Consider the following 139,341-nt stretch of genomic DNA (forward strand, 5'->3'; position numbering starts at 1 on the left):
CAGATGACTGGAAAAAGGCAAGCGTGGTTCCCATCTTTAAAAAAGGAAAGAAGGACAATCCAGGGAACTGTAGACTGGTCAGCTTTACCTCAATCCCTGGGAAAATAAGGAGGGAATCCTCAAGGAATCCATTTTGGAGCACTTGGAAGAGGGGAAAGTGATCAAAAGTAGCCAACATGGATTCACCAGGGGCAAGTCCTGCCTGATCAATCTGATTAGCTTCTATGACGAGGTAACAGACTCTGTGGACATGGGGAAGTCAGTGGATGTGATATACCTTGACTTCAGCAAGGCTCTTGATACGGTCTCCCACAACATTCTTGCCTGTAAATTCAGGAAGTGTGGATTGGATCCATGGACTATAAGATGGATAGCAAGCTGGCCTGAGGGTCAAGCCCAATGGGTAGTGGTCAATGGCTCTATATCTCAATGGCAGTTGGTTTCAAGCAGAGTGCTGCAGGGCTTGGTTTTGGGGCTGGTGTTGTTCAACATATTTACTAATGACCCGGACGAGGTACTGGATTGCACCCTCAGCAAGTTTGCGGATGACACAAAACTAGGGGGAGAGGTAGATACGTTGGAGGGTAGAGAGAGAATCCAGAGTGACCTGAATAAATTGTAGGACTGGGCCAAAAGAAGTCTGATGTGGTTCAACAAGAAGTGTAGAGTCCTGCACCTGGGGTGGAAGAATCCCAAGCATTGTTATAGGCTGGGGACGAACTGTCTCGGCAGCTGTACGACAGCAAGGGACCTAGGGGTTATGGTGGATGAAAGGCTGGATATGAGTAAACAATGTGCCCTTGCAGCCAAGAAAGCTAATGGCATACTGGGATGCATTAGGAGGAGCATTTCGAGCAGGTCTAGAGAAGTAGTTATTCCTCTTTATTCGGCACTGGTGAGGCTACATCTGGAATATTGTGTCCGGTTTTAGGCCCCCCAGTATAAAAAGGATGTGGATGTGCTGGAGCAGGTTCAGTGGAGGGCAACCAAAATAATCAAGGGGATGGAACACATGACCTACCAGGATAGGCTGAGGGATTTGGGCTTGTTTAGTTTACGGAAGAGAAGACTGAGGGGTGATTTAATACCAGTCTTCAACTTCCTGAAGGGGAGCTCTAAAGAGGAGGGTGAGAAACCGTTCTCAGTGGTGTCAGATGGCAGAACAAGGAGCAATGGTCTGAAGTTACAGAGGGGGAGGTGTAAGTCAGATATCAGGAAAAACTACTTCACCAGGAGGGTGGTGAAGCATTGGACTGCATTGCCTAGAGAGGTGGTGGATTCTCCATCCCTAGAGGTTTTTAAGTTCCAGCTGGACAAGGTCCTGGCTGGGATGAGTTAGTGGGGGTTGATCCTGCTTGAAGCAGGGGGCTGGACTAGACGACCTTCTGAGGTCCTTTCCAGCCCTATGATTCTATATGCCCACTCACGACAATGCGTGTGCAATATTGGTCCAACTCTACTTTCAGCTTGGGCAGCATGGACCTAAGGAGGGCACTGGGTCACTCACTGGTGTGTGTGAAGTTTTAGGAGCTGAGATAAAGTATGGACCAACTTACTTGTTTCTTAGTGTCATCATGAGTTTCAGTTATTGCCGGAAGTGCAGTTCTTCCACAAAGGATGTTGCAGAGAGTTGGAAATGCAGAATAATCACAGAATCAGATTCATAGGGCTGGAAGGGACCTCAGGAGGTCATCTAGTCCAGCCCCCTGCTTCAAGCAGGATCAACCCCCACTAAGTCATCTCAGCCAGGACCTTGTCAAGCTGGCACTTAAAAACCTCAAGGGATGGAGAATCCCCCACCTCTCTAGGCAACGCATTCCAGTGCTTCACCACCCTCCTGGGGAAGTAGCTTTTCCTAATATCTGACCTACACCTCCCCCTCTGTAACTTCAGACCATTGCTCCTTGTTCTGCTATCTGACACCATCGAGAACAGTTTCTCACCCTCCTCTTTAGAGCTCCCTTTCAGGAAGCTGAAGGCTGCTTTGAAATCACCCCTAAGTCTTCTCTTCTGTAAACTAAACAAGCCCAAATCTCCCAGCCTCTCCTCATAGGTCTTGTGCTCCAGACCCTTCATCATTTTTGTTGCTCTCCGCTGAACCTGCTCCAGGAAATCCACATCCTTTTTATACTGGGGGGTGGGCGTGGCAAAACTGGACACAATATTCCACATGTGGCCTCACCAGTGCCGAATAAAGAGGAATAACTACTTCTCTAGATCTGCTCGAAATGCTCCTCCTAATGCACCCCAGTATGCCGTAAGCCTTCTTGGCTGCAAGGGCACACTGTGTACTCATATCCAGCCTTTCATCCACCATAACCCCTAGGTCCCTTTCCATCGTACTGCTGCTGAGCCAGTCGGTCCCCAGCCTATAACAATGCTTGGGATTCTTCCATCCCAAGTGCAGGACTCTACACTTCTCCTTGTTCAACCGCATCAGATTTCTTTTATCCTAGTCCTCCAGTTTATCCAGGTCCCTCTGGATTCTCTCTCTATCCTCCAATGTATCTACCTCTCCCCCTAGTTTTGTGTCATCCGCAAACTTGCTGAGGGTTCAATCCAGTCCCTCATCCAGGTCATTAATAAAGATGTTGAACAACACTGGCCCCAGAACCGAGCCTTGCGGCACTCCGCTTGAAACCGACCGCCATCCAGATATTGAGCCATTGACCACTACCCATTGGGCCCAACCATCAAGCCAGCTTTCTATCCATCTTATAGTCCAAGGATCCAATCCATATTTCCTTAACTTATGGACAAGAACGTTGTGGGAGACCCTATCAAAAGCTTTGCTGAAGTCAAGGTATATCACACCCACTGCTGCTTTTTTTGGGAGTGTCTCTCTTCAGGAGTTATAATCATAGAAGAAAAAGTTTGGATTAGTACTCAGAGGTCACCTAGTCCAACTTGCTGCTTCTTGAAGCACAACCATCTCCAGCTAAATCATCGTCATCAGGGCTTTGTCAAGCTGGTCTTTAAAACCTCTGAAGATGCAGATTCCACCATCTCCCTTGGCAACACATTCCGGACCTTCACCACCCTCCTCAGGAAGTATTGTTTTGCAGTATCAAACCTAGACCTCCCTCACTGCCACTTGAGACCGCTGCTCCATGTTCTGCCATTCATCACCACTGAGCACAGCCTCTCTCCATCCTCCTGGGAACCCTCGCTCCAGGGAGCTGAAGGCTGCTGTCAAATCCCCCTCACTCTCCTCTTCTGCAGACTAAATAACCCCAAATCCCTCAGCCTCTCCTCATAAGTCATAGGCTCCAGGCCCCAAGTCATAGGCTCCGGACCCTCGGGGTGAGCAGCTCTCACGCTGGCGTTCCCTGCATTCAGCCTGTGGTGAGGATTTGATAAACCCAGGGACGGTGTTGTGATGGGGTTCTGGGGTCCCCCAGGCTCTGCACCCTGTCCGCAAGCAGGAGAGTCTTTCACTTAGCAGGAGAACAGCGGGTTTATTAGCCGACAGGACACAGCATCGTACAGAGGAGTCAGTGCAGCAGGCAGAGATAGCCAGTCCAATTCATGTTGGGGAGAGGAGGCCCCGAGGGGCCCCCAGAGCCGGGGCCTGGCCCCCTCCTTTGTGTCTCTCTCCCTCAGCCCAGACTAACTGCTTCCTAACTCCCAGTTCCAATTCAAACCCCTCAGGCTCCACCGCCTCCTCTGTCTCCAGTACAAAGGTGTTACCTGGTCATCAAGGTTACCCTCAGCAGGAGCCCCACACCCTCTGTGAGTCACTCACACACACACACAGGTATCCCCCACTCCATCACAGGTGTGCTTTGGCAGAGCATCATGGCAGAGTCAATTTTCATATCTATTATCCTACCTTGTTTCTAACTCATATTTAATGAGTTCCCCTGAAAATAAGAAAATCAGTGGAACAGTTTTCTTATGTGTGAGAGATGAGGCTGAAATTGGCTTTGAAAGGACTAATTATCTTCGTTCTTCCACCTTTCTGAGGGCTGTTTGCTAGTGCAGGCTGCTAATTCAGCTGTGTGGGAGCAGTCACTTACTTCTGCCCAGCTCTGCAGTCCCAGCGCATAAGAAAATCAGGGCCTGCTCCTGGCTCAGGAGCTCACTGGGCTTGCGTCCTGTGTAAAACCAGAAAGGGATGTCCTCGGCGCTGCAAAGGGAACCCCTTGTGGCTTTGTTTGTGGGTCCTGGTGCCGTGCTGGGCCAGGAGCATTGCCCAGGGCCCTTGCCCAGGCTTTGCCCTGCCGCTGTTTAGATGTGTCCTATGGTTCGTGTCCCTTGACTTCCCTTAGCAGATGGACTTTGAATGAGATTTCCGTGGTGTGCATTGTGCTTTAGCCTGAGTAACCCTATGCCCACAGTGAATCTCAGCCTCTCCCTGTGACCGTGCATCCTCGTAGCGGGCTTCCTGCTATCGTGAGCAGCAGAGAGAGAGGTCGCCTACCTTCTGTCACAGAGATTGAGAGAGATTTCCAGGAGCTACATTTCCCAGAGCACTGAAATATAGGGGAAGAAGGGTCAGCAGCAGCCGCAAGATGCTTCAGGAGCACTCTGTGCCTGCTGTCGCAGAGGATTGAGTGAGTCCGACCTTGGAACCTGAGCAGTGGATTGATAGAACTTGCTTTGAACCCCACCAGCTTTGTAATACCACTTGTTATTCGCCATTGGAATTCGGGGGGATTTTTGTGGAGGGAGTTGCAGGCAAGAAAGCTGTGAACATCTTCAATTTTCCATTTAATCACACAATATTGAATGATAAATAATTCATACATCTGCCAAACATTTGATTAAAAGAACTCAATTCCCTCTGCATTTGTCAGGGCCTAGAAATTCCATCTGGGGTTTTTATTTTAATCTGTCCTTTAGCTCCGGTGCGGATATTTATTTATCTGTCCGCCGGCCGTTATACTCCTTGCCCTGATCCCAGTCAGCCCAGGGCTGGCGCATTTCAGCCATTGCGCTCTGACCGGTGGGAAACGGCGTCAGGTGTCAGGGGATGCTGAGAAGGAACATGCCCCCAGACAGCAGAGGACTGTGGGTTGCAGGAGGTGGGGCAGGCCCAGCACTGCCCCTGCTGTGCTGTCAGCTCAGGGTGCAGGCTGTTTCTTGCTCTGTGGTGGGGTCCCGTGGCCATCCCTTAGTGAGGGGTGGCCTGTGGGCTGCGTGGAGCATCCTGAGCTCTGCATGCCTTGGGTTGCTGGAATCACTCGGCTCTCTGTCCTTCAGCCCTGGATAAAGCTTGAGTGAGCCAGAGGTCTCCCTCCTGATGGCAGCGGAGCCTTCTGTGTGTCCAGAGCAGTTTGTATCTGTTTCAGTGTCTCCAGCAGTGTCAGCCCCTCCCCATCTCTAGTCTCTGGGTGTCTCATCCCTCCAGCCTAGAGGGCAATCTGACGCCACTGCTCTCCTTGCTCACAGAATCACACGGCTCGAAGGGACCTCAGGAGGTCATCTAGTCCAGCCCCCTGCTTCAAGCAGGATCAACCCCCACTAAGTCATCCCAGCCAGGACCTTGTCCAGCCGGGACTTAAAAACCTCAAGGGATAGAGATTCCACCACCTCTCTAGGCAACGTATTCCAATGCTTCACCACCTGCCTGGTGAAGTAGTTTTTCCTAATATCTAACCTACACCTCTCCCTCTTCGACTTTAGACCCATTACTCCTTGTTCTGCCATCTGACACCACTGAGAACAGTTTCTCACCCTCCTTTTTAGAGCTCCCCTTCAGGAAGTTGAAGGCTGCTATTAAATCACCTCTAAGTCTTCTCTTCTGTAAACTAAGCAAGCCCAAATCCCTCAGCCTCTCCTCATAGGTCTTGTGCTCCAGACCCTTCATCATTTTTGTTGTCCTTCACTGAACCTGCTCCAGCAAATCCACATCCATTTTATACTGGGTGGCCCAAAACTGGACACAATATTCCAAATGTGGCCTCAGCAGTGCCGAATAAAGAAGAATAACTACTTCTCTAGATCTGCTCAAAATGGTCGTCCTAATGCACCCTCGTATGCCGTTAGCCTTCTTGGCTACAAAGGCACACTGTTTACTCATATCCAGCCTTTCATCCACCATAACCCCTAGGTCCCTTTCCATTGTACTGCTGCTGAGCCAGTTGGTCCCCAGCCTGTAACAATGCTTGGGATTCTTCCACCCCAGGTGCAGGACTCTACACTTCTCCTTATTGAACCTCATCAGATTTCTTTTGGCCCGGTCCTCCAATTTATCCAGGTCCCTCTGGATTCTCTCTCTGCCCTTCAACAAATCTACCTCTCCCACTAGTTTTGTGTCATCTGCAAGCTTGCTGAGGGTGCAATCCAGTCCCTCATCCAGGTCATTAATAAAGATGTTAAATAACACAGGCCCCAGAACCGAGCCTTGCGGCACTCCGCTTGAAACAGACCGCCATCCAGATATTGAGCCATTGACCACTACCCCTTGGGCCCGACCATCAAGCCACCTTTCTATCCATTTTATAGTCCAAGGAACCAATCCATACTTCTTTAACTTATGGACAAGAATGTTGTGGGATACCATATCAAAAGCCTTGCTGAAGTCAAGGTATATCACATCCACTGACTTCCCCATGTCCACAGAGCTTGTTACCTCGTCATAGAAGCTAATCAGATTAGTCAGGCAGGACTTGCCCCTGGTGAATCCATGTTGACTACTTTTGATCACTTTCCCCTCTTCCAAGTGCTCCAAAATGGATGCCTTGAGGATTCCCTCCATTATTTTCCCAGGGATTGAGGTAAGGCTGACGGGTCTATAGTTCCCTGGATTGTCCTCCTTTCCTTTTTTAGAGTTGGGCACTACGTTTGCCTTCTTCCAGTCATCCAGTATCTCCCCTGATCTCCAAGGGTGTTCAAGGATAGTGGCCAGAGGTTCAGCAATGACCTCTGCCAATTCCCTCAGTACCCTGGTGTGCATTAAATCCAGACCCATGGACTTGTGCACATCTAGTTTTTCTAGGTAGCTCAGAACTTGTTCCTTCTCCACAGATGGCTGCCCTCCACCTTCCCATACTGCATTGTCTAGGACCATCATGGGGAAGTTGACTTTGTCCATGAAGAGTGAGGCAAAAAAAGCATTGAGCACTTCAGCTTTTCCTGCATCATCTGTCACTAGGTTACCTCCCTCATCCAGTAACAGCCCCACACCTTCTCTGATAACCTGTTTCTTGTTCACATGCCCTGTAGAAACCCTCCTTGTTGCTCTTCACATCCCTTGCCAGCTGCAGTTCCAATTGTGCTTTCGCTTTCCTGATTACTGCCCGGCATTCTCCAGCCGTATGTTTATGCTCCACGCCGGGCTGAGTCACCGGGGCTCTGCGGTGCCAGGACTTGGTGAGGAGACTGTCACCAGCCTAGTGAGAGCCAGGCCATAGCACAGCCAGAGCCGGGGCACTGATGCAGGGCTGCCCACCTTAGACTACAGACAGTCTGAAGTGCCCACTTCCCCACCCCTGCCCCAGTTAGCCTCTGTGGGCTGTTAAGGGCAGGGGCTATAAAGTAGGCTCCACAGGGTGTGGCCCAGTGACCAACGGGCAGGAACCGCGGTAGCCCAGTGGGAGCCTGGTGCATCAGTGATGGTGACAGCTGGGGGAGCGGCCGTGGAAAGGCCACATTCCTGCCTCCGGGAGGGAGCGCTGGGCAACGAGCGATGGATAGGAACATAACGTACAAAGGTAAGAACAGCCATGCTGAGTCAGGCCAAAGGCCTCTCTAGCCCAGGTGTTCCCAAACTGGGGGGCGTGAAGAAATTCTAGGGGGGCTTGGGGCAACTCGGCCTCCCCGCTTCATTCCCCCACCCCAGGAAAGAGCCCGCCCTCAACCACGGACTCAATCGGTTACCTGCCAACTGAGCCCCCCTTCCTTCAGCACGCAGGGCGCTGTGAGCAGCCCTGGCCGTTGTACGTGGGTGACCCTGCAGCCACTATGAGAAGGAGGTGGCTGCGAAGAGCCACGGGGAGTGCCTGGTGGCTGGGTTGGGGAAGGGGAAGGGACGGGGGAGAGGTGGGGGGAGGCCTGGGGGTGGGGGCTGGTGGTGCCTGTCTTGGGGTGAGGCGGGGGGAGGGGCTCTGGCAGTCAGGCCGTGGCTCCAGCTGGCGGGTGGCTCGCGTGGCCAGGGGTGGGGGCTGGGATCTTGCAGCTTGCATGCAGCAGGGAGGCTCTGGCTGAGCTGGCTCTTGTGCATGCGCGTGACTGGGGGCTCGGGCCGGTGGGCCTGTGGCTTGGGCGGGCGGCTGGCAGGGCTCGGGCTGGTGGTCCTGTGGCTTGGGTGGGCGGCTGGCCCGCGGCTGGCAGAGCTCGGGCTGGTGGGCCTGTGGCTTGGGCGGGCGGCTGGCCCGTGGCTGGCAGGGCTCGGGCTGGTGGTCCTGTGGCTTGGGTGGGCGGCTGGCCCGCGGCTGGCAGAGCTCGGGCTGGTGGTCCTGTGGCTTGGGCGGGCGGCTGGCCCGTGGCTGTCAGGGCTCGGGCTGGTGGTCCTGTGGCTTGGGCGGGCGGCTGGCCCGTGGCTGGCAGGGCTCGGGCTGGTGGTCCTGTGGCTTGGGCGGGCAGCTGGCCCGTGGCTGGCAGGGCTCGGGCCGGTGGTCCTGTGGCTTGGGCAGGCGGCTGGCCCAAGGCTGGCAGGGCTCGGGCCGGTGGTCCTGTGGCTTGGGTGGGTGGCTGGCCTACAGCTTGTGGGGCTCCAGAGGCTCAGGACAGAGGCTCGTAGGGCGTGGGCGGCAGGTCTGTGGTTCGGATGGGGGCCACGCGGCTGGCAGGGCTTGGGCATCAGGCCTGCGGCTTGTGGGGCTCAGGCTGGAGGCTCATGGGGCTTGGGCAGTGGGCTGACAGGGCTCTGGTGGCTGGACCGCGGCTAGGGTGGCTGGCCAGGGCTCTGGCAGCTCAGGCACCTGTCCGGGGCTCATAATCCTTCACATCCAATTCATTTTGTTTCTGATAGTAAATTGCATTTTTATTAAATTGTTGGGCCAGGAAAAACTATTTGTGCTTATTTTTATTTTTAAATAACATTTGTAATCAATTTTTTTTGTTTATTTTAAACTATGAATTGAATTTTTTGTTAAAAGGAGGATGGGTGATGCTAAAGAAGAGGTGGGAGGGCGTGAGGGTTTCTCAAGCATCAAAAGCAAGGCGTGATGCTGAAAAGTTTGGGAGCCTCTAATCTAGCCCAGTGTCCTGTCTGCGGACCGTGGCCAGTGCCAGGTGCCCCAGAAGGAGTGAACCAAACAGGTAACGGTTTCTCTCTTGCCATCCATCTCCAGCTTCTGAGAAACAGAGGCCGAGGCACCACTCCTTACCCAGCCTGGCTAATAGCCATTAATGGACCTAACCTCCATAAATTTATCTAGCTCTTTTTTAAACCGTTTTCTAGTCCTGGTTTTCCCAGTCTCCTCTGGCAAGAAGTTCCACAGGTTAACTGTGTGCTGTGAGAAGAATAATTTCCTTTTATTTGTTTTAAACCTGCTGCCCATTAATTTCATTTGGCGTCCTATAGTTCTGATATTGTGGAAGAAGGAAGCAGTTTTTCCTTATTCACTTTCTGTACACCACTCATAATTTTACCTCTGTCACATCCCCACTTAAGATGGAAAGTCCTAGTCTCAGTCTCTCTTCACAAGGGACCTGTTCCAACCCCCTGTTGTTTTGCTTGCCCTTTTCGGAGCCTTTTCTAAAGCCAGTATAACTTTTGTGAGATGAGGAGGCCACATGAAATTTAATGTGGGTAAGTGTAAGGTAATGCACATTGGGAAAAATAACCCTAATTATACATACAATATGATGGGGGCAAATTTAGCTACAACAGATCAGGAAAGGGATCTTGGAATTATAGTGGATAATTCTCTGAAGACATCCACGCAGTGTGCAGCAGCAGTCAGTAAAGCAAATAGGATGTTAGGAATAATTAAAAAAGGGATAGAAAATAAGACAAAGAATATCTTACTTCCCCTGTATAAAACTATGGTACGCCCACATCTTGAGTACTGCGTGCAGATGTGGTCTCCTCACCTCAAAAAAGATATATTGGCATTAGAAAAGGTTCAGAAAAGGGCAACTAAAATGATTAGGGGTTTGGAACGGGTCCCATATGAGGAGAGGCCAGAGAGACTGGGACTTTTCAGTCTAGAAAAGCGGAGACTGAGGGGCGAGATGATAGAGGTATATAAAATCATGAATGGTGTGGAGAACGTGAATACAGAAAAGTTATTTACTTGTTCCCATAATATAAAAACTAGAAGACACCAAATGAAATTAATGGGTAGCAGGTTCAAAACTAATAAAAGAAAGTTTTTCTTCACACAGCGCACAGTCAACCTGTGGAACTCCTTGCCAGAGGAGGCTGTGAAGGCCAGGACTCCAAAAGAGTTTAAAAAAGAGCTCGATAAATGTTTGGAGGTTAGGTCCATAGATGGCTATTAGCAAGGGGTAAGGTATGGTGCCTTTTGTCGAACGTGGGAGATGGATGGCGCGAGACAAATCGCTTGATCATTGTCTTCGGTTCACCTCCTCTGGGGCACCTGGCACTGGCTGCTGTTGGCAGACAGGATACTGGGCTAGATGGACCTTTGGTCTGACCCAGTGTGGCCGTTCTTATGTTATGTTCATCTCAACACAGTATTCAAGATGTGAGCGTGGCGTGGTTTTATATGAGGGAACTAAGGGACACCCAACCTCTGTCCCAGCATGTAGGTGCCTTTTGCTCCAGTCCTCCCTGCAGGTCCAGGGCTGTAGCAGAGGCAGATGTTCTGGGAAGGCCCCCAGAAGGCAGCACCTCTCCTCAGGTGCCCATTGCAGGCCTGGCCCTCTAGCTTCTCTGCCCTCCTCCAACCTGCACTTGTGCCAAGACGCCATTCACAGAGACGCTGCTAGCCAGGGCGTTCTCCAGACGCGCTGCAAGGCCTCTGCATCGTGCGTGGGCTCTGAGGGATTAGAAAGAAGTTTCTCCAAGTTCTGGATGAGGTGACACTATGAGATATCCAGATCAGCAGGAAGTCATGTTCTTCACCTCCTGTCAGGGCTTACATTTTGAAAGGCCAATGGAAGCATTGTATCCGCGTAGCCCGAGCATGAAAATTCCATATTTGGAAAAGAATTACTGCAAAGCGAGACCGTTACGGCTGTAAAACCCTCTCCCCTAAGGGAGACTTTAAGATTTTCTTTGCAATTAAAATTTCTTTGAAACTTGGACTAGAGAAGATTTGGAGGAGACTATCTCTAAACTTTGAAAATACTTCTCTGGCCCATTGCTTGTGTGAGGGTTTTACCAAATAGCTCGTCCTCCTTATGTGGCTGGGGAGCAGAAGGGGACCCTGAGAAGGTGGAAGAGCTCCCATCTCGTCAATTGTGGAATCTTTTCTGCTGGAGTTGCTCCAGAAAACATCCAAGATAACAATCATTAAAACTTCAGATTAAAGCAACATGAAACAAAGGGTGAAAAGTAGATGCCTGGCCACGCTGGCCGAAGTGTGACTTGTTGGAAGGTTCTTTTGGAAAAGGAGCTGTACCTGACCCCGGCTTTCCAGCCCAGCGGAGAAGCCAGCAGAGGTGAACATCCCCTGTTGGGAGGGTAAGTCTAAGAAACCAGAAGGAAGAAACTCTCAGATTTACTTCAAGGATGAGAGAGAGTAAACTTTTAAGGGGGGTGGGCTTTCTGTCCCTAGGTTGTTCAGGCTGGGGAGGGTAGTGAGGGAACATCCTTTCATTATCGCTGCCTACCTGTGTCGTGCGCGGTGGGGCCAGGCCAGGCCAGACGAGGCACATGCAAGACCACGAGGAACTCCTGCCTTTACCTTGTTCTGTCTCAGCCTGACCCTGCGAGATGCTGCTCTTGTTGGAAGCTGGGGGCACCTGGTGCTCTGCTGTGCTCTATTCCTGAGATCACAGGTGAGAGAACTGTTAGCGTGCGCTCTGTGTGGACATAACAGGGCTTTCACTGGGTGAGTAGAATTAAAGTCAGTTAAACGAGCCTTTAAAAAAGGCGTCCGCTTCACATCTCTTGGCCATTTGTTTCCAGCATTTGTATACGCAGCTGCCTCTCTCTTGTCCAGATCAGTAGCTTCACTGGTTCTTAGTGCTAGATTGCTAGACGACGTTTGGGTTCTACAAAGGGTGCTGTGAGTCAGAGGGTGGCTGCTGAACAAATACATCCGCACAGACAGGGCCCTACCTTGACTGTGGGCACTGGCCTGGATGGCCAGAACTCACCTGACACAGCGAGGGGGTGTGTGTGTGTGTGTGTGTGCGTGCGCACACCCCCACCCACCCCCAAGCATCTGTTGTCATCCGTAACAGCTAGGCCACAGTTGCTCTGTACAGTACCACATACTTTCTAGCACTTTGTCCAGTCTCAGTTCCCCAGAGAGGTCTGTGACGTGGGAGTTGGAGCTGACCTCTGACTAACAGAGGTCCTTCCTGGGGAGATTTGCCGTGGGGGTGAGGCCAGGCAATGCTAGAGTCTTTGGGTTGAATGCAGCCCTCAGGGTGCACTCTGCCGATTTCAGAGGTGAGCCTGGCTCATGCAGGGTGGGCTGGGGCCTGGTGTTCTCACTTCCCTCTGAGAAATACCGAGATGCAGCCTGTGTGCATGCTCTGTGCTGGGGACCCCCATGCCTTGTGTGAACGGGCTGTCAGGTGCTGATGCGGCAGCTGAGCACAGGCAGCCGGGAGGCTGTTGTGTTCAGCCCAGGCAGCCTGGAGCAGCAGCTCCTCGGTGGGACTTGAGTGTGGTTAGACAAGGCGCTCGCTCTTCAGACTGTGCTCCCAGGAGACTGAATCCCTCATCCCAGCCCCTCGCAGACATTTCTCCTCAGCACACATGCACCCCCGCAGCTGGTGCTCAGAAGCTGCCTCGCAGGGATGCAGCAGGTCATAGCTGAGGTGCCTTCTCAGAGCTGTGCGTAGGAAGCTTGCACACAATTTTCTCTCGCTCTGTGGGGTGACAGCCCAACTGGATAGTATCTTATATTCAGCACACCCCCCTCCCCCCAAATCAGAGGCAGTAGTGCATGAGGGGAATAGCGTGTTAGCCACTCCTGCTTGTCTCGCTGTGGGCAGGAGAGAGATTGAATTCTGCAGCAGTGAAGGCTCTGGGTTCCCAGCCAATGGAGGTGCTTGGTGGTGATGGCCATAATAAAGTTCCCTCAGAATCATGCCCACTTACACACTGTCAGCTCACAGCAGAGACCAGAGAACAAACTAGCTGCTGTGCGCCTTTCCCCAGGAAGGGGAGAGTTAAATGGAAATGAATCTTGTTGAAGACGACGAGACAACTACGTTGCACTGCAATTTACTGCGCTGTTGGCAAAATGAAAGAGGGAATAATTGGTGGTGTTTTGGCCCATCTCCATGAGCTCTGTCTGAGACCAGGCACGGCCCTGACTCGCTGAGCTGAGGTGCGAGGCAGCTGGTCGCCGGGGTATTCAGTGGGATGTAGAGCTGTGATCCTGCACTAATGCCCTCATCAGGAGCACAGGCCAGGAGAAGCAGGGTTTCCTCTGGGTTTGTCAGCTGCTTCAGAAGTCTGTGCTGCTGCGGCCAGCAAGGCTGGGCAGGCCTTGGCTCCGTGCTGAGCGTTATGGTTATGTGTGGGCTGTGTCCAGAGTCCCCAAGCGGGGCTGGGTGCTGCACAGCCCCTGCCTCAGAGAGTGCTCAGGGCAGGCTCGGGTGAGACTGGGGGCTGGAGACCATCGTGACTTTCTAGTGTGACCTGTGGCTCAGGCCAGAAATGCCCCCCTGGGTTTCCAGGTGAGGGCCTGGTCAGGGCCATGCAGCACGGCCCTGGGCTCTCCCTTGTCCTGATGTGCCTTCCGCTGGGCCTTTCCCAGATTACCCGTGTGCCCCCACGGTCCAGCCTGCAGCACGTCTCCTTTTCCCCGTGTTTAAAGCTGGGCACTGCATTTGCCTTTTCTAATCATCCAAAACCTCCTCCAGTCGCCAGGAGTTTTCAAAGATAATGGCCAATGGCCCTGCAGTCACTTCAGCCAACTTCCTCCGCACCTTCGGCTGCATTAGGTCCAGACCCATGGATTTGTGCATGTCCAACTTCTCGAACTAGTTCTCAGCCTGTTCTTTCCCCACTGAGAGCTTCCCATCTCTTCCCTGCACTATGCTGACTGATGCAGCAGTCTGGGAGCTGCTGACCTCCTCTGTGAAGACCAAGGCAAATAAAAAGCATTGAGTACTTCAGCAGCTTTTTCCACACCATCTGTCACCAGGTTCCCTTAACCCTTCCAGTAATGGCCCCACGCCTTCCCTGACCACCACCTTATTGCTAAGAAGCCTGTAGGAACCTTTCTTGTTGCCCTTCGCGTTCCTTGCTAGCTGCAAATCCAGATGCTCTTTGGCCTTTCTGATTGCGCCCCTGCCCATTTGAGCAATATGGTTGTACTCTGCCCTCGTCATTGGTCCAAGTTTCCACTTTTTGTAAACTTCCTTTTTGTGTGTCAGCTGACCAGAGTTTTCGCTATTAAGCCAAGCTGGTCACTTACCTACTGCACACTGGGATGGTGTGTTCCTGCACCTTCTGTAGGGCTTCTTTGCCATACAGCCAGCTCTCCTGGAGTCCGTTCCCCTCACGCTAGCGTCCTGGGGATCCTGCCAGGCAGCTCCCTGAGGGAGTCAGTCTGCTCTTCCGAAGTCCAGCATCTATCTGCTCCTCTCCTTCCTTCCTTTGTCAGGGTCCTGCACTGGACCATCTCATGATCCTGCCTTTGCCACTCAGGCTGGCACATTCATGGAAGGCTCCATCTGGGCCTGAACACTGCAGGCGGCACAAACTGCCTATCGCTCACCAGTGGGAAGTGCAGCTTCCGGCTGGGTGGTTTTCTGGTCCCTGCCTCCTGTCTTGCATGGTGGCCCTGCTCCCTCGCCCCCCTCCGGAACTTGTTGTGCTCTAAGGCTGCTGTCTCTGCTTGTTCCCCAGGTGTGTGCCCTTCGGCCTTAGTTCTGGGGCTGTCTGCTGCATGGTGTGGGTGATTCTGCACAGGCCAGACCGAGTGCTCCTCCTGGGTCTGCAGTGACCGATTTCCAGGTTGTGCATGAAGGAGCACAGAGCTTTCTCAGGGCTGCTGGCTCTCTTCAGGCTCTTCTCTGCTCAGCAGATGCCCAGTCCACCCTGCCCAATCCAATTGTTGGCCCGGCCAGACGAGACCCGGCCTGTGAGATGAACCTTTGTCTCTGTGTTACCTCAGTCGTGTTGGCGTCAGGGCTGATGGGAGAGCAGGGGACCAAGCCCACAGCTGCCTCCATCCCAGGGAATCTGGATCTGAGCTACCCCCGCCTGCCAACGGGGCAGTGCCCCAGGCAGTTACTGGCCCTGTTGCTTGCACCTGCTGATACCTGCTGGCCCAAGGAGCAATGTGCTCCTGTGTCAGCTCTGCTGCTGATGCAGAGCCTTGTTGGTGTCCTCCCAACAGGCTTTGGATGGCAATCGTGTGTATGGGCAACAGCGCAGCCCCAGCTGGGGAGCCGTCCCTGCTGTGGGCCGGGCGATCGGTCATGGGCATGTACGCTTGCTGGCCTGGGAAGGGGTCTGGGCCTTGAAGGCTCCTGGTTTGGCTGGAGTTTTCAGGAGGGAAGGTTTGCTACCCCATTCCATGCTGTGCTCCCCGATGCTGGCCAATGCACCCTGCCCCACACTGGTGCCTTGGGCCTGCTCTAAGGGTTTTTCCATGCAGGGTATGTGCTGGCACAGCCGTGCAATTACACAAGTCTAGCTGTACAAGCACATTCTGCAGCCCCCTGGGCAGGGCTGCTGCTCTGGGGACCATCCACAGCCTGCTTATCAGGGAAGATGGAGCTAGTGAGGCCGGGTGATGCGTTTGAGAGCCAGAAGTGCGGTATGGAAAGACCCCAGCTGCAGACTTGCCCCCAGGTGTCGGCTGCAGGGTTGTGTTGTGCTAGGTACAGCTGCTGGGGTTTGGGAGTCTGGGTGAGCAGTCGGTTGTGTGCACGTATCAGCGGTGGGGGCGTGCACGTGTGTGTCGTGAGAGAGCTCAGACTCTGCCTGTGTCCCCATGCAGGGCGGTAGTTCTAGGTTCCTTGGGGCTGGGGGCAGCCTTCCCTTCTGCACTCTCAGGGAGGGCCCCTACAGAGGGGAGGTCTCTGGAGGGCTGTGGGCACAGCTGGCCATGCTGCAGCACCTGAGTGTATCTCTGCTGGGCTGCGTGCTGTGTCAGCGGTTCGGCTGGTTCTCCATGTGCAGGGCTTTGTCACCCCCCCCCCCCCCCGCTTCCCTGTATCAGCCGCATTTGTGAAATGAAATAAATATTGACACGGGCGGGATGCTGTTCAATTTGTCCTGGTCACTGGGCTGCGGTGAGTTCTGACAGGGCAGAGTGTGAAACATTAGCTCGGGATGTAATTTCTACTGTCAACATGATGTACAGTACGGCTTTGCCAATGCACACTGCCAGGGCGGGCGAGCGCGCGCGCGGGGGGCGTCACGCTGAGCACTGGGAAGCTGGGACTGAGGATCACCAGCAAAGGTGGCGTTTCACTCGGCTGCTGATCGGGGGCCAGAGTCAGCCAGAGCGGGTGTCTGCCATGAGCCCTGTGCACCGGCATGTCGGCGGGTGCGGGCGGCAGCAGCTCCCGTCGGTAATTTATGGCCCATAGCTCAAGCGTGGCAGAGAGAAGTGATGCCCCGAGTCAGTTGTGAGAGGTCGTCAATATCCCTGGGGGAAGAAGCTGTCGCCAGCCGCAGCCCCTTGTGCGCTGGGGCTCCCAGGCCCTGCCTGCAGCAGAGCCTTCACGTGCAGGCGTGGCAGCTTCAGATGCAGCACCAGCCGGCGGGAGCTGGAGAGGTGGGTGTGGCTATGGGTGGGTGAGTGACCTACCATCGGCCACAGCCCAGCCCTCATGTAGCACCGGAGGCCCCAGGGCCCTAAGAGGAATATCCCCCACCCCTCACTCAATGAAAAGCCGCTGGGTCCCTGAGCTGGTCGGGGCCTAGTGCTGGCTCTGTGCAGCGCAAGCCCCCCCGAGTGTGCCTGGGAGAGGGGCAGAGGGCGGGGGTCGGAGCTCTGGGCAGGAGCACATTCATCTTAGCTCCCCAGACCTGTCCCTGCAGCTCTCTGGGTTTCTGTGGCCACAGGGCCAAGGGCTGCAGGTGGAGCAGCCTGGTGGTGTCCCAAGCGAAGGGCTGAGCACACGGCAGGTGGAGTCAAGCTCTGGTGCCTTGGGCTCCTGCTGCCAGGCGTGCAGGGCGAGCCAGCAAGGCTGTGGGAGCCCCCGTCCCCCTGGCTCTAGCAGCAACCGGCCAAATGCAGCTGAGCTCTGACCTCATGTGAGCGCCCGGCGAAGTCACGAGTTCAGCAACAGTGGGAAGTCGAGGAGCTGCTGTGCGGTCCCAGAGTGTGAACAGAGCTGCGGTAGCCAGCCCGGGACTCTGACTGTGTACCAGGGCGGGCTGGCGACGTGTAGGGTAGGGAGGGACAATGGGCAGGCCCACTTCAGTATGGTGGGGCTGAGCCTTTTCTGTGGGGCTGAGGAAGGAATAGGGCAGGAGGTGTCGAGAGTCCAGGCCTGAGGCGTGACTGTATGACAGGGCCGTTGTCCTGTGCCTGGCATGCTGTGTGCAGGCGCATGCGTGTGCGTTCCGTGTGCCAGTGGCGGTGGGCACAGGGGCTCTGGCTGGCTGGAGGGAGGACTGTCTGTCCATCCCATGTGGCTGCAGCACCAGGCTCTCTCGTGCTTTCCTTCCAGCATGGACGGGGAAACAAGTGCTCAGAGCTGCTCCCGCCAAGACTGGCTGCACCCACTGGCCAAGCCCAGAAGTGCGTCGGTTGGCGGCCGAGGGACGGGAGGGCGGGGGCAGTCAGACTGGCTGGCAGAGAGCTCAGCCCAGGAGATTGTGGGCTGGTGGCCGATACAGCCCTGTGCCCTCCAGCAGTTCTGCCCGCCCAGCCTCCCCAAAGCAATTTCCAGCTCCAAACTCTCTTTAAAACCTGCCCAGTGGCTCTGCCTGGCAGCTCCGGGGAGCTTCTGCACATGGCTGCAGGCAGGACAGAACCTGCGGCAATGTCCCTGCTGCTGACAGAGCACGTTTCCATCCCGGTGGCGGGTCACAGACCTCCAGCCTGTCTGTCTGTCTGAGCAGCTAGAGCTGGCTGGGAAGGACTCTGCTCAACCACCATTGTCCTGGAGGTCAGCAAAGGTCGCTCTGGCTCCCACAGACCTGACAATGACCCGAGTTCTGGGCTGGCAAGTGTCAGAGGGTGAGGCTGATCAGAGGGGCTGGGCAGAGCCCAGAACTGGGCTTCCCTGAGCTCCCTCCTGGCTCAGGCCAGTGCTGTCCGAAGCCGCACTCATTTGGATGCTGAGCTGCGCGCTGGGGTCGCAGGGTGTCATGTGAAATCATTGCCCTGCGGCCTCAGCCCGCGGCTGCTGCTGGGAGCAGGAGCCTCCTGATGTCCCTGAGTGAGGGGCTGGTGTCGTGAGGGCAGGCATGCTGTGCCGCTGCCTCCTCGCGACTTGGAGCCCAGATCCTTGCTAAAGACAGAAATCTCCATAGCAATGAAAGCTCCACCGCTCTGCTCGCTGCCTTCTCGTCCCCCTCCTCCCACTTGTCCCTGGTTCTCGCAGCTCCTGCAGCTCCAGGCAGGGGAGGCAAAGAGCCAGAGAACAAGCACAGGTGCTGAAGGGGCGTGAGGGGCTGCCAGGTGAGGGGAAGGGCATGGGGTGGTGAGGGGCGGGGGCAGTGCTCCACCCAGGCCTCGTCACTAACCTCTCGGCCTCTTTCATGTTCCTCAGGAGGCTGCCAGCTGCCCTGCGCTCGCCTGAGTGATGCTGGGGAGGATGGAGGGGCCAGGCAGCAGCTCAGCGAAGGGCTCGGCCCTGGAAACCAGAGGGCAAGCGCCATGAAGACAGGGAACACGCCTGCCCTCAGCCCAGCAGCACCTGTCACCGCTGGGTCTGTAGCCTGGGAACAGGGCCCGTTTCAGGAGTCGATGGGCACCTGGCTCAGCCACAGCTACAGCAGCCCACTCCTGTTAACCAATGCAAAGCTGCTCACTGTGCTATCCCGCAAGCCACGCGTGCTGCCGTTGCTGCCCCCAAGGAGAGCAACGCCTCCTGCCCTGCTTGTGGAAGGGCCTGCAGGGAGAGACATGGGCTACATGTGTTCCTGACCGTGGCTCCCAAGGAATTGCAGCCAGAAGCCTTTGGACATTGGCATTGCTGTAGCCACCAGCCCACCAGGGAGCAACCCAGCTCTGGGTCACTGGCAATCGGGTGTGCGAGTCCCAGTGAAAAAGCACTAGTCTGCTGGCCACGTGGTGTCTCCAAGGGCTCATAGGCTCCAGCCTCCTTTGCCCAGGAAGCCTGACTGCTCCTGCCTTGCTCAGCCCCATGCCAGGAGCCCAGGGCTGCGGTCATTTGTGGCTCTTGGCAGAATGGCTGGGGCCTGGGAAGACATAATTGTGAGCCCACAGGCACCCTGAGGTACTTGGCGGCCTGGAACAAGCTCTCGGCAGAGATGGGGAAGCTGCTACATCCGGACTGGTGAGCCCCACAGCTGTGGGGTGACGCCTGGTTCCTTTCTGCTCCCCAAAGGATGTCAGCCTCCTGTCTGCAAGCCACTGTCCATGCAGCCTCCCAGGGTATGGCAACAATGGCGTTTCCAGGGTTCTTGTGGACCACGCTTCTACTTCTCTGCACCCTGAAGCAGCCGGGGGCCTTGGCCCTGCACATGGAGGCTGGGCAGCAGGGCCTGGAGCACCCGGGGGCCCTGGCCATATACACGGAAGCTGGGAGGCCAGGCCTGGAGCAGCCGGGGGCCCTGGCCGTATACACGGAAGCTGGGAGGCCGGGTCTGGAGCAGCCGGGGGCCCTGGCCGTGCACACGGAAGCTGGGAGGCCGGGTCTGGAGCAGCTGGGGACCCTGGCCGTGCACACGGAAGCTGGGAGGCCGAGCCTGGAGCAACCGGGAGCCCTGGCTGTGCACACAGAAGCTGGGAGGCCGGGTCTGGAGCAGCTGGGGACCCTGGCCGTGCACACGGAAGCTGGGAGGCCGAGCCTGGAGCAACCGGGAGCCCTGGCCGTGCACACGGAAGCTGGGAGGCCGAGCCTGGAGCAGCCAGGGGCCCTCGCCATATACACGGAAGCTGAGAGGCTGGGTCTGGAGCAGCCGGGGGCCCTGGCCGTGCACACGGAAGCTGGGAGGCCGAGCCTGGAGCAACCGGGAGCCCTGGCTGTGCACACGGAAGCTGGGAGGCTGGGCCTGGAGCAGCCGGGAGCCCTGGCCGTGCACACGGAAGCTGGGAGGCCGGGTCTGGAGCAGCTGGGCACCCTGGCCATGCACACGGAAGCTGGGAGGCCGGGTCTGGAGCAGCTGGGGACCCTGGCCATGCACACGGAAGCTGGGAGGCTGGGCCTGGAGCGGCCGGGAGCCCTGGCCGTGCACACGGAAGCTGGGAGGCCGAGCCTGGAGCAGCCAGGGGACAACCCGCGGCTGGCAGGTGGGCGTGTGAAGCGTGGCTGGGTGTGGAACCAGTTCTTCGTGGTTGAGGAGTACACAGGCACAGAGCCGCTGTACGTGGGGAAGGTAACGTGACCTTGGTATGTCTCTGCAGGGCCCAGCCTGTTGCCCGACGGGGGGAGGAGTTGGCAGTGTCCTGGCAGTGGTGGGCAGTGCCTGGGTGCCCATGGAGAAGCGAGTCTCAGGGCTGCATGCTGTGTGGGGTGGGTGCTGGGCTGTCCCAAATACCCTCCCCCAGCTGGGCTCCTAGATGTGCTGGGGGAACAGGGATGCACAGCTTGGCCCTGGGACTCGGCCCAGGTGGAGAAGCTCCACTGGGTGTGTGCCTGGGGCAGGGGCTGCCAGAGAGCCAGTGGCCGTTCTGTCCAGGGCCTCCTTGCTGGGAGTGCAAGGGGGAGAGCTGGTAGCTGGGACTGAAGGGGCTGCAGCATCCCTCCAGCCTGGATGTCCCAGTTCCTGTCTCAGCCACAGGCCTTGCACCCCTCCCCACAGAGTAGCGGCCACGTAAAATGTTGGCGTGTGCATAGGGGCAGTGCCCCTCCCAAGCGCTTCCCCGATTCCTCTGTGCCTGCAGCGGATCTCCTGCCCGGAGAACTCTGCTCGCTGTTCTCTGGTTCTTGGTTCCTGCAGACTGAGGCTGGCTCAGCAAACAGCCCTGTCAGGCCTCCACAGCCCCTCTGCCCAGTTCGTTACCCGCTTACTCCAGAATAAATGTGTCCCTGCGTGACTCCAGTTGGCATAAAAGATTTGCCTGGAAAGCACTTAATGTGCCTCTGCTTGCAATGACTCTACCGGGGGGCTGGGGATTTCTTAGGGCAAGGCTGGGGTCTGGCTCCTGCCTAGGCCCTGGCTAGCACATGGGGGGTGGGCCAGTGCCTGGGCAGGGGTCCAAGTCTCAGACGCTCCTGGGACACGGAGGGGGTTGCAGCATGCCTTCCTGTGGGAGTGTTATCCCCTGGGGTTGGGGTGGGGAGTCCGGGCACCAGGCAATAGCTGGGCTGAGAGCGTAGGCTCCCCAGAGCCAGGCCCTGTCCCTGCAAGTGGCTGTTGTCTAGGGGTGATGGTCTGGTAACCTCCAGTGGCCCAGGGGATGACAGACCACTAATGTGTGAGGGCCTGGGGGGAAGGGGACAGTCCGGTAACGTCCGAGAGCCTGGGGGAGGCGACAGTCTGGTGAGATCCGAGGGCCCAGAGGGGGGTGACAGTCCGGTAACATCCAAGGACCCAAGGATGGAGGGTGGGGGATGACAGACCGCTAATGTCCGAGGGCCTGGGGGAAGGGGGCAGTCTGGTAAGATCCGAGGGCCTGGGAGAGGCGACAGTCTGGTAAGATCCGAGGGCCTGGGAGAGGCGACAGTCTGGTAAGATCCGAGGGCCTGGATGCGGGTGACAGTCCAGTAATGTCCAAGGGCCCAGGGATGGAGGGTGACAGTCTGGTAACATCTGAGGTAACTCAGTTCATGCCATTGGTAGCTCCTCCCTCCCTTTGCATTTCCCTCTCTGCTAGCTGGTGAAGCTGGTACCACCGAGACACTCCAGCCCTCTGTGAGGAGTGTGGTGTGAAAGCTCATGGAGAGGTAACTCTAGCTGCTGCCTGCAGGTCCTCCCCGCAGGCTGGCACTCTGTGATTGAGAGTGTGCTGGCCCCGGGCCTGCCCCGTGACTTGTTTGGTGGGTTGGGGGCAGGGTACCCTGTGTGGGCTGGGGCTGAGGCTGGGGCTGGGGCAGGCGCAGGCCAGTGTGCTGGAAGCTGGTTCTAATGTCTCGGCTGGGCTTGGGGCATGTGTGCTTCAAGGCTGTGAGTCCGGCGGTGCCACCTCTGTGCCCCTTTTGCAGATGCTCAGGAAGCTCAGCGCCTCCAGGAAGAGACTGGATGCATTTTCGGGTCACTGGCAGCTCCCCTGGGGAGCAGCTTGAAGTATCAGGTCTTGTCAATTCCAGGCGTGGCCTAGCACCAGCCCATTTCCCAAAGGAACCCAGGAACCTAACCTGGCCAATGTTACAGTCCCTTTGCATGTCTCCTGGCAGCCAGGCCACCAAGACCAAACCCCTGGATATATCACGTGCCTCGACAGCTGCTGTCCTGGCTGGACTGGAGTGGCCAGGACCTGCTCCTGCAGCCCACATCCCTGCCACGGGAGAAGGAAGCCAGTTAGGATCGCTTCCTGCACCTGGTGTTTTAACTGCCCCATAGTCCGGCCTCCCATCTGCAGAGATCCTGCCCCTCTCCCTGCAGACCCTGTCTCTGGGCCAGGCAGGTTGGGAGCTTCCCAGCATGCTGCTTGCTGGAAAGGGCTTGGCATGAGGTCTTCCGAGGGCCAGAGCAGTTCTGTGCAATCTGGAGTCTCCTGCTAATCCTTTTTCTGAACTGTAATTTCCCCTGAGGCTGCTGTCAGTTGGATGAGGATTTCTTTGGGTTTTGACATAGAATTATGGGGTCAGCACTAGTTACAAACTTCTGCCTGTGGACAGATCTGTTTTAGATAGAAGAAGGGATTAAAAGGGAAAAGCAGATTTAATTAAGTTGGTAATATTCGAAGCAAATTGATGAACTCGTTTTATGAGCTGGAGCAAACTCAGAGCAGGCCTCACTGTGGCCAGTTTCTGTTTGATTTTCTTTAGGATTTAATCCCAAAGTAGTTTTGGTTTGTGTGTCTGCTTTTGTTTTAATTGCATTAATAAGGAAAATGCACCTCCATTGAACTTTGCTGTAATTAGTAAGTAGTAATCAGCGGCCTTGTAAAATCCCTGGTTTAGTCTTTTAGAGCAGGGAAATAATTCCCCTTGTGAACAAACAGAGCAGATGACTGTTTCCCCCAAGAGGCCCTTGTCCTGGCATCGCCCATGTGAGCTCACAGCCAAGCAGCCCTGGGGTGGGGCCTGGGGGAAGAGCATGCCCCAGAGGAAAGGGGTGAGTGCAATCTGGGGCAGAGGTGGAGTATGGGCTGCTAGGTTCAGGGGATGCCTGGATTCCATTTGCTTGGCATCGGCATCTCCCTGGTGTTCCTAGAAGATGCCGACCGCTGCGGGGACTGGGAAGGGGCAGGTTTCAGGGGCACAGCTGAGGTGGGAGCCAGGCTGGTGGGCTCTCTGGAGAAGTGGCCACAGGAGGGAAACAATGGTTGCCCCCATGGCTGTGCTTGCTGTAGGAGAGCTGCTGTCTCTGACAGACGCAGCACCTGTGATGTAGTGGGGGGATATGTGTGCGCGTGCGCGTGCGTGTGGGTGGGTGGCTCGCAGAGGGGGTGGGGCTCCTGCTGAGGGTAACCTGGCGACCAGGTGACATATCTGTACTGCAGACAAAGGGGGAGGTGGAGCCTGAGGGGTCTGAATTGGAACTGGAGTGTGGGAGAGAGAGAGAGAGACAAAGGAGGGGGCAAGGCCCCGGCTCCGGGGACCCCTCGGGGCCTCCTCTCCCCAGCATGGATGGGACTGGCTGTCTCTGCTGGCTGCATTGACCCCTCTGTGCGACGCTGTGTCCTGTCGGCTAATAAACCTGCTGTTCTCCTGCCAAGTGAGAGTCACTCCTGCCTGCGGATGGGGTGCAGAGTTTGGGGACCCCTGAACCCCATCACACTGGTGTGAGCAGTGGGATCTGCTGCACCCCGAGGATGGAGCATCCAGCAGTAAGTGGCTGGGGTGCAGAGGAAGAAGTGGGGCCAGCAAGACCCAGGTGTGCTGACAGGCAGGGAGGTGCAGTTCCCTGAGGCAGAGGGGCCTGTGGCTGAACCCGAGAGAGAGCGGTCATGGTCCTTGAGAGGGCGTCACAGCCGAGGAGGGGTTACTCCTGGAAGTCCATTGGAATTGGTCCCAGAAGGCGGAGAGGGCTCGGACCTAACCCCCGGGAATGAGTGACCCCCGAGGAGGCTGATGTGGAAGGAGTTCATCCCCAGACAGTGTGGTCATGGTCGTTGAGAGCGGGTGTCACACCCAAGAAGGGGTTTCTCTGGGAGTCTGTTGGAGTTGGTCCCAGAAGGCGGAGGGACCTACGGCCTAACCCCGGGGAGTGAGTGAGCTGCAAGGAGCCTGGCACACTGAAGGGATTCTTCCAGGAGTCGTGGGGTGCAGAGGGCATTGGCCTGTGAGTCTGCAACCACACTCAGCAACTCTGCTGTGAAGTGGCAGCGGCTGGAAACCAAATCAAGATTAAAGGAGCTGGACAAGGCAGCATGGATGTGCAGTGGCAGAGCTGATGGTTAAGGAAACTCCTGCAGAGGTGAGCCCAGATCGGGGAAGGGAACCCTAGACCGCATGGAGCTATGAACCGAGTGGCCTGCCACAGCTCAAGGAGGGAAGGAGCGATTCCAACCCAGCATCTACTAGTGGCCAGGACAGGGCTGTGAAGAGTTTTCCAGGCCTGGGCCGAGGAAGGTGCCTGTGTGTCTGGGCAGGAAAGCAGCTTGTCCGCTGGGAATGTCAAGTTGTCTGTGAGAGAAGCTGCCTCACCTTCGGGGCGTGTGTCTGAGACCCGCTGGGGGTCTGGGACAGAGGAGAGAGTGTCTCCAATTGTCTGTCTGTGTTGAACAGCAGCAGCGGCAGCAGCCGGGGGAGAGAGCAGAGCCTGCATTTGAAAAAGGTGCCAACGAGGAAACTAGTCCATTGCCTGAGGAAGACTCCCCCATCCTGGGGTGGCTGGAGGAGGAATCACCAGGAAAGAGCATTTCAAATGCGACTCTGAATCCAGCCATGGGGGCTGGAACAGAGGGAATGGCTCTGGGATGGGCAGTGGTGTCCCGGATAAGGACGCTGGTCCTTGGTGCAAGAAAGGTGCTTCTGCTTCTGGGGAAGTGACTCCTTTGTCTGAGCCTGTGGGGGCTCGAGATGGGGCCAAGATCCCAGAGCTGGATCTGAGTGCAGCTGAAGCCCAGCCGGGAAGTGGGCCTGCCTCTGTGTCTCTCAGGGAGGATGATGCTATAACTTGGTCTCATCCAGTTAGTATCATCAGGGAATCCCAGATGATTCTGGTGCTTGTTCTTTGCCTGATGCTGAGGTGTTACTGGGAGGGGTGAGAGGTCTCTGTCTGACCAGAGTCATCCTCCAGCCAGGACACAGGAAGAGCAGACTGGCAATGGAGTTACGCTGCCTGATGAAGATAAAGGAGCTGCTAGCGGAAGGGAGGAAAGGGATCCTAACCTTCTTTCCGGTGGTACTAACTGTCTGCCTGCAGGGGGATTATGTGGGAATCCGCCTGATGGGCCAGAAATGATTCTGGGTGTAGGTGAAACCCAGGAGTTGGTTGTGGCTCCAGGGAGCAGTGCCCCTGTGGAGCCAGACAAGGGTGAGTTGTTGTTTGGGGGAGCTCTTGAGGAAGAGAATTTCCCTGAAACTTTTCCTGAGCAATCTGTGGGGACTGCAGAAAATGGGAGGAGGGGAGGAGAGTGAACAGGAAAGGTGCTTGTCTGGAAGAGCCAGAGCAGCCCTTTGCTGGTGGAGAAGTTTGTTTCAGCTCCTGATGGCCAGGACCTGCCTGAGTGTGAAACCACTGGCTGTGCTCTGCAAGGGTCCAAAGCAGGCAGGGCAAAGGTTTCTCAGGAACTGGAAGTTGGTCCAAGTAAAGTGAAAGCTGTAAGGGAGTGTGAGCAGCCCTGTGATAACCGAGTGACTGGGTGTGACCAGCATACTGGGAGTGTGGTCCTGAGCCTGGTCACTTGCATGAGAGTGCCAGCAATTCTCCATCCCCAGGTGCTGGGAACGCTTGTATTCTTGTGATGGACTCCACTTCTGATTCCATGGGGAGGCGGAAGTTGGAGGTGGAAGGACAAAGGAGCTGTGGGCCTGGTGGGCCAGTAAGGGGTAACCAGGGATTGCTTCATGTGGATTCTGTGCCTGGGACAGAAAGCAAGTATCAGAGAGGCAGCCGTGTTAATCTGTGTCTTCGAGAACAAGAAGTCCTGTGGCACCTTGTAGACTAACAGAAAGTAGTTTGATATGCAAATTTATTTCAGAAAGCAGTTTGGTATGCAAATTTCCAGGCTGGCTTGGAGGAGGAGGTCCTCCTGAGGGTCAGCAATAGCCCAGCTCTTGCTCAAAGACAGGGCACACCCAGAGAGGTCAGATTTCCACCTCATGGGGCAAGGGAGAAGATTAGAACTTGATGGTACAAAGAAAGGCCTCAGCCATTTAGCTCCAGAAGGCCAGATTACCAAGGAGGTTACACAAAGGTTGTGGTCTACCAAAGAGCAATGTGAATGTACAGTTGCAATGGGTTTGTTCTGGTACTTACGCTGACTGCTGTAACCAAGGGGTGCTGCTGCCAGGAGCTGTAGAATTGCACCATGTGCAGCCTTCCCCCGCCTGACGAGGGTCCTTCGTTCCTGAAAAACTCCTCTTAGGGTGAATTCTTGTAAGTCGAAAATGTAATTACATTAATTTCAATGGGAAAAAATTTTATGCGTTCCTGTGTCCCAAGATTTACAGCCACTTACGCTCGCCTGGCAGTGGGCACACTGCGCAGAGCAGGTGGCGGCAGCCCCCTAGCCGCCCGGGGAGCGAGCAGCAGGGGCGGAGCCAGGATGGACTGTGCGCCCAGCAGTCACATCTCCCAAGAGCGCCTGGGAGCAGCCGCTGGCTGCTGCAGCACCGAGGCGGACACCAGACCAGCCCCAGGTAAAGGCTGGGCTGGGGGTGCTGGGAAACCTCCGCCAGGCGGCGAGCGGTGCCCAAGGCACAGCTGTGCAGGGCGGGTGGAGGCAGCCCCCTAGCAGCCCAGGGAGCGAGTGGCAGGGGTGGGGCCAGGATGGGCTGACTTTCTCCAGCTGCAGGGTGTCCGCGTCCCGCTGAGGCGCTCGCAGACTTGAGTAGATGCAAAGGGGTGGTCGTAAGGCGAAGTAGTGGCCCTCGATCAAGCTGCTCGTAAACTTGAATTCTCGTAGCCCGAATGGGCGTATCTCGCGGTGTGACTGTGCTGAAAGTTTGGAAAGTGCCATGTGACGTGTTGACATTGATGTAGAAGCATGAATTGTGTGTTGAAGGAGCTTGTGATTCTGACATGTCACTGCTGTTCCCTGTAACTAGTCTTGCAACTTCTCACATGAGGAGGAACAGGCCAAACCTACTGTGTGGTATGGAAGGGGAAACTGAGGCACACAACCATTTTTTTGGTGGTCTGGCTAAATGCCAAGGGTGGAAAGCATTTGTACCTTCCTTTACTGGACTGTAACTGAATCCCAAACATTTGCCGGAGCAGCTGTGTGGGCTGGTGGGCAGACGGTGCAGGGCCCACACCAGAGAGGAACTGTTTGATCTGCTAGTGCTGCAGCAGCTGTATGGGCTGTGCCTGCCCGACTGGAGAACGTGGCGGCTGTACCAGAGGAGACCAACCAGCCCGAGGGAACCACCGGGACTTGAATGGCTGCATCACATGAAAGGGGCCAATCCCAAGCTCCTGACGTGGCGCCTCCCCCGGCAGGATTATGACATGGAGGTGGTACATATCGAGGGGAGCACCGAGGGTACAGCCGATGCCCTATCATGTGGGGAGGGCCCCGAACTTCCCCAGATCGCTGGCTGAGTGACCCCGCTCAGTTCGGTCTGGAAGTGGGGAGAGATGTGACGGAGTCGGGGATGTGGGGGGTGGGGGGGCTCACAGGGGGTTTGGGGCTCCTGCTGAGCGTAACCTGGCGACCAGGTGACACCTGTGGACTGCAGGCAAAAGGGAAGGTGGAGCCTGAGGGTTTGAATGGGAACTGGGAGTTGGGAAGCAGTGAGTCTGGGATGGGAGAGAGACAAAGGAGGGGACAAGGCCCCGGCTCAGGAAGGGGTCTCCTCTCCCCAGCATGGATGGGACTGTCTGTCTCTGCCAGCTGCACTGACACCTCTGTACGACGCTGTGTCCTGTTGGCCAATAAACCCGCTGTTCTCCTGCTGAGTGAGAGTCACTCCTGCCTGCGGACGGGGTGCACCCTCTGGCTGTCTGCAGTGTCTCAGCCACTCCGCAGCCATCTACAGAGCAGGGCGTGGCGAATGGGCCTGGGGAGGGCGTCTTTGTCCTTGGTCATGCACTCCAGGAGAGGCCTTGGGCACGTTCAGGCAGGTGCGCACTGGCCACAACTCCAGGGGAGGAGATTGTCCCTGGGCCACCACTCTCCCGAGTGCCCCTGGAGCTTGTCCGGTGCTGGCAGGTCCGCAAACCAGGAACGAGCTGCAGAACAGAGGTAGTGGCAGGACCGAGAGCACCAAGACAGGGACAGTGGTGCCTTGGTAGATCTGTGGGTGGGGGACCAGCCTGCCGGGGTGGGGTGCGCAGCTCAGTAGGGTGGGCAGAGTGCTGGGAATGCCATAGGAGCTGGTCAGAGCACTAGCAGGAGATGCTGACTCAGACCTGCCTCCGTGCTCATGCCATTTGCCCTCACGCCCACGACCAGGGCAGATCCCCAAACCATCCAACATTTCAACGGACGCCAGATGCAGCATGAGCACCTCTCCACTGCGCTTACGCACCCGGGCAGGCCCGTCTCCTGACGGGGGCTTGCAGGATTTGGGCCATGAGGGTGTTTAATTGGTCCCAGAGCTGGGCTCCAGCGGAGCTCCAAACATCTATGCTGCATTTAGCCCTGGGCCTAACCGCTGCCATGGGCCAGCCACAGCATTCAGCTGCAGCGGGGGCAGAGCGTCTTGGTGCAGATGTTCAGCTCAGACCCGCTCCATGCTGGGCACCGAGTTTTCTGACTGGCATCTCAAGAGACAGCCCAAAAAATCAGATGCTGCATTTCTGTGCTCTCAGAACCTGCATGTCAGCATTTCAAGGCAGGCCTCAGAACTGACGTGACGTCCTGCTGACCACGGGCAGCCCCCCCTCCCCGCCCCCGTGCTGGTGCCGACGACCTTGGCGATTGCACACCTGGTTTGGGATGTAGATACAGACCCACTTTCCCAACCACAGCCCCCCTGCTCCTCCTCCAGCCCTCCTTGCTGGCTCCCCCTGACACTGGCATGCAGTGAGCTCTTGTTTAGCCAAGCGATGCAGATTTAGCTTCCTAGCTCCCAGAGCATGGGCTCCTTTTCCTTCCTGGCTTTCCAGGTTTCAGGGCTGCTGGCATCTGCTCCAACCATGGTGGGATCAGTGGTAAGCAGGAATGTGCTGTGAGCTTGGGCAGTCTGCTGGGTAAAGGGCTCACCAGGCAGGGTTATCCCCGGGTCGATAATTAGCCAGGAGTCTTGTCCCAGCTGATCTGAGCAGAGAGAGGCACATTTCCCTGTGTGGCCCCAACACGCCATGGAACAGACACAACCCTGCCATGGTATTTGGGGCATAAGGACACAATGCAGAGCAGGCCGGGTCCTCTCCTATGCAAGCCAGCTGGGCGATGGCCTTACTGCTGCCGTGCCTGCGAGACAAGGAGGGTATATCCCGGGGTGGCTGGCTGCTGTAAATGAAGCAGGTTCAGTGCCCCGAGGCAGAGTAGGTGCTCCCGTTAGACTGAGGGTGCAGTGCTCCTGGGGCTAGGCAGGCTCCAGGCAGTCAGAGGGATGGGACGCTGAGATGGGGAGACAGCTGAAGAACAAGAAGGGTTTCCCAGCTGGCATCTGGGCTGGTGCACTGGGGCTGGTGAGGGACAGAGGAACAGCAGATGGAGCCAGGGGCTGAAGAGGGCTGAGGTCCTGGCCCTCCTGCTGGGCGGTCCGAGGGAGGCTGGGGAGGATGGTGCCTGTTAGAGAGCGGGGGACTCCTGCTGGTGGGGCAGGGGGAAGTAGGGCAGGAGATGGGTGCTGTGTGCTGTCGGGGGGGCCCTTTCATGAAGCAAGCCCCTGAGCACCACACCCCCGCGCCCGATGCATGAGAACACTTTTCTGTATTAGACACTTTTCTAAATGCTGGAGGTGTTGGGGTGTGTTGGGGGGCAGCTTCTCAGTGTGAGAGCTGGGTGCTGGGTCGATGGACTGGCTGCCTGTAATGGGGGTCGGGGCCCCAAGCTCGGCATCCAGAAGTGACTCTCGATCAGCAGGTGGAAGGGAAGGTTGATGAGGTGACAGAGAAGCCGTGTGACACTCGTCAGCACAGCAACCAGAAGTATCTGTCTGATCCGTGCTGGGGGGAGGAGATCTCCCAGGCCTGGAGCCCCTGGCTCTGCCCAGCCTTCCTTTGTCCTCTCCAGCCTCCCCCACACTAACTGCCCACCTCTGATTCAAACCAGCTGGGCTCCTCCCCGCTCTTTGTCTGGGGACAGAGATGTTACCTGCCAGCTTAGGTGACAGACAGCCGGGGATCATCCCCAGCCTGTGAGAGCTGCTCAGCCCCCACTCCCCGGTACAGCTGCAAGGATAGATGATCCTGAGGCAAGCAAATGTGCCGTGGAGCCATTCAGGGCCTGAGAGGGGAAGTGGAGCAGACCCTGGCTGGTAGGGCACCTAGCAGCAAAGCCGGGTCTGGGAACCTTTCTCAGGCGTGGCTAGAGGAGTGGCTGTTTCTCAGGTGTAGCTAAGAAAACAGGTGTATTTGCAGGCATTGCTAGGCACAGAAGTGATCCCCAGCACAGTGTTTCGGCATGTTGGCTGGGCAGGTAGATTATTTCCAAGTCATGCGCGTGCATTTCCTGGTTAATGCTGGGCAGGTGGGTGTGTTTCCCAGCAGGGCAAGGCAGGGCAGGTGCATGCATCTGTTGTAGATAGTAATAATACATGAATAGCTGTAAAGCACATTGACTTGTCCAGTGTGTGGGCATCCCTCACCTGAAATAAATAGATGAATAAATAAATATATGAGCATTCTCTAAGCAGATAAATACAAGGAAGGCATCATAAAAAGAGGCAGGTCCTTGTATAATTATTGCTGGTGGAACTGTATGTCTTTAAGGTGGATTATAGAAATGCAGTTTGGAAGATTGAATAGTCCATAAACATTTTCATATTTCATTAGCCAGTTAATGGACAGCTCTTTTTTTGGCAGCTTTGCTGATTCTCAGCAGAATTGTGGGGAGTGAATGAATAGTTCTGATAAAACCCTTCTGGGGACCTGTCCATTATGGATTGTTCCAGTTAATGCCCATCCTGCTCTTCTCCAAGATGCACTCTGCCTGTCCTGTTACTCTCCATGGATTTCTCATAAGTGGCTGCATTGTAAAAACCTTATAACTCAGTTTAATGCCACCAATAAAATTATCTCCGGACACCTGGTCTGGACTCCGGGCGGCTGCCAGGCAAAGGGAACTGCTGTCTACCCTTTCGCTCCCTCCTCCCAAATAGCTTCTTACTCAGAAAACAAGAGGAAATTGTTGGCTACAGAACCTGCTTTCCCAGGGGCCTGTTTCTGGGGCTGAGCTCAGGGCTCATATCCCTGTGAGGGCTCTGGGCAGGCAGGAAGGCATCCTTCTGCGGGAGGGCTGGCAGCCGCTGGTGCCGAGGGCCAGAGTGTGCGCACCAGCCTGGCGGAGCAGCTACCTAGAGCTTGAAAGGGCATTGAGCACTGTAGGCTGGGTGGCGTTGCTCGCCTGTCTCCTGTACTGTCCATTGCTCTGTCTGTAGCGCTGGGGGAGGAGGGCTGAGCTGTACGGTGCTACCGAATTTTCCCGTTCCTTTAGGGTATGCTCATTGGCTAGGGTTAGGCTTGTGGGGGCAGGTGCTGATGATTCTGTGTGCTGCATGTATTCTCATAAGGAGCTGTGCTCCTTCCCTCTGCCAGTTCCCTCCCAGTAGAGTGATCCTGCAGGGTCTCAGTCACTCAGGTCTGGGCTCGTCCCACCCTAGAATTGGATGAACCCCCCACTCATTGAATAATACAATCCTAGGGCTGGAAGGGACCTCAGCAGGTCATAGAGTCCAGCCTCTGCCTGAAGCCGAACCAAACTGAACTAAGTCATCCCAGCCAGGACTTTGTCAAGCCGGGATTAAAAACCTCTAGGGATGGAGATTCCACCACCTCCCTCAGTAACGCATTCCAGTGCGTCACCACCCTGCTGGGGAAACAGTTCTTCCTAATATCCAACCTACACCTCTCCCTCTGTGACGTCAGCCCATTGCTCCTTGTTCTGCCATCTGACACCACTGAGAACAGCCTCTCTCCATCCTCTTTAGAGCTCCCCTTCAGGAGGTTGAAGGCTGCTATCAAATCACCCCTAAGTCTTCTCTTCTGCAAACTAAATAAGCCCAAATCCCTCAGTCTCTCCTCATAGCTCATGTGCTACAGCCCCTTAATCATTTTTGTTGTTCTCTGCTGAACCTGCTCCAGTACATCCATATGCTTTTTATACTGGGGGGTGGGCGTGGCAAAACTGGACACAATATTCCAGATGTGTCCTCACCAGTGCCGAATAGAGGGGAACAACCACTTTTCTCTAGGTTTGCTCGCAGTCCTCCTCCTAATGCACCCTAGTATGCCGTTAGCCTTCTTGTCTACAAAGGCACACTGTTTTCTTGTATCCAGCCTTTCACCTACCATAACTCCTAGGTCCCTTTCCGCTGTACTGCTGCTGAGCCAGTCAGTCCCCAGCCTATAACAATGCTTGGGATTCTTCCGCCCCAGGTGCAGGACTGTGCACTTCTCCTTTTTGAACTGTGTCAGATGTCTTTTGGCCCAATCCTCCAATTTATTTAGGTCACTCTGGACTTCATCCATAACCTCCATCATATCAACTTCTCTCTCCAGCTTAGTGTCATCCATAAATTTGCTGAGGGTGCAATCCATCCTCTCATCCAGATCATTAATAAAGGTGTTGAACAATACCAGCCCTAGAGCCCATCCTTGGGGCACTCCACTTGAAACTGACTGTGACCCAGACATTGTCATTGATTACTACCCATTTGGCCCGACCATCTTGCCAGCTTTCTATCAATCTTACAGTCTATGTATCCAATCTATACTTTCTTAGCTTATGGGCAAGAGTGTTGTGGGAGACCATATCAAAAGCTTTGCTAAAGTCAAGGTATCTCACATCCACTGACTTCCCCATGTCCACAGAGCCTGCTACCTTGTCACAGAAGCTAATCAGATTGGTCAGGCACGACTTTCCCTTGGTGCATCCATGTTGACTACTCTTGATCACTTTCTCCTCTTCCAAGTGCTTCGGAATGGATTCCTTGATCTCTCTGCGCGGAATCCGCACTGCAATTCGGGATACACCCTCTCAGCAATGTTCTGGAGTCTGCCGAGGATGACGCGAGCGAACAGTTTACCAGTGATGCTTTGGGGGGAGATTCCACGGTAGTTGTTGCAGTCGCTTCTGTCTCCTTTGTTCTTATACAAGGTTATGATGTTAGCGTCGCGCATGTCCTGTGGAACCTCTCCCTCTCTCCAGCACAGGCACAGTAGCTCATGTAGGGGTTCCAGGAGATTGTCCGTGGCACACTTGATTACCTCTGGCGGTACCATCCTGGCCCAGGGCCTTTCCTGCCGCAGTGCTGTCGATGGCTCTCTTCAGTTCATCCACAGTCGGTTCCTGGTCCAGTTCGTCCATTACTGGTAGGAGCTCGACGGCATCGAGGGCTGAGTTGACCACAACGTTCTCGCGTGAGTGCAGCTCGGAGCAGTGCTCGACCCAGCGCTCCGTCTGTTTGGCTTTGTCAGTCATGACTTCACCAGATTTGGATTTCAGAGGTGCCATCTTGTTCTGGCTGGGTCCCAATGCCTTCTCGATGCCCTCGTACATTCCCCTGAGATTACCAGAGTCAACACTGGTCTGGATGCTGCTGCATAGCTCGAGCCAGTAGTTGTTGGCACAACACCTGGCCGTCTGCTGTACTGTTCTTCTGGCCGCTCTAAGTGCTTGCAGGGTACTCTGGCTCGGTGAGCGTTTGTACTCCAGGAGTGCAGTGCGCTTCTTTTCGATGGCTGGAATCATCTCATCGGAGTTAGCTTCGAACCAGTCGTTCGTGTTTCTAGCTCTTCTTGCAAACACCAAGGCCTTGTTGTAAACTGTATCCCTCAGATGTTGCCATTTGGATGTCACGTCGGCGCCCCCAGGGCCACTGCGCAGATTTTCCTGGAGGGTCTCTGAACTTTTCAGCTTTCTCTGAGTTTGCCGTCTTTCTGGCGTCAGTGCGGGGCCTTCCAGCAGGTTTACAGCAGTGCAGCTTCTTGGGTCTCAGCTTGAGCTTGGAGCAAACTAGCGAGTGATCTGTATCACAGTCAGCACTATGATAGCTGCGTGTCAGTAGGACGTTTTTGAGGTTATCACGTCTAGCGATGACCACGTCTAGTTGATGCCAGTGCTTCGAGCGTGGGTGTCTCCATGACACTCTGTGCTGTGGCTTGGTTTGGAAAAATGTGTTTGTGATGCACAGATTGTGGTACCTGCAAAGTTCGAGAAGACGCTGTCCGTTTTCATTCATTTTTCCCGTTTTCATTCATTTTTCCCACACCGAAGCGGCCTAAGCAGGAAGGCCACGAGTCACGATCGGCTCCAACTCTTGCACTGAAGTCACCCAAAACGTACTGTTGTTCGTGAGCAGATATTTGTGCTATGGCAGCACTAAGCATGTCATAGAACTTGTCTTTTACTTCCGGTGCAGCGTACAGGGTTGGGGCGTAAGTGCTGATCAGGTGGACAGGACCGGCACAAGTTTGAAGTGTGACCTGAAGAAGTCTTTCTGATCTGCCCATGACTAATGTCACCATTTGTAAAAGGGTGTTTCTGATGGCAAAGCCAACACCATGCTCCCTGGGTTCTTCTCGGGCTTTACCCTGCCAGAAAAAGGAGTAGTCCTTTTCCTTTAGAGATCCCGAATCTGCGAGTCGTGTCTCTTGCAGAGCAGCAGTGTCAACTTGGAGCCTCTTCAGTTCCTCATTGATGACAGTGGTCTTTCGGGTGTCGCTGATGTCCTGAAGATCTTCAGTCAGACCTGTCAGCATGGTCCGCACATTCCAGCAAGCAAGCTTAAAACTTTGATGGTTTCCTTTTCTTGTTGATTTCCTTATTGGTTTGCCTGGTGCTTAAATTTCAGTCACTTGTCAGGTTTGGGAACCTTAAGCCTCACGCACCCAGTGAGGCAGGTGAACTGTGGCGGGACAGTACCCTTCTGGCTGGGGGCTGCCCAGCTTGAGGTGGGCGGTGACTGTCCAGTGAGATGCGATGATGTCTCCCACCGTCGGAGGCAACCCCTGGCGCTCGTTCTCTATGCCAATCGAGCAAGAGCTTATAACCAGTATCTGTTACCTCCCATGTTGGTTCAACGCTGTTAGCGATGCTGGAGTACCTCTCCAGGCGCGAGCCTGGGCAATTTTTTGGTACCCTGGGCTGCCCAGACGCCAGTTTCCCCCTCTCGGCTTTACTGATACAGCCCAAAGGAGAGGATAACGTCTATCTCTGGCACCAGCTCAGCTGCAGGAGTTGCTGGGTCCATGCCAGAAGTTGGCACAGAACCGCCTTAGGACTCCCTTCCAGATTTTCTGTCAGGGTTTACTCCCTTAGCCTTGCTCCGTCCCAGGATAACCCACAAGGCAGTGGGGCGCCTCCAGTAAGTCCTCTTTAAAATACTGCCAGTTCTCCTTTCCCCTGCATATTAGCTTCCCAGGGGATCCTGCCCATCAGTTCTCTCAGGCAGGCAAAGTCTGCTCTTCGGAAATCAATGGTCTATATTTTACTGCTCACCTTTCTTCCCTTTGTCAGGATCCTGAAATCCACCATCTCATGGTCGCTGCAGCCCAGGTTTCCAACCACTTCTATTCTCCTACTAGTTCTCCCCGTTTGTGAGCAGCAGGTCAGGTCTGAGCAGAGTGGTTAATCAGTGCTCACAAGGTGACTGTGTGTGTCCCTGGAGTCAGCTGGTGGGTGGCACAGCAGTGCCAGGCTGTGACCGTCAGGGGGCCTTGGACTCAATGGGTGGGTTTAAACAGCACTTTGAGCTGTCGACCCCATACACCCCCAGGTTCAGCACCTCCCGAGCTCCACTCTCACACCACTGCCCTTCTGCTGGCAGCCCACTGGGTGAGCAAACCCCACAAGCTTCTTGGATGCTACAGGGATCTTTAGCTCAGGTACAAGGAGTGTGGTGCAGAGTGAATGGGGACCCAGAACAGCATCCCCAAGAGGAGGGGAAGAGAGGGAAAGGAGAGAAGCAGCTTAACCGTGGACGCTGGTTGTTTCCAGGCAAGAGCCACACAAGGGGAGTCGAACAAAACACATACAATATTCAATCCAACTTGAACCTGATTCTTAACATTAGACTAGAACCCAGAGCTGATGGCGTAAGGGAGGTTCCGGCGGCTGTACCTAGAGAGGGGAGGGAGACAGCCAGATCCCCCCCCGAAGCCTGCATTGATCGGGAGTCCCAGGGTTGATGGTAGCTGGGCTCCAGGGTGTTGGAGCCCGGCAGGGCAGAGTCCCCAGCACAGCGAGGGGAAGATGAAGGCTCACTGGCACGTGCTGGGTTCGCAGGGAAGGCTCACTGGCACGTGCTGGGCTTGCAGGGAAGGCTCACTGGCTCAGGAAGCAGCACGTGCTTTGCGTGAGGGTGGGCGGATTGTCCACGGGACTATTGTAACGTTGGTCTGCTCATGGCTGGCTGTGGGCAGCGCGCCTGGGAGGCGCTCACACGGCAGTTGTGCGCTTTCGGTACCTCGAGTCCCACTGGAGGACGTGCTACTAAAACGGGTCTGATAGCTGCCGATCGGGGGTGGGCAGGCGTGGCTCAGTCCAGCAGACGCAGCGTACTCCCATCAGGCCTTGCCTTGCTGCTTTCTGTGGCCCAGAGCTCAGTGCAATTCTTGCTTTGGCATCTGTCCTCCACTCTGTGCTGGTGCGTGGATGTCTTCCCCTGCCTCTCCATCCCCCTTCGTGCTGCCTTTGGGTCGAGCAGAGCTCGGGAGTGGGTGGGGCAGGTCTTCCGTGTGCCCAGCATTGGCAGCTAACAAGATTACTCCCTCTGCTCGGCATTCGGGGTGAGGGCGGAGGCTGGGGCAGGCCCCAGGTCACACAGCAGAGCTGTGGCAGCCTCAGGAACTGCTTGCTGGACGATTGGCGGTGAGAGCCACGCAGCACTGAGCCACGCTCCACCTGCCCTCCCGCCTCAGGCTCCCGCTCTTGCCCCGTCCCCAGGGTCCAGCCCCTGCTCCTCTCTTGCTCAGTGTCTCCTCACTGATGCTCCTGGCAGTTGTCTCCAGCTGGCTCAGTCACCCTCTCCCTCTGTCCTTCCTCTGCAGATCCACTCGGACTCGGACGAGGGGGACGGGTCCATCAAATACACCATCTCTGGGGAGGGCGCGGGGACCATATTCCTCATCGATGAGCTGACCGGGGACATCCATGCCACCGAGCGCCTGGACCGGGAGCAGAAGACGTTTTACACGCTGCGGGCGCAGGCCCGGGACCGCCAGACCAACCAGCTGCTGGAGCCCGAGTCAGAGTTCACCATCAAGGTGCAGGACATCAATGACAGCGAGCCCCGCTTCCTGGAGGGGCCCTACATCGGCAGCGTGGCCGAGCTGTCCCCCATAGGTAGGTGCCCTGCCCCCACGCTGAGCACGGGGCGACGGGGCAGAGCCAGCAGCTCGAGCTGCCTTCTGTCCCGCTCAGCCGCCAAACCAGGAGCCCTCGTCCAGCAGCGAAGGCCTCCCCTCCACCCAGGGACCCCTGGCAGGAATTAGACAGGGCCGTGCAAGGGGAACAGCTGGGGCTGCGCAAGGGGAGAGGAGAGCGAGCCCCAGCGTCCCCGCCATCTGAGGCTGGCCCAGTTCCCTCTGGGCTTTCCTCCAGGCATGCCAGCTCTGCTGCTCCCAGGCGCCCGCCAGGCAGTGTCCGCTGGGAGCACACTGAGGCTGGCCTTTCTTACCTGTCTGTGGCACTCAGGTGGAGTCTGCTCCGCTCCCACTGCCGGCTCTCACCACCCAGGCACTCCGCCTCCTGCATCTGCCTGGCTCTGTTGATCAGGTATTCATTATACCGACGACATAAAGAGCCCTGCTCATCCTTGGGCCCAGTGGTAACAGTAGGCCCGGTACTACTAGAATCCCTGTTATATTGGGAGCCCAGCCAGCCCATGCACAGCGTTCCCATGCCCCTGCTCAGAGCAGCGCTCTTAAGGCTGTTAGCGACCCTGCGTGGGGGGTCCCAAGGAGGGGCTCTGGGTCAGGCGGGCAGTGCAGGGAACATGGCACAGGCAGGGAGCTGGCAGGTTCTTCCATCTGGGAGCAAGAGGCAGTGCCCTGGACAAGGGCCCAGGCCTGGTTCCAAGGAGGCCCATGTGTTGACGGTAGTGTGGGAACGGCTCTCGCTGGGGAGCCAGTCTCTTGCTGTGGCTCTGGGCTGGCCTGCCTCCAGCCTGTAGGAGTGTGCAGAGAGCCGTCCTGGAGAGGGGCAGCCTCAGCTGCAGCCTAGAGCCCCGTGGCAAGATGTCCCCAGCCGTGCTGCAAGGCTGCGGCAGTAATGGGAGGCGAGTTGCTGGTGGCCAGGGAGAGACATCCCTTCCTGGAGGATGTTGGAGGGGGGAGCTGTGAAATTGACATTGTGGGAGCAATGGCTGGGAAGGGCAGACCACTCGGTTCTGGGTGTTAGACGGATCGCAGGGCGCTGGAGGCCAGGAACAATCAGGGAGCTGTGTGATCGCAGGCTGATGTGAACAGCACACATCAAAGCAGACAGCGTCTGTAACATCAGAGAGCAGAGGCAGAGAGCAGCTCAGTTTCTGAACGTGACGGGAGTCGACGCCTGCAAATTAAATCCCTCAGAAGCAGTCGCAGGGCGCGTCAGGCACTGTCCTGGGAAGAGGGCCAGGCATGTGGAGCATCACTGCTGCACTGGGAGGGGGCTGTGGGCAGGACAGGTCGAGCACTGCACTGGGAGGGGGACCATTGGTGTGGTGCATTGGGCACTTCACTGGGCCGGGGCCGTGGGCACACAGTCCTGGTCAGGAGAGGGTAAGGCACAGTGAGAAGTGCTGGTACCTATGGATCTGCTTCTGCTCTTGCTGCTGTCTTGGGCCAAGGGGCTGAACACTGCAGCCCAGGGGAAGAAAGAGTGGGTCCCATTCCTGGGCAGCCTCCTGGGGGCACGGTACCGATCTCTGCAGCAGCCCACTGCCCTGCTCAGGTAAGACCTTCATCAGGGCCAAAGAGTTTTAAGAGCTCAGCAGCTGTAACCCCTGCCTGAGCGCAAGGCCCCTCTGCAGGTGCAGCTCTGGGCTGTGGCAGAGGCCAGTGCCTCAGGAAGAGCCCTGGGATGTGCTGGGAAGGCAGGACAGGTCCTGGGTAGACCGGCCAGGGGTCTGCAGAGCTCGAGAGGTTCCTGGTAGTGCCAGATGCTAGTATCAGCTCCCTGCTTCCTTTCCAAGCTCCTCCAGGGCTGATTTCACAGCTGCCTGCTGCCCCAGGCCAAAAAATTCCCACAGCACCCAAGCACCCACTCCTGGCATCATCCTGGGCTGCGTGCAGGGGTGTGCAGCGCCTGGCAGGATCAGCCCGTGCCAAAGAGGTTTTGAAAGAGGCACCAAATGTGCCTCTCCCATTTTGCTCCCCTTCCCCATTCCCTAGGGAGCGACAAGTCTCGGCAGGCCCAGTTAGAGGCGATTTGGCCCTGCAGACAGAGAGCTGGGGGTCAGGCCCTTCCTTTGGTCCAAGGTCAGCTGGCTGCAGAGGTGACTGTTGCCCAGAGAAATGGGTTAATCTCCCCACTGGAAGCAGAACATAAGAACGGCCATACTGGCTTTCTTCAGTGTGCAATCAGCATTTACACGCTGCCCAACAGGTGGCTTTGAATTGTTAATAGCCAGCGCTCAGACCTTGCAGCTGGGCTGGGAGCATCCAGGTGCCAGAGCTCTGCCCCCTGGAGCAGGGTGAACGCAGACCCTGGTTCCGCGCTGGGCTCTCTGGGCTGGGGCCACGCTGCAGGCACTGGGAGGGTGAGTAAGCTGGGTGCCCAGGAGAGATTCAGGTGCTGCCCAGCTGATTAGCAGAGTGCCCACAGCCAGCAGTGCGTCTCTACTGGTGGTGCACGTTGACGCACGCCACGGTGCGCAGAACAAATTTATTCTACCCCAGGTGGAAAAAACTAAAACTCCAGGGGCTGGGCAGTGGCCACTGTGCTTCCTTGACACCTGCTTTGGCACAGACACCCCCCGTCTCAGGGCCAGTCTGCAAGGCCCAGGCCCAGGATGCTGCTCTCATCTGTGTGCACCAGTGGATCTGGCTGCAGACAACATCCCAGGGGCTACCCAGACATCGTATGTATTTGTGTGCCCTGGGGCCATGCCGGCCTGGAGGCCGCCTCTCCCCCTTGGCTGCAGAGGTCTTGTCCACACACCCTCTGGAGGCTGCTGTTTCCCCCAGCGTTTCGTTGCGCACACGCTTGTGCCGAAGATGTGTTAACCCTGCCTGTGCCCATGGGCGAGAGCCCCAGTCTGCAGTGAAACTCCCTCTGGCTGCTCTGGGCTTCTCCCAAGCCAGTCCAGCCGTGGGGATGCAGGAGTCTGGCTTCTGCTCTGCTTATCCCTTCGAGTCCATTTCCTTCCCTGATGTGCCACCCACTGCTCCCGGAGGGCACCAGCCGCTTTACCTGCTGGGCAAGAACAGGGACTGCTGCAAGTGTTACCATTTAAAAACCAGCTGGCTGCAGCCGTGCCCATGCCTGGCCCATGGGCGGCGTCTGTGCATAGCTCTGCCCAGGGAGTCCTGCCAACATGCCAGGTCCCCCACGCTCTCGAGAGTGCCGACAATGCGCAGCCTCTGGGGCTGAGCAAGGAGTGTCGTGTGCAAAACCAAAGTGCAGTTCTGTGGCAGATCCTGTCTGCTCTGCCCTCCTCCGCCCTGACACACCCCTGGGACTCTGCTGTGCCCTGACACACCCCTGGGACTCTCCTCTGCCCTCCTCCACCCTGACACACCCCTGGGACTCTGCTCCGCCCTGACACACCCCTGGGACTCTGCTCTGCCCCTCTTCTGCCCTGACACACCCATGAGACCAGAATGGGGAGCCAGGGTTCGTAAGCCCTGTTTGGGGCCACAATCATACCTTACGGATGGCTGCAGTTTGAGGTGCAGGGCAACCATGGAGTGCCAGTCCTGCCCTCTGTTCCTGGGGATATGCACAAGGGGATGTGCTTTGCGGGCAGCCTTTCTGAACAGGGCAGGGGTGAGTGCTGGTTGCTGGAAGGGCTGCATTGCTGGGGGGCAGTGGGTGCAGGGGGGCTGCGTTGCTGCACTCGCTGGGGGGCAGTGGGTGCTGGAGGTCAGTGGATGCAGGGAGACTGCGTTGCTGAGCCAGCTGGGGGCAATGGTTGCAGGAGGGCTGCGTTGCTGCTCTAGCTGGGGGTCAGTGAGTGCAGGGGGCTGCGTTGCTGAGCCAGCTGGGGGGCAGTGGGTACAGGGGGGCGTGTTGCTGTGCTAGTTGGGGGGCAGTGGGTGCAGGGGGCTGCGTAGCTGCGCTCGCCGGGGGGCAGTGGGTACAGGGGGGCTGCGTAGCTGCGCTCGCTGGGGGGGCAGTGGGTGAGTGGGGGCTGCGTAGCTGCGCTCGCTGGGGGGCAGTGAGTGCAGGGGGGCTGCGTAGCTGCGCTCGCTTGGGGGGCAGTGGGTGCAGGGGGGCTGCGTAGCTGCGCTCGCTTGGGGAGCAGTGGGTGCAGGGGGCTGCGTAGCTGCGCTCGCCGGGGGGCAGGGGGGCTGTGTAGCTGCGCTCGTTTGGGGGGCAGTGGGTGCAGGGGGGCTGCGTAGCTGCGCTCGCTTGGGGGGCAGTGGGTGCAGGGGGGCTGCGTAGCTGCGCTCGCTTGGGGGGGAGTGGGTGCAGGGGGGCTGCGCAGCTGCGCTCGCTGGGGGGCAGGGGGGCTGTGTAGCTGCGCTCGTTTGGGGGGCAGTGGGTGCAGGGGGCTGCGCAGCTGTGCTCGCTGGGGGGCAGGGGGGGCAGGGGGGCTGTGTAGCTGTGCTCATTTGGGGGGCAGTGGGTGCAGGGGGGCTGTGTAGCTGCGCTCATTTGGGGGGCAGTGGGTGCAGGGGGCTGCGCAGCTGCGCTCGCTGGGGGGCAGTGGGTGCAGGGGGGCTGTGTAGCTGCGCTCGCTGGGGGGCAGTGGGTGCAGGGGGGCTGCGTAGCTGCGCTCGTTTGGGGGGCAGTGGGTGCAGGGGGGCTGCGTAGCTGCGCTCGTTTGGGGGGCAGTGGGTGCAGGGGGGCTGTGTAGCTGCGCTCGTTTGGGGGGCAGTGGGTGCAGGGGGCTGCGTAGCTGCGCTCGCTTGGGGGGCAGTGGGTGCAGGGGGCTGCATAGCTGCGCTCGCTGGGGGGCACGGGGCTGCATAGCTGCGCTCGTTTGGGGGGCAGTGGGTGCAGGGGGGCTGCGCAGCTGCGCTCGCCGGGGGGCAGTGGGTGCAGGGGGGCTGCGTAGCTGCTCTCGCCGGGGGGCAGTGGGTGCAGGGGGCTGCGTAGCTGCGCTCGTTTGGGGGGCAGTGGGTGCAGGGGGCTGCGTAGCTGCGCTCGCTTGGGGGGCAGTGGGTGCAGGGGGCTGCGTAGCTGCGCTCGCTTGGGGGGCAGTGGGTGCAGGGGGGCTGCGTAGCTGCGCTCGTTAGGGGGGCTGTGTAGCTGCGCTCGTTTGGGGGGCAGTGGGTGCAGGGGGCTGCGTAGCTGCGCTCGCTTGGGGGGCAGTGGGTGCAGGGGGCTGCATAGCTGCGCTCGCTGGGGGGCACGGGGCTGCATAGCTGCGCTCGTTTGGGGGGCAGTGGGTGCAGGGGGGCTGCGCAGCTGCGCTCGCCGGGGGGCAGTGGGTGCAGGGGGGCTGCGTAGCTGCTCTCGCCGGGGGGCAGTGGGTGCAGGGGGCTGCGTAGCTGCGCTCGTTTGGGGGGCAGTGGGTGCAGGGGGCTGCATAGCTGCTCTCGCCGGGGGGCAGTGGGTGCAGGGGGGCTGCGTAGCTGCGCTCGTTAGGGGGGCTGTGTAGCTGCGCTCGTTTGGGGGGCAGTGGGTGCAGGGGGCTGCGTAGCTGCGCTCGCTTGGGGGGCAGTGGGTGCAGGGGGGCTGCGTAGCTGCGCTCGCCGGGGGGCAGGGGGGCTGCGTAGCTGCGCTCGTTTGGGGGGCAGTGGGTGCAGGGGGGCTGCGTAGCTGCGCTCGCTTGGGGGGCAGTGGGTGCAGGGGGCCGCGTAGCTGCGCTCGCCGGGGGGCAGGGGGGCTGCGTAGCTGCGCTCGCCGGGGGGCAGGGGGGCTGCGTAGCTGCGCTCGTTTGGGGGGCAGTGGGTGCAGGGGGGCTGCGTAGCTGCGCTCGCCGGGGGCAGTGGGTGCAGGGGGCTGCGTAGCTGCTCTCGCCGGGGGGCAGTGGGTGCAGGGGGCTGCGTAGCTGCACTCGTTTGGGGGGCAGTGGGTGCAGGGGGGCTGCGTAGCTGCGCTCGCCGGGGGGCAGTGGGTGCAGGGGGGCTGCGTAGCTGCGCTCGCTTGGGGGGCAGTGGGTGCAGGGGGGCTGCGCAGCTGCGCTCGCCGGGGGGCAGTGGGTGCAGGGGGGCTGCGTAGCTGCTCTCGCCGGGGGGCAGTGGGTGCAGGGGGGCTGCGCAGCTGCGCTCGCCGGGGGGCAGGGGGCTGCGTAGCTGCGCTTGCCGGGGGCAGTGGGTGCAGGGGACTGCGTAGCTGCGCTCGCCGGGGGGCAGTGGGCGCAGGGGGCTGCATAGCTGCGCTCGCCGGGGGGCAGTGGGCGCAGGGGGCTGCGTAGCTGCGCTCGCCGGGGGGCAGGGGGCTGCATTGCTGAGCGCTCCTTGCTTGGCAGGGCTGCATCGCAAGTCCGGTGTTTGCGCTGGGCGTGGCCCGTGCTGGCCTAGAATCACTTCCAGCCGCTGTAGCCATGGGGCACCCCGAGTGAGTGCAGTGACCGCGTGGGGAGCCGGGGCGCCCGGCCGTGCCCGAGGCCCATGTGTAGGCTGCGAACATGGCGGTGCTGGAAGGAGACCTTGGCTGGTCCCTGGTGGGTGGCCCAGCGGGGGCCCGGGGCCGGCTCTGCAGGGCTGGGGTTCCTCGGTCAGTCCCCGTGCTCCCAAGGGCTTTCGTGTCCCTCATCGTGGGGAGGGGTGTGGCCAGAAGTGGGACAAGTCGAGGCAACCCTTGGTTCCAGCCCCTGCCCGGGTGCAGCTCCGCGCCTGCAGGCGCCAGGTGCAGCCCGGCCTGTTCACCGCCCCCAGCCTCACTGCCGAGCCCGTGGCCCTGGCCGGCTCCTCCGTGGTGCTCTCTGCTGTGCTCAGACAGGGCTGCTCGTCCCTGCTCCTCCCTCCACACGGATGTGACATAGACGCACGCCCGAGCCCGGCGCAGGCGGCTTCGTCTCCCTGCCGGTCGCCACTTCCCTGAGTTATGTGGCACGAGGCGTGTTTCAGCCATGTCACAAGAACGTGGCGTGATGCTCTCGCACACGGCCCCCACGTGGGCAGGCAGAAGAGACGCTTGGGAAGGTGGCACTGCAGGGGCCACCCTCTCATCGCTGGGAGCAGCTTGCGACTCCAGCCCCATCCTTACCCCTCCCAGCCCACAGTCTTTGCTGACACGACCCGCAAAGGGAGCTCACAGCCGGGGTTTTGCAGGCCAGTGCTCAGACCACTGAGGCATCCCCCCCTTACCAGGGCTGCTGGAGTTGGAGCAGCAGCCCAGCGCCTGCTTGTGCTTCCCAGTCTGCCTCTATCCTCCCCTGGGACTGGCCAGTCGCTCGCTGGGGCTGTGCGCTATTCCTGGCACACAGGCAGGGCCCACTGGGCCAGGGGCTCCCCGGGGGCTGGGATGCAGGCGTGGGAGTTGCTCTCTCTTCCAGCTGCCTGAAGCGCTGCTCGGGGGAGGAAGGAGCCCTAGTGCTGCCGGCTGCAGCGTGTCTCTCCAGGGCTACCGTGGGAATCGCCCATCGCTTGGCAGAGTCTGTGCTGCAGCCTGGGGTGAGTGGGGTGAGGTGGCCGCATGGGGCTCCCAGGAGCAGGCTTGGCAGCCGACCCTGTTCTGGAGAACCTGCTCCTTAATCTGCACCGCTTCCCTGGAGCCAGAGACGGGCCCCTTCCTCTGCTGCTGGGTGTCTGGGGAGACCGCCAGGTCCCAGTCCTGGCAGAGGTGCGCTGTGCCGTGGCGCTCGTGGCTTCGGAAGGAAGAGCTGCGCAATTGCCCCATGGCAGTGACCCCAGCAGCACTTCCCCGGGGGCCACAGCTGAGCACCCGTCCTGCCAGCCAGCCCCGAGGAGCTGGGCCCCAGGCAGGCCTCGTGGGGAGGGCGTTTGTTGCGCGGGAGCCATGGGTGCCGAGTGATGGGGGTAGGCAGTGGTGGACGAAGGCCATTCTAGCAGGGGCCCAGCCTGGCTCTGAGGGGGAAGCACCAGTGTTCGCTGGCCGTGGTGCAGGGGCCAGCTGGGCAGCCAGGCGAGGGAGAGGAACCGACGCGGGCTGACTCCCAGCTTGAGGTGTAGCTCTTGGTTTCCGCTGGGTCCCTGGCAGGGCAGCTGGGCAGGGCCGTGGGAGTTTGTCTGCCCGGGAGTTGTGGGCTCCTGGTGACGGGCTTTGGCTGGGGCAGCACAAGGGGGTGTAGGTTTTAGTTATTGTGTGTTATGGCAAAGGTGGGTGCCAAGCCCTGACTAAGAGCAGGACAACCAGAGGTGCTCACAGCGGGTGCTGCTCTGCTTTGCGAACGAAAGCTGGGAGCAGATGAAGGGATGGGTGTGGGGACTCCTGGGTCCTGCTCCTGGCTGCGGGGGGCAGGGGGTGAGGGCACAGTGGTTAGAGCAGAGGGGCCGGTGTGGGGACTCCCGGGTCCCGCTCCTGGCTGTGGGGTGGGGGCGCAGTGGTTAGAGCAGAGGGGTCGATGTGGGGACTCCTGGGTCCCGCTCCTGGCTGCGGGGGGCGGGGGGTGAGGGCACAGTGGTTAGAGCAGAGGGGTCGGTGTGGGGACTCCTGGGTCCCACTCCTGGCTGCGGGGTGGGGGTGCAGTGGTTAGAGCAGAGGCATCGGTGTGGGGACTCCTGGGTCCCGCTCCTGGCTGCGGGGGGGGGAGGGGGAGCAGAGGGGTCAGTGTGGGGACTCCTGGGTCCCACTCCTGGCTGCGGGGGGGAGGGGGGCACAGTGGTTAGAGCAGAGGGGTCGGTGTGGGGACTCCTGGGTCCCGCTCCTGGCTGCGGGGGAGGGGGGGTGAGGGCGCAGCAGTTAGAGCAGAGGGGTCGGTGTGGGGACTCCTGGGTCCCGCTCCTGGCTGCGGGGGGCGGTGGGGAGCAGAGGGGTCGGTGTGGGGACTCCTGGGTCCCGCTCCTGGCTGCGGGGGGGGGGGGGGGGGAGCAGAGGGGTCAGTGTGGGGACTCCTGGGTCCCACTCCTGGCTGCGGGGGGGAGGGGGGCACAGTGGTTAGAGCAGAGGGGTCGGTGTGGGGACTCCTGGGTCCCGCTCCTGGCTGCGGGGGAGGGGCTCAGCGGTTAGAGCAGAGGGGTCGGTGTGGGGACTCCTGGGTCCCGCTCCTGGCTGCAGGGTGGGGGCACAGTGGTTAGAGCAGAGGCGTCTGTGTGGGGACTCCTGGGTCCCGCTCCTGGCTGCGGGGGGTGGGGGGGAGCAGAGGGGTCGGTGTGGGGACTCCTGGGTCCCGCTCCTGGCTGCGGGGGAGGGGGGGTGAGGGCGCAGCAGTTAGAGCAGAGGAGTCGGTGTGGGGACTCCTGGGTCCCGCTCCTGGCTGCGGGGGGGGGGGGGGGGGGGGGGGGGGGGGGGAGCAGAGGGGTCGGTGTGGGGACTCCTGGGTCCCGCTCCTGGCTGCGGGGGAGGGGGGGTGAGGGCGCAGCAGTTAGAGCAGAGGAGTCGGTGTGGGGACTCCTGGGTCCCGCTGCTGGCTGCGGGGTGGGGGGGAGCAGAGGGGTCGGTGTGGGGACTCCTGGGTCCCGCTGCTGGCTGCATATGAGCCCTTGAGCAGGGTGAGTTGTGTGCTTGTGCCTGCGTTTCCCTTGCAGCAGGACGGGGGCTGAGCTGCCCCCTTGCAGGTGTCCCAGGGCCATTTCGCACTGTTCACGGACACCCCGCGTGCCGCAGAGGAGGGTGGCAGAGGGAAGCAGCCGGCCTGTTCTCAGGACTCTGGCCCCAGCAGGGCTGTGTGCCCACTGGTAGCTGCTCCCTCTCAGTGTCTGCCAGCAGCCTGGGGCTGTCACGAGCACATGGGCCCGGGGCTCTCAGCACCACACAGCTTGGCCATGGCCCCAGTATCAGGTGTAGATCCAACCTCCAAGCTCTCCTGGGCTGGCAGCTCGAGGGTGTCTCTCCCCCCACACGTGGCGGCAGGGCTGACTGGTGGAGCGTCCCGGCAGGCCATAGCCCTGTGCACCCCCGGAGCCGTCGGCTAGGCATGGCCAGGCCACGCTGTGTGAGGTAGGAGTCGCTGCCCTGCACAGTGCTCCTGGGGCGGGAGAGCCGCCGTGCAGCGGAGGTGGGCCTGGGGATGCAGCAGGTTCGTCCCAGCTGGAGGGCCCCGTGTCTCTGGCGTCCCAGATGCAGGATCCCTCCCCCCGATTCCTGCTCTGCACCCGGCTGGCGAGTGCTGCTGGCCCCAGGAGCAGAGCTACGTGCACACGCGGGGGGCGATTAGACTCTTACTTGCCTGTCGCCATCTCTCTCCTGACACGTCCAGCCCTGAATCCGTGAGCCAGGGCAGGACAACGGGAGCAGCGACTCTGCTCCCAGCCCTGCTGCCTGGCGTTGGCTCTTCTAATCCTGCCAGACACGTGCTGCTGGGCCGCTTGTGCAGCAGTGTGTCCCTGGGGGTGGGTGGCAAGCTGTGGCTGCGTGGGCCATTGTCACTGCGGGAGGGTCACGTTTGCAGTGGGTGCCGGCCTGTCTCCTGGCTGTAGCAGTGGGGTGGGGGCTGTGTACTGTAATGGGCCTTAGTGAAATGGGGCGTTCCCATTTACGAGCTGACATTCCCTCCAGCCCACCCAGTGGCCTGGGGCTTTATCCTGGGCGGGTGTTGGGGTGGGTGGAAAGAGGAGGCGGGAGTGACCAGTACAGAGCTGGGCAATGGGCAGGGCGGCCGGCTGTAGGGCGTGGGCGGGAGGCACAGGGAGCCTCGCATGGACGTACTGCAGCAGCGTTTCTGCGCACACTGAGCTTAGGCAGTGAACTAGTATCACCCCTGCCCAGCCTGGCCCTGGCAGGGCCCACGGGAGCTTCTGCAGGTGGCAAAGCATTAACGAGTGGGCTCCAGGCAGCCCGCCTCGGAAAGCTGGTTCCCGGGTAAAGGCATTGCTACCACCCCGAGGAGAGGCCCCAGCCCATCAGTGCGGCCCCGGAGCGGTTCCTTTCCTGCAGGGGCGGCCGGAAGGGACAGAGATGGAAGCAGGCACGCAAGCAGCGCTGCTAATGCCACGGGCGTCCAGCTGCGGAGGAGCAGGGCTGGAGCGGCCCAGTGTGGCTGGAATGGCCTTGGGGACGCCGCGTGCCAGGGTGGCTTTCCGCTTGCTGCTGGGCGTTGCCGACAAACGCATTCCGCCCCTTCGGGCTTTGCCGAGCCAGGCCGGCTGTCGCGCCGGGTGTTGGATGGAATATTTGGAGGGGCTGGGCACTCTGCCAGGTTCCAGTACTCGAAGCAGGGGCTCGGCACTGCCTGATCATGTCCTGAACAGCCAGGAGGCCTGGGCCCCTCACTCCCTCACCCAGTCCGGCCAGAGCCCCGCTTTCCGCTCGTTGCTGAGTTCATAGAGCAATGCCCGGGGCACTGGAGGAACGACTGCAGGTCAGAACCGCGGTCCACCTGACCCCGGCCCTGTCCCTGACGTCAGCCTGCGCCAGCCCCTTCACGGGGAGCGCCACTGCCTTGTTGGCGTCACCGGGGTAGGCTGCATGGGGCCTGTGGCTGGCCGCAGGGTGCCTCGACCTGGCCCCAGGGCTTGAGGCAGGAGAGGTCTGATCCCTCGCTTGTCTTTAACCCATCATCCTGATCAGCCGTGCTCAGCACCCATGTAACGGTCAGTCGTCTCCAGCCCCGTGCTCCCTGGCACCTCTGCTCAGCTGTTCTCCGGCCTGCCGGGGGGCAGGGGGCCAAGGCTGGCGGCATGGCAGGGCTGGGGCGGGCTGGCCTGCCCTGTAAACAGGGCGCCTTGGATGTTTCCATTCGTGGGCAGAATAGATGTTGTTCTGTGCACCGAGGCCTGTGGCGATGTGCACCACCCCGGAGCCGCCGGCTGCCGGCAGTGGCTGGCTGTGTGCACTCTGCTACCCGGCTGGGCAGCTGCCCAAGTGCTCGGCTCACAGGGAACACGACTGGTGAGCGCTGTGGTCTCTGTGCCACTCTCGGGTGGTTTCTGGGGTCTCTGCTGTAGGTTTGCTGGGACCTTACGTTGTCATAGTGGGATCCTGTTCCCTGTTGCTTTCCCCAGGGGTTTCTCCAGGCAGCAGGAAATCTCCCTCCCATCCGCTCCCACCCCCTTCCCTCGCTGGCCCCAGGGCTCACGCCAGGGTCCCGCATTTGTCAGGTTGAACATGATGTCAGATTAGAGCTATGGCAGGGACAGCTGGAGCGAGGCTCCCTGCTTAATGAGGCAGTCAGTGTTGGAAATCAATAACTTAATTGCAACCGTTTGATGGACTTTTATCCAATTCACACTCCTCCGGCCCTGCTACGTGTGGTGCATGCGGGCTCTGCTGGTGTGTCTGGCACGCAGGGCGGGAGGGAGTGGTGGAATGGCTGCTCTGTTCTCCCCGCCTGCCTCTGCTACGGGCCACGCTGGAGCGGCAGCAACCTGCCCCAGCCCAGGCAGCAGCCCTGTTCTCCGCCAGTGGGCTCTGGGGCCCCAGGCTGATGGAGGGGCCCAGGCTCCCAAGCCCCGTTGGTCCCGGCAGCATTGCCACGAGCTGAGCAGTTGGGGCGGTGACGCCTGTTCCCCTAGAAACCCAGATGGAACAGTCGCCCCCAGCCTTCCCACCACTCCGCTGCATCCCTTTAGCCATCTCCTGGCTCAGCTCTGCAGCCTCCAGCCCCGGGCTCATCCCTGCCACAGTCTGCCAGTGCCTCCAGCCAAGGTGCGGCTGGCAGCCTTCTCCCTCAGAGCCCATCCCGCTGGCTGCAGGGGCATTGGCCATCGTGTCTGCTTGAGCCCTGGGCTCTGCCACCAGCCCGTGTGCGGACGGCCCTGTGGGCGCCCAGGCCTGAACGTCCGCGTGCTCTGCCCCACTGGCTCTGGCTTGTCTCACTCTTCTTTCTGCCCTGTCCTGTTCTGCAGGCACCTCTGTGATGCAGGTGATGGCGTCAGATGCGGACGACCCCATGTACGGCAGCAGTGCCAGGCTGGTGTACAGTGTGCTGGAAGGGGAGCAGCACTTCACAGTAGACAGGAAGACAGGTGAGTGGGGACAGGGACTGTCACAGGCCTGGCTTGGGCTCAAAGCTGGCAGCCCTGCACCCACAGGGAAGGGTGTAGGCTGCCTGTCTCAACAAGGCCTGTACCCGCTCAGCACCTCACTCCAAGCAGGTCTGAGAGAGCTGCCTGCACCAGGCAGAGCTGCCAGAACCGCGCCGCTGCGTTTAACCCGTGCGTGAGCTGCGCCTCCCGGTAGCGGTGTGGATGGTGCGCGTCCTGCCATAATGCGGCATGCTGGAGATAACGCTGCGTCCTGGGCATTCCCTGCCGGCCCAGCTGACCACTGCCTCGGGGCTGTGCCAGGGGATTGGCAAAGTGCTCTCGAGGGGGCTGTGCCTGCTCTGGGAACCAGCGTGGTGAAGCAGCTGACGTGGGGGAACAAGGGCTATGGGGAGCGTGGTGGGCACCTGAGCCCTGCGGGGTTAGACCACGGCCCAAAGGGGCCCTCGGCTTGCCATGGAATGCAGGGATTGTGGTGTCAGGGAGGCGGGACGCTGTGCCCCCCACGAGAGCAGCGCTGTAAGCTGGCGGCAGGGAGAGTATGAGGGGGCTCCAGAGCTCCACTCCTTTCCATAAGAACAACATGGAACTGCTGGTTCTTGTAAGAGCCAAATTTTGGCCACGGGTTGAAATGGTTCCTGCAAGTTCAGTGTGCTCAGAGGAGGTCTGCACCCATTGCAGCTGCAGGGACAATAGGGCCCATCAGGAAGGCAAAGAGCGGGCAGGTGCAGGGCCCGTGGGGAAGGAGCAGAGCTGGTGGTTTGCAGGCTCAGAGGGGGCAGGTGCAGGGTCCGTCGGGAGGGAGCAGAGCTGGTGGTTTGCAGGCTCAGAGGGGGCAGGTGCAGGGTCCGTCGGGAAGGGGCAGAGCTGGTGGTTTGGAGGCTCAGAGGGGGCAGGTGCAGGGCCCGTCGGGAGGGAGCAGAGCTGGTGGTTTGCAGGCTCAGAGGGGGCAGGTGCAGGGTCCGTCGGGAAGGGGCAGAGCTGGTGGTTTGCAGGCTCAGAGGGGGCAGGTGCAGGGCCCGTCGGGAGGGAGCAGAGCTGGTGATTTGCAGGCTCAGAGGGGGCAGGTGCAGGGTCCGTCGGGAGGGAGCAGAGCTGGTGGTTTGTAGGCTCAGAGGGGGCAGGTGCAGGGTCCGTCGGGAAGGGGCAGAGCTGGTGGTTTGGAGGCTCAGAGGGGGCAGGTGCAGGGTCCGTCGGGAAGGGGCAGAGCTGGTGGTTTGGAGGCTCAGAGGGGGCAGGTGCAGGGCCCGTCGGGAGGGAGCAGAGCTGGTGGTTTGCAGGCTCAGAGGGGGCAGGTGCAGGGTCCATCGGGAAGGGGCAGAGCTGGTGGTTTGCAGGCTCAGAGGGGGCAGGTGCAGGGTCCATCGGGAAGGAGCAGAGCTGGTGGTTTGGAGGCTCAGAGGGGGCAGGTGCAGGGCCCGTCGGGAGGGAGCAGAGCTGGTGATTTGCAGGCTCAGAGGGGGCAGGTGCAGGGCCCGTCGGGAGGGAGCAGAGCTGGTGGTTTGCAGGCTCAGAGGGGGCAGGTGCAGGGCCCGTGGGGAAGGGGCAGAGCTGGTGGTTTGCAGGCTCAGAGCGGGCAGGTGCAGGGCCCGTCGGGAAGGGGCAGAGCTGGTGGTTTGGAGGCTCAGAGGGGGCAGGTGCAGGGTCCGTCGGGAAGGGGCAGAGCTGGTGGTTTGGAGGCTCAGAGCGGGCAGGTGCTCTGTGCAGCAGCAGCTGTGAGAATCCCCCTTTTTAGCAGGTGGCGCGGCAGTGAGTCGTAGGCTGTGCTGCGTAAAGCCTTGGGTGAGAGCCACGGACCCCAGCTGTGCTCTGAAGAGCCAGGCCCATTGGCCCCTGTGCATTCTCAGAGTGACTTTCTGCTGCAGCATCGGGGGTGTCTTCCTTCCTCGGAGCAGTCACCGCCTGTGGCTGGTGGTTGTGCTGGTCTTTGCTGTGCTGGCTGGGGACAAGCCAGGCGAGCTGCTATCAGTGTGGCGTGCTGGAGCAGGGCCCACTCTAGGCAAGGCTGTTTAACAGCACGTACAGCGCTAGTCCCGCAGGAATCGCTCGGGGACCCTCGCGCTGGCGGCTGGTTGTAAATCCATGTCAGCCGTCGCTGGAGAGGTCTTAGCGCGCTCCGTCCCTGGGGCACACGCCCTGGGTTCTCGTCACTCGGAGTGCCAGGAGAGCCTTTCCCCTCAAGCAGAGGGCTGGGAGCTGCCAGATGGCCCTGGAGTGAGCCGCAGCCTGTGCAGGGGCAGCCCCTGCGCTCTGGCCAGCTGGGCAGAGTTCAGCGCAGGTTGTCCGGCCTTGCGTGCCCTGCTCTCAGCTCACAGCCGCTGAGACACCCCAACGGCTGTTCTGCTGCTGCTGCTGCAGGCTGCGGGATATCTTCGATTGGCCAGCATCTGTGGGACAGCAAGACCCCCTCGGGTGTGGCACGTGGCCCCCCGTGGCACAGCCGAGTGTTTAGCAGGAGTTGGCTTGTATTCCCGGGGGACGTTCTGAGCGAGAGGGCAGGGCTGGCGGGTGACGGTGACCCAGAGGCCCGGGGCGGCGCTTGCTCTGGAGTTCGTAACATCTGTGCAAGTGACGAGTTTCAGCTCCGAGGACTTGCCGAGAGGTCAGCTGCAGCGATCCTGCGCTGGGCAGTGCTAGCCTCTGGGCTGTTCTGTGTCCTTCCCCTGCCTGAGCCGCCAGAGAGGCGGAGGCTGGTTTCGCTGGCGTGCGCTTGCTGGGTGCGTCGGTGTGCTGGGTGAGGAATGCTCCATGTGAGCAGCATGTGCAGCACCCACAGGTCTCCAAGTTTTCATCTGTTGGTCTGCAAAGACCAACACGCCATAACACGCCACTCGGGCCCCAGGGCTGTTATGGGGGGGGGGCCAGGCCCTGCCCCCACCCGCAGGCAGACGGTCTCTCACTGCCTGGGGGCGCTGGGGGTGCGGCTGGTCTGGGCACCGCACTGCTGGGGGGCGCTGGGGGTGCAGCTGGTCTGGGCACCGCACTGCTGGGGGGCGCTGGGGGTGCGGCTGGTCTGGGCACTGCACTGCCGGGGGGCGCTGGGGGTGCAGCTGGTCTGGGCACTGCACTGCCGGGGGGCGCTGGGGGTGCGGCTGGTCTGGGCACCGCACTGCTGGGGGGCGCTGGGGGTGCGGCTGGTCTGGGCACTACACTGCTGGGGGGCGCTGGGGGTGCAGCTGGTCTGGGCACTGCACTGCCGGGGGGCGCTGGGGGTGCGGCTGGGCTGCGTGTTCAGCTCCCAGGAGCATTGTGTCCTGTATCATGGTTCCTGACTTGACCTGTTGCAGCTGTGCAGACTTTAGTGCCTTCTCCATCCCTTCCCAGTTCAGCGCCTCGGTGCTGCCAAGCGTAGTTTTCCGCGTAAATTGCTTTCTACCCCTGTAATTTACAGGCCTCTGGTGTGCGAATGTGGTCATGTGCCCCCAGAAGGAACCCTTCAGTGTTCGAGCCAGCTGGCCCCTCGCTCCCAGGCATCAGCTGGGTGTGTGGCGCAGTCACCCAAGGGTTCCCTCCCACAGGGGCGCTGCTCTCCCCAGTGTAAACCCCATGGCTCCCTGGGGCATTCGGCAGTATGGGTGTGGGGACGAGCTTCCTCTAATGGCCTCTCTGCTCCTCCTGCATCCACCCCTTGCAGCAAGAAAAGCAGCAGCTCATGCAGATGGCTCTGGCAGCGGCTCTGGCAGGGAAACAGTCCATTTTCCCTACTAGACACAGAGCAGACAAGGGCGTCTGCAGCCCTGGCGTGGACAGGGCGTCCCAGGGGAGACACTGAGCTGCTCTGGGGCAAGAGGGCAGAAGTCTGCAGTGAGAGCCCTGGGGGGCCGCGGGCCATGCCGCTAGCTGTGCCAGCCCTCGGTGGAAAGGCCTCTCTGGTAGAAACTCCCCTCAGCTGCCTGGCCTCATCCCCACGCAGCCGCAGAGCCTGGCCCCCCGGAAGGAGCTTGTGTGGGCAGCGGGATCGCGAGTCGCTGGGCACACAGGAGGGCGGGGGCTGGATTGATGGATGCCTCTGGGGATTCACAGAGCTGCTCGACAGCCCCGGGGCGGAGGTGCACACTGTGCCTGTCCACGGGGTGAGGGAGCGGCAGAGACTGGCAGCAGCAGGGATGTGGCCATGCTGAGCCCCAGCAAGGGTAATCTCTGGAGTGACTGTGGGCTCCGGAGCAAGGAGGTTAAGTCTCCAAAGGCGCCTCGCCACCCTGGCGCCTCCGCTCACTTCCACGTGTACTTCCAAGGACATCCTGGGGCTCTTCCTGCTCCCCGGGACTCTGCTTCTGTGCTTCCCCCGGCTGCCCGCGTCTCAGGCCTGGCCTTTGGGCAGAGGGGGACCGGCGCAAGCCTGTGCCTGTTAGGGAGCCGCGGGCGTGAGCAGGGCAGGGCAGGAAGGGGAAAGAGCCGGCTGCGGAGCATGGCCCCGTGCAGGCCTGTCGCTCCGGGCCGGTCTGCACTCAACGCACGGGGCTGGAGTCACTGCAGAGCGTAAGTGGCACCGTCCCTGCGGTGCTGGGAGTGTCGCTGTGGTTAACTCCCCTCCCCGAGAGGCAGGAGCTGCTCTCCTAGCGACACGGTGCCCGGCCCACAGGGGCCAGCGACAGAACCATGTGGTGCAGGTTTCTCCCACCCCCGGGAGTCATTACACGGACTCGCTCTGTCGTGCAGACTGGGGCTCCAGACCGGCTGTGCGTCTCTCTCGTGCCTGGTTCCCTCTGGCACTGGCTCACTCCTGATGGCGGTGGTGACACCAACTGCACTGCCCAGGCGGCGACTCTGGGCTTGCCACGGCCCTGGCACAAGTAGGGGTTTGGGCCGTGGGTTGCCCCAGAGCGCCCGGCGCGAGGCCCTGGGCAAGCACGGGCTGCAGGGCACAGCTGTGCCCCACCGAGCTCACACTCCTGATGCAGGAGAGGGGGAAAGCTGGCCAGCGCCAGGGCCAGTGCCAGCGCCAGGCCAGCCCCAGACCTGTGCTTGCTGGGCGAGGCTATTCACACTCCCTTTCGCAGGCACGTGCTGGGAGTGATGGTGTAGCTGGCTCTGAGCCTGGTTCTGAACCTCGTCCTGCTCCGCACACAAGAGCTTTGTTTGGGTGGCGTTAGAACAGCTGGTACCTGCCAACTCAAAGGGCAAACCCAGCTGGCACCTGAAGCATCTTATCTCCTAGGAAGTGGCCTGGCCCTCCCGCCACCGCCCCGGTGGCAGCGCTGCGTGCTGCAAGGTGAGGCCCATGTTCCCCTGCCCTTCCCGGCCCAGCAAGGTCTCTGCTCTGCTAGTGCTCACCCCTCAGCTACCCTACTGCCGCAGCCCTTCCAAGCGACTGGCACGCGGTGGGGAAGGGCTCCTGCCTTGCGCCCATGGGCTGCGCGGGGCTCGGCCTGCAGGGACCCTGCCCCCGTGAGAAGGGTGCTGTGTGGGCAGATGGGCCAGTCCAGGACTCACTGCTCCCCTTTGGCCTCTCCCAGGTGTGATCCGGACAGCAGTGGCCAATCTCGACAGAGAGACTCAGGACCGATACGAAGTGGTGATCCGAGCCACGGACATGGCGGGGCAGCTGGGCGGCCTGTCTGGCTCCACCACGGTCACAATCGTGATCACAGACGTCAATGACAACCCCCCGCGATTCCCTCAGAGTGAGTGTCGCTGCTGGCGCTGAGGAGGATGTTGCTGCTGACTTTGGATGGGGCAGCAGCCACAAACGCAGTCCAGGACGTTGCCCTATCAAGCTGGGTGTGTGCAAAGCCAGAGAGGGGCCCGGTCCAGGAGCTTGCAGGCGAAGAGGGCAAGTGCCATGTGCCGCGGGGGGAGCCGGTCAGAGCTGTGTTTTCCTGCAGCCCCCGTGGTTTATTCAAGCTCTTTGGGAGTGGGTGCCTTCTCTCCTGGGGCTGGCGGCCCACCCGCCTTGTACGGGCTGGCATTGCACAGGCATCCTGGCTGGTGGCTTGGGGCGTGCTGGAGTGCAGGCGACGGTGCATGGGCCTGGCTATGTGCAGGTCTCCCTTATTCCACAGGGCAGCAGTGGTGGCAGAGGGGGACCCGACCGGTGCCATGTACAGGAATCCTGCCTGTGGGTTTAGCACTCCCAGTGCAGTTTTCCCCCATCACTGGCTGAAGCTGGAGGGGTGCCCTGTGACAGCCAGCAATCCCTGGAGAGCAGGGGGGTCACTGGGGCTGCAGGGCTGTGGCAGAAAGGAGTAGGCATTGCTGCCCATCTCTCTCCCTTTCCCTGGAGCTGCAGGCGCTGCAGCAGGGAGAATAAATGCCAATTCTAAGGGCAGATCAGCCCGTCTCTCTGCCGTCTGGCGCAGCTCCGGGGGTGAGGTGCCACTTCAGAGCTCAGGCACCCGTGTGAATGAGCCTCAGGCCCTGCCTGGCTGTCCCAGGCGCCTGCTGGTGCACCATGTGCATGTGGGGGTGTGGCTGAGATCTGATCTGAGGCTCCCAAGCCCTTGCAAAGCTCTGGGACCTGCACTTGAGTCCCGCAGGAGGGACAGAAACGCCGCCTGCGTTGAGCTGCCGGGCAGTGGCTGCCTCGCACACCCCTGGTGGCCGCCTGGGCAGAGCTGCAGCAGGAGGAGCTTGGCCAGGGACACTGGGGTTGCGCTAGCGCTGTGCCCACAAAGCTCCGTGACAGGCTGGGGGCCGTCAGGCTGCTTGGACGGCTGCGCCCCAAGACCTCACGCCGGCCGCCTGCGCCTGGTGGGCTTCTTGGGGAAAAAGCAGCGTCTCTTGCACAGGGGCTTGGAGAATAGGGCATCCTCTGTGGCTCCGGCTGGGCCCCATGTGGGCCTCAGCAAAGCCCAGGCAGGCTGGCCGATGGGGGTAAGAGGAGCATTGCAAACTACACAGGGAGAATTCTGCAGCCTGCATGCAGGAGGGTGCTGTGTGGGACCGGGGCCAGGCGGCTGCCAGGCGGGTGCACCCAGGGGACCAGCCGGGCATGAGGCGGGCATGGGACTGGGGCCAGGCGGGTGCACCCAGGGGACCAGCTGGGCATGAGGCGGGCATGGGACTGGGGCCAGGCGGCTGCTAGGTGGGTGCACCCAGGGGACCAGCCGGGCATGAGGCGGGCATGGGACTGGGGCCAGGCGGCTGCCAGGTGGGTGCACCCAGGGGACCAGCCGGGCATGAGGCGGGCATGGGACTGGGGCCAGGCGGGTGCACCCAGGGGACCAGCCGGGCATGAGGCGGGCATGGGACTGGGGCCAGGCGGGTGCACCCAGGGGACCAGCCAGGCATGAGGCGGGCATGGGACCGGGGCCAGGCGGGTGCACCCAGGGGACCAGCCGGGCATGAGGCGGGCATGGGACCGGGGCCAGGCGGGTGCACCCAGGGGACCAGCCAGGCATGAGGCGGGCATGGGACCAGGGCCAGGCAGGTGCACCCAGGGGACCAGCCGGGCATGAGGCGGGCATGGGACCGGGGCCAGGCGGGTGCACCCAGGGGACCAGCCGGGCATGAGGCGGGCATGGGACCGGGGCCAGGCGGGTGCACCCAGGGGACCAGCCAGGCATGAGGCGGGCATGGGACCGGGGCCAGGCGGCTGCCAGGTGGGTGCACCCAGGGGACCAGCCGGGCATGAGGCGGGCATGGGACCGGGGCCAGGTGGGTGCACCCAGGGGACCAGCCGGGCATGAGGCGGGCATGGGACCGGGGCCAGGCGGGTGCACCCAGGGGACCAGCCGGGCATGAGGCGGGCATGGGACCGGGGCCAGGAGGCTGCACGGCCGGGAGGGTGCCTGGCATTCTGCTTGGTGCTCTCCCCTCCGGGGGTGCCACACCCCCAGCTCCTCGCGCGTCGGCGCAGAGCCTGAAGGGAACACGGATAAGCGGCTCAGTGCCAGCCCCACTGTGACCCTGCGGCCCCTTCTCCCTGCGACAGAGATGTACCAGTTCAGCGTTCTGGAGACTGCCCCGGTGGGCACTGCCGTCGGGAGAGTGAGGGCGGAGGACTTGGACATGGGGGAGAACACGGACATGACGTACCAGATCAAGCAGGAGGAGGGCGTGCAGGTGTTTAAAGTCACCACAGACAGCAACACGCAGGAGGCGATCCTCACCGTGCAGGAGGTAAGGGCAGAGCACCGGCGCAGGAGGAGCTGGGGGCACAGGGCTCTCGGGGCGGGACGGAGCCACTCCCTTTGGAGGAGACCTGCTGCCTCTGGTGTGCGCCAGAGGCTGGGGAGTCGCAGCTCTGAGAGGAGTTGGAAGGTTCAGCATCCCCACCTGCGAGCAGGGAGTTGGAGGGATGCAGGAGCGAGGCTGGGAGGAGCGTAGGGGGGCAGGAGCAAGGCCAGGCAGGCAGGGGCCAGCCAGGGGAGTCTGCCACTCGCGGACCCGGCCAGCTGCAAGCAGCACGTTTACAGAGAGTCAGACAAGCCCGTAGCAAAGGGATGAACGCCGCTGGGTGTGGGCGCTGGGCATGCAGCGCTATTGCTGGCACCTGCTGGAGAGCCCCATGCCCCTGGAATGCCTGTTGGAACCAGCCGTGCCCGCTGTGCGCTGCTCTGGGTGGCAGAAGAGCTTGGGCAGGCGCTGGGTGCTGGCAGGAAAGGGGGTGCTCAGCAAGGCCCTCGCTCACCAGCCCCCTTGGCTTAGAAGTACTCACAGGATGATTAATGATCCCGACACTGATGGAAGTCATTCGCCCTCCCCCAGCACGGGCTGCCTCCCTCCTGCCTTCCCAGACGGGGACGAGGGAGGGCGGGAACCGATCTGCAGGGAGTGGGGCAGGAGAGCTCCAGAGACCCCCTACACATGCCCTACCCAGCCGGAGTCACAGTGGATACGGCAGGAGCTCAGGCTCTGGGCTTCTCAGTCCTGGCCTGTGCCGAGATCCCTGGCAGGGCCGAGCCCAGGGAGCAGCCGTGAGTGCCCTGGGCATGGGAAGGGGCCCTGAGACAGAATCACTAACCCTGCCCTGTTGTCTCAGCCCCTTGACTACGAGGCCAAGCCCTTTCACACGGTGGTGGTGGAGGCCCTGAACAAGTTTGTGGACCCAAGGTTTGTGGACCTGGGCACGTTCCGCGACCAAACCATTGTGCGGGTCTCTGTGCTGGACGTGGATGAGCCCCCGGAGTTCCGGCCCCCCTTGAAGCTGCTGGAAGTGCAGGAGGATGCCTCGGTTGGCTCGCTGGTGGGAACGGTCACGGCCCTGGACCCTGATGCTGCAAACAACCCTGTCCGGTAAAAGCTTCATCTGCCTGGCAAGGGGCTGCGAGCGACTGGACCCGGCAGGCACCTGAGAAGGGGCTTGGGAGGGTGAGAGGCCGTTGCAGGGTATGTGGGGGAGGCAGGTGGTCATAGGCTGAGCAAGTGCTGGTCCCGGGTGCTGGGGCAGACCGGTGAGGGCAGCCATGGGAATGCCAGCTATGCCACGGCAAATGGGGCGAGTGTGGCCTGGCGATCGTGCTATGCGTGTGAGTGACAGCCAGGCAGCCGCAGGAGTGGGCTGGCGCGTGGCAGAGAAGACAGCTGGGCAGTGAAGAATGCTTCCTATGCAGTGTGGGGTGTGCTGTGGGGCACACAGTGCAGCAGGGGCTGGGGGCCTGCAAGGGGTCAGGGACCAGTGAAGTGGACATTTGGGCCAGGCACGTTCTGGGCAGCAGCTGATCCACACAGGGCATTTCCCATTTCCGTTCATTCATGGGAAAGGAGCTCGGCCCCAGTTACCATCACTGCCTGCGGAACAAAGGCAGCCATAGGGCTCTGCCCCAGGGCCTGAGCAGTGGAGTGAAAAGCAGCTGGGCTTGTGGGAGATCCCCCAGGCTCCTGGCGATGGGAAGGGAGCAGGGCCATGTGTTGGGAGAAGTGGGAGCCAGCGCTCTGCGGCCCTGGAGGTCTCCTGGAGCTGTTCCTGATGGCAGACGGGCAGCGGGTCAGGGTGGGGGCGGGCAGCGCACACCTGCGACTGCAAGAAGCAGTGACATCGAGCAAGTGTTTGACCAGACCTGTGTAGTGCCCAGGCGGGCTCCAGCCTGGCATTTGGTAGGAGGAGCATCCCAGAGCTTAGGAGTAACACAGAGCTGTGCAGGAGTCCCCCGGGTAGACTTGAAACATGTTCAGCCGTAGCCCTCGTGTTGTACTGAAAAGTACCACGTGGGATCTTTCCGGGGGGGGGGGGCGGGGGGGAAGGCAACATGTCACATTTATTGATACCTGGTATAACAATCAACACTTGTCATATGCATATGATATATTGTATTCACACACGCACGCACCCTCCGTCTTGCAGCTGTGAGCAAGAGTTGCTCCAGCTGCAACTGCGCTGGCCGGGTGAGTTAGATGCGGGAGGGGTGGAGCCGGGCTTCTGCCAGTCCGGATCGATGCTCCCGTGCTGGCAAGACAAACCCGGGGTCCCTGTGCAAGATGCCTTCCCTTTCTAGTGTCCTCTCGCTCGTGACAAGAAGTCCTGTGGCACCTTATAGACTAACAGATATTTTGGAGCGTGAGCTTTTGCGCGTGGGCTGACGAAGCAGGTCCTTGCCCGTGAAAGCTTATGCTGCACAGGACTTATGCTGCCACGGGACTTTTTGTTGGTTTTGAAGGTACAGACTAACTCGGCTACCCCTCTGATATCTCGCTCTCATGCAGGTTGCCGCCAGTTAGCCATCTCATGCATATGCATAATCTGGGAGCGCAATCTTATGAATATGCATTTAGGCATCTGTGGCACCTTCTCCTGGGTGTTGTTTCCTTCACCTTCAAAGGTGCTGGTCGGGGGGGGGGCGGTGCTCTTCCAAAAGCAGGCACTTGCCAACGACTCCCAAGGTGTCCATACGTCCTGTCTTCTTTCAATGGGCCCACCGCACAGGTTCCATCCTTCTTACTGCTTCTGGATCCAGCTTTCATCCCTCCTCCAACCCTTCAAGTACCTGGAGGGGCTGGTCTTCCAGGTCTTACCCATTCACGCCCCACTCACTCAACAGGGCAACCAATTAAGCAGTCCAAAAGTAAAGGGTGTAGAGATTTTCTTTTGTTTTGATACTTATTCCGAGGAACTATTCTACAAGATACAGAGGCAAAGTAGCATAATACAGAGTTTCCACATTCTAAATGGAAAGATACGAGATTTCTTCATAAAAAGACTTAATTCAAATTTTCTGCACTCTGAATGAAAAGATAGTAAAATTCTACATAACAGGAATTAATATATAATATAAAATATATCATAAAAGGACTTGATATAAGATCAGAAATGTCAAGGATTAAAAGGATAGATGTGTCCATACCCTCACCCAGATCCCATGGGCAGCAGAGGGCTGTGCTGCGGGGGAGCAGGGAGCACCCAGCTGGAGGGAGGTCCTGGGAGCCGCCAGATGGATGTGCCCAGGCAGCACGCACAGGCCTGCACATATATGCAAAACACGCAAGTGTGTGTGCCTGGAGTGTGTGTGGTGCCTGAGTGTGTGTGTGCTGGGCGGGGCATGCTCAGCCGTCGCTCAGGTACACAGTGGGCATGGGGGTGTCCAGGCTGCAGCTGGACCTGGGTGTGACGGCAGCTCCTGTGGCACGCACCCACTCTGCCTGGCCTTGAGCTGGCTGGGCGAAGAAGAGCCCTGAAGCTTAGGCAGTGCGCTCCTGGGTGGGCCGTGCAAGCCAAGCCAGGATCCAGGGGGAGGGGCAGGGTGCGTGTTCATGTTGCTGGCCTGCACCAGAGTCCATGCGTGCAGGGGGTGTATTCATGCTGCTGGCCTGCACCAGGCATGTCTCCACAGAGCGTGGCTGAGCTGAACTGAGCTGCCACCACGCCTCTGATTGCCATGTAGACACGCACACGCCGTGCACTTCCTCTCCTGGGCTGCTGTGTGCGCCTGCGTGCTGCCAGCCGGGGCTCTGCTCGCCATGCTGCAGAATGGAGATTTCAGTTCCTAGGCTTCAGTGGTAGGAAGTGGGTCTTGGGGCTGGAATGGCCCCTTCTCACTTGCTTCTGGGGCTGCTTCCCGGGGCTGAGGCGAGGCGTTACTGGTGGAGGCGAGGGTGGGCGGGAAGGGGCACCGGAGCAGAGAGGAGCAGAGGAGTCTGGCATTGCAGCACAGCAAGGCACCTTGCGTGCCCAGGCTCGAGGGCTTGGCCAGTGGGACTCTGAAGTACCCAGATCCCCTGGCCTGAGCCCCCCAAATGAAAGTGTTCTCTGTCGGCTCGCCTGCTGCCTCCACTGAGGAGCTCTCCCAGCAGCCCCTAGGCACAGAGCTGCCGGCGGGCATGTGTCCTGCCTGCCAACTTGGCTGTCTGCTGGCCCTGGGCGGTCAGTACCTAGTGCACAATGCATGGCATGGCCCCTTCCCGGGGGCTCTCCTGGGACCCGGAGGGTGTGCTGCCCCAGCCCCACCCTCCCCCAGCAGCTGCCTGCAATCAGGTACCAATGAGAGGCCCCCTCCCTGAGCAGGGCACCACATCGCCTTACTGCACCCGGATGAGGAAGGGTGTATTGTTGTCTGACCTCAGCAGCTCTTCCCTCCTCAGGCCAGCCAGCTGGTGTAACAACCCTCCGCGCTTACCTGTCTCTTTCCAGCTCCCGCTTGTTGCACCAGCACTCACATGTGGCCCCTCCCCATGTGACTCTGTGTGCGGCGGGCAACAAAAGTGATGAAGGGGCTGGAGCACAAGACCTATGGGGAGAGGCTGAGGGATTTGGGTTTGTTTAGTTTGCAGAAGAGAAGACTGAGGGGTGATTTAATAGCAGCCTTCAACTTCCTGAAGGGGAGCTCTAAAGAGGAGGGTGAGAAACTGTTCTCAGTGGTGTCAGATGGCAGAACAAGGAGCAACGGTCTGAAGTTGAAGAGGGAGGTGTAGGTTGGATATTAGGAAAAACTACTTCCCCAGGCGGGTGGTGAAGCACTGGAATGCGTTGCCTAGAGAGGTGGTGGAATCTCCATCCCTGGAAGTTTTTAAGTCCCGGCTTGACAAGGTCCTGGCTGGGATGACTTAGTGGGGGTTGATCCTGGTTGAAGCAGGGGGCTGGACTAGATGACCTCCTGAGGTCCCTTCCAGCCCTATGATTCTGTGATTCTATGGCCCCTCCTTGGGTGGCCTTCCCTGTTAGATGGGGGGTCTGGGAGTGCCTGGCAAGGGGGAGGGGCTGAGAATGGGGGGCTAGTGGTGCCTGGCTTTGGGGGAGGGGTGGGGCTCAGGCGTGGGGGCTCATGGGGCTTGCGGGGCTTTCATGGGAGGCCCCAGCAGTGTGAGGCTCAGGCAACTCAGGCTAGTGGGTGGGCAGCTGGACCTGGCAGCGTGTGGCTTGGGCAGGTGGTTCAGGTGGCTGACGGGTGGGCAGCTGGCCTCAACAGCGGGGGGCTCAGGCAGCTGGCCCATGGCTGGGGAGGGTGGCTGGGGCAGCCAGCGGGCAGGCAGGCAGCTAGTACCAGCAGTGCAGGGCTCATGTGGTTCAGGCGGGTGGCTCTAGCAGTGCAGGTCTCAGGCGGCTGGGCGGCTGGTGCGGGCAGCTCTGGCGGCTGGCACGGGGCTCAGGCAGCTGGTCAGCTGGGACTGCACCAGGCAACTACAAGGGGCCAAGAAAAACTACGTGTGCTTATTTTTATTTTTAAATAACCTTTTTATATCAAGTTTTTGTGTCTATTTTAAATTACAAATGGAATTGTTTGTTAAAACGGGGGTTGGATGATGGTAAAAAAGAGACAGGGGTGTCAGGGTTTCTCAAGAATCAAAAGGTGGGGCGTGATGCTGAAAAGTTTGGCAGCCAGACTCCAGATGATGCTGGGTGCAGCCGAGAGAGCAGGGGTGGGACGTGGTGACCTCTGAAGGTCCCTTCCACTTCTGTGATTTTGTGAGATAGGAGTCCAGACAGCTTCGTTTGCATCCCTCGGTGAGAAAGAACCACACCCTGAGGCTGCAAATGCAGATGGTTAAAAAGCAGCACAGACCCCATCAGGGCACAGTAGGGAATCTTTATCTAAACAGAAAGAGCTTTTCATTTAATTCCAGCTCATACTCACTGTCTGAAAGGCAGGGGCTGGGCCATTTGAGAAGGGAAGCTTCTGTTTCCAGCTGGATTTTCAGCTCCCGCTGTATTTCCTGTGCTCGGTGTGATTTTTTTCAGCCACACCATTGTATTAGCTAATACACTGAGAGCCTGTCTGTGTATGTGTGCTTGTTTGTGCGTGGGCCTTTTGTTTCTCTCTCTGCAGCTAGAGCCGGTGTTGTGATTGCCTGTGTCCCAGGCTTTATCAGCACTGGGAAGATGCTGCTTGGGATTTGAGGTTCTCAGAGATATTCTTGTTTGGCGTTCACCAAATCCAGAGACGTGTGTTGGACACGGGCATTTTATAAACCCCAACAACACCAGGAGAACTGCAATCTGCCACAGCCCGTCCCGGAGAGAAGGAAAACAAACACAACGAAAAGCTTTTCATGGGGTTTCAAAAGCTCCCCATTAGTAAAACACCCCTTAACAAAACCCAGCAGCCCTGGCAGCCAGTCAGGGAAGGTGAAACAACCTGCTTCAGGAATGCAGAACCACAAGCCCCACAAAAGCTGTCAAAAAGCGACAGCCAAACAACAGGCGTTTCCAGCAGGAAGAGAGGAAGGCAATGGTGTGAGCCGCATGCCAATCCGGAGCAGGGGCTGCAACAGCATGAACTCCCAACTGTCTGGCGCTGGGCAGCTTCAGGCAGGTGCGCAAGGGCAGCCCTGAGGCCAGGCCATCTGGAGATCATGGGCCGAGGAGGTCAGCGGGGCTGGGCTGCAGAATCAGGAGAGGCAGGGTCAGGCTCTGCTGAGATGGCGGCTGAGTTTGGGGGCGACAGCTCGGTGCGTCCGTGGGAAAGTCAGCCATGGCAAAAATGCTGCGTTCAGCATAATTCCAGCCATTAAAACCCTGGGCTGGGCTGGGCGTGAACCTCTCCTCCCCGCTGAGCCCAGCCCTGCAGAGGAGGGCCAGCGTGGGCAGGCAGCTGTCTGAATGGATGTGGCTGTGGGGTGAAAAGAACTTCGCCTCCCCGTGCTGTCCGGCCCCAATGCAGCATGAGCCCTCCAGAACCACAACCCTGCAGCACGTCCCAGTGGGGCAGCCCTGGCACTGTCATACTAGCGGGGTGTGTGCGCGGCTGAGCAGCTCGTGTGTGGTGGTGCTGCGCCACTGAGGGGTGTTTGTGTGTGTGGCCAGTGGTGTGGCTCTGGTTTACGCCAGGCTGCGCGTTAGCTCACTCATCCCCAGCAGCTACTCCACTTGCAAAGTGCCCGCAGTGCTGGGAATGCAGCTCCTCTGTTGGCAACGTGCTACAGGGGCAGTAATGGTCCAGGCCTCACTTTTACATCCCACTTAAAAGATGTCACCCTCTAGCAGCAGGGGCCCTCCCGGTTTTCTAGACGTGAGCAGCCTGCCTGGCATCTTATCGTCCCGTTTGCTGCATTGTCGGCTGGCTTCCCTCAGGCTGTTACCTGGCCAGGGCCAACCAGTGGAGCAGAATCAGTCCATGTTGCTACTTGGAAGAAGAGCCCAGGTGTAAAAGGGCACTTTTTACCTCTAGCTGCCTTGTTGCTCTTGTGTTTAACCACAGCGGCATTTTTTCAGTCTTTAGCCGCATCTACACGAGCTGGCTACTTCGGAGTAGCGGCGCCAACTTCAAAATAGCGCCCGCCATGTCTACACGTGACGAGCGCTATTTCGAAGTTGAAATCGACATAAGGCGGCAAGACGTCGAAGTCGCTATCCCCATCAGGAGATGGGAATAGCGCCCTACTTCGACAGGGCACGTGTAGCCGATCCGCGTCCCGCAACATCGAAATAGCGGGGTCCACCATGGCGGCCATCAGCTGAGGGGTTGAGAGACGCTCTCTCCAGCCCCTGCGGGGCTCTATGGTCACCGTGTGCAGCAGCCCTTAGCCCAGGGCTTCTGGCTGCTGCTGCTGCAGCAGGGGATTCATGCTGCATGCACAGGGTCTGCAACCAGTTGTCGGCTCTGTGGATCTTGTGCTGTTTAGTGCAAGTGTGTCTGGGAGGGGCCCTTTAAGGGAGCGGCTTGCTGTTGAGTCCGCCCTGTGACCCTGTCTGCAGCTGTGCCTGGCACCCTTATTTCGATGTGGGCCACTTTGGCGTGTAGACGCTCCCCTGCAGCACCTACTTCGATGTGGTTCTGCCCAACGTCGACATTGAACGTCGACGGCACCAGCCCTGGAGGACGTGTAGACGCTATTCATTGAAATAGCTTATTTCGATGTAGCATACATGTGTAGACGTAGCTTTTGTGTTATTTAATTTGGAGTATATATTTAACCTGAGCCTGTAATATGGTGCTTTTTAGAAGTTTACATGCAGCTTGCAGGTATTTTGGGACTATTCCTTTGAATGCTTATTTAACTAGCTCTCATTTTCTGTGATTTCTCCTTTTTGAAGTTGGATGCTACTAGGCTGGGTTTCTTCATTGTCCCCTGCTCCCTGCCCACAAACCTGCTAAGTCTGATTGCCTTATGGTTGCTGTTACCAGGCAGTTCAGCTACCTTCACTTTTCGGACCAGACCGTGCACTCCTCTTACAACTAACTCAGGAGTTGCCTCTCCCCTAGTGGGCTCCAGATCTAGCTACTCCAAGCAGCAGCTATTAATGGAGTATCTCTGTGCCCTATTGTGAAGTGACATATACCCGTCACTAAGGGGATGCTTGAAATCCCCATTATTACAGAGTTTTCTAGGCTCTCTAATCTCCCAGTCATCACCACCACCCTGGTCAGGTGGATGGCAGTATATCGGCTCTTACCCACAAAAGCTCATTACCTGATAAATAAAATTGTTAGTCTTCAAGGTGCTACCGGACTGCTTGGTGTTTTTATGAGGCTACAAACTAACAAGGCTTCCCTCTGAGACTGCTCTACCTTTGTTATCGGAAGGTGGAATTTTTATGCGTAGAGCTTCTGTGGCAGCACTGAGCTATTGGAGGTTTTCACTGTGTTTGACTCCACGCTTTCTTGTGCACATAGGGGCACTCCCCCACCTGCATGTCCTGCTCTGTCAATCCCCTATGTTTTGTACCCTGGTATTACTGTGTCCTATTGATTATCATTGTTCTGCCTAGTTTCTGTAATGCCTGTTACGTCTTCATTTAATATTAGACACTTGAATTCACCTGTGTTATTATCTAGACTTCTAGCGTTTCTGTACACACGCCTATCAGATTTGTCAGTATGTCGTTGTTTGCCTTCTTGTAACGTAACTGAATAGGGCTCTTTCATTTGGCTGTTTCTCTTTGGTTCCTACCTGTACTTTTATCAACTTACTTCTGTCTTCTTTTTGTTAGGATGTGGAGAATCCCTGTTAATAGAGCCTCCCCCAAGGGACATCTTTGCCCAAACCACATGTTCCTGTGCCAGGGTTGGCTTTCCCCCAGCCCTTAGTTTAAAACCTCCTCTAAGTCCTCTTTAATTTCACATACCAGCAATCTGCTTCCGACCTAGCTTTGTATCACAGACAACTGACGCATGCTAAGCTCTGCTGGAGCAGGGGAACGGGGTAACTGTACAGGCAGAACATATGTTTGCATGGCTCTGCTGGGCAGTGCAGAGCCAGCCCTGCCCCAAAGTGCTGCATGCTGTCCAGTTGTGCTGTGATTTATGGGCACAATTAGGCACAGTTTTGTCCTTTAATTTTCAGGCTAGTCTCTGCCTGTGCTTTGCTCTTTCCCGTGTTGTTTGTCACCAGGATGGAAGTTTAGCCAAGGGCTGATGTAGGTTTAATGAAAGCCACGCAGCTCCAGCCTTCTGTAGGAAGGGGATAAGCAAGCACCCTGCCCTGACGTAAGCTGTGATGAAGTGGGGGATACCTGTGTGTGTGTGAGTGGCTCACAGAGGGTGTGGGGCTCCTGCTGAGGGTAACCTTGACGACCAGGTAACACCTTTGTACTGCAGACAAAGGAGGAGGTGGAGCCTGAGGGGTTTGAATTGGAACTGGGAGTTGGAAGCAGTTAGTCTGGGCTGGGAGAGAGAGACAAAGGAGGGGGCAAGGCCCCGGCTCTGGGGGCCCCTCGGGGCCTCCTCTCCCCAACATGGATTGGACTGGCTGTCTCTGCCTGCTGCACTGACTCCTCTGTACGATGCTGTGTCCTGTCGGCTAATAAACCCGCTGTTCTCCTGCTAAGTGAGAGACTCTCCTGCCTGCGGCCGGGGTGCAGAGCTTGGGGGACCCCAGAACCCCATCACACTGGTGTCAGGAGTGGGATGTTCTGCACCCCGAGGATGGAGCATCCAGCAGTAAGTGACCGGGGCCCCGGAAGAAGTGGGGCCTGCGAGACCCAGGTGTGCTGAAGGGCAGTGAGGTGCAGTTCCCCAAGGCGGAGGGGCCTGCGGCCGAACCCAAGCAACTGCGGTCGTGGTCCTCGAGAGGGGGTGTCACACCCGAGGAGGGGTTACTCCTGGGAATCTGTTGGAGTCGGTCCCAGAAGGTGGAGGGGCCGAGAGCCCAACCCCCAGGAACAAGTGACCCCTGAGGAGGCTGACGCTGAATGAGTTCTTCCCAAGACAGTGTGCTCATGGTCCCTGAGAGCGGGCGTCGCACTGAAGAAGGGGTTCCACTGGGAGTCTGTTGGAGTCGGTCCCAGAGGGCGGAGGGGCCTACAGCCTAACCCCGGGCAGCTTGTGACCCGCAAGAAGCCTGGCACACTAAAGGGATTCTTCCAGGAATCGTGGGGTGCAGAGGGCATCAGCCTGAGAGCCTGCAACCATGCTCAGCAACTCCGCTGTGAAGTGGCAGCACCTGGAAACCGAATCGAGATTAAAGAAGCTGGACAAGGCAGCGTGGATGTGCAGTGGCGGAGCTAAGGGCTGGGGAGAATCCTGCAGAGGTGAGCCCGGATTGGGGCAGGGAACCCTGGACTGCCTGGAGCTCTGAACCGAGTGGCCTGCCGCAGCTCAAGGAGGGAAGGAGCGATTCCAACCCATCATCTACTAGTGGCCAAGACAGACCTGCGAAGAGTTTTCCAGGCCTGGGCCGAGGAAGGTGCCTGTGTGTCTGTGCAGGAAAGCAGCTTGTCCACTGGGAATGGCAAGTTGTCTGTGAGAGAAGCTGCTCCACCTTCTGTGTGTGTGTGAAGACCAGCCGGGGGGCTGGGACAAAGGAGAAAGTGTCTCCCATTGTCTGTCTGTGTTGAACAGCAGCAGCAGCCTGGGGAGAGAGCAGAGCCTGCGTTTGGAAAAGGTGCCAATGAGGAAACTAGCCCATTGTCTGAGGAAGATTCCCCAGCCTGGGGTGGCTGGAGAAGGATCCACCAGAAAAGAGCATTCCAGGTGTGTCTCTGAATCCAGCCATGGGGGCTGGAGCAGAGGGAATGGCTCTGGGATGGGCAGTGGTGTCCCTGATAAGGACACTGGTCCTTGGTGCAAGAAAAGTGCTTCTGCTTCTGGGGAAGTGAATCCTTTGCCTGAGCCTGTGGGGGCTCAAGATGGAGCCAAGATCCCAGAGCTGGATCTGAGGGCAGCTGAAGCCCAGATGGGAAGTGGGCCTGCCTCTGTGTCTCTCAGGGGGGATGATGCTTTAACGTGGTCTAATCCAGTTAGTATCATCAGGGAATCCCAGAGACCAGACGATTCTGGTACTTGTTCTTTGCCTGATGCTGAGGTGTTACTGGGAGAGGGTGAGAGGACTCTGTCCTACCAGAGTCATCCTCTCGCCAGGACACAAGAACAGACAGGCAATGGAGTTACGCTAACTGATGAAGATAAAGGAGCTGGTAGCAAAAGGGAGGAAAGGGTCCCTAACCGTCTGTCCGGTGGTACTGGCTGTCTGCCTGAAGGGGGATTACGTGGGAATCTGCCTGATGGGCCAGAAGTGATCCTGGGTTTAGGTGAAACCCAGGAGCTGGTTGTGGCTCAAGGGAGCAGTGCCCCTGTGGAGCCAGACAGGGGTAAGTTATTGTTTGGGGAAGCTCTTAAGGAAGAGAATTTCCCTGAAACTTTTCCTGACCCGTCTGTGGGGACTGCAGAAAATGGGAGTGAGGTGGAGGAGAGTAAACAGGAAAGGTGCTTGTCTGTAAGCACCAGAGCAACCCTTTGCCTGGGGAGAAGTTTGTTTCAGCTCCTGATGGCCAGGACCTGCCTGAGTGTGAAACCACTGGCTGTGCTCTGGAAGGGTCCAAAGCAGGCAGTGTAAAAGTTTCTCAGGAATTGGAAGTTGGTGCAAGTAAAGTAAAAACTATCAGGGAATGTAAGCAGCCCTGCGAAAACCAAATAAAACAGCTGCACAGTCAGTCTCTGTAGGATGCAGGAGAGCGCCAGCAATTCCCCATCTCCAGATGGTGGAAACACTCATATTCTCATACTGGACTCCACTTCTGATTCCATGGGGAGGCAGTAGTTGGAGGTGGAAGGACAAAGGAGCTTTGGGCCTGGTGGGCCAGTAAGGGATAAACAGGAATTCCTTCATGTGGATTCTGCGTCTGGGACTCACAAAACAACTCTCAAAAAGCAGTTTGGTTTGCAAATTTCCAGACTGGTGGGGGGGGCCATCTCCCTGAGATCATCAATGGCCCAGCTCTTGTTAAAAGAGAGGGCACAGCCAGAAAAATCAAATTTCCACCCCAGGGGGCAAAAGAGAAGATTAGAACTTAATGGTGCTAAGAAAGGCCTCAGCCATTTATCCCCAAAATACCAGATTCTCAAGGAGGTTACACAAAAGTTGTGGTCTACCAAAGAGCAACGTAAATGTACAGTTGCAATGGGTTTGTTCTGTTACTCACGCTAACTGCTGTAACCAAGGGGTGCTGCTATCAAAAGCTGTAGAATTGTACCATGCACTAAATGTTTAAAAAGAGCCATGTGACATGATAACATTGATGTAAAAGCATAAATTGTATGTTGAAGGAGTCTGTAACTCTGAAATGTCACCATTGTTCCCTGTAACTAGTCTTGCAACCTCTCACATGAGGAGGAACATTCCAAACCTATTGTGTGGCATGGAAGGGAAAACTAAGGCACACAGCCATTGTGGTGGTCTGGCTAAATGCCAAGGATGGAAGCATTTGTACCTTCCGTTACTGGACTGTAACTGAATTCCAAACATTGGCTGGAGCAGCTGTATGGACTGGTGGTCAGATGGGGCAGGACCCAGACCACAAAAGACCTGTTTAATCTGTTGGTGCTGCAGCATCTGTATGGGCTCTGCCCGCCCGACTTAAAAAAGTGGCTGATGGACCAGAGACCAAAGCCAGGAGACCAACCAACCCAAGGGAACTAAAGGAACTTGCCCGGCTGCATCACATGAAAAGGGCCAAGACCAAGCTCCTGACTTGGAGCCTCCCCCAGCAGGACTATGATGTGGAGGTGGTGCACATCGAGGGGAGAACAGAGGGTACAGCCAATGCCCTGTCACAAGGGGAGAGCCCCGAACTTCCCCAGGTCACCAGTTGAGTGACCCCGCTCAGTTCGGTCTGGAAGGGGGGAGAGATGTGATGAAGTGGGGGATACCTGTGTGTGTGTGAGTGGCTCACAGAGGGTGTGGGGCTCCTGCTGAGGGTAACCTTGACAACCAGGTAACACCTTTGTACTGCAGACAAAGGAGGAGGTGGAGCCTGAGGGGTTTGAATTGGAACTGGGAGTTGAAAGCAGTTAGTCTGGGCTGAGGGAGAGAAAGACAAAGGAGGGGGCAAGGCCCCAGCTCTGGGGGCCCCTCGGGGCCTCCTCTCCCCAACATGGATTGGACTGGCTGTCTCTGCCAGCTGCACTGACTCCTCTGTACAATGCTGTGTCCTGTCGGCTAATAAACCTGCTGTTCTCCTGCTAAGTGAAAGACTCTCCTGCCTACGGCCGGGGTGCAGAGCTTGGGGGACCCCAGAACCCCATCACATAAGCGCACCACGGTTACTTGTAAACAAGGCTGGGGTGTGAGTGGAGGAGTCTGTGGCCTTGAGATGACATTGGGAACTGCTCTTCTTGTTTGAAAACTCTTCAGTGGAGCTCATGGGTCTTGTCTCTTTGTGTCGTGACTAATATTGATATTGCTGCCTGGAGGCGCCGTTGTTTTGGGTGGGACATTAACAAATAGGAGAAAGATCCTGCCTTGAAGGTCTAGAAATCCCTTCTCCGTGCCCCATCCACACAGTCATCTGGAGCCTTCTCCACAGCTCCTGCCGTGTGTCGTGGCCTTGCTGTGTCTGCCCGTTTCACTGGCGCTCCAGCTCAGTTCCTCTCTCAGCTCCATGGCCTCTGCCTCTCAGCTCATCTCTCTCTCTCTCTTATTGGCCTGAAGGGTTTAATTTATTCACCACCCTCCTGGTGGGAATTTATCTCTTGTGCTTCTTGTTGTCTTGGATCAGAGAGGTAGCCAAGTTAGCCTGTATCTTCAGAAACGAGAAGTCCTGTGACACCTTATAGACTACAGGTATTTTGGAGCATAAGCTTTTGTGGGCAAAGGCCTGCTTTGTCAGATGCGTGAGTGGGGGGGTGGTTTCAGGGGAGGGTTTTAAGAGCTCTTTAAACCCTCCTCTGAACCCCCCTGCCCCCCGACTCATGCATCTGATGAAGCAGGCCTTTGCCCACAAAAGCTTATGCTCCAAAATATCTGTTAGTCTATAAGGTGCCACAGGACTTGTTGTTTTTGTTGTCTTGAGTTATTTAATTCCACGAAGCACTTTAGGGTGCCAGGTGCATGCAAGATGCTGTAGACAATGCAGTCCTGTTGTATTCCTGGGCTCCTGGATTTCTGACTCCTGTCGCGGTGCTGTTCTTGTTTTGTATTGTTGGTGGTCTGTGCATGCTGGGCAGAGCGCACTGTGGAGCTGTGCTGTGCCGGAATGCTAACGCACTGGGACTGTGCGCGTGCGCTTACTGGAAATACCGCACCGTGCCCTAGGAGGAGAGGCAGTGATCCCAGCCACAGAGCTGTGGAGCAAGTGGAGGCCTGTCAGTCGGGAGACTGGATTCTCCCCTCGCTCAGTCACAGGCTGTCTGTGTGTCCCGGAGCAGGACGTGTAACCCCGCGTCGAACTGGCATAGCAGGGCCTAGTGTTTCACTGCTGCCTTGGGGCTGCCAAGGTGGCTGGGAGGCTACGCTGCCCCATTTGTTAGAGCGCTGCAGTTGCGTGGCTAGAAGGTGGTAGGGAAATGCAAAGACTGGCTGTTTGTATTGAGCTGGGGCTCTGGGGGCACTCAGCGCGGGGGTCCTCCCTGACCCACTGGCAGCCCTAGAGGGGCTCTGGGTGGTGTGTGGGCGCTGGCCTCTCCAATGGGTGTTTGACCATGCGCTCTGTGCTGCTCACCCTGTGGGGAAGAGCTCCCTGGGGCTTGCTTTTGAGGAGAGGTGGTGTGGGTCCCCATCTGGCCTCTGGAGCAGCTGGATCTGATACTGACTTTCTTGCTCTCCTTAACCATGAGGTGCACAGGCCTTGGCCTGGGCTGCTTCACAGTACTGAGGCCAGCCCCGCGGCACTGCCTGGCTGCCTTTTCGTCTTGCGTACACTGAGCCGGCCAGCAGGCTCCAAAACCTCCGGCCTCTGACAGGACAGCGCTGGGGCCTGGGCCTTGGCTGCCTGCTGGAAAAGGGAGGAGCTGGGAAGAGGCTGTATCCTAGTCTCACCCATCTCATTGCTCCCCAGCAAGTGCTCTGGGAAGGGCCCGGCAAACAATGCACAGGGACAACTGAGCGCACGGGGAGTTGGCAGGGTTGGCCTCCAAGCTTAGCCGTGCAGGTGAAACGGGCCAACCAGAGTGAGATTGATTGGGGCAGGTGGGACTGTCGGAAACAGGACAAGACGGAATGGTGGGGAAGGTTAGACTGGGCGGTGAAAACCCTTCCTGCCAGCAAGGGCCTGTGACATGGAGGAACAGACACCTGCAGGAAACCAGAGGAGGTTTAGTGTGAGGTGTCTGTAGCTAGACGGTACAAAGTGGGAAAAGACCAGGCATGTGCTTGTCTGTTTGGGGGGCTGTATTAGTGGTTGTGATCCTTGTGTGAGGCCCCCGGGACGAAATGGGGCCTTTCCACCTTTGATTGCTCTGACTGCCCTTCCATGTTCTTGAGCCCGTCCCCACCTGGCTCCGCTACTGCACCATGTGCCTGATGTTAGGGACTCTGATTAGATGAGTGCAGCCAACGCAAGGTTGCTGAGTGCGGAGAGCTGCTGCCCAGGGATCCATTCCTGCGCAGTCGTGCTGGACTGGGAGTTACTCTTGCCTTGCCTCTGAAGAGCTCTCGGAGTCACTAGCGATGGTCTTTGTGATGGGGGCGGTACCAGAGGACTGGAAAGGGGTAATTATAGTACCTAGCTTTAAAAAAAGAGAATAAGGACACCCCTGGGGATTATGGACCAGGCAGCTTAACTTCGGTCCCCAGAAGGGAATGGAGCAAAGAATCAATCCGTTTGCAAGCACCTGGAAGACAATAAGGTGATCTGTAACAGTCAGTGTGGCTTTGTCAGGAACAAACTCATGCCAAGCCAACCTGATATCCTCTTTTGAGATGGTAACAGCCCTTGTGCATGGGGCGGCGGGGGTGCGTGCGCGCAGCAGTAGCTGTGAGCTCTCTCCCCTTTAGAAAGGCTTTTGTTACTGTCTCACGACCCTCTCAGAAACAAATGAGGCAAACACAGCCTAGGTGGAGCTGCTGTAAGGTGGGTGGGTGCATGACGGGCTGGAAAAGCGTATTCAGAGGGGGTTGTCACTCTGCCCCAATCAGACTGGCAGGGCCTATGGAGTGTGTCCCACAGGGATCTGTCCTGGGTCCAGGTCCAATCAGTATCTTTATGAATGACTCCACCTACAATGACTACACCTAGAGAGCCAATGGAAGACAGCAAGCTGGGAGGGGTTGTGAGCACCTTGGAGGACAGGTTTAGCATTCAAAATGATCTTGACAACCTGGAGAAAGGGTCTGAAATGAACAGGGTGAAGTTCAATGAAGACAAAAGCAAAGTCCTCCCCTGGGAAGGCGCAGTGAGTGTCACGCACACCCAGTGGGAAAGGACTGCCTGCAAAGGAGTGCTGGGGAAGGGGGCGTGTGGGTTACAGAGAATCACAAGCTGAATGTGAGTCCACAGTGTAACACTGGTGCGAAATAGTGAACATAATTCTAGGCTGTATTAGAGGGATGGTTCTCCTGCTCTACGCAGCACTGACAAGGCCTCGCTGGGGTATCTGGTCTACTTCTGGACTCCACATTTCAGGAGAGGCGAGGGCAAATGGGAAAACATCCGGAGAAGAGCAATCAAATTATGAGAGGTCTAGGCACCAAGACGTGTCAGAGAAAATGTATAAAACTGGTTTGTTTAAGTCAGGAGAAGAGAAGGCTGGGGGCCGGGGGCTTACGATAACAGTCTTCAAATACCTCAAAAATTGTTACAAGGGGGAGGGGGAAAAATTATACCTCCTCACCTCTGAGGATAGGACACGAAGCAAAGCTCTTAGGTTGCAGCAAGGGAGGTTTAGGTGGGACTTCAGGAAAAACTTCCTGTCAGGGTGGTTAAAAGGTGGAACAAATTGCCAGGCCAGGTTGGGGAATCGCCGTCACTGGCGATTTTTAAGACCAGGTCAGATAAAACCCAGTCGCAGTGATCTACCTAATGCTTAATTCTGCCTCCCTAGCCAGCAGACTGCAGTAGGTGACCTGTCAAGGCCTTTCCAGTCCTACATTTCTGTGAATGGGCTGAGCTGAGGCTTTACCGTCAGAACAGGTGCTTCTCCCGACCTTTGTCCCTGCTTCTCCCCGGGAGGCGTTTACACTCTTGGTACCAGTTTCCCCAGTATGTCACCATCCTAACTGCAGGGCCTCCAGTCAGATTGTAATGGGGCCACTATGCCCTGGAGATGGGGATCAGGCAAAGACCAGGCTAGTGTCACAGTGGGAGTGATTGCAGTGGGCTCTAAGACCACCTGGCTGGGAGTCAGCACAGGCCTAACTCGCCCCTCCCGCAGTACTCACAGCTCTCTCCTCCCGGTGCCCAGGTACGCCATTGATCTCAGCACTGACCTGGAGAGGATCTTCGACATCGATGCAAACACAGGCACCATTGTGACAGGCAAACTCCTGGATCGGGAGACAGCGGGGTGGCACAACATCACGGTCCTGGCAATGGAGGCAGGTGAGGAGGAAGGGTTCTGGAGGGTCCCACTCACGAGCTCATCAAAACTGTGCCTGCCATCCCCACATTGCTCATCTGCTGATGGGTAGGGTCCTACAGGTTCACGGCTGTGTCAGCTGCATCACAGGCTCTGAAATCTGGTCTTCTGTGTTCGTTTACCCGACTCGACGGATGCCCTGGGAGAGACCAGCAGGTCTAAGCAAGGTTCCAGCACAAAGAGCGTCCCAGTGAGCAGTCGTAAGGTTATCATATGAGGAGTCAGTTGCTGCCCTCACTTCTGCGCTGCCTTCCAAGCTGGGCAGCCAGGGAGCAGCGGCTGTCAGCCAAGCACCCAGCTCTGAGGGCTGCACCCTGCCAGCAGCAGCGCAGAAGTAAAATGGCAGCCTTACATCTGTGCTGCTTCCTTCAAGAGCTTGGAAGATGGAGAGTGATGGCTGCTGATGGAGGGCTGCCATATGCCTCCCATTCTCCATGTGCACACACCGATGTCTTGCACAGGCTCTGGCCAGCAGCAGCAGAAGCTTGTCCTGCATTGTATCAAACAGCGATTTTGTAAAAACAAATAGATTCGGGGCATTGTGTCGAAAAAGGGGAAAGACAGAGGCAGACAGATTGACAGATGACCTATGACAGATGGACAGAAAGGCCCATCACTTGCACGCACCTACCGTTTCTCCAGATAGTTGTGTGGGCTCTGTTCCTCAGCCCAGCTCTCTGACCTACTCTCAGCTGTTTGTGCTGCATCAAGGTTGTTTGCCTGTCTATGGTGAGAGCCAGAGCTGCTCCAAAGGCTTCATTAGATACGGGAAATAAGCAGCAAGAGGAGGCCCTGAGGCCGAGACAGCTTTGGTAGCTCAGAGAAATGCCCTTCCCCAGGCTGAGCTGTCCATCGCTTGCCTCCATCGTCGGTGCAACAGAAGAGCTTCACAACCAACAAGAGCTAAAAAACCTGCTCTGATGCTTTTCCCTCAGTGTCTCTGCACACAGACCACAGTCCTCCTCACTCACCCACACAAAGAAATGTACTGACCAGTCAGGTACACTCCCCTGGGGCCTGGTGGGATGCAAGAGACAGTCCTGTTGCAACTTCTGTTCTGTAAATACTTGGGAGGTGCCAAATCCTGGGGGCCAGCTGAGCACGTGGGCAGAGGCTAGGTGAGTGACGGACAGATTCCAAGGAAGTGGAAGTTAGAAGACGTGGCTCGATTCGCCTTTATCTTTCTGAAGAGGTTTGCGGGGTTGGTGCTGATGACCCTGTTCTTGCTGCACGCTGCTCCTTCCCTTCCCTTTTGTTTGCCTGACTCTGCCCTTGCCATGGGACGCACTTTCCCTCAGGAGGAAAGTGATGTGATAGTAACTGCTCTGCTAAACTTGAAAAAGCCAATGAGCAAACGAAAGTCCAAGCAGGCCTGCTAGCTTCTGCTTCGGGAGAGCCTTCGAGCTCCCTCACCAGGGCAGGCTGGGAAGGCTGCAGACAAAGTAGGGGAGAGCCAATGGCTGAGAGAGAGAGTCCCTGAATGTGCCCCTGGACATTCCTCTCCTGCTTCTCCCCTCGAGGGCCGGGCCCACACATGTCCTTCCTCTAAGGCCATTGTGCATTTTGTTGGTGAAATGAATATTTGGCATTCCGGCAGGCAGAAAGGGAGCGCATGGCACACAAGTGACTACACGTGAACTGGCAAGAGCCAAACACAGAGTGGGAACTGGGCGCGAGAGAGGAAGAAGGGAAAGAAACGGAGACATCTGAAGGGCAGAGGTTTGCAGGATCAAGTGCTTGTGAGACAGGGATTCTTCAAAGGCTCTTGTGCAAAAGGGGGCTTGTGCGGGAGAACTCCTCTGCCTGGAATGCTGAGCTGCAAGCTCACTGGGGTGGTGACTCTGGGGTAACAGCAAAGGCCTGTGGCAGGAGGTGGAGCCTGCCTGCTCACCATACCCCTTGTCTTCTCCTTCAATGAGCTGCTTCTGGAACACTGACATATAACCCTCATAGGGTAGCCTCCCTTCTCCTAGGGCTGCAGTGTCCTTCTAGCCTCCATTTGCAGTGGCTGAGGGACCTTTCTCCTCCAGCCAGGGGGAGCCAGGAGGAAATGCATTAGCAGATGTGCAGGTTTTATGTTGGTTTGTGTATCTGTGAGGATTTTTCTGATATCTGCACACAGCAACATGGAATGCAATGGCTGGCACGTTGCTAAGCTGCCAGAGCCCAGAGGTGGGCAGAATAATTTCCCAGTGTAAGTTCTGTTCATCTCTTTTACTGCAGCTAAAGAAAGAAAAGAACAAACTCTTGTTCCCACCTTGCAGAGGCTTTGAACAAACTCCTCGTGGGGACTGAAAAGAAAATAAATAATAGCAAAAGGAGCTTTGATTAACTGCGGGTGTTCTGCTGCTGGTAGGATGCTAGCAAGACTATCCTCTGTGCATGGCTACTCTCCGTAATGCATACACAGGCCCTTGTCTCCTTACGTGGTGCCAAACAAGCGGTGCCCTGGAAGACGGAATTTGGTCCTTTGACTTCAGTGAGAGGACTTAGGTCCTCTCTATGCTCTTGCCCCTTTCCACACAAGCACAGAAAATGGCGGAAGCTTCAAGGAGAGGCAGAACAGTGGGGCACACAGAGAACATGAAAACAGCCTTCACGCCTGCCCCTCCCGTGTCTGTTGTCTCAGAAAGGCAACAGCCATTGGCATCACTGGGCTAGGTGCAGCCCCGTTTATGCCCTTCTTCCCACTGTCACCGTTAGCAGCAGGCTCCCCACTGGATGTCTTTGAAATGAGAGAGAGGCTTAGGGTAGGGCATATCCCTCAGGGCACTCTGTGTATGCAGGCAGGGGACTGCCTAGTTCTGACTTTTTTAAGCGGCACCTTGAGGGTGTTTTGTTCTCAAGGAAGACGTTCACATGCTCACCAAATTGCATGGTGACACACTGATGGGTCTGAGGCAGGCCAGCACCTTACTTAGAGCCAGTCCTGTCCTTGCCCTGCCTTCCTGGCTCTGGTACTGAGATGCCTGGGCACAGAGTGGTCGGCACACACTGTCGAGCATGTGTCATAGAATCATAGAACAATAGAGCTGGAAGAGACCTAAAAAAGCCATCAAGTCCAGCCCCCTGCTCTAAGCAGGACCAAACCCATCAGATCAGCCCAGCCAGGGCTTTGTAGAGGCGAGACTTAAACACCTCCAGGGATGGCGACTCCACTAATCCCCTGGGTCGACCATTCCAATGCTTCACCACCCTCCTAGTGAAAAAGTTTTTCCTAATGTTCAACCTGGACCTTCCCAACCGCAACTTGAGACCATTGTTCCATGTTCTGCCATCTATGACCACTGTGAACAGCCTCTCTCCAGCCTCTTTGCAACCTCCCTTCAGTAAGTTGAAGGCTGTTATCAAGTCCCCCCTCAGTCTTCTCTTCTGCAGATTAAATAGTCCCAGTTCCCTCACTTCTGTTGTTGCTGATCCCACCTCTGCTGCAGCCATTGCAAGGATAGGGGACCCAAGCTACAGAGACTGGGCCCTGACTGGAGCAGCCCCAGCATCAGGGGACTGCTGGGCCTTGCCCTGTCTAGTTATGGGTATTATTTCCACTGGCTGATGTGGGCTGTGTGCTCCTGGGGAAGCAGCACCACTGCCTGAGGATGAGCACTGGCTGCCCCCAGGCCGCTTTTCCCAGCACCGCACCGCTTAGTGTCTAGATACTTGTAATGCATTCGGCTTATTACCGAGGGGTGCATGCCTGGGGGGCTGGAAATGCAGAGGTGGTGGCGGTGGCCAGAGCGCGGAGAGGGTGGTGGTGCAGAACCACTCAGATTTTACAGCAAACATGAGGTGACAAGAATCAGAAGGAAAATATTTGTACACAGCAGCTAGGATTTCAGAGCGAGTCAGTGAAGGCGGCCGCTCCCTGCCAGCAGGGAGGCCTGTCAGACTGGATTACTTCAAAAGCTGGGGAGAGTCTTTAGTATTCTGACTTCTTCCCACCGGTAAGTTCTGACTCATCCATTTTAACCGTCCAGACGTCCCTGCCAGTGACATTACCCTTAACGGTTTGTAATCATGAAATATTAATGGCCGATATTGAATTTAAAGTACAATTTGTGTCTGAATGCTCTGGCGGAAAGGGCAGTTGTACAGGGAAGGCCTTCCCGGTGACAGACGGCATTTCAGCAGGCGGCCTTAGAACAAATGTCAGGCCAACCCCAGAGCAGCGATGGGGTTTGGTGTGGAGGGGACCGCGGCCGCCTGGGGCTGGGGCTTGACATTGAGGGGAGGGGGCCTCCCAGAGCTGGCTTTGGCCCTGAGGGGAAGGGGCTGTGGCTGCCCAGTGCTGGGGCTTGGTACTGGGGGGTAGGAGGTCATGGCTGCCCCAGTGCTGGGGCTTGGCCCTGAGGGGAGGCAGCCTTGGCTATCTGGCACTGGGGTTTGGCACTGGGAGGGGAGGGAGCCATGGCTGCCTGGCACTGGGCTTTGGCACTGGGAGAGGAGGGGGCCATGGCTGCCTGGCACTGGGCTTTGGCACTGGGAGGGGAGGGAGCCATGGCTGCCTGGCGCTGGGCTTTGGCGCTGGGAGGGGAGGGAGCCATGGCTGCCTGGCACTGGGCTTTGGCACTGGGAGGGGAGGGAGCCATGGCTGCCTGTCACTGGGCTTTGGCACTGGGAGAGGAGGGGGCCATGGCTGCCTGGCACTGGGCTTTGGCACTGGGAGAGGAGGGGGCCATGGCTGCCTGGCACTGGGCTTTGGCACTGGGAGGGGAGGGAGCCATGGCTGCCTGGCACTGGGCTTTGGCACTGGGAGGGGAGGGAGCTGGCCGGCACTGGGAATTGGTGTTCAGGGGAGGGAAGCAAGGGACTTCCTGTCCCTCTTCCTCTCAGGAGTTAGGGCAGCGGGGCTGTGCCAACCGCCTGGGCCATACCTGTCTGTTCACAGGCTGTTGACTCCATCTCCCTCTGCAGCCCTGGAGCTCTCTCCCTGCCTGCGTCCTTTGCCCCTTCCCGTTTCCTACTCTCAGCTCAAACAGCCCTCCCCTCCCCCCACTAACCAGCCCAGGGTAATTAAAAGATGAATGCCTGGCACTAATCACCACTTACGCCTAACACCTGCCCCCCACTCCTTACCCCAGCCCCAGCCCCTCGTCTGGCGGGCTCGTCCGTTTAGCCTGTGGGGAACTCTCCAGGCAATCTCCTGGCCCTGGCTGGGTCTTTGGGCGCTCTGAATGCGAGATAAACCACCAGGTGCAAGACTCCCTGAGTGCTCAGTGTGGCTGGGGCCACGTCCCAATTACTGCTGTGCAGAACCAGGACATTCACCTCAGGGGAACGGCAGGAAAAGAAGCGACAGGGCCTACGGCCACCCCCGCAACTCTCCCAGTGCGCCCCTGGGTCTGGGCTGTTTGAGTGGTGACAGGAGGGTCAGAATCCTCCTCCAAAACGATCAAAGTGCCCCTGTTCGAGGGTGCCTGTCTGTGCAACGGGCAGAGTATTTGGGCCCTGGTACTGTGCAGCCAACCAGCCAACCTGGGGATTGTTCAGCAAATCTGGTGGAGTGTTTGCTGAGATAAATCTTCATTTCACACACAAGCTGTTTACCTTCCTTCGGCTAATATTTGTGATTCTCTTCCTGCTTTCCTCTCTGCTCATGTAAAACGAGGAGGACTTGACTGCTGTGTCCACTGCTGGTAATTGAGATGATAAATCTTCCTGCTGGAGACCGGCTTTAATCAGGGCATTGTGTTTGGATGCAATTTAATTACTCTCATGCTGCTGAGCTAGGGCAGGGCTCGGGGGAGGTAAGAGCCATTTATACATTACTTGGTCTTACATGCTGCTTCCGCTCACTCAGGAGGCCTGTTTTCAGCTGCAGAAGGACTCTGATTTTAGGTGCCTGTGTTTAGTACATGTGCGTTTGCTTGTACCTGCGAATGCAAGTGTTTAAGCAGCCACAGGCGGTTGCACTCAGGTCTGCACTGGTGAAAAATGGGGTCTGTACTCACTTGTTCTTGGGCCCCTCTTGTGCACACACGGGGAAGCCAAATGTTCAGCTCCAATACTCAGCTGCATGTCCTTTTGCTCTTCCTAACCCACTCAGCGTTTGGGTGAAATAAGAGTTTTTTCTTCTGTATCTGGCTTCTGTAGTGACAAAATAATCCTCGGTTTATTGCAAAATCAGTTGCTATGGGAATGATAGTGATGTCACCATGTCAGCATTCTTCCAGAGAAGACACATTAGATCATCCAGTCTACCCAGCCTGACAATAGACCCAGTGTCCCCTGAGAGCCAAGGGCGAAAGAATTGACTGCAGAATCTGCCTCTTCAGAGATGTGCTGCGGGAGCAGAATTCCCTTTGAAAAAACAAGGCCAGACAGTTGTGGAGAAACGTTCAGTGCACGACCCCAGGGTAGCTACCAAGACATGAGTCTGCAGGTGGAAGTTATCCCACAGCTAGCTGGAAAACACGTGTGAATTTGTTGGTCTTCCATCCGTTGAAGATTTCCCTTTCATTTCCCCTTTCCAAAACAAAACCTACCCAGTTCCTTCAGCCTCCCCTCCTCTGGCTGCTTTCCCTCTCTTGGGACATCTTTGTCACTTGCCTCAGTATCTCTATGTCCTTTGAAGACAGCAGTGACCAAAGCTGGCCTCCAGCTGCATCCTAACCATCCTGAGCATGGTTCCTCAAGTCATCACAGCAGTGCAAATATTAAATAATTCACTTCATTGGTGGGTTGAATAAAAACCCTAATGGTGGCAGTTTGGGTGTAATAACTATAATTAGCGGTGATCATTTTAATTAGCTGTTTAATTAGCTGTTTTTTCCACCACTGTTGGATGTGGTAGGGATCTGTGGGGCAGCTGCATATTGTCCAGGATTTCTGGGCTGCGTAACTAAGGGTTCAAGCCACATCAAAGAAAACATCAAATCAGTTCCTCCCGCCAGTAGGTAAGAAAACAGGAAATGCATCTTCTCATCACTCCCAAAAAGCTCAGCTCCCAAAGCTTCCAGCTCCCGCTAGCAACTGCCTGCAGAGTTACTGTCCGTCGTCAGTATGACAATCTGCCGCCCACTGAAAAGCAGGGACAGCCTGGAATAATTAGAATTTAGTATCTAAATAAGTAACACCAGGAAACAGCCCTGACTGGGTAATTTTCATAATTGAAAAAAACTCTTCACATAAAGCTGAGAAGTGTCGATGTAGCATGGAATTGAGCCCTGTTGTGCTGCAGGAATTGAGACCATGCCCCAGAGCTGGCTTCCATGTGGCTCAGTCAGGCTACGTTTACCCTGCAGAGCTATTTCAGGGCACCAAGATATCCTGAATTAGTAACTCCATGTCTAGGAAATTCACCTGGTATTTCTAAATATTTTTTGAAATACTGAGCATGCTGTTTCGGCGTCCCTTAACACCTTATGATCGGGCCCAACGACTAGTGATCAATGGTTCAATGTCTGGTTGGCGGTTGGTTTCAAGTGGAGTGCCCCAGGGATCAGTTCTGGGGCTGGTACTGTTCAACACCTTTATTAATGATCTGGATGAGGGCATGGACAGCAAATATGAGGATGACAATAAGCTAGTGTCCTAGGGAGGGAGAGGTGGATACATTGGAGGAGTCCAGAGTGACCCAGATAAATTGGAGGATTGCGCCAAAAGTAATCTGAAGAAGTTCGACAGGGACAAGTGCAGAGTCCTGCACTTGGGACAGAAGACTCTCAAGCATTGTTACAGGCCAGGGACCAACTGGTTAAGTAGCAGTACAGCAGAAAGGGACCAGGAGATTACGGTGGATGAGAGGCTGGATTAGAATCAAATTATACTTTAGTCTATAAGGTGGCACAGGACTTCTTATTGTTTTTGAAGTTACAAATTAACTTGTCTACCCCTCTGATACAGTGGGCCCTTGTAGCCAGGAAGGCTAATGGCATATTGGGGTACGTTAGGAGAAGCATTTCCAGCAGATCTAGAGAAGTTGTTATTCCCCACTATTTGGCACTGGTGAGGCCACATCTGGAGTATTGTGTCCAGTTCTGGGGCCCCCCATTATAGAAAGGATGTGGACGCATTGGAGCTCGTTCAGCGGAGGCCAACAAAAATGATGAAGGGGCTGGAGCACATGCCCTATGAGGAGAGGCTGAGGGATTTGGTCTTGTTTAGTTTACAGAAGAGAAGATTGAGGGGTGATTTAATTGCAGCCTTCAGCTTCCTGAAAGGGGAGCTCTAAAGAGGATGCTGAGAGACTGTTCTCGGTGGTGTCAGATGGCAGAACAAGGAGCAATGGTCTGAAGTTACAGAGGGGGAGGCGTAGGTTGGATATTACGAAAAGCTATTTCACCAGGAGGGTGGTGAAGCACTGGAATGTGTTACCTGAGAGAGGTGGTGGATTCTCCACCCCTAGAGGTTTTTTAGTCCCAGCTTGACAAAGTCCTGGCTGGGATGATTTGTCACAGAATCATAGAATTCTAGAGCTGGAAGGGACCTCAAGAGGTCATCTAGTCCAGCCCCCTGCCCAAAGCAGGATCAACCCAAACTAAATCATCCCAGCCAGGACTATTTAATTAGGGCTGATCCTGTTTAGGCAGGGGGCTGGACTCAATGACCTCCCAAGGTCCCTTCCAGACCTATGAGTCTATGAGGAGTAAGGGATGCCTCAAAATAGCGCAGTATTTCAACATTTGGCACTGTCTACACAGCACCAAATCCCAAAATAGCCTATTTCAGAATTGGCTCGAAATAGGATTTGCAATTTGCATAGCACAAACTGTGTATCTTATTTCAAGTTAAGGGCACAGAGTAAACATAGCCTCAGTGTGACAGACAGTCCCTGGGTAATGTAGGTTCCAGCTAGGACTTTTCCATTCCCTGAGCATTGGATCTCAGCGGGGCTGCGAAATACAGCAAGCCATGTTAGAATGTACAGGGCAAAGTAATCTCCTGTCTATCCTGAGTCTCCATGGATTTATCTGAGTCAGGGAAGGAATTAGAGATGAGTCGTTCCTTTCTGTGCACTTGTGCTGGAGGTGGGATAGACTCAGTTGGATCTGTAGATACTTCTGTAGGTTGGTGGAGGAGCTGCCATTCTTGTTCCGCAGCCCCTTCCCTGCGCTGCTGTGCTTCCATCATCTCGCTCTTGCTCTGTGTGTTTTTCACGTCTCCTCTCTGTCTTTTCAGATTAATGGCGTTCAGACTCCTGGAGGAAATGCAGAAAAACTGCATGTTTAATTTTAATTTAGGAAACCGTTTAGGTAGCAGCCTAGTCTCCTTGCTGCTGTCAGTCAGGTTTTCTCAAGGCTGACATCAATTAGTTTAAAAATATTGAATGTAATTTTGCCTGACACAACATATTGCAGCCACTGCAAAATATAATTTATTTTAGAAGAAGAAATAATTAAACTAATTTGCATGTCAGTCAGCAGCGATGGAATACCGAGTAGCGCTGCAGCGCAGAAAGACGACGTTCTCCTCTTTAAGCTGATCACACTCTACCCCAGCCTATTCTGCCCTCAGTCCGAACTGCTGATGACCGACAGCTATTTTTGTTTTCTGCCAGGCTCTGTTTGATGTCGTCGTATTCTCTGCCTTCTCTCACTCTCATTGCAAAAATGGGGATCTTTCTGCCCAGGTGTGTCCCCAGGTGCCTGCAGCTGCATGCCCCTAAGCCCGTGTGTGTGTCCGTCTGGGGGTAGGGAGTGCACTAAAGCTTCCCTGGGCACAGGCCTGTGAGTATGCCACAGGTGTGAATCTTGCAGTTCATTACGCATGCATGGCTGTAACATCTTGATTCCTGCCAAGGCCACTGCTAAATCTACATATGCCCCACATACAGTACCTCAGTACTTCTCCAGAATGCTTGGGAGAGGTTTTCAAACCACGGTGAGACTGGCTTTTGTATTCTTCCCCCCTTGAAGCCAGGTGCCTCATGTCTCGGATGCGCTGGCCTCTGAGGGAGAGGAGAGTTGTGCAAAGAATACATTTTAGAAAACCCTTGCAATACTTTGCAATGTTCTAATTCGAAGGCCCAGCAAGTAGCAATGCAGCAGGGCCAAAACAGAAAGGCAATAGCATGCATCCTATCGGAAGGGTCTCCAGAGACACCGCTCCTATTTCTAGCCCCACTGTCTCGTGAGGTATCAGGCATTAGCCTTGGTGAGGGCCAGGACTGAGCATGAGCCTCTGGCTTTGGTGATTTGTGGGGAGACCTTTTCATAGCTGGTGGTTTTTTTAACGGCATGTCTTTGAAGCAGCTCGCTGGCCACCAGTGCTCAATCTTAGCAGCTGGATCCCTCCACCACACATGCACCACCGTGTATTTCCTCAGACTCCTTGCCTTTGATGCTGCCAGGACATGAGGGGTTCCTACTGTTCTCTCTTGACTCGAAATATCAGCATGCACTGAGTGCAACCTCCGCTAAAGGGCTGTGAGCTCGCTCAGTGCAGATGGCCTGGTGGGAAGCAAGCTGTACTGTGATGAGTTTGCAAAGATTTAAATGTCCAGGTTAAGATCTGCTTCTTGGGGCACACATCTCTCATGCTCAGCTGTGTCCGTGCAGTGCAGAGGAAAGAGTCCCTTTAGCACCGTAGAAGTAGATAAGAATGAGGCAGAACATGGGTGGTAACGAGTGCTCCATTGCCTGCTGTTGTGTGTGCTCTGTGTGGGTGATGGGAGTCAGGGCAGGGTCAGGAGGGAGATGGGGAGAGAGCTGAGTGCCTCTCTTCGTCCTCTCAGCCGGTCCTCCTCCCTGTTCTCAGCTCCTTCTCTGTGGATCCCCTTCAGGCAGTGCTGGCTCACATTAGGATCCAGTGCAGGGATTGGGTATCTGTCCTTCTGTGAGAGGAGCCTGGCTGCAGGGGACGCAGATAAAATGCTCTCAGCATATCATTTTCTGTGATCGGCCCCCTCTTGCTTGCTCACCCATGCACCCCTTCAGCCGTAACCAGGCACTCCTCTTCAGTGCCCCTGAGCTTCCCTGGCTCCCTCCCTGCCCGGCTGCCTTTAGCTGCATTTCTTCCCAGAAGCAATTCCAGTTTATTTTGCTGCACTAACATGCTCTTAAAAATAACAAATTGTTCCAGGCTTTGAGTCACGACTTCTGCTTCCCTCCCCTCCAACCACCCATCTAATCACCACAGCAGCAGGTCTGGGTGAGCGGAGTGATAACAGGAGAGCGAGAGGGGGCGAGGAGGGCCCAGAGAGGGGGTTTGGGTTTGTAGCTAATTACGGAGCAGAGCTCAGACTTCTCTCCCCCCGGGTACAGCTCCACCTGATTCACCGACCAGAGTTAATTTTATCAACAAACCTGCAGCAGGCTCGGTGCTCGCTCCCATGCTGAGCCTCTTCAGAGCTCTAACTTCAGGGGAACAAAGGCGCAGAGGAGGGTTTTCATTTCTGAGCACGTGAGGCGCCTTGCAAAGCATCAGGCCCTCAGGAGTGATTTGTAACCGTAGGAAGAGGGATTAACGTCCCTTCCAGGTGCGTGCCATGGGCAGAAACAAGCAGGAGCAAACCAGAGCTCCCGGCTGCCGACACGTGCCTCGGGTACCCCGCTGGCGCTGCTTATCGGGCACAGCGAGTGCAGGAGCTGCCCAGTACAGCACAGGGCAGAGGTGCTGTCTGGCTGCAGGGGAACCAGGCCAGTTCTGCCAGGGCCCAGCTGGGGGCATTTGCTGTTTGGGGAAGGGGAGGGTCAGTGCTGGCTGTGCAGTGCAAGGATAAGGCAATCATACTGGCATATTTATCTGGCAGGAGCTGGTGGGCGCCAGGGTGAGCCAGGCTGGGGATACTGGCAGACAAGGGCCCAGCTCACACCATGGTCCCTGCACTGCTGGTGAATGCTGAGAAATCGAGGGGCGCAGTCGGTCCAGCTCATCTGGGTGCTGGTGCTGCGAAAGGGGGAGTATGCGAACGAGTTCAGTGTTTAAACTGAATGGGATCCTCTGCACTGCTGCTTGCATCAGTCTCACTTCGAACATCCCGTCGGGTAAGGCAGCAGTTCCGGGTTTGCATTGGGAGCGGCTGTGACGGTCCCTCTGCAGGCAGAAGAGGGACAGGACCAGTGTGAGCGGCTGGTTTGCAGCTGAGATTGTGTCCTGCCTGGCAGGGAAGGTTCAGCAACAGCAGAAGGACCAAAATGGAATGTTAGAAAGAACCGGGGAGTTTGCTGGTTACTCACCCTTTCCCCTCCCCTAGGAAGATGGGTCTTGCCAGTTCCTCCTGTCAGCTGAGTTTGCAGCTGAGAACAGAAGTGGGGATAGGAAAAAATAACCCCTAACAAAGAGCAACTGAATCTCTGTGCTTCTTGGACTCCATGGACAAGGCTTCTAGGAACAAGCAAGGGATAACCAGGGCTTAGCCTGGGCTAGCCCTCGAGGACGTTTTGAGCTTGCTTTTTATAGTGGCATTGCTCACACTTTACAATGTGAGGTTGTAACTCAGTCACTGGTGTGTGTGTACCTGCCGTACCCTGGGGCATAACTCTCTGATTTCCATGTGCCCTGTGATCTGTGTACAGCGTATCTGGGATTGGCTATGAGCGTGTGCTGTGAGATGCAAGGTGCAGTTGACCTGGGATAAACGACTGGCATTTTGGGGCTGAAAACTATTGCTGGGATTTGTGGTGGAAGTGACCAGCTCTGGCAATAGTAAGCTGGGCAGATGACAAGATCGTGCGTACCCCAGGGGTCCGCCTGTGGCTTCATGTTTAGGTGTTACAGGCCCTGACTGGTGTGTTCTTCGTGATGGGCTGGTGAACTCGAGGTACACCACTCACAGCCCGTTTGGGCTCTGTGCCCTACTTCTCAGCAGTGCCCGGGGCTGGCACTTGTGCTCTGGAAGCGCTGCTAGCAGGGGCTGAACGTGGCATTGCAGAAGCGCTGAGTGGCTGCACCAGCTCAGCCACCCCCGGCTGGGGAGGGGCTCAGCAGCACCCCCACTGCAGTCATACACAGAACTGGTCCCAGAGGGGCCGAACCAAATGACCCCGGGTGATCTATTGCCAGCCTGAAATGTGGCTGAGCCCTGTTCCCTGTCCATGCGCCCCTCCTCTGCTCTGGGCATTGCAGCCTGAGGGCCTTGGCTTTCAAACGATGGACTCTGGCCTGGCCATGCAAAAGGCTGAGTGCAGCTAGGTCATGCCAGAGCGGGCAGGTCTCCCCGCGTGTGCACCTGGCTTTCTCTTTGTCAGCTGGAAGCTGCCCCCAGCATTTAGCTGCTCAGGAAGAATTTTTCTGCAAGAGAAAGTGTGGTGTCTCTGGGGAGAGGCACCCCCACACACACCTGGTGTGGCCTGGAGATTTACACCCCCACACACACCTGGTGTGGCCTGGAGATTTACACCCCCACACACACCTGGTGTGGCCTGGAGATTTACACCCCCCCCACACACCTGGTGTGGCCTGGAGATTTACACCCCCCACACACACCTGGTGTGGCCTGGAGATTTACACCCCCACACACACCTGGTGTGGCCTGGAGATTTACACCCCCACACACACCTGGTGTGGCCTGGAGATTTACACCCCCACACACACCTGGTGTGGCCTGGAGATTTACACCCCCACACACACCTGGTGTGGCCTGGAGATTTACACACCCCCCACACACCTGGTGTGGCCTGGAGATTTACACCCCCCACACACACCTGGTGTGGCCTGGAGATTTACACCCCCCCACACACCTGGTGTGGCCTGGAGATTTACACCCCCCACACACACCTGGTGTGGCCTGGAGATTTACACCCCCACACAGCTGGTGTGGCCTGGAGATTTACACCCCCACACACACCTGGTGTGGCCTGGAGATTTACACCCCCCACACACACCTGGTGTGGCCTGGAGATTTACACCCCCCACACACACCTGGTGTGGCCTGGAGATTTACACCCCCCACACACACCTGGTGTGGCCTGGAGATTTACACCCCCACACACACCTGGTGTGGCCTGGAGATTTACACCCCCACACACACCTGGTGTGGCCTGGAGATTTACACCCCCCCCACACACCTGGTGTGGCCTGGAGATTTACACCCCCACACAGCTGGTGTGGCCTGGAGATTTACACCCCCACACACACCTGGTGTGGCCTGGAGATTTACACACCCCCCACACACCTGGTGTGGCCTGGAGATTTACACCCCCACACACACCTGGTGTGGCCTGGAGATTTACACCCCCACACAGCTGGTGTGGCCTGGAGACCCCAGTGCCAAGTGAGTGGGGAGTCCAAGGCCTTTGTCCCCGCTTTGGTTCAGCATTTGCGTGTAAGTGTTGGCACAGCTGAGAGCTGCTGTGGTGGTGCTTCTCTCTACCATTGTGGGGCACACCCAGTAGTACCCATAGGGCACAGGGGATGTCACATGGCCACAGCTCTGTGCTGACTGAGCCACACACACCCTACGGGGGCCGCAGGTTGAGGAACACTGCACAGTGGGCTCCCCGACAGCTGCTCCTGATGGTGCCTTTCCCTAGTGCTGGGAACCCGGCCCCCTTGCAGCCAGATGACAGACCTAGTTGGGGGCTGGGGTTTAAACACCAGCCAGGGCAGAGCTGTGATGCTTTTTGGCAGGGGAGAAGCTTGCTGAGGGGGGAAGTCTGTGAGTGAGCATCTGCACAGGAGTTCCCCAGGCCGGGCTCTGCCCATCCTGGCCCTGGACTCACAGACGGTAAGAGGAGAAGGGCTTCCACGAGCCAGGAGCAATCAGTGCCTCCAAGCCTGACGCTAGCTGAGTGCTGGCCCTTGGGCTGCCTTCGGGCCTCTCTCTAGGACTTACCTGGCTCCCGTCCCTGCTCTCTGGGGCCCCCCAAGGCGTTAAAAGTAGAATTAGTGGTGGCAACCTCCCTGTGTCTCCGGCTTGCCAGTCTGTTGGAAACACAGCAGGATTGCTTCACAGCATTGATGCTGAGAATGTGCGGGCATGTCTGTGGGACCAGCTTGCCACGGGAAGAGTGAGTCTCGGAGCTGGGTTTTGTATGTAGCTTCCGACCTGGGGAGGCCGTGAGTTCCACAGTCCAAGTCTGGCTTCCAGAAGGGGCCTGCCGCCTGCACCCAGATGTCTCCTGCCAACAGTGAACAGCTCCCAGCTCTCCTGGAGGTCCTGGTCTGCGATGGAGGTTAGCTCTCAGAGGGCAGGGCCTAATCTCACTGGACACCATCTGGAAGTGCACTTTTCCCTCTCCCAGACCATCCCCCATCCTCCTGAGCTGGGCACATGTCTAGTGACTGGACTTTTGTATTGGGTATGAAAGCCATTTCGCGTGTCTGTTGGCCACAAACAGTGTGCTAGGGGGCCATGTGAGCTGTCCAATGAAAGCTGAGGATGCCTGAATCCATGTATGCTACTTCTATGTCTCTGTCATGTTTGTAGGTAGAGTTATAGATTTCAGCTCTGTAGGGGCAATTGCTAGTATTAGTATAAATTATTAGCAATGTTTTAGTGGTGAGATACACAGTGGGAGGCGTGGTTGGTGGCCTCTCCAGCCAGGGTGTTGGACTAAAACAAAGGTCTAGATGGCCAATACACGTCAGGAGGTTGGGACTGTCTCCTGGAATTTATCCAATGGCAGATTGCCACAGCAGCCCACCTGAATCAGGGATATGGACTCTCCAGTGCCTGATGGGAAGAAGAAAGGGCTTTTTTCCTCCAAAGGAGAAAACTATAGAATCATAGGATCCTAGGGCTGGAAGGGACCTCAGGAGGTCATTTCGCCCAGCCCCCTGCCCAAAGCAGGATCAACCCCCATCTAAGTCATCCCAGCCATGTCAAGCCAGGATTTATAAACCTCTAGGGATGGGGATTCCACCACCTGTCTAGGTAACACATTCCAGTGCTTCACCACCCGCCTGGGGAAGTAGTTTTGCCTAATATCCAACCTACACCTCCCCCTCTGTAACTTCAGACCATTGCTCCTTGTTCTGCCGTCTGACACCGCTGAGAACAGCCTCTCTCCATCCTCTTTAGAGCCCCCTTTCAGGGAGTTGAAGGCTGCTATCAAATCGCCCCTCAGTCTTCTCTTCTGCAAACTAAACAAGCCCAAATCCCTCAGCCTCTCCTCATAGGTCATGTGCTCCAGCCCCTTAACTATTTTCATTGCCCTCCACTGAACTCTCTCTCATGCGTCCACATCCCTTCTATACTGGGGTGCCCAGAACTGGATGCAGTACTCCAGATGTAGCCTCACCAGTGCCGAACAGAGGGGAATAATAACTTCTCTCGATCTGCTGGAAATGCTTTTCCTAATGCATCCCAATATGTTGTTTGCCTTCTTGGCTCTGTTGACTCATATCCCTGTCTCTCATCCAGTGTAATCCCCAGGTCTTTTTCTGTGGCACTTCTACTTAGCCAGTTAGTCCCCAGCCTGTAATGCTGCTTGGGGCGGTTCTGTCCAAAGTGCAGGACTTTGTACTCATCCTTGTTGAACCTCATCAAATTCCTTTTGGCCCAAGCCTCCAATTTGTCCAGGTCACTCTGGACCCTATCCCTACCCTCCAATGTATCTACCTGACCCCCTAGTTTTGTGTCATCCACAAATTTGCTGAGGGTGCAATCCAACCCCTCATCCAGGTCATTAATAAAGATATTGAACAATAGCAGCCCTAGAACGAATCCTTGAGGCAGTCCACTTGAAGCCGACCACCAACCAGACATTGAGCTGTGATGGCTACCCTCTGGGCCCATCCATCAAGCCAATTTCCTATACATCTTACAGTCCCTGGATCCAATCCATATTTCCTTAACTTATGGGCAAGAATGTTGTGGGAGACCGTATCAAAAGCTTTGCTACAGTCAAGGTATATCACATCCACTGACCTCCCCATGTCTACAGAGTCAGTTTCCTCATCATAGAAGCTGATCAGATCGGTCAGGCAGGACTTGCCCTTGGTGAATCCATGTTCGCTACTCTCGATCACGTTCCCCTCTCCCAAGTACACCAAAATGGATTCCTGGAGGATCCCCTCCATGATTTTACCAGGGACTGAGGTGAGGCTGACGGGTCTATAGTTCCCTGGATTGTCCTTTGCTTTTTTTAAAGATGGGCACCACATTTGTCTTTCTCCAGTCATCCGGGACCTCTCCTAATCTCCACAAGGCTTCAAAGATAATAGTCAAAGACTCTGCAATAACATCTGCCAGTTCCCTCAGGACCCTTCAATACATTAAATCTGGACCCAGGGATTTGTATGTGTCTAGCTTTTCTAAATAGCTCTTAAATCGTTCTTTCCCCACCGAGGGCTCCTGACCTCCTTCTCAAACTGCATTGCTTAGTGCCGTAGTCAGGGATGTGACCTTGTCTGTGAAGACTGAGGCAAAAGAAGAATTGAGCACTTCAGCCTTTCCCACATCATCTGTTTCCAGGTTACCATCCTCATCCAGTAGCAGCCCCACACCCTCTCTGATTACCCGCTCATTGTTGACATGCCTGTAGAAACCTTTCTTCTTGCCCTTCACATTCCTTGCTAGCTGCACTTCCAGTTGTGCTTTCGCTTTCCTGATTACCCCCCAGCAATATAAAAGGGACCTAGCAGCTCCGTCTTGGAGAAAGTCTTTGTCTTTTGTTCCTGTCTGTGTTCCTGTTCCAAGGTTTTTTGTTCCAGCATGCTGACTCCAGCTCGCCGGATCTCTAATTCTCCAGTAATTAAAACTGTGTAACCTGGAATCGTACCCCATATCGGGGTGACTTTCAGAGACTTTAAGAATCAGCATAGAACATCACTGGCCTGTATCAATATCTGTCACTGATGTACGTACAGTATCACTTTAACAATTTTTCTCTCTAACCCTGTTCTTTCTTCCTTTGTAACTCAACCTTTAGGTGTTATTTTTGGTTAAGATCCAAGTATATATTGACTGGGGCTCAGAAGAATCAGTGTGGATCGGGTGAAATAGGTTTAATAACCTCTCACCTGAGTCTGGGGGTTGTTGGTCTGGTAGAGCAGCTGGGAAGTCTGTGGATTTTCTTTTGGGGCTTCTGGCTGGCCAGTGGGGCCAGCAGAGGTACTTTTGTGGCTGACTGGGTTTGCTTTAGGGAGAAGGAAATCCCAGCCTGGATCTGTAAGTGGCCCGGATTTAAGCAAAGATACCCTGGACTGATGTCCTTAGCTGTGCCCAGAAACCTCATCATGTTACAGCACATCAGGGAGACACATTACCTGTGCCCAGTGCTCTGCCCTGGCTGCCAGATCATACCCGGGTAAGAACCAGGTGTCAGCAAATATCTACAAACCCATCATTTCTATAGAGCCACAAGTGACTAAGTCACTGGGGTCCAGGCCCTGCATTCTAGAGTGTGTCTGGGCACAGGCTGGGCCGTGGGCAGCCCCAGACGGGCGGGGGCTGCAAGTGATGTGCCAAACAGGTTCTGCATTGATTTGTAATTCTCTTGCTCTCATTCTGACTACACTTTGGGCTTTGAAGTTTCTCTGAGCTTTCAGGGCTTGATGGGCTAGTCTCACGCACCCCCTGCCCACATCTGTCAGTCTCGAGAGGCGGGCCTGCGAGAGCTGGGCATGAGGGAGAGCTTCGACTTCAGAGCACTGGCTGGTTCTTGCCACCGGAATTTGCGTGCACCAGAAATGCACGCGAGTGCCTGCGGCTGGCCATAGCTTGAGCGTGCAGAGAGAAGCTTGTTCACTGCAGTTCTGCAGCCGGCTTCCACACATGGACGTTCAGCTGGCACTCTCGAGGGAAGCGGATGCTACAGAAGCCCTGTTGAGTTGTGGGACAGCGTTTGCCTCTCACTTGAGCTTGTCTGTGCACCTGGAGGGCATGCGGGTGGCTCTGTTAGAAATACAGTAAATACCCATGGTGGGGCTGCATCAGGCTCCAGGACTGCTGACCGAGAACAGAGCGGAGGGTCAGGTCCCTGCTGCCGGCAGAGGGTGCTCACCAGTGGCGTTGTTCGTTTTCTTGCAGAAAACCAGTCTCAGGTGTCTCGAGCGTCTCTGCGTATCCGAATCCTGGACGTGAACGACAACCCCCCCGAACTGGCCACACCATATGAGGTTGCAGTGTGTGAGGATGCCAAGCCTGGCCAGGTATTTGCACACCCTGCTCCCTGACAAACTGCCACAGGCAGTGTGTGCGCGCACAGTCGGCCTGGCGTGGCCTGGAAGGGGTCTGTCTCTGGGAAGGTTTCTCTAGTCTGTCTCCTGCAGTGCATGGTGAGGCCTGCCCCAGGCGAAGGAGTTAGCCCTGTTTTCTCACTGCTCAGGGCAGGGGCTTCGAGGGGCAATTTTCTTCTCAGACCTCCTCCGGCAGCCACTGTCTGCGGAGCTGCGCCTGTCTCTGGCTCCTTGAGAGATGGGTCTCCAGGAAGCTCAGGGGCTGTGCCCCCTGGCAGGGCTTGGATGGGGTGCCCAGGAGCAGTGTGCCCCCTATTGGGGCTGGGGGGTGCCCAGGGCAGTGTGCCCCCTATTGGGGCTGGGAGGTGCCCGGGAGCAGTGTGCCCCCTGTTGGGGCTGGGAGGTGCCCAGGGCAGTGTGCCCCATCTTGGGGCTGGGGGGTGACTGGGGCCGTGTGTCCCCTGGCAGGGCTGGGAGGTGCCCAGGGCAGTGTGCCCCCTATTGGGGCTGGGAGGTGCCCGGGGCAGTGTGCCCCATGTTGGGGCTGGGAGGTAACCAGGGCAGTGTGCCCCCTATTGGGGCTGGGAGTTGCCCAGGGCAGTGTGCCCCCTGTTGGGGCTGGGGCGTGACTGGGGCCGTGTGCCCCCTGGCAGGGCTGGGAGGTGCCCAGGGCAGTGTGCCCCCTATTAGGGCTGGGAGGTGCCCGGGGCAGTGTGCCCCCTGTTGGGGCTGGGGGGTGACTGGGGCCGTGTGCCCCCTGGCAGGGCTGGGAGGTGCCCAGGGCAGTGTGCCCACTGGTGGGGAAGAGGGGGTCAGTACAATGCCATTCTCTTCTGGCCCAGCCCCAGGCGTGTGGCGAAGGGCCCTGGGAGTACGTGGATGGCTGACTCAGGTAGCACCGGCAAAGGTTCTGCGCCCCTCCCTGGAGGGAGGCGCCCCTGTTCCCCGTGCTGTGAGGGGCGTCAGGCACAGCCCCGAGGGAGCAGCTTGGACTTAGCCCCTGCTCTCTGCCCACAGCTGATTCAGACCATAAGTGTCGTGGACCGTGACGAGCCGCAGAGTGGCCATCACTTCTACTTCACGCTGGCCCCGGAAGCCACCACCAACCACCACTTTTCTCTGCTGGACATCCAGGGTGAGTCCTCCCCCTCGTCCAGCCCTGCCGCCTGCTGCTGCGCTCTGGCCGGCTGGTGGCTGCCTGGCCTGGGACCTGCACCAAGCAGGAAGGGCTGCTCGCCCTGGGAAGTGCTGTGCGATGCAGCAGGCTCCCCAGCCGGCCCCCGACTTTCACCTCTCAGAGGTGGGGATCCAGCCCTTTTGGAGCAGCTGCCTGAGCCCCAGGGCCACCTTAGCAGCCCGTCCCAGAATTCTCTGCTGTCCGACAGCAGCAGCTCTCGCGTGCCTTTCTGTGCCTGGCTGCTGCAGGCTGCACGCGCCTTCTCTGCTGGCAGCTTCACTGCCCCGGACCAGTGCTGGGGCCTGTTTTCCTTCTCAGTCCTGCCCGGGTGGCACAGCCTCACCCTGTGTGTGCTGGAGCTGTCGGAGCGGCGCAGGGGGAGCTGAGGAGTGGCTCTGCCCCCGCAGTAGGGTGGGGGCGGGGGCCTCGCACCGAGCCGTGGCTGTGTCTGCACTAGTGCTTTCGTGAAAAACACCCCAGTGGCAGCTACCAGCACAGGCCTGTGCTGGTGGGAGACACAAGCGACCTTGCCGCAGTCCAGCTGCGCTGCTGTACGTGCGCCAGTGGAGGTGTGGCCGAAGGCTTATCAGCCTGTTGCTAGCGCATGGTACTCCGCCGGCCTGTCGCTGGCGGCTGCTGTCAGTGCTTTGGGGGAAAGTGGAAACAGTCGCATCATGCCTGGCTGATCTGAGCTAAGCCACCGTGGCCTGCACCCCGTTAGTCAGCCTGTGCCCTGAAACCCAAGGCCTTTTCACACTTAGTCTAGGGCCAGATGCACACGACAGGCTTCTGGCATAGCTCTGTGGGCCAGGCATGAGCTGTGATCCCTTAGTGCCAGTGGAGCTGGAAACCCTCCTGCAGTTATGCCAGGGAACCTGCGCTTTTACCAGCATAGCTCACTTCCCACGGGGATGGGAACAGGCTACCTTGGCCAAAGTACAGCTCTGTCCACAGACTAACTGGCTTAACCCTCTGGACTTGTTGCCAGACACTCAGGCACTGGGGTTCTGCCATCCACAGGCCCCTGGGCAGTGTGAAGGGAGAAGTGGAGCCCCCCCATGGTGCAGCTTGCTCCTGCTTGGGATCTGAGCTGCTCCAGTGGCGTCTCAGAGCCAGGCAGGTGGGTCTGGTACCACAGAAAAGAATCCCATGGTGAAAAGAAGAGGTGCGAGTTCTCCAGCCAGAGCGCAGAGGTGCTCTGTGCACACTGATGTGTCTCTCGAATTCCGGGAGACTCTTGCCCCACGAGTCGTTGTCTGCGATCTCTGTGAGGAAGATCACACTGCCCAGGGGCCTGTCGATGGCAGAACCCCAGTGCCAGAGGGTCTGGCGAAACGTCCGGAGGGTTAGGCACGTCAGTTTGTTTCAGCAAACCCAGCGGGGGGTCCGGTGGCTCCTTAGAGATTAACACATTTGTTTGGGGTGTGCTTTCGCCGGCGGGAGATGCTGCATCCGACCCATCTGGCCTCCCGAGGAGGCGTGAGCTGTCCCTGGCCTCCCTCCCAAGGAGGTTGGCTGGGCAGGCCCAGTAGAGCCATTGACTCCTCTGGGCTGAGCTGGAGCACCAGGGCTGCTGCTGTGCCCAACCGTCTGCCATTCGGAGCGGCCGTCGCTGGTGCCGGTGCGCCGGGCCAGTCAGTGCTGTGCTGTTGCTGGACTGGTCTCAGCAGGTCTGGCTCTTGTTCATTTCCTGCTGCTCTGCCTTTGCCCACGCTGAGCTTGCTGTGCCTGTGTCTGCCCGAGGAGGAGCGCTCCCGGGTGCCACCACCCGGTGCCAGACCCAGTCTCCTGTGGGCCGACGGGCATTCCTGCTGAGTCCACGCATTGACTGAGCGGAGCTGAGGGATACCTGCCAATGGCTGGCTCAGTCAGGAACCCCAGGGGCTGGGGACATCTGAAATCCTTCTACTGAAGATTTACCTTATGTTGACCCCCCCCAAGGCTCTCCCGGAGCCAAAGGCACCAGCCCACACTGAGACCAACAGAACAAATCCGAGTTTCTGGAGCTGGCCTTGCTGAAAGGTGACAAGAGGTAAAGGAAGCTTTCAAGTCAAGTCCCGTCCATTTCTGCGGCCTTCCTGCCTTCCGCTCCCTGGGTCTTCACCCAGTTTCCCTTCCAAAGAACTCTCCCTGCCTGTCAAATTGTGAGCAGATTGGTTTGGTTTTGGCCTAGTTCAGAGCATCAAAATCTGGCTTGCAATGAAAAGTTCCAGCCTTCACTGTGGAGAAGCTAATGTCTCTCTGCTGTGTGTTAAACAACACTGCAATTAGTGCCCAAGGTGACTCTTCGTTAACCCCTCTCAGCTCCTGGAGTTTGTTTGGTTTTTTCCATCATCTAACCAGGTTTTAATCCCCCATAAAAATTTTGCCTCAGGCCCGGTGTCATTTTCCTTCATAGCCTCTTATGAGGGACCATGTCAAAAACTTCTTGAACTCCAGGTAAATTATATGCATCTGCATCTGTTACTTCATCAGTGATGTCCAAAGGCGCTGAACATTGGCTAGCCTGTTTCCTCCAGCCCTAGGTTCTCCCCCACAGGAGCCAGGGCTGCATGACCCACTCAGGTTATGCTTGCCCTGGCACATTCCCTGAGGTTGCTCTTAGCTCCCAGTAACTCCTGTGGCCTTTTGCTGAATTCGTGATGTTCCAAGTGTGACCATTTCACAGCTGGGGTCGCCCCACAAACAGCATGTGTTCTGTGTTCATGCTGCTCTGCACCTGAAAGCAAAGGGAACCAGGCAGCTTACTTGCACATGGCTCCTTCTCCAGACTCTCTGCTCTGATACCTCAAGGGATTTCTGATTCCCCTGAGAGCGTGACAGGCTGGAGTGCCTCTCCGCCTGGGCATTAATTGCAGGGCTTGGTTAGAGGGAGACCTTGGCCTACGCATTGCTGAGCAGCGGCTTGTCAGATAACAGGACCAGGGAGCTGCTGGAGGGTGGATTACCACTGTGCTCAGGCACTCAGCCTCTCCTCCTTTGCTTCTGTCCAGTTCCACCTCCCTGCGCCCCCACCCAATCTGCCCAGCACTTGGTTCTGTGGCTCCCTTCCAGGCCTGTCCATTCCCTTGCTGTGGCCTCCTTCCATCTCTCTCTCCCAGGCTTGGCCTCTCTTGCACCCGTTCTCCTTCTCTGTATAAATATCTGCGGTGACAAATTGCTACCCACCAGCCCATCTGTTTCTTTGTACAAATTGGTAGCCCGTTTTGAAACATGATTCATAAATATTGCTTCTGCAGCCAGGGAGTGACACTGATGGATGTCAGCACAGATAGATTCACTAAGCTCTCGGTTAAATCTTTTGCACCTACTTCTCTCACTTCCTGTTAGGCAGCAGAAAGCAACATCAGGAGCGTAACTCATCCTCTCAGCATGACAGGGACCAAAGCCCTCTCAGGAAATGTTCTCCATCTCTGACCCTGCACAAGAGCTTGTCAGGCTGAGCAGAGAGGCTCCTGGCAGCGACAGTGGGATTTTGATGAGGCTCTGGCTGGGATTAGGAGGCGCTGGTCAGCGAGCATTAGAGTTTCAGCTGTTAGAAAGTGACATTTGTTTGCACGCACCAAATGCCAGATTGCCCCCCGGCAGCAGAATGCGAAGGGGTTGCCCTAGCTGCAGACCCTCCTGCCTCCCATCTAAGAGCGGGAAGCCCCAGGGATCATGCTGAGAACTGCTGGGATGTACCTAACTGCAGAGGGACAGGAGGCGGCCATGGGGCTGTAGCATCTAAACCAGTTAAAATGACTCTGCGGAAGATGGCTAAACACCCACGCAAACGGAAGGGCCCAGAGTAAAAACTGGGGGCCCAGATCCTGCCCCCACATGGCAGCTGTGCCGATGAGGAGGACCCACTGTGCAGGCAGGGGCCTGATGCTGAGAGTTAACTCAGGAGGGGCCTGACCACCCAGTGTCACCTTGTGCAGGCCCCAGGGACAGCAGCTCTTGGGGGAAACCCAGGGAGATGGATCCACAGCTAGGTACTTCCTGTGCGCTGTCCCCACTTGGGTTTGCTTTGGAGTGGGGACTCTGCCCCTCTGATCCAAGCCTTTCGCCCATGTGGCCAGTGTTCCCTGTGAGCTGAGCTCTTGGGCAGCCGCCCAGGAGGGATTCAGATGCTGCCCAGCTGATGAGCAGAGCTCCCCCAGCCGGTCATGTGTGTTCTACTGATGGCGCACGTCTGCTCATGCCCCAGTGCGCAGAACAAAGCCCGTTCCCTGCACAGCTGGAAGGAGTTAGCCGGAGGCTGTGTGTGGCCGTGGGGCAGGTTTCAGGACTTTGCACAGGGGAGTGCGGCTGGGCCAATAGCTTTGCTCGTTTCACAACTCCTCCACGCAGTCCAGGAGACAGGGCAGTCTCGTGGCTTCCGCTCTGCTGCTGGGAATGGGGAGCCCCTTCCCTAGCCGAGGGCCCCCCCGCAGGACCAGACGAGACCTGCTCCTGCTCTCCCGTGTGTGCATGAGGAGAGTCACGGAGATGAGTTCATGGCTCAGCCCCTCCTCTTACATACATGCACCATTGTCAGCAGACCTTGGGGGGCCGCAGGGCTGCGCAACATGCTGTGTCCAGGCACCCCAGAGCCATCTTGCCTCCGGCAGCACAATGGCTCTGGGGCCCACCCTCTGCCAGCTCACCCTTGGAGGTGAGGGAGGGAGTTGCTCTCAGTATGCAGCAGGACGGTGATTAGTCCCTATATGGTCACAGCTAAGTGATCAGCCAGTGCAGGGAGCAGCCAGCAGCCAAGGGCAGGGCATGCAGGAGACCTTGCAGCCAGTGGCCTTGGTGGGAGGTGCCTGGCCAGGCAGGAGTAAAGGTGCCTGTGTCATTGACGCCCGTAGTCCACGCTGTGGGGCGCTGTGCAGTGTAAACATAACCTCAGGCTCCACTTTGCTGCTGTCAACCTTTGCTCCAAGCTTTCAGCCTCTCGTCCCACTGGGAGCAGTCCCCCAAGCAGCTCCCCAGCGCCGGCCCTCTGCGCGGCACGCTCAGCCGCAGTGCCTTTCTCTGAGCCCTCCAGTGAAGCCGCCTCCTTTGGGAAGTGAGGTGCCCAGCACTGAATATACATCCAGGAGCCACCTGGCTGGTCTGGCACAGAGAGGGGTGATCAGCTCCTTCTGCCTCTGCGTGTGCAGCCCCCACTCACCCACTGTACTCCTGCGCTGCTCGCCAGGGAGCCAGTGCAGCAGGGTGTGGAGAAGGGGTGCAGGTTGCATGGACCTGCTGCCTCTTCTTGTGGATTTAGGGAAGGTATTTCCTTAATTCCTGCTCCTGGGCGCCGCTCTGAGCCCTGCTGTGTGCTACAAGAGCCCTGAGATAGGAAACGAGATGTCCTGTGGCACTTCAGAGACTAACAGATTTTATGGAGCATGAGCATTCGTGGGCAACGACCCGCTTCGGCAGATGGAATGATGCTGTATCTGACAAACTGGGTCTTTGCCCATGAAAGCTCACGCTCCAAAATACCTGTTAGTCTGTAAGGTGCCGCAGGACTTCTTCTAGGTGTTGCAGATACAGACTAACACGGCTCCCTCTCTGATACTAGCCCTGGGATGTCGTCACTGCAGTGCAGCGCCCAACGCCAGGATTCATGTCCAGTCGGCAGCACCAGGAACACAAGCCCAGTCAAGCAAAGGTGCCAGAATTTTACCACGAGGCCCCATTTTCGTGTGGGAAATGTGTCGAGACAGCCTCCCCGCCCCCTGCTCCAGAGCTGGCATTCACCTGGTCCCTAGCGCTGAATCTGGGCCTCAAGTCCACCTGCACCTGCAACAATGGGCAAGCCCCTCCTGTGCCCCCTCCCTGATAGCACCAGGCTGCTGGGCCCCCGGAGCAGTGAAAGCAGAGAGGGGAGGTGAGCTGTTGCCCTCTGTGTGTCAGGACTTGGGGCCCAGTTGCTAGGGCTGGTCTGGGATCTCACAGGGGCCCAGACAGCCATGGGTCTAATCTAGGATGGAGTGACTAAAAGAAGTCAGTGAGCCACATCCCTGCACCAGACGCAGCCCCACCTATTCCCACCCCTAGACATCCTTCCAACAACCCTCTCCCAAAGCCTGCACGTCCACCCTAGACATCCTTCCAACAACCCTCTCCCAAAGCCTGCACGTCCACCCCTAGACATCCTTCCAACAACCCTCTCCCAAAGCCTGCACATCCACCCTAGACATCCTTCCAACAACCCTCTCCCAAAGCCTGCACATCCACCCTAGACATCCTTCCAACAACCCTCTCCCAAAGCCTGCATGTCCACCCCAGACATCCTTCCAACAACCCTCTCCCAAAGCCTGCATGTCCACCCCAGACATCCTTCCAACAACCCTCTCCCAAAGCCTGCACGTCCACCCCTAGACATCTTTCCAACAACCCTCTTCCAAAGCCTGCACGTCCACCCTAGACATCCTTCCAACAACCCTCTTCCAAAGCCTGCACGTCCACCCTAGACCTCCTTCCAACAACCCTCTTCCAAAGCCTGCACGTCCACCCCTAGACATCCTTCCAACAACCCTCTCCCAAAGCCTGCACGTCCACCCCTAGACATCCTTCCAACAACCCTCTTCCAAAGCCTGCACGTCCACCCCTAGACATCCTTCCAACAACCCTCTTCCAAAGCCTGCACGTCCACCCTAGACCTCCTTCCAACAACCCTCTTCCAAAGCCTGCACGTCCACCCCTAGACATCCTTCCAACAACCCTCTCCCAAAGCCTGCACGTCCACCCCTAGACATCCTTCCAACAACCCTCTCCCAAAGCCTGCACGTCCACCCCAGACATCCTTCCAACAACCCTCTCCCAAAGCCTGCACATCCACCCCAGACATCCTTCCAACAACCCTCTCCCAAAGCCTGCACGTCCACCCTAGACATCCTTCCAACAACCCTCTCCCAAAGCCTGCACGTCCACCCCTAGACACAACCTGCCCCTCCACACTCCCTGGCTCAGACACCCCTCTGTTGCTAAGATCCCCCAGCTGCTGGGACTGGCCCTGGTTTCCTTGCAGCATTGCTGATGCTCCTCTTGACCCAAGAAGGAAGGACCTCACCTGAGAGCCAGTGGGGGACCGTCTGCTTTGTCTGACTTACAGCTAGCTGTGTCCGGGAGAGTCGGGGTTCGGGGTGGCTCCCTCATTCGTATCCCAGGGCTCATCCTCCTTTGCAGTTGCACTGCCTGAGCTTCTGGTGGGCGCTCACTCACTTCCGGCGTCAGTCCTGTTGAGCTGCAAAGCCGCCTCTTGGGCTGGTGCTCTGCGAGCACAGACTCACGTTCTGAGCTGGGTGCACGTATGCTTCTGCACTGGGCTTTTTCTTGCCCAGCCCACACACAAGCTCCCATCCCACCGGACCTTCAGAGACCCTCCTGGCAAAGCCACAGGAGCACAAGCCTGCTCCCTCCTAGCATCATCTGCTCGTGCTGTGTTGAAAGGTGCAGCTCTGAAGTGAGCTTTCCCAGCGGGGGAGTCACAGCCGAGCAGGTGGCCATGTCCTGAAGGGAGCAGACCAGCAGACAAACCCTCGAGGTGCCGAGAGGCAGAGCTTTTCCCACATCCAGTGTGTGGCCTTCCAAAAGCTGTCACCAGCCCGGGACTCCTGCCTCGCCTCTGCTGGCTTTGTCTGCCTGAGAAGTGATTAGAAAAGCACTGGAGACAGTTAGGGCCAAAACCCTGTGCCCCAAGAAGTGCTAAGTGCCTTGGAAGGGAGAGGAGGGGGAGTTTCATCTCAGCAGCATGGAAATCTGGTCAATAACACAAAGTGATGGACCCCAGAGCTCGGGGGCTGGAAAAGCAGATGTCTCAGCTCTCGAAAGGTCTAATTAAGAGCAACGTAATGGGTGATGGAAGGCTTGGAAGTCTGGACACTCGGATTCTAGCAGTGCTGGAGGATTCTCTTACCTAGTCTGCATGGCATAGGAACTGGTCTGGCAGAGCAGGAAGGGGAGCACGCCACACCCCTCTCTCCCCACCAGAGCAAAGAAAGCGGCTTCAGCAACTGAGCATTAATGATGCCTGAAGCTCAGAGAATTTGGTGTAAGGAAGAAAACTGCAAAGGATGAAGAATACCACCCTCCCCCCGCCCAACCTGAGCTCTGCCACAGAAGTCAGAGGAGGGAATTTCACTCCTTTCAGAACACCCTTCAAGCCAGAGGGAAGCTGCCCACTGAACTGGGAGTTTCCTACGGTAAAATGCCTGCGTGTTCTGGGATGCTAAAGCTGTGGAACAGCTGTTGGCGAAGGGGAAGACAGATGCGCATTCTGGCCTAGTGAGTGCAAGAGGCGTGAGGCTCTGAAAACCCAACCCTGAGGCTGCTTTTGCTTTTCTTCTGCTTTAGCCAGATTTATGAACAAGAGCTACTGCTGTGTTGCTGAAGCCATCCATGGTGTCATTCTGCAGAAGGCACTGAGAGACTTTCCTGCTTTACTCTGCTGGTTCTGACCTAGACCGCCCGGTGAATAGCACATCTCCCAAACTTCCCTGTGACGTGTCAGTTCTGGACACTTGGTTCACACAGGGCAGGGCCGTTTTATTAGTCTGATCCCCAGGCAAGTGAGGCCTGGGCAGGAAATAACAGGGCCCTCTCTGGGAGAGCAGTGTGACGTATGTGGAGGAGGTCAGCGCGTGGCAGTCTGAGGATAGCGTAGAAGGGACACACTTGCAATTCAAGATGGCAGCGGAAAGGGAGGATGGCTGGTGGGTTCCCACGCCAAGGATGATGCATGCAGAAGTGCTGTGAGGCACGTGCAAGGCAGCAAAACCAGCACGTGTGGAAGAGCCCCAAGCACTTCACCATACAGCTAACCCCACTGTGTCCTCGCAGTTGAAAAGCTGTGATCAAGAAGTATGGGGGGAGCCGTGTTAGTCTGTATCCACAAAACCAACGAGAAGTCCTGCGGCACCTTATAGACTGACAGATGAACAAGAAGGTAGGTTTGAGCTGTGTAGTGGCTTTGGGACAACCTTCACAATGACCATCTCCAGCTGAAAACTGCTGGGACAGTCTGTCCAGCAGAACTCTGCACCCTGCTCCAGGCAGCCCAGTTCCGCGAAGGAATGAGCTAACTGCGGGTGTTCAGAGAACAGCCATGGGAGAGATGGTGGTGAAGGGACCGGAGGGAGGGCTCACCTGTGGAGATGGAAGGTACATCGGACTATTTGGCTATGCAACAGCTAAGTGGAGGGGCAGGGGAAGAGTGTGTGAATGACTGAAGGTTGCAAACACCAAGCGAGGAGGAGGTGGTGGGATTGGTGACCCTGAGCAGAGGGAGTGTAGGCTGACTGCCTGGGGACATGGCTAAGCTCTCAGACCATCTAACTAACAGTCTGGCCTTAGCCTGGTGATGAGCTAATTGAATTACCAGGCCTTTCAACTTGTGTCCTAGGCCTGGGGAGCCACAGGGGTCTGCTGAGGATGCAGCGCTGGCTTGGCCTTGCTCCGAGAGAGTGAGCCTTGCGTTAGGCGCTCTAAAGTGAAGGGTGTGGTGCTCATCTTTCAGTTTTGTCCCACTCTGCCATTGAGTTCTGGACACCCTGGACATGCGCTGAGCCCTCTGTGGGCCGTGCCACTCTGGAAGCAGCCCTCACTCCGGCAGCTGCTTTTGTCTCAAGTTTGTGGGCTCACCAATCAACATGCTTCCTGGTCCTTCCCCGGGGTTTGGCTGGCTGCAACAGTGCAAAGAGCTGCCTGCGTAGTCCCATCGCAGTCAGAGTTGACGTTTGTAGTGCCTTCAGCTGAGGGACTAGTGAGTCGTCTGTGTATGCTTATACCGGTCCTTCTGAGGTCCATGCCTTTTTCTAACATGAGCTGGGGCTGATTGTAAAGTAAAAACAAAATGGGAGTTGCCAGCAGTCAACACTAAGCACTGGTGCTAAGTACGTATTTGCCAAGAGCTAAATAGGTGTCTGCCTGAGCCGCGGGAACAACGCCGCAGAACGAAACTCCTTCCTATCCGGGAAGCGTCTCCGGGCCGGAGCTGGGCTGGCACCAGGCTCTCGCCCAGAGCTAGCACTGAACAGAAAGCTCCAGGCAGGAGCCAGGTGGGCGTCAAACCCCTGGAGCCAGGGTGTCTCTGCCTCAAGTCCTCGGGCGCATGGCACTTCCGTTCCGAACCCCTGGTAATGGCCCCTGAGTCCAGATGGGCAGAACTGCTAAGTTGCCCATGGAGTGGTGAGCGTTCTTTTACGACGAGTCTAGCGGTGTGCTGCTCTGTGCTGTCACAGGGTGCCTAGGGCCGCGCACCCGCTTGCTGTCCGGCGAACGTGGGCAGAGGTGGAGCCCTGTCCCCTCCCGCGGTCGTCTCCCTTTGCCGTGCTGCACCACAGGGAGCTGAGGCGGCAGCGCTGGCTAGAAATGGTGCTACTGGTGTGTAGGTGGCTGGCACACAGCAAACAAAGTTCTCAGCTCATCGTGACGGAGAATCAGCTGCTCCTCAGCATTTGCTGCTGCAGACAGGATGCCGTGACCTCGCACGGCCTCCCCGCTCCCGGCAAGCTGCCCCTGCCCCTCCCGTTCGTGAAAGGTGGTTTATTGGACATGTCCGCACTGCAGGGACTCGCTGTTGCTCTGAGTCCCAGCGGACAATTGCTGTGAGTCGGGCGCTGGTGCAGCAGCTTGGGGAGGTTCGAATGCTGAGCAGCTGATTAGCAGAGTGTCCACAGCGAGGTCTGTGTTTGCACTGGCAGTGCACATCCACACCTGCCTCAGTGCACATAAAAATTTAATCCACGTATGTGTTGAAAAGAATAGGGGGAACATTGGTCTCAGCCCAGGCCAACTGCCAGGGCGCTCCGGTGCTTGGCTGCGGAGGGTGTGAGAGCAGTTAGGTGTTTTGGACTCAGGTCAGAGCCCAGGCTCTGAGCCCCCCAGCCCAGCGCCGCCTGGGGGCAGGTGCTACTCTCGCCTTGCTTGGTGTGAAGTGCAGGTTTGAATGCTCTGAGTGTGCCTGCAGGCAGAAGGCATGACAGACAGGCGGGAAGCTTGCAGAGTCCCTCCTGCCCCTCAAGAACCTAGGAGGGGCCCCCCCAGCACTCCCCAACCTCAGACTGAGACCCAGGTATGCTCTGGAAATTGCTCTTGGCCTGCATCTGGCAGAGGGGCATGGTCACAGTGGTCCCTTCAGGCCTTGGAATCGCTGGGGGGCCTGGACCAGGGCTGCAGGGACACTGACAGAGGGCAACCAGAGAACCACTCGTCCCAGCCCCAGCTGTCCTCCCCGCATGCTGCCTGGCGCCGGGCTGAGCCCCTCGTTCCAGGAGCTGCGCTTCCGGGCCTGGGACTGGCTTTGATCCCCTCACCACGTCTGAGGCCTTGTAGCTTGAGAGTCTCCCCACGTACCCGGGAGATGATCTTATGACAATGCTTTTGCTGCCTCCGCTTTCGTCGTGTTCTTTGTCCGAGTGCTGCCCCTGTGCCGCTGCCACCTCCCATCTGCCTCTGTCACCACTGGTCTCTCTGCCTGCACTGGGTCTAGGGGCTGCCCCTGCTCCTGGGGCCAGACCTCCACCAGGCCATAGGGCTGGAGTGGGAACTCAGGCAAGACAGGCGCCAAGGCCCCGTTTTCCATGCACACCGAGGCGGGCAGCTCCTGCGGGAGTGGCGCTGTCGGCGGGGTGCTACACGGGGGAGTGCGCTGGGCCCACGCCTGCCTTTCCCCACAGTAGAGCCTGGGGGCGAGGGGCTGGCAGAGAGGGCTGGGGCTGCTTGGTGCCGCTCTCGGTGAGTGCGGGCAGTGACACTGCTCTGGATTTCTGACTCTCCAGACAACACGGCCGTGGTGCACACGCAGCGAGTGGGCTTTAACCGCCAGGAGCAGGACGTTTTCTTCCTTCCCATTCTGGTGGTGGACAGTGGGCCCCCCGCCCTGAGCAGCACGGGCACGCTGACCATCCGGGTGTGTGGCTGCGACAGCGCCGGAGCCATCCAGGCATGTAACAGCACAGCCTACGTCATGTCCGCAGCACTGAGCCCTGGGGCCCTCATCGCCCTCTTGGTTTGTATCCTCATCCTGATCGGTGAGTGTCCCAGGCCGCAATCCCTCCGTTGCCCACCCATGAGCATGTGCAGCTGTCTCTGGGCAGGCACAGCCCTGCTGTTTGCCCCCCACCCCACAGCTGCAGCTTCCTGGGGCTTTTCTGCCGAGTGGCAGGGGCCGTAAGTGCACCTGTCCCACAGGGCTGGCAGAGGGCCTGTCGGCCATGGCCCTCCCACCCACGGGGCCGTTCCCCACCATGCCCAGGCTGGGGCTCACCAGGGAGCAGTGGGGACCCAGCACCACGCGGGAAAGTCCCAAGCCAGCGGGGGTTCCGTGACGTGGTGCCATGGTATACGCAGGCGAAAGCCGCAGAGCTGTGCTGGCCAAGTGTTCAGCCCCTTGGGCCAGCACCTCCGAGAGCTGCTGCTGCAGAGACAGGAGCGTTCCTGTGTGGCAGCCCCCAGAGCTGAGCCTGGCCCAACCTGCCTGCAGCCCAGCCGAAGGCGTGCGACAGTGACAGGAGCCTGCACGCAGCATGAAGTCGCTGAAAGGCCGTGCAGCAGAGCAACCTAAGCCAGGAAGGAACGTGACTGTCGTCGGAGTCCCCTCCTGACCCTGACACTGGGGGCTGACGCCAGCGGAGCCGCCATTGCTCCGACTGTTCCCTGAGCATTAGCCCCACACCAGAGAGTGCCCTGGGCCCCTGTGACCGTGGGTTTGGCTGAGGCCCTCTCCAGGGGCGGCAGTGGTTACCTGGGGCGAGAAGACCCCTTCCCTCTCTGCATGGCCCAGTGTGCCTCCTCCCCTTGCTTTGGGCAGGCGCGCAGCGGGGCCCGGCAGAGGGAGGCCTGCGCAAACGGCGTGCCCGCCAGCCTGGAGCTCTCGCGCTGGAAGTGTCAGAGCTGGCGTCCGAGCAGCGCCAGGGAACAGGCTGGGCCCGGGCGTCGCTGCCCAAGGTCGCCGTGTTTGCAAATCCCTGTCCGCGGGGGGCTGTTTCCCTCGCACTCATGTTCCAGCGCAGTGCGAGCAAACTGCTGCCACTGCCCCCACCCAGCGCAGCCGCGCTCCGAAGGGGCTGGAAGAGCTGCTAATCCAGACCACATCTGCCTCCCGCCGCTCCGCTCCGCTCCGCACCATCTGCTCCAGCTTCGCCCCCAGCCCTTCCGCTGCCAGGCCCTGCTCCCACGCCCTCCTGGGCTGAGCTCTGCTGCCCGCCCAGAGCCAGCGACAAGCAGCAGCCCAGCCAGCGCTGTCCCCAGCTGGGCCCGGGGCACGGCCCTCAACCGGCGACCTGGCCGATGGCACCACTTTACATCCACCGGCTGCAGCTCTGGCCTCCTCGCCTGAGGGACGCGTTCCCCTGCCCAGAGCAGCTCCTCCCGTCTCCAGGGCCCTCACCCTGCACGGCTGCCACCCTCAGTGCCGCAGTCTGCACTGCCCAGCAGGGAGCACCGCGCGCTCGCTCCCGCCTCCCCCACGGCCATTTCCCTCCCCGCTGCGCGCTCGCTCCCGCCTCCCCCGACGGCCTTTTCCCTCCCCGCTGCGCGCTCGCTCCCGCCTCCCCCACAGCCATTTCCCTCCCCGCTGCGCGCTCGCTCCCGCCTCCCCCACGGCCTTTTCCCTCCCCGCTGCGCGCTCGCTCCCGCCTCCCCCGACGGCCATTTCCCTCCCCGCTGCGCGCTCGCTCCCGCCTCCCCCGACGGCCTTTTCCCTCCCCGCTGCGCGCTCGCTCCCGCCTCCCCCACGGCCATTTCCCTCCCCGCTGCGCGCTCGCTCCCGCCTCCCCCACGGCCATTTCCCTCCCCGCTGCGCGCTCGCTCCCGCCTCCCCCACGGCCATTTCCCTCCCCGCTGCGCGCTCGCTCCCGCCTCCCCCACGGCCATTTCCCTCCCCGCTGCGCGCTCGCTCCCGCCTCCCCCACGGCCATTTCCCTCCCCGCTGCGCGCTCGCTCCCCCCTCCCCCACGGCCATTTCCCTCCCCGCTGCGCGCTCGCTCCCCCCTCCCCCACGGCCTTTTCCCTCCCCGCTGTGCGCTCGCTCCCGCCTCCCCCCACGGCCATTTCCCTCCCCGCTGCGCGCTCGCTCCCCCCTCCCCCATGGCCTTTTCCCTCCCCGCTGTGCGCTCGCTCCCGCCTCCCCCACGGCCATTTCCCTCCCCGCTGCGCGCTCGCTCCCCCCTCCCCCGACGGCCTTTTCCCTCCCCGCTGCGCGCTCGCTCCCGCCTCCCCCACGGCCATTTCCCTCCCCGCTGCGCGCTCGCTCCCCCCTCCCCCGACGGCCTTTTCCCTCCCCGCTGCGCGCTCGCTCCCGCCTCCCCCACGGCCATTTCCCTCCCCGCTGCGCGCTCGCTCCCCCCTCCCCCGACGGCCTTTTCCCTCCCCGCTGCGCGCTCGCTCCCGCCTCCCCCACGGCCATTTCCCTCCCCACTGCGCGCTCGCTCCCGCCTCCCCCGACGGCCATTTCCCTCCCCACTGCGCGCTCGCTCTCCACTCGCTCCCGCCTCCCCCAACGGCCATGTCCCTCCCCGCTGCGCGCTCGCTCCCGCCTCCCCCACGGCCATTTCCCTCCCCGCTGCGCGCTCGCTCTCCACTCGCTCCCGCCTCCCCCAACGGCCATGTCCCTCCCCGCTGCGCGCTCGCTCTCCGCTTGCTCGCGGCCTGGCTCCTGGCATCCTCTGACGGCCGTTTCTCTCTCCAGTGTTGGTTCTGCTGATCCTGAGTCTGAAGCGACACCACAAGAGCCACCTGTCAGCGGAGGAGGACGAGGACATGCGGGACAATGTCATCAAGTACAATGATGAGGGGGGAGGGGAGCAGGACACTGAGGCCTACGACATGTCAGCCCTTCGCAGCCTCTATGAGTTCAGTGAGCTGAAGGGCAGCGATGGCGGGGGTGGGCTGGGGGACGGGGACGTGAGTAGCACCCTGCCCTCCGAGCTCCACACCCTCCCCCAGTGGCTCCAGACCTCGGACCTGCCCTTCTCCACCTTCAGAGACTACATCCGCAGGAAGGTGGGGCAGGCGGACGAGGATTCCTCCGTCCCGCCGTACGACTCGTTCCAGACCTATGCCTTTGAGGGCTCTGACTCCCCCGCCGCGTCCCTGAGCTCCATCAGCAGTGGGTCCACGAGCTCGGAACAGGACTTCTCCTATCTGAGCAGCTGGGGGCCACGCTTCCGGCAGCTGGCCGCTCTCTATGCCGGGCACAAAGGGGAAGAGGAGAGCGAGGAGTCCTAGCCACGAGTAACCAAATCCCACAATGAGGCAGCAGCCGGTGGTCCTCTGGGCTTCCCACGTCTCTGAGGGCTGGTGCTGGAGCAGGGTCAGGTCAAAAAATGACAATACGCCATCTGGGGAGCAGAGTCCTTCCGCTCCCAGCCTGGCCTGCAAGGAGAGGCTTCAAGGATTGTTTTGGACAGAGCAAGTGATGGCTTTATGATGTGTTCTTTGTTAGCCGCCTCTTATGAGCAGCTCGGGAGCACACACCTAAGCAGGCTGAAGGGCTCAAGGGAGCTCTTCCCACCCTGAGCTCAGACCAGTCTGCATTCGAGTGCTGTACCTTGAGCTAGGAGAGTGGAAGTCTAATGCAGGAAATGTTGGCAGAGGTGTCCCCTGCCCCCCCGCCCGCAAATTATCTTTGAACTTGATCTGCTGAAAGAACCTGCTTAAGACGAGTCAGGAAGAGAGCAGGGCCTTTTGTTGCCTGAATTGTTTTCGTTTCTTAGCTCAGAGCATTTGATGTGCTTTGATTTTAAGAGCTCCCCTTGTGGAGGGAAACAAGCTTTGAACCTTTGCTCTGGTTTTCTCCCCCTTGTCTGAGTCTCTTTTCTTTCCGCGGAGGTCAGTTCCTCGGGTGGTAGCGAGTGGTGTCTGCGCAGAAGCCACTGACGGCTTCCAGTCAGCCAAGCCGCTGGCATTGCTGAGTTGGAAGGTCCTGTGCAGAGCGCAGTTCTGAGGGCAGGCCCTTTACCCACGGACTTTCACACTCGTGTCAAACACGTTTTGCTTCCAAAATGGGCTTGTGTTTCAGCTCAAGGTTTTATTAGAATTTCCCGTCCACGTTTGTCATGTCCCGCTGAGATCTATGTTTATACCAGCCTCTCCCTCTCCAGCTTCATCCACAGTGAAATCGTTGTTCCGCGGTTCTGGCACCCTAAAAATCCCCATGGCAATAAGTTCTTGCAGGATTAGGCCTCTGGCTGGAGAGTGGGCAGGGCAGTGCTCTCAGCCCGGCAGGGAGAGGTGGCTGTACGGGAAAGCAGAGCATCCCAAAAGGACAGCAGATAGTGTGACAAGCTCTTCACCAGCCCAGGGCCTGGAATCTCCTGTTCAGATGGGTCATGGTGCATGGCTCTCACAGGCTCAGTGCTTCCACTAGCCTCTCGCAGCCTCCCCTACGCAAGCAGCCTGGATAGCTGAGGCAGGCATGAGCCTCTGGCCCAGTCAGTTCTTGGGCCACACTGCGCAGCCCACAACAGTGGCAAGTAGTTCTGGCTGGGTTGTGGAAGTGAGGGAGATATGCTGTCTGGCAGGCACAGGCCTGACAAACCCACAGCTCAGGTCATCTCAGCTGCCAATTCTTGGCCAGCTGGTCATGGCACTGGAGCGGCCGTGTCATGGTGCCAGACACCAAGCACCAGCAGCACCCCCAGCCAGGCAGTCCCCCAGCCCAGCTGCTCTTGCCCTTTGGGGTGCCCCTGGAGTGAAAGGCCCTTTGGGTCACCGCAGATGCTGTTTGCATGTCACCGTGGGCAGGGGCTTTCGGACAAATTGCCAGAGAGTCTGAGCCTCGGTCGGCCGAGGGGGTGATCGACGCTCGAGCCCAGCAGAGCACCGGAAGACGCAGTCGGGTGATTCGGCTGCCTGGCAAAACGCAGTGCTGGCTGCTGAGAGCAGTTTAGAGTCTGACTAGGCTCTGAGGTGGGAAAACCTGAGCTAGATGAATGCTGGGCTGCACACAACAGCCTTAGAGGCACAGGCTGAGTGTCCCAGGGATGCTGCAGTCCCAGCTCTCCTCTCCTTTCCGAGCCTCGTCAACAGGCCGCACACGCAGCGGCTTGTACCACTGTGGCTACTGCAGTTATTGTCTGCTGAGGTGGGAAGGATCAATGCTGTAATTGATACAGAAGTGCTAAGGCCTCCGGAGGCTTATCCTGGGGTCACAGTCACTGGCGTTGTCCCCTTTGCCTGGCCAGTCAGTGCTTCCGGTTGCCGGTTCCTCGGAAGCTGTGTTTGAATGACAGCGCGTGTGCTCACGCGGCTCGTTTTGCGCCAGCAGCTTGCGTTACCCTGCGCTGCGGAGAAGCCCCCTTCTCGGAGAGGGAGGGGTCAGGGGGACGTGGTAGGAAAATCAGAGTCTCCCCCTGGCTCTTCCAGCACAGGCTCCCCCTCCCCTGCTGCAGCCGCCTGCGGAGCCCCTTCCAAGCCAGCCAGAGCTCGACGTTGTGCTTTGGGCCAGAGGAGCTGCTCATCTCTCAGGGCGTTGTCAAGCTGCAGAGGCTGGAGGCCGGTGCTGGTCACAGGGACACGTTCCCTTGGTCGGCCTTCGCTGGGCTTTTTCCCCACTGACCTTAGAGCAGCAGCAAGGTGAGCAGCCTGCCCTGTTGCCTTGGGCAGGCTGCGTTGTCCCTGGTGCCCCCAGAGCATGCTGAGGCCCACCTGACAATGGCACCAATCCAGCCGGAAGAGAATGGAGAAAGGCCTCTTTCCTCAGGGACCTTCTATGTTTTCCTTCTCGGATAATGCCCCCCTCTGCCCCGCCGCGGTGCTCGGCCCTGGCTATAGCCTGGGCCGTGGACAATGGCCAGGCATTGCCTAGCAGAGGGTGCACTCTAACAGGGTACATGCTCCGAATTTCCAACCTGGCTTCCAGTTGTGCAGCCCGGACCTGCCTCCCCCCTAACGCCCCCTTTCCTCTGCACTTCTGTTTTAACCCCGTCGGTGACTGCAGTGGCTGGAGCAGCCTGGCACAGCACTGGTAGCTGGGGCCTGGGAAGCACTGGTAGCTTTTCTCCTCCCCACACTGTGCTCATGAGCAGCTGATGGGCAGGAGCAGGCAGATGATGTGGTGGTTGATGGCATCACTTTCCTTTGTCTCCTCTCACCAAACAAAATCAGGAGGTTGATTTTCTCGTCCTTGTTATTTTTTCAAGGTCTTTTAAGGACCTGGAAATAAATTATTTCCTTGTTGTCTCGTTGGAGTCTGATGTACTTTGTTATCTAGTTTATTTCCTTTTCCTCTCTGGTCTGGCTAGGACCCAACAACTCCCCGAGGGGCAGGGCACCCAGCTGGTAGGCGAGACACCCTGTCAGGCATGCTATGGGCACGGCCATGCTCCAGAGCACAGCCTGCTCCAGGGACACGTTCCCAGCCACAGGCCATTTCCTGACTCGCCTGTGGCTCAAATGCTCCTCAGCACACCCGTTGCAGCCCGCGGCCGAGGCCGATCTCGTGCCAGTGCTTGGGGAGGAGGGAGTCAGTTGGCGGCAGGCACTCAGCGTGTGTTGTGAGCAGCGCAGCTGCCCCACGCCGGACTCGGCGAGAATGAATGGTGTGTTGCTTCACGGTGCGCATTTCCACCAGCCCCCTGCATCGCTGGGGAGCAATTCATTCTGTCCCTTTTTGAGCCTCCCAGACAAATGTGCCTATTTGTCCTGTTCTGGCTGTGGGCACAACCAGCAACTGAGTGCACAGGGGCTTGATTTCCACCTGCCGGTTTCTTCCTGAGTGCACACGAGGGGCCCATAGCTTGAAGCTGCCGATGGTGCCTGCAATGCAGCATGTGGCCATTTCCCCTCCAAGGTGTTCACTGAACTATCCTGCCGGCCCAGCCATGTGCAGGAGCCGTTCTGGGGGCCACCCACGCAGTTGGTGCGCTGACTCTCTTACTCCCAAGGCACTGCAGCAGGCTGGATCTGTGCAGCCATAGAGACGCGTGACTGCACGTGGCTTTCCCTGGCCCCGTTTCATTGCCTGTGCTCAGTGGACGAGCGCCCTGCCCCCACGCTGGTGCTGGGCTTGGGAAAACGTCGTGCTCCGAAGAAGGTCACGTTTTCAGTCTGTTGGCGCAGGGACGACACTGCGCTGGACTCAGTGCAGGCTCAAGGAGTGCCAACCCCGCCATGGGCCCCGGCCGTGCGAAGGTTCCACCTGAGCCATGTGCCCGTGCGATTCCCGAGCCTGCTCAGATCAGAGCCTGGAGGTGTGCCTGGGTCTGAGAAACAGCCCTTCTGACCAGTCATAGAATGGGAAGGGACCTTGAGAGGTCGTCGAGCCGAGTCCCCTGCCCTCACGCCAGGGCCGAGCAGCGCCCAGAGTCAGCACGCCTTGCCGAAGGGCGCCCTGTTCAGGGTACGGTAGGAGGTAAGGGCTTCAGGCAGCTGCCATTGATACTGACCAGCTCTTTAACCCTTCCCCCTGAAACATGCATATCGTGTAGGCTGGGGAGTTGAGAAGGGCAACCCTGCAGCTGAGCCCTCCAGCTAATGGCCTCAGGACCCCTCAGGCCTGAGCCACAGGAGGAACCACACAGCAACCTCCCAGGAGCTCCAGGGCCAGAGGCAGGGCTAGCAGAATCTGAGGGGTTTGAGGCTGGAGGCCAGGGACCAGATCCCTGAGCTCTTTGACCCCAGCGGGCTGTCCTGGCTGCAGAGCTGGCATCCTTCGGAGCAACTCTGGGGCTTGGCTGCTGGGAGCTGTGCCGCGCCTCCCTGAGGGAGCAGCGTTTTCCTTCCATGTTTTCCTGCAGCCGGCTTGAACGTGGCTGAAATTCGGTCACTTGCAGGGCAGCAGCTGCTGCTGCTGGTAAGAGACGTTCACTGGAGCAATGTCCAGCCAGCCTGCTGAATGCACTGGGCCAATGGGACTGCTCTGGCAGGAGTGGGGCCCGTGATCGCCACATTCCTAACCTGTGGGTCTTCTGCACTGCCAGCCCAGGGGGCCTCGTCCTTTCACACAGGCACGTTGGGGCTGGGCCCTTGCCCAAGCAGAGGCCCCCCGCTGCACTCTCCATGAGGATGGCGCTCCTGTTGTCACAGCGTCCTGGAGGGAGCCGCGGCACCCAAGCCCATGTGCCCCCCTGAGCTGGGGCCCCGGGCCCAGTGGTGGAGTGCTGTCCTTCCTGCCCCAAGCCCCTCCTGCTCCACCGTAAACCAGCGAGTCTGGGCAGGGCTCTGCGGTGCGCAGTTGCTGCCTCATCGGCTTGCACAGGGCTGCATGGTCCAGGCTCAGGCAATGTGCTTGTGGGCAGCACCCCTGCACCGCAAGTCAGGCCCAAGCGACAGCGCCGCCTTTCCCTGGCCTCGTGCACCCCACTTCCAGCCTGTGCTGGCGCGGCTGCCTGGGCTCAGGGCTGTTTCCTAACCCCTTGTTCTCAGTGTGGGGCTTGGACGCTCGTCACACCCCCTGGGGAGGTGCTCGTTTGTTGGCTGGGCAAAGCTGTCCCCGTGCACATTCTAGTTCCACTTCACACGGAAATGGTGCAGAGGTGCTTTGTTATCTCAGGTCAGGAGTGATCCAATAGCAGTGCTGTCCTTAGGCCCCAGCCCTGCAGGCTAGGACATGAGCAGGAGGCCAGGGAGTGTGACCCGCTCACACGTCAGACCAGGAAGGGAGCTGCTGCTGCCCGGAGGAGCGGGGAGTTGGGGGTAACTCTCTGATAAGCATGGAAAGCCGGATGCGGCTCCCAGCAGCTGGCTGGCCCAGGGAGTGCAGAGATGAACAGATTCCGTTCTGTGCTGGCTGGCAGCTACGGCTGTCACCAGGCTAGAAATGAAATCATCCCTTTAAAGACAGCAGAGCGGCAACGTCCTCTGGCCTGTGCACAGCGGCCAAGCTGAAGGTGGCACATGTAGGAGATACAACTGCAAACAGGTCGGATGTCTGGCAATATACCCGGCCGCCAGAGCGGGCGACCGCGGAGTCCCGGCTAGGTCAGGCGCTGGGCTGAGATTGGGCACGTACAGTTCCTGGCCAAAGAGTTGCTGTGTGGCCATGTCCTGTCCCCGATTTTCAGTGGGCTGCAGCACCGCTCTGGCCTATGCAGTGTAAATAGGTCTGTCCATGCCAGGCACACACATTGTGCGGCTGCAGCGCCCAGAGGGGTGGGCTCGGAGGCTGGGCAGTGCCCAGCACAGTGGGCCCAGATCCAGCTCAGTGCTGCCAGCAGAGACACGTCCTGGCTGCCCTAGTGACTGCTGCACGGCTCAGTGTGAATGGTTAGTAGTTTGAGACCTTCCCTCACGGCAGGAGCTTTCCCAGCATTACAGCTCCTGCAGGACCCAGGTGCAATCTGTGTATTCCGCCCACCCACACACCCCTGGAGCCCGGCAGCGTCAATGCCCAGCCCGTGCTGTGTGCCAGTCTCTCATTGGCTCTGGTAGGCACCCATTCATGCGACCCTTCACCTGCCAGTCACCCCTTGGCATGCCCAAATTCTGCACCTCCTGCAGGCCCAGCCATGGCAGCAGATGGCCGGCTGTGGGGCTCAGAGCAGGTAGGTGCCCCTGGCCTCACATTAAGCACGAGCCCTGTGCCGCAGTCAGGCTGTGCCAGGCACATGCCCATGCAGAGCTGGTAACAGCGACTGCTGGAGCACCCAGTGCTCCGGCTGCCCCAGTGCACTTACCAGTGCCTGGCCCATTCACATGTTGAGCGTAGCATGGTGGTTCGGGGTCTGCCTACCCACCGCCACCCTGTCTCTGGTGTTCCACCAAGGTGCCAGCTGTGAAGGGCTTCCCAGCCCCACGGCCCAGCTCCTGGAAGCTGCTCGCCCAGCCACATGCAGAGTTTGGCTTTGACAACGTGGCTGAATAAGCAGAACATCAAATTCCCAGCAGGACCCCCAACCCCTGGGCTGGCCAAAGGAGGAGCTGTGAGCGCAGCATCGTGCCAGGTGCGCCACAGCTGTCTCTTCTTGCTGGGGGTGCTCATCCCCCACTTCCTACCTCTGCCCCCCCCAGCCACTCCACCCCCCCGCCCTCCCCCAGAGTGAACGCCAAGAGTTGGCCGTCAGGGCACTCTGGGTGTGGAGGGGGAAGCTGGGGGGGGGGCAATGGCAAGCAAAGGGGGGGGTGCAGGGGGCACTTGGCACCAGCAGCTGTTCTGCACCTGCTAACTGTCCCTGGGTGCGCCAGGCCCCACACACCCCTGGAGCTGGTGCCAGGGCTCCTCCCACCGCCCCAGGCAGGCTTTGAGGCGAGTTCTCTGCGCTGAGCCCCCCATGGTCACTATTCGGCCTCGTGCCGCAGCAGCACGGCTGAGCGGGGGCACGTCAGGGCTCCAGGCTCAAGACACATTTCCTTCTCGTGTGCGTTTTCACAGCCAGGCGCTGGGTGGGCCGGATGTCACCAGGCCCCAGCCCTGCCCATGCCAATGCACCACAAGCTGTGTGTGGGCGATGTCAGAGGGCACGTCAGGCGCCGGCGCATGGCCACGCTCAGGCAGCGTACCAGCTGAGGCCTGCGCGCTCCCCGAGCGGCCAGAAATGGCTGGGTCAGCAACTCCCCTTTGTGCCTGCACAGTGCGGCATCGTGGGTGTGCGCGGGGGGAACCATCCATGCATGCACAGTGCAGACCAGTGTGTGCGTACTCATGCACAGAGCAGGGCACTCTGGGGGAGGGGGTGCCTCAGTTTCCCCAGGCGCAGCATCAGTGCAGAGTGGTGAAGGAAGGTTCAGTGTGACGCCTTCTCACATGGGCAATGGGCTGCCAGGTGAGACCTTTCTTCCCCAGGAAATAGGACAAAGGAGGGAGGAGGTGTGATGGGGTTCAGGGTCCTCCAAACTCTGCACCTCGTCTGCAGGCAGGACTGACTCTCACTCGGCAGGAGAACAGCAGGTTTATTAATCAACAGGGCACAGTGTCATACAGAGCAGTCAGTGCAGCCGGCAGAGACAGTCAGTCCAATCCATGTTGGGGAGAGGAGGCCCAGAGGTGCCCCCTGAGCTGGGGCCTGTCCCCCTCCTTTGTCTCTCTCTCCCAGCCCAGACTAACTGCTTCCAACTCCCAGTTCCAATTCAAACTCCTCAGGCTCCACCTCCCCTTTGTCTGCAGTACAAAGGTGTTACCTGGTCGCCAGGTTACCCTCAGCCAGGAGCCCCCCACCCTCTGTGAGCCACTCACACACACACAGGTATCCCCCACTCCATCACATCTCTCCCCCCTTCCAGACCGAACTGAGCGGGGTCACTCAGCCAGTGACCTGGGGAAGTTCGGGGCCCTCCTTGCATGATAGGGCATCGGCTCTACCCCCTTGATGTGCACCACCTCCATGTCATAATCCTGCTGGGGAAGGCTCAAAGTCAGGAGCTTGGCATTGGCCCCTTTCATGTGATGCAGCCGGACAAGTCCCTTTAGTTCGCTCGGGTTGGTTGGTCTCCCTGCTTCGGTCTCCAGTCCATCAGCCACGTTCTCCAGTCGGGCAGGCAGAGCCCATACAGCTGCTGCAGCACCAGCCGATCAAACAGTTCTTCTCTGGTCTGGGCCTCTTGCCCCATCTGCCCACCAGGCCACACAGCTGCTCCGGCAAATGTTTGGGATTCAGTTACCGTCCAGTAAAGGAAGGTACAAACGCTTTCCACCCTTGGCATTTAGCCAGACCACCAAAATGGCTGTGTGCCTCAGTTTCCCCTTCCATGCCACACAACAGGTTGGGAATGTTCCTCCTCATGTGAGAGGTTGCAAGACTAGTTACAGAGAACAACGGTGACATTTCAGAATTACAGACTCCTCCCACATACACTTCATGCTTATACGTCAATGTCATCACGTCACAGGGCCCTTCCCAAACATTCAGTACATGGTACAATTCTACAGCTTTGGGTAGCAGCACCCCTTGGTTACAGCAGTCAGTGTGAGTAACAGAACAAACCCATTGCAACTGTACATTTACGTTGCTCTTTGGTAGACCACAACCTTTGTGTAACATCCTTGAGCATCTGGGATTTTGGGGCTAAATGGCTGAGGCCTTTCTTAGCACCATCAAGTTTTAATCTTCTCTCTTGCCCCCTGGGGTGGAAATCTGATCTCTCTGGGTGTGTCTTCCCTTCCAACAAGAGCTGGGCCATTGATGATCCTCAGAGAGACGGCCCCCTCCCAGCCAGCCTGGGAATTTTCAAACCAAACTGGTTTCTGAAAGTTGCTTTGTGAGTCCCAGACTCAGAATCCACATGGAGGAATCCCTAGTTACCCCTTACTAGCCCACCAAGCCCACAGCACTTTTGTCCTTCCACCTCCAGCTTCTGCCTCCCCATGGAATCAGAAGTGGAGTCCAGTATGCGAATATGTGTTTCCAGCATCTGGAGATGAGGAATTGCTGGCCCTCTCCTGCAAGTGACCTGGCTCAGGACCACACTCCCAGTACGCGGGTCACACCAGTCACTTGGTTATCACAGGGCTGCTCACACTCCCTTACAGCTTTCACTTTACTTGGACCAACTTCCAGTTCCTGAGAAACTTTTACACTGCCTGCTTTGGACCCTTGCAGAGCACAGCCAGTGGTTTCACACTCAGGCAGGTCCTGGCCATCAGGAGCTGAAACAAACTTCTCCACGGACAAAGGGCTGCTCTGGCTCTGGTGCTTACAGACAAGCACATTTTCTGTTCACTCTCCTGCCCTTCACTCTCATTTTCTGCACTCCCAACAGACGGGTCAGGAAAAGTTTTAGGGAAATTCTCTTCCTCAACAGCTCCCCCAACAATAACTCACCCTTGTCTGGCTCCACAGGGGCACTGCTCCCTTGAGCCACAACAAACTCCTGGGGTTCACCTACACACAGGATCACTTCTGGCCCATCAGGCGGATTCCCACATAATCCCCCTGAAGGCAGACAGTTAGTACCACCGGACAGAAAGTTAGGATCCCTTTCCTCCCTTCTGCCACCAGCTTCTTTATCTTCATCAGGTAGCGTAACTCCATTGCCAGTCTGTTCTTCCTGTGTCCTGGCTGGAGGATGACTCTGGTCAGACAGAGACCTCTCACCCCTCCCAGTAACACCTCAGCATCAGGCAAAGAACAAGCACCAGAATCATCTGGTCTCTGGGATTCCCTGATGATACTAACTGGATCAAACCGAGTTAAAGCATCATCCTCCCTGAGAGACAGAGGTAGGCCCACTTTCCGGCCGGGCTTCAGCTGCCCTCAGATCCAGCTCTGGGATCTTGGCCCCATCTCGAGCCACTCCACGCCCCCAGCCCAGACTCAGACAAAGGATTCACTTCCCTAGAAGCAGAAGCACCTTTCTTGCACCAAGAACCAGCGTCCTTATCAGGGATACCACTGCCCATCCCAGAGCCATTCCCTCTGTTCCAGCCCCCATGGCTGGATTCAGGGTCACACCTGAAATGCTCTTCCCTGCTGGTTCCTTCTCCAGCCACCCCAGGCTGGGGGAGTCTTCCTCAGGCAATGGACTAGTTTCCTCCTTGGCACCTTTTTCAAATGCAGGCTCTGCTCTCTCCCCAGGCTGCTGCCACTGTTCAACACAGACAGACAATCGGAGACACTCTGTCCCAGACCCCCAGCTGGTCTCAGACACACGCCCAGAAGGTGAGGCAGCTTCTCTCACAGACAACTTGCCATTCCCGGTGGACACGCTGGTTTCCTGCACAGACGCACAGGCACCTTCCTCGGCCCAGGCCTGGAAAACTTTTCACAGGCCTGTCCTGGTCACTAGTAGACAATGGGTTGGAATCGCTCCTTCCCTCCTTGAGCTGTGGCAGGCCACTCGGTTCAGAGCTCCATGCAGTCCAGGGTTCCCTGCCCCGATCTGGGCTCACCTCTGCAGGATTCTCCCCAGCCCTCAGCTCTGCCACTGCGCATCCACGCTGCCTTGTCCAGCTCCTTTAATCTCGATTCAGTTTCCAGGTGCTGCTGTTCACAGCAGAGTTGCTGAGTGTGGTTGCAGGCTCTCAGGCTGATGCCCTCTGCATCCCACGATTCCTGGAAGAATCCCTTCAGTGTGCCAGGCTCCTTGCAGGTCACAATCACCCCGGGGTTAGACCATAGGCCCCTCCCCCCTCTGGGAGCAACTCCAACAGACTCCCAGAGAACCCCTTCTTTGCTGTGACACCCGCTCTCAAGGGCCATGAGCACATTCTCTTGGGAAGAACTCCTTCAGCGTGTCAGCCTCCTCGTGGGTCACTTGTTCCTGGGCGTTGGGCCCTCGGCCTCTCCTCCTGCTGGGACCGACTCCAACTGACTCCCAGGAGTAACCCCTCCTCGGGTGTGACACCTGCTCTTGAGGACCACGACTGCAGTTGCTTGGGTTTGGCCGCAGGTCTCTCCGCCTTGGGGAAGTGCATCTCACTGCCCGTCAGCACACCTGGGTCTTGCTGGCTCCCCTTCTTCCTCCTGGGCCCCTGTCACTTCCTGCTGGATGCTCCATCCTCAGGGTGCAGAACATCCCACTGCTTACACCACTGTGATGGGGTTTGGGTTCCCTCAAGCTCTGCAGCCCGTCTGCAGGCAGGAGTGACTCTCACTCACAAGGAGAACAGCAGGTTTATTAGCCAACAGGGCACAGCATCGTACAGAGGAGTCAGTGCAGCCGGCAGAGACAGCCAGTCCCATCCATGTTGGGGAGAGGAGGCCCAGAGGGCCCACTGGAGGCAGGGCCTTGCCCCCTCCTTCGTCTCTTTCTCTCTCCCACCCCAGACTAACTGCTTTCTAAGTCCCAGTTCCAATTCAGACCCCCTCAGGCTCCACCTCCTCCTTTGTCTGCAGTACAAAGGTGTCACCTGGTTACCCTCAGCAGGAGCCCCACACCCACTGTGAGACACACACGTATCCCCCACTCCATCACAGGAGGGTCCTGGCTGGTTTGAATGGGAACTGAGCAGTTGAGTGGGGCAGTCTGGTTGGGCCGGAAAGGTGGCGGGGGCAGGGCCTCAGCTCAGGGACACCCCTCCCCAGGTCTCTCTCCCCAAGATGGATTCTACTGCTGGCGTCTGGTTTCTGTGCTAAGTCTGGTCTACGCTCTGTCCCTGTTGCCTGATAACCCTCCTGTTCTCCCTGTTGAAAAAGAGTCACGGCTGCCTGTGGATTGGGAGCGGGGTGCATGGCCTGGCACTCCACACTCCACGACATCTGGTGCCAGAAGTGGGATGAACGGCACCTCATGGATGGAGCATCCAGCAGTAAGTGACAGGGCGCAGGAGAAAGAAGGGGGCTGGTGAGATCCAGGCATGCGGAAGGGCAGTGAGGGGGCCATTTCTGGACTTACAGCTGAACCCAGGAGAGTGGGCACAGTCCTAGAGAGGGGGAGTCACACCCACGGAGGGGCTACTCCTGGAGGCCGTTGCACTCAGTCCCAGAAGGCAGAGGGCCTGCAGCCTAAGCCCTGTGACGGATGTGACCCACAAGGAGGCTGGCGCACTGAAGGGGGTCCTGGGAATTGTGGGGGGCTGTGAGCATCGGCCTGTGAGTCTGCAACCCCCGGGCACGCAAGGGATGGCCTGTAACCATGGCCTTAAAAAGGACATAGTCGAACTGCACAGCAGGAGCGCTGCCGGCTGGCAAACGCACCCCAGCCCAGCTCCTTGTGCCAGTGGAAGAGAACGATCAGTCCATGGAGCTGGGGCCTGACCCACAGGGCACCACCAGGCAGCCCCTGAGGGCGCGTCAGGCCCCCACCTCAGATTACTACAGGGCAGCAGGAAACACATCCAATCTCACCAGGGGAGTAAAAGCCTCACACACCCCACTTCATCACAGGCTGACACAAAGGGGAAGCATGAGAGTCATGTTCCTCCTCCCGGCCCCCGAGTGGCAGGGGCACAGGACTCGCCATGGCTCTGGGCAGCCAGAGGACTAGCAGAGGGGCTGTCACCAGCAGCAGGGGTCTCCCCCCGGCAGCACGTTCACACGGGGCTCAGTGCACATCAAAAAACGTATTTGCAGATGGCTGGAAGAGACTGAAGGGAGCTCTGCTGGTGCCCCCGGCGCCCTGAGGGCCAGTTCGCATCATCTGGGGAGCTGGCCCCACTGGCGCTGCAGGCGGCTTACCCCAGAAGGCCCCACACAGCTAAGCCCAGGTTTTGTGGGTGCTCAGTGCCTGCCCATGGCCAAGGCAGGGGCCAAGGAGCCAGTGACCCTGTGGGCAGCGACTCAGACCCTGCTGCTGAGTGGGGCTGAAGCACACAGGGCTTGGCAGGCCACGATACGGTGGTGTTTGCAGCGCTGGCGCCGTGCGCAGCCCTGGGATGGCTGTGGGCTGTGTGCCGGAGCTCGGGTAAGGGCCAGGCACTGCCGCTGAGCTGCTGCCCGTAACCAGTGCATGGCCGTGGCACGCCGGGTCGGGCAGGCCGGCTGCCCTGGCGAGGTGGTTACAAAAGACGGATCCTTCAGGGAAAGTGGGTCGCATGCACCCCAGGAGGAGGCGCCATCACTGGCCACCAGAGCGGGGCCAGGCCGGAGCCAATAGCTCAAAAACATCAACCCCCCTTTCCCCCAGCCCCCAGCCCAGCTGCTGCCAGGCCTGTGCCCGTAGCTCAGTGCTCCAGGCCTTGGGGCCGAAGTCCAGCAGGCGTGGGGCTCTCGGGCGTCGTTTGCTGCTTGTGCATCTATGGAGTTCTCAGCGGCAAACCACGGCCCCATGTAACTGCATCCGGCCGGTCGCACACTGGCACGTCCTGGTTGGGTGGTAGGTGCTCATAACTGGTTCAGAGCCTTGTACCCCCATGTGTGGAGACACCAGAGTCCCTGGTGGCTGCAGTCCGGGTATCCCTGCACCAGTGGCCTCCCTGGGGTCTAGGCGCCCGAGAGCCATAACTACGTCAGTTACCACCCAGGCCCCCCACGGGTGGATTATCTGCCTTGCTCAGTGGCGGGCGCCAACCCTGTGGCCTCCAGACAGTGTAGTGGCCGGGTGGCTCGTGCTCAGCACACAGGGCTGGTCTGACGGGCGGGAGCGAGAGCATTTAGCTGTAACATCCCAAATGGAGCTGAGTGCAGCTGCCTCGTTTCAGCCCCAGGGACTGGCTAACAGGGAGACCCGGCCAGCGCTCTCGCCAGGCCCTGCGTGAGAGCTGGGCTCACTGCGCCAGGCCCCAGTGCAGGGAGGCTCACGAAGCAGCCGGCTGGAGGCTGAGTCCCAGGGAGCTGGAGCCCCTCCAGGCCTGCAGGTTTCACAGCGAGAACCCAAATCACGACGGTTTCCTGGTTCGTGTGCTCCTGGGCAGGCGCTTGCTGACACTGCCCCAGGGAGGGGATGTCCCAGCCTCCTGTGGGGCCCCCGCCTGGGCAGACAAGAGCCGCTCTGCACCGTGCAAGGCTACTGGGCCCTGAGCCGGAGCCATTCCCAGGGTCTGCTGCAGGAGTTCTCTTCCTGCGCCTGCCGCCCCGCTGAGCACCTGCTGGCACAGGGGCCAGCCCTGCAGCAGGAGGCCCAGGCAGCGCCCTTTGCAGAGCAGGCGATGCTGAGCTGTCCCCTGGCCAGGAGTACGGCTTTGGGCTTATTGTCAGATCCAGCCTTAGGACCTCGCTGCTTGTGGGAGAGTCCACCCCCCCACCCCCCACCCCCCGCCCCATGCCAAGGCAGGGCCTGGAGAGCAGCAGAGCGCACTGGCGGTATGTGGGGGTCACTGGCCCCTGCCCCCCCCAGCCTCAGTCAGAGGTGACTGTTGCTCAGCAGGGACCCGGGGTCCATTAGGCGGCAGGGCACAGCGTAGACCAGACGTATCAGCCTAGAAAGCAGACGCCCTCCGTATGATCCCTCCTGGAGAGTGGCCCAGCGGGAGACACCCCCCCCACGCCAGAGGTCTGCCCCCTTTGCTCCTCTCCAGCCCCACCACTAACTCCCTTCCAGCTGCCCAGGTCCAATTCAGCACCCCTCCCCCACACCCTTTGTCCTGTTTCCCGGGGAGGGAGGAAGTCGCCTGGCAGCCTCGGTTACAAAGGGCAGGACCTTCCATTGCTTGCGTGTGCCGTCACCCCCCCCGGCCCCCAAACAGCCCAGTACCGCTACAGCAAAGCCCCAGCTCCGCGCACTCACGCTGCGCAACGCTCCGGTTACCACCCCGCTGCGCGGCAGGGAGCTGGGCCCTGGCTCCGGGCTGCCCCACTCAGGGGAGCCGGGACGCTGACCAGCCCTGGGCAGTTCCCTCGCGCCTGTGAGTGGCAGGGACCTGGAGCCTGGCTCCCCATGCCAGGCAGCTCACAGGAGCCAGGGAAGTGACCGGCGCTGCCGCACAGGTTCAGCTCCGGCTCCCCCAAGAACTGAGACGTTTGCTTAGGCGGGGTGGTGAGGAACACAACCTCCGAGTAAGTCGGGGGCCGCTGCAGGCCCTGGGGCTGGGCTAGGGAAGACTTAGGGAATCCCATGCTAGCCGGGGGAGTAAAGGCCACACGCGCCAGGTTCTCACATCGTACTTCTGCAGCCCCTTGCTCGGCAGCTGCCCGGAGGCTGCGTGATGGTGCACCAGGACTGCCCGAGACAAGCCAAGCTCCCAGCTTGCTGAGGGGGAGTCAGACTGCTGCATGCGTCACCGGGGGCGAGTTCGCTCTCTGAAACGCTGCCTGTACTGCAGAGGTAGGAGTGCAGACAGCCACCTGACTAACCTGCAGGGACCCGGTGCCTGCAGAGACTGAGCAGGCGCCATTCTGCAGCTGGCACCCTCAGCAAATCCCCCTGGCTTGGGGAGGAGAGAGTCCGTCTCCCGCTGCTGCCCAAGGGGCTCAGCCAGCCCTGCTGGGGTGCAGCTCTGAGACGCAAGTGTTACTGTCTCTCAGAGCCTGGGCCATGGGCCGGGGCAGGGTGTGCCGGCAGCCGGGCTGCACCTGCTGCTGGTAACGAGGAAATGCGCCCCGGCTCACCGGCTGCATGTTGAGCGTGAGTCCCCCAGTCTCATGCTGCAGCCAGCAGCTCCCACACGGCCAGACAGTGAGTCAGGGGAAGTGCCCGGCTCCTGTCTCCCCTGCCCATGCGCCGGGTCTGGTCTCGCCCCGTGGTCCCAGGAGCACCGAGCTCCCCACCTGCTGACCTGCGACTCTCAGGCCCAGCCGGCTCTTGGCTTGTGCCTGGCTTGTCACTGCTGTGTGGGGCTCTGCTGCTGAGCCCACTTCCTCCTGGGGCAGGGCAGGGAGCCGTCCTGCCTTTAACCATGGCAACTGGCGGCGAGTTCTAATCCCACCTCTGCCAGGGGAGGCCTGGCACCAAGCCACCAAGCCTTCTCCCCAGTGAATCAGCCAGCTGCAGCTTCCTTCCTGGCAGGGAGCAGGCGTGTGGAAACCCAGCGGGCGGCACACACACAGACCTCGCCGGCACGCGGTGCCCTTACTCCAGCAGGATTGTCGGCTGGGCTCAGCAAGCGGCACGGGCTTTGCTGGGGGGCAGAGCGGTGACCAGCTGCCCCCACTGCACTTGTACATGCTCCAGGCCCTGCTGCCAGCGGCCAGGGCCTAGGAAGTGCTCTGATTTCCCTGGAGAGCCCTTCTCAGGAGGCTCGCACGTCATTCTGGTGGGTTGCGTGTCCATCCGCCTTCAGTGCTCTGTGGTGACTGGGTGGCTGCGCTGCCCTGTCCCATGAACCACAACACAGGCCGGCCGGGGCGCCCCACTGGGGAGAGAGCCGGGGGCGGGTTCCTGGCACTTGGGAGGCGCCAGGCTGGCTGGGGCGCCCCACTGGGGAGAGAGCCGGGGGGGCTCATGACACATGAGCTTCCCCAGGTCACTGGCTAAGTGACCCCGCTCAGTTCGGTCTGGAACGGGGGAGAGATGTGATGGAGTGGGGGTGGGGTGGGGTGCATGCGTGAGACTCAGGCTGGATGTGGGAGACAAGCAGAGCAGCTCCCAGCGGCTAAGGATGACCCTGGGGCTATAACCCAGGCTGGTAGGTAACACCTCAGCCCTGAACAAAGAGGAGGGAGGAGCTGAGCTGGGTTTGAATTGGAGGCAGCAGTTAGAAGCTGGAGGGAGAGGGAGCTGGAAGGGAGCCAGCCTGGCGAGGGGGGAAGCTGCACCCCAGAGGGGCACCCCTCGGGCTCCTCTCCCCAGGACAGGTTGGAAGGACTGTCTCTGCCGGCTGTACTGACACCTCTGTGAGAAACTGGGCCTCTGTCGCCTAATAAACTTCCTATTCTACCTGCTGAGTGAGAGTCACTCCTGCCTGCGGACGGGGTGCAGTGCACGGGGACCCCTGAACCCCATCACACCTGGGTCGGCTCTTTCGGAGGCCACAGCCCATTGCAGCACAGCACTGGATGGCAGCCTGCAACTCCTCCAGCTAAGCCTGGCAGCGCTGGAGCATGGCCACACCTGGCGAGGGCTGGCACTGGACGCCTGCTTCCCCAACACCCGCAGATGAAGGGCTGCAGCACGTCTGAGCATGGGGCACTCACTGCAGGGGTAACACTGCACCAGGCCAGCATTGCTGCGCCTGGCCTGTGCCAGGGCCGTTATGTCATCCTGGGCATGGCCACGCCCCCAGATGTGCATGCCGGGGGTGCACCAGGGCAGAGGTGTGCACTGCACGCGCGCACACACACACCCACCCCCAATGTGTGCAGGCATGCACACAAACACACGTCACCGCACATGTGCTCAGGCACCCCTTGACGGATCACAGCCCTGTACCGTATGGCAGCTGTCCGGCTGCTCGGAGCACGGCGGTAACACACCTGGAACACCATGAAATCTTCCTCGTTTAAACTCTTGTTGTCTTTCAGCCACATGCTCATTAGAGCTAAAGGGGAGCTGCTCTCCGCTGCCAGCAGCTCGGTGCTTTCCTGGGAGCTTTGCCTGCAGTTCATTTGCTGGGTACCTGGTTCTGGACCGGTGCAAGCCCAGGTTACCTGCTGCTGGGGCAGGGACCCCGAGCTGGGTCAGTGGCTGCTCAGGCTGCAAAGGGCCCACCCCTGGCGGCTGGCGAGTGCCCCCCACTGAACGGGCTGATCTAAAGCCTCATCCAGGCTTCTTCTCCTCCCTCCAGAGGAAGCAACAGCTCTTCCCCTCACACAGGTGCACTGCCCCAGCCCCCAGTCCCTGTGTGACAGGATGGGGTTTCCGGACACAGCTAGAGAAATCAGCCCAGGGTATCGGTGCTTGAAACCCGGCCACTTACAGCCCAGGCTGGGATTTCCTTCTCAAAGGCAAACCCAACCAGCCACAACAGCACCTCCACCAGCCTCACTGGCTGGCCAGAGCCACACAAGCAAACCCCCAGACTTCTCAGCTGCTCTACCAGCCCAGGCCAACAGCCGCCATATTCAGGTCTGGGGCTCTTAAGCCTGTTTCACCAACTCCAAACAGATTCTTCTGGGCCCCAAAGGGTCCAGCCCCAGTCCATGGTCAATAGATACCTGGATCTTACCCAAATCACCACACTCTCTGATCCCTTAGATCTAAATAGCTACAAATGTATTAACAAAAATGAAAAAACAGGGTTAGAGAGAAGAATTATTAAAGCAATACTGCACACACATCAGTCACAGCTACCGACGCAGACAGTGATATTTGCTGATTCTTGAAAGCGTCTGAAAGTTCATTTCTGGTCACACGGATTCACTCATTGGAGCATTGTAGATCTGGCCCACTGGGGTCCACATGTTGGGACATGGACCCTTGGGCTACGTCTACACGTGCAGCCAACATCGAAATAGATTATTTCGATGTTGCGACATCGAAATAGTCTATTTCGATGAATAACGTCTACACGTCCTCCAGGGCTGGCAACGTCGATGTTCAACTTCGACGTTGCTCAGCCCAACATCGAAATAGGCGCAGCGAGGGAACGTCTACACGTCAAAGTAGCACACATCGAAATAGGGATGCCAGGCACAGCTGCAGACAGGGTCACAGGGCGGACTCAACAGCCAGCCGCTCCCTTAAAGGGCCCCTCCCAGACACAGTTGCACTAAACAACACAAGATCCACAGAGCTGACAACTGGTTGCAGACCCTGTGCCTGCAGCATGGATCCCCAGCTGCAGCAGCAGCAGCCAGAAGCCCTGGGCTAAGGGCTGCTGCCCACCGTCACCATAGAGCCCCGCAGGGGCTGGAGAGAGAGCATCTCTCAACCCCCCGGCTGATGGCCGCCATGGAGGACCCAGTAATTTCGAAGTTGTGGGACGCGGATCGTCTACACGGTCCCTACTTCGACGTTGAACGTCGAAGTAGGGCGCTATTCCTATCTCCTCATGAGGTTAGCGACTTCGACGTCTCGCCGCCTAACGTCGAAGTTGGTGCTGCTACTTCGAAGTAGCGTGCACGTGTAGACGCAGCTTTGGAGACCACAAGACAAAGGATCCAAGACAGACACTTGTAAGTCCACGTCACCCCTTTGGCAGCTGGGCCCCTAGTCCAGACAAGCTGAACGCATGAGGACTGAAGAACAGAGAAAGTACCTGCCAGGGCCCATCTTACAGTTTTTCACATGCAGAGGGAAATTCCCATTCTGCGGCCATAGGCCTTGGCTTACCACCTGACCCAGTGGGTCACTGTGCTGAGTTTCCATTCATTGCAGACCCAGCAGGAAAACCCCACCAGCACAAAACGGGCATCTGGGCCTTTGCTCAGTCCATTGTCCTGGCTGGGGTGGAGACCTACGTCCCATTGTGAACCTCAGCACCGAAACATTGCGAACACAGCTGCAGAGCTAAAATCTCTAACGTTACATACGAGCGTGTTCCAGCCCCACAAGCAGCGTACATAGAGTCACGGCATCATCAGCGTTCCTTAGACACCTGACAGGGCCCCCAGCACAGTATGTGGGGCCAACAGCAACAGTGGGCACCAAAATGGCTTCCAGAACCCATACAACGATCTGGCCACATGACACCCCGTCACGCCAGGTGCCGCACAGGGGGCTACAGGTCTGCAGAAATGGTAGAGGTGGTGCCCAGACCCCCCGTACCCCTCCCCCGCTCAAACACCCTGCCCCCCCCCCACCCGCTAGGGCTCTCAGACACATATTTGGGGGCAGGGTGTAGGCTCAGGGCAGGAGCTTGGGTGCTCGGTGCAGGCTCTGGGCTGTGGCAAGGGGAGGGGTGATGGCTGAGCATGGAGGTGCAAGGGGGCTGCAGGGGTGTGGGGGTGGGAGAGAGGGCACAGGGTCAGGCAGTGGGCTGTGCCAGAGGGGCAGGGACTGTGCTAGTGGGGTGCTGCACTTGTCTGAGGCCTGCCCCGCACCCTGGAAGGGGCTCTCTGGCATGTCCCTACGGCCCTGGGCAGGCGGTGGGGGTGCGTGTCTCCAGTGCTTCTCCCGGGGCGGACACACCCCACCCAGGGCCCCCAAGGATCCACATGCTGCAGCCGCATGGCTGGAAGCCGCTGTCACCCAGCTGTGCTGCTGGTGGTGGCCCCTAGGCCATGTTAAATGGCCAGGATGGCTGGGGGGCCAGAGGGCACAGAAAGGTGGGCAGCGCATGGGGGCAGCAGATGTACTGGGGACAGACCTGGCCCAAGCTGTGGGGGAGCCAGGCCCTGGCCCAGGAACACTGTGGTGCCCAGCCCACAGAACTCATTGCCAATGGCTGCCCAGGCGGGAGGCCCTGCAGAGGCCAGGGCGGGGGGCAGAGCATTGCCCTGGGTTATGAGCAGCGAACCGAGACTTCTAGGGATGCAGGGCCTGGCCAAGCTCACAGGAGAGTGTTGCAGAGCAGGGCTCCAGCCCAAGACCCCCACTTCCAGGCTTGGCCCTTAAGCCTTGCTGCTCCCTGTGATGGCGTTCAGGGGTCCCCATGCACTGCACCCCATCCGCAGGCAGCAGTGACTCTCACTCAGCAGGTACAAAGGGAGGTTCATTAGGTGACGGAGGCCCAGTTTCTCACAGAAGAGTCAGTGCAGCAGTCACAGACAGCCATTCCAACCCGTCCTGGGGAGAGGAGCCCGAGGGGTGCCCCTCTGGGGTGTAGCTTCCCCCCTCGCCAGGCTGGATCCTCCCAGCTCCCTCTCCCCTCCAGCTTCTAACTGCCGCCTCCGATCAAAAAAAAAACCCTTTGGCTCCTCCCTCCTCTTTGTTCAGGGCTGAGGTGTTACCTGCCAGCCTGGGTTATAGCCCCAGGGTCGTCATCAGCCTCTGGGAGCTGCTGCTTGTCTCTCACATCCAGCCTGACTCACACATGCACTCCCCCGACTCCATCACATCTCTCCCCCCTTCCAGACTGAACTGAGCGGGGTCACTTAGACAGTGACCTGGGGAAGTTCTGGGACCTCCCTGCGTGACAGGGCGTCGGCTGTGGTGTCGTTGTTCCCCTTGACGTGGACCACCTCCATGTCGTAGTCCTGCAGGAGCAGACTCCACCGCAGGAGCTTGGCGTTGGCCCCTTTCATGTGATGCAGCCAGGTCAGGGGCGAGTGATCGGTGCACACGGTGAAACGCCGTCCAAACAGGTACGGCTGCAGCATCCCCAGTGCCCACACCATGGCCAGACATTCCTTCTCTATGGCCGCGTAGTTCTGCTCCCGGGGCAGCAGCTTCTTACTCAGGTACACGATGGGGTGTTTCTCCCCTTTGTCATTCACCTGCATTAGCACAGCGCCCAGCCCCACGTCTGAGGCATCGGTGAACACCAGGAAGGGCTTGTCGAAGTCTGGATTTGCCAGCACTGGGGCCCTGACCAGAGCCTCCTTCAGCGCGCAGAGGGCCTCTTGGCACTGCTCGGTCCAGACCACCTTGTCAGGCTTTCCCTTTTTACACAGCTCCGTGAGGTGGGCTGCGATGGAGCTAAGGTGGGGCACAAACCTCCGGTAGTACCCCGCCATCCCAATGAAGGCCTGGACCTGTTTCTTAGTCTGGGGTGTTGGCCAATCTCTGACAGCCTCCACTTTCGCTGGCTCTGGCTTTAAGCGGCCGCTACCCTCCTTGTGGCCCAGGTAGGTCACCTCAGCCATCCCCACCTTACACTTTCCTGCCTTGATAGTCAGACCAGCCTTCTGGAGTCAGTCCAGCACCCGCTTGACCTGGGACACATGGTCCTCCCACGTCTGGTTGAAGATGCAAATGTCGTCCATGTAAGCTAGGGCAAAGCTCTCCATCCCTTTCAGTAGCTGGTCCACCAGACGCTGGAAGGTAGCGGGTGCCCCTTGAGGCCAAAGGGCAGGACCAGGAACTCGTAGAGCCCCACAGGGGTGATGAAAGCCGACTTGAGCCGGGCATCTTGGTCTAATGGCACTTGCCAGTACCCCTTGGTGAGGTCTATGGTGGTGAGGTACCGGGTTCCCCCCAGCTTTTCTAAGAGGTCATCAGGCCTGGGCATGGGGTAGGCGTCTGATACGGTGATGGCGTTAAGCTTGCGATAGTCCACACAAAACCGAACAGACCCATCTTTTTTAGGGACTAACACCACGGGAGAGGCCCAGGGGCTGGAAGAGGGTTGGATCATCCCCAGAGCCAGCATGTCTTCAACCTCCTGCTCTATGTCCTGAGCCGTCCTCCCTGTGGCTCTGAATGGCACACACTTGATAGGGGCGTGGGTGCCTGTCTCTATTCGGTGGACAGCCAGGTCAGTGCGTCCGGGTCTGTCAGAGAACAGCTGTTGGTATGAATGTAGCACCTCCTTGATCTCCGTCTGCTGGGCAGGGGTCAGCTGGTCTGAGAGGGGAATAGACTCCAGCAAGGAGCCAGCTCCAGTCCCTTTGAGCAAATCCACCAAGGGATCATCCCCCTGCCCCTCCCAGTGCCTGCACACGGCCAGCACCAAGTTCTCCCTGTCCCAGTATGGTTTCATCATGTTCACGTGATAGACCCGGTGGCTGTGGGCCCGGTTCGGCAGGTCCACCACATAGTTCACCTCCTTTAGCTGTTTGACGACCTTAAGGGGCCATCCCAGGCAGCTTGCAGGTTGTTTCGCCGCACGGATACAAGGACCATCACTTGGTCCCCGGTGGCATAGGCTCAGGCCCGGGCGTTACGGTCATACCAGACCTTTTGCTTCCTTTGGGCCATGGAGAGGTTCTCCCTGGCCAGGCCCATGAGCTCGGTGAGTTATTCCCGGAAGGTCAGTACATACTGTACCACTGACTCCCCTTCAGGAGAGGCCGTCCCCTCCCACTCTTCTCTGAGGAAGTCCAGGGGTCCCCGTACCCTCCTTCCGTACAGCAGCTCAAACGGGGAGAACCCCGTGGATTCCTGGGGCACCTCCCTGTATGCAACCAGCAGGTGGGGTAAGTACTTGTCCCAGTCATGGGGTTGCTGATTCATGAAGGTTCTCAGCATCTGCTTCAGAGTCCCATTGAACCTCTCCACCAGCCCATGGGTCTGGGGGTGGTTGGCTGTGGCCCAGGTGTGCCGGACCCCACACTTGTCCCACAAGCTTTGCAGCAGGGCCGACACGAAGTTGGACCCCTGATCCGTGAGGACCTCCTTGGGGAACCCCACTCTGCTGAAAATGGACAGCAGTGCAACCGCCACAGTGTCAGCGTCGATAGAGGTCAGAGCCACTGATTCTGGGTATCGCGTGGCAAAATCTACCACCACCAAAATATATTTCTTCCCAGAACATGTTGCCTTGCTGAAGGGTCCCACTATGTCCATAGCCACTTTCTGGAAAGGCTCCTCTATGATGACCAGTGGCCTCAGGGCAGCTTTCCCCTTGTCCCGGTTCTTCCCCACCCTCTGGCAGGGATCGCAGGACAGGCAATATTCACAGACGCAAAGATCCCTGGCCAGAAAAAGTTCTGTAACAACCTTCCCCTGGTGCAGTGGATCCCCTGGTGTCCTGCGAGTGGGACATCATGGGCTAGGTACAGCAGCCTGCTCCGGCACTTCTGGGGAACCACCAGTTGCCTCTGGACCTTCTATGGTTCCGCTTTGCGTCTGGGAGCCCATTCCCGGTACAGGAATCCCTTCTCCCACAGGAATCTCTCCCTGCAGCCCTCCCCCAGCTGTGGAGCTGGGCTGAGACTGGCCAGTTCCCTCAGCTTCGGCAAGCAGGGGTCTCTCTGCTGCTCTGCCTGGAGCTCTTCGGCCGGGGCAGTAGCAGAAGCCACTTCCCCTTCCCTGCCTGGCTCCAGAACCACTGGCCTGTGAGACCTGGTTTTTGGGGGCCCCCTTTCTCTCTGCACAGCCCCACTAGCTCTGCCTTCAGGAGTCAGGTATAATCCATCTCCCCACTGTCTCCCGGGGTATCCACTCACCAGCAGCAGCTGCAGGAATCGCTCTGTTCCACCTCTGGCCCCTTCAGCTCTTGTGAGGCTCCTTCCTTCTCCTGCGCTCAGTCAGCCACTGCTGGAGCTCATCCGTGGGTGCAGTGCATCCCACTGCTGACACCAGTGTGATGGGGTTCAGGGGTCCCCATGCACTGCACCCCATCCGCAGGCAGGAGTGACTCTCACTCAGCAGGTAGAATAGGAAGTTTATTAGGCGACAGAGGCCCAGTTTCTCACAGAAGTGTCAGTGCAGCAGTCAGAGACAGTCCTTCCAAACCGTCCTGGGGAGAGGAGCCCGAGGGGTGCCCCTCTGGGGCGTAGCTTCCCCCCTCGCCCAGCTGGCTGCCTTCCAGCTCCCTCTCCCCCCAGCCTCTAACTGCTGTCTCCGATTCAAACCCAGCTCAGCTCCTCCCTCCTCTTTGTTCAGGGCAGAGGTGTTACCTGCCAGCCTAGGTTATAGCCCCAGGGGTCATCCTTAGCGGCTGGGAGCTGCTCTGCTTGTCTCACACATCCAGCCTGAGTCTCACACATACACTCCCCGACTCCATCACAGGGAAACTGTATCTATAGCTTTGCTGAAGTCAAGGTATGTCACATCCACTGACTTCCCCATGTCCACAGAGCCTGTTACCTCATCATAGAAGCTAATCAGATTGGTCAGACAGGACTTGCCCCTGGTGAATCCGTGCTGGCTACTTTTGATCACTCTCCCCTCTTCCAAGTGCTCCAAAATGGATTCCTTGAGGATTCCCTCCATTATTTTCCCAGGGACTGAGGTAAGGCTGACGGGTCTATAGTTCCCTGGATTGTCCTTCTTTCCTTTCTTAAAGATGGGCACTACGTTTGCCTTTCTCCAATCATCCGGGATCTCTCCCCATTTCCAAGAGTCTTCAAAGATAATGGCCAAAGGCTCAGCAATGACATCTGCCAATTCCCTCAGTACCCGCGGGTACATTAAATCCAGACCCAGGGATGTGTGTACATCTAGATTTTCTAGATAGCTCAGGACTTGTTCCTTCCCCACAGATGGCTGCCCTCCACCTTCCCGTACTGCATTGTCTAGGACCATTCTGTGGGAGTTGACTTTGACCGTGAAGACTGAGGCAAAAAAAAGCATTGAGTACTTCAGCTTTTCTTACATCATCTGTCACTAGGTTACCTCCCTCAGCCAGTAATGGCCCCACACCTCCTCTGATAACCCGTTTATTATTAACATGCCTGTAGAAACCCTCCTTGTTACCCTTCACGTCCCTTGCCAGCTGCAGTTCCTATTGTGCTTTCACTTTCCTGATCACTCCCCAGCATTCGTTGGCCGTATGTTTATACTCCTCCTTAGTCAACTGTCCACATTTCCGTTTCCTGTACACATCCTTTTTGAGTTAAAGCTGACTAAGGACTTCCCTGTTAAGCCAAGCTCGGTGCCTACCAAGTGTTCATTTCTTACTACGCAGCGGGATGGTTTGTTCCTGTGCCTTCAGTGAGACCCCTTTAAAATACTGCCAGTGCTCTTGAATTTTTCTCCCCTTCATCTTCGTTTCCCAAGGGATCTTACTCATCAGTTCTCTCAAGGACCCGAAGTCTGCTCTCCTGAAATCAAGGGTCTGTATGTTACTGCTCACCCTTCTTCCTTTTGTCCAGATCCTGAAATCCACTATCTCATGGTCACTGCAGCTCAGGTTTCCACCAACTTCTTTTTCTCCTACTAGTTCTTCCATGTTTGTGAGCAGAAGGTCAAGTTGCGCACGGCCCCTGGTCACTTTCTTCAGCACTTGTGCCAAGAAGTTATCCCCAACATTCTCCAAAAACTTCCTGGATTGTCTGTGTGCTGCTGTATTGGTCTCCCAACAAACGTCTGGATGATTAAAGTCTCCCATGAGAACCAGGGCCTGTGATTTGGAAGCTTCACTTAGTTGTCTGAAGAAATCCTCATCTACCTCATCTGCCTGACCTGGCGGCCTATAACAGACACCAACTACAACATCACCTCTGTTACTTACACTTCTAAGCTTAACACAAAGACACTCAGCTGGATCTTCTCCCTCCTTAGACTGGAGCTCTGAGCAATCATACTGCTCCCTCACACAGAGCGCAACTCCTCCTTTTCTCCCGTCTGTCCTTCCTAAACGGTTTATAACCCTCCATGACCGTGCTCCAGCTATGTGACTCGTCCCACCAAGTCTCCGTTATTCCAACCACCTCATACTTCTTCGACTGTGCCAGGGCCTCTAATTCTTTCTGTTTGTTCCCCAGGCTCCTGGCATTTGTGTACAAGCATCTTAGAGAAGAGATTGATTGGCCCATGTTCTCCTCTTCTCCTAGGAAACCTACTTGATTGTTCCCTCCTCCTTCCCCACTTACCTCAGGGCTTCTGTCACCGTCCCCTGACAAACCTAGTTTAAAGCCCTCCTCACTAGGTTTGCAAGTCTGCTTGCAAAGATGCTCTTTCCTCTCTTTGTGAGGTGGATCCCATCTCTTCCCAGCAATCCCTGTTCACAAAAGAGAATCCCATGGTCAAGGAAACCAAATCCTTCTTTGCTACACCACCTACGCAACCACGCATTTACCTCTGATTCTGCCCGTTCCCAGTCTCTTGGCTGCATTAAATCCAGACCCATGGATTGATGTACTATTCACTTTTCTAAATAGCTGTCCTTTCCCCACCAAGGGCTGCTGACCTCCTTCCCATACCTCATTGTCTGAATGATCAAAAAGTAGGTCAAAGCACAAAGGGATGAATATAAACAAATAACACGTCTGCATAGGGGTAAATCCGAAAGGGCCAGGCTCAAAATGAGCTCGGCCTAGGTAGAGACTTAAAGGGTAACAAGGAAACGTTCTACAAATATGTTAGAAGCCAGAGGAAGACCAAGGACAGGGTCGGCCTTCTAAATCCTTCTAAATAAACGAGGGAAATCTTCTTTCCCGCTTGGCGGTCACTCGCTAATGAGTAGGGTGTCTTCAAGTCACCCTCCTAGTTGTGAGTTGGTTGATGAAACTAGGAAAACACGAGCTAGAGGGGGCGACTGTCAGGTGGGTGCATAACTGGCTGGATAACCTTCCCCCAGAGATGAACAGACCTTGTCAGCACTGGTCCTCCCTTTTACTGGGGCCCCACTCTTTAAATACCCCTCTGAAACTTCCCCCCGCACACTCATGCATCTGACGAAGCGGGTCTCTGCCCACTAAAGTTTATGCTCCAATACAGCTGTTAGTCTATAAGGTGCCACAGGACTTCTTGTTGTTCTCATTCCCCAGAGAGTACGTATCAGTGGTTCACAGGCTGGAAGGGCACAGTGAGGGGGGCCCCACAGCCTTTGGTTTTGAGACCAGTTTTAGTCAATATCGTCAACAGTGATTTAGAGAACGGCCTATCACCGCTGCAGGTGGTACCAAGCTGGGAGGGGTTGCTACTGCTTTGGAGGACAGGGTTCAGGCTCTCAGGTGAGTGCGTCTGTGTGGCTGGGTAGGTGGGTT

The 139,341-nt window shown here is 58.1% G+C and overlaps 1 protein-coding gene across 1 annotated transcript; it reads left to right on the top strand.

Moving 5' to 3' along the window:
• Window positions 1-19,411: 19,411 nt before the first annotated feature.
• Window positions 19,412-114,908, top strand: CDH22 (cadherin 22). The gene is made up of 12 exons (XM_075012258.1): window positions 19,412-19,728; window positions 20,392-20,518; window positions 37,523-37,817; window positions 50,477-50,596; window positions 56,071-56,238; window positions 58,488-58,675; window positions 59,538-59,791; window positions 76,483-76,619; window positions 95,510-95,631; window positions 96,676-96,793; window positions 108,577-108,828; window positions 111,486-114,908. The coding sequence occupies exons 1-12, from the start codon at window positions 19,529-19,531 to the stop codon at window positions 112,022-112,024; spliced, it is 2,520 nt and encodes an 839-aa protein (XP_074868359.1). The 5' UTR covers window positions 19,412-19,528; the 3' UTR covers window positions 112,025-114,908.
• The last annotated feature ends 24,433 nt before the right edge of the window (window positions 114,909-139,341 follow it).

The sequence above is a fragment of the Carettochelys insculpta genome, chromosome 17 (assembly GCF_033958435.1).
Source record: "Carettochelys insculpta isolate YL-2023 chromosome 17, ASM3395843v1, whole genome shotgun sequence".
In the NCBI taxonomy this organism is placed as follows: domain Eukaryota; kingdom Metazoa; phylum Chordata; order Testudines; family Carettochelyidae; genus Carettochelys; species Carettochelys insculpta.

What these genes read in the sequence shown, in the direction of transcription:
- CDH22 (XM_075012258.1), top strand. Translation starts at nt 19,529, where the DNA reads ATGTCAGCCTCCTGTCTGCAAGCCACTGTCCATGCAGCCTCCCAGGGT. An exon ending in GGTCCTGGCAATGGAGGCAG is followed by an intron (nt 76,620 to 95,509) that starts GTGAGGAGGAAG and finishes GTTTTCTTGCAG; the next exon opens with AAAACCAGTCTCAGGTGTCT. An exon ending in TTGTATCCTCATCCTGATCG is followed by an intron (nt 108,829 to 111,485) that starts GTGAGTGTCCCA and finishes TTCTCTCTCCAG; the next exon opens with TGTTGGTTCTGCTGATCCTG.